The 144,179-nt window shown below is 41.7% G+C and overlaps 1 protein-coding gene across 2 annotated transcripts; it reads left to right on the forward strand.

Moving 5' to 3' along the window:
* Nucleotides 1-3,126: 3,126 nt before the first annotated feature.
* On the forward strand, nt 3,127-115,538 carry OLA1 (Obg like ATPase 1). Of its 2 annotated transcripts, XM_072121688.1 has the most exons (12): nt 3,127-3,282; nt 5,618-5,642; nt 5,739-5,827; nt 11,297-11,440; nt 11,921-12,048; nt 53,272-53,447; nt 64,450-64,530; nt 67,778-67,875; nt 97,825-97,965; nt 98,480-98,576; nt 101,604-101,726; nt 115,004-115,538. In XM_072121688.1, the coding sequence occupies exons 2-12, from the start codon at nt 5,628-5,630 to the stop codon at nt 115,103-115,105; spliced, it is 1,194 nt and encodes a 397-aa protein (XP_071977789.1). In that variant the 5' UTR covers nt 3,127-3,282; nt 5,618-5,627; the 3' UTR covers nt 115,106-115,538. The 2 variants fall into 2 exon arrangements, with proteins under 2 accessions (XP_071977789.1, XP_071977790.1); XM_072121689.1 differs by lacking the exon at nt 5,618-5,642 and having other exon boundaries at nt 3,128-3,282; nt 5,727-5,827.
* Nucleotides 115,539-144,179: the final 28,641 nt, after the last annotated feature.

The raw sequence follows: 144,179 nt of genomic DNA on the forward strand, positions 1-144,179 counted from the left end.
AGCCCTTCTGGTTGGAACTTACGAGACCCACTGTAGCCATTCAATGGCAACTCAAAGACAAAGAGACCATCACAGAGTTTGAACAAGGTAAGTACACCTTTATCTGTTACAGCGTAAGGAGTCACGTATGCTCCCAGCCCTAGAATGTCTGATCGGTGGGATACTGAGTATCAGACAATCTAAAATTAGTGACCTATCCTAAGTACAGGAAAAAAAACTTTCATTGCTAAAACTAGATGTGGCCCTTAGTGATATTAACATGGTTTGCCACTAATACAAATCTATAGATCCTAAAAGGGTCACCCATATCTTACCCCAGTAAACTTTCTGTGTAGTCGAGTCAGAGTAATACTGTTTTTCTCTGATGAGATTGGGTCACGGGCTGAGCCCTCTGCATACACAGTCTCTAATAATCTCTAATAATTTAAAAGCTTTGATTGTTGGATCCGATCGTTACTCCCCAGAACATCATCTGGGGGCAGTGATCGGTTGCCAATGTCTTCGTCAGACCCGAGGCTGTCTGGTTTGTGCAGTTTTGTTACAGTGAACCAGTGGCTCATTGTAAGGTATGCTGTGCAGAAATGCCATATACTGCAATACAGTAGTATTGCAGTATATGGTAGGAACGATCAGACCATCTAGGGTTAATGTACCCTAGAGCAGTGATGGCAAACCTTTTAGCAACCAATTGCCCAAAAAGCAACCCAAAACTCCCCTTATTTATCGCGAGGTGCCAAACAAGAATTAAAGCAGTAATTTATTGCTCCCTGTCCTTCAACAACTTTCAATCATATTGGCCTCCAGAGGACAGCAACACAGTAGAAAGATGGAACATTTTAGCTTCTTTCCAGTGTTCTTTACACAGAGAATCGCGGGGCTGGCATGAGGCTCTCCAAAGATAATTCGGCCCTGTCTATTCATTCTCCCTCGTCCCAAGTAGCAAAGGAAGTATGAAAATATGACCGAAAGCAGCATCTTTTAAGTTGCTTGGAACTTGAGGAAGATTCTTTGAGTCCAGTCTGGTGTGCTGGGGCGATGGCCTGGGTGCCCACAGAAAGGGCTCTGAGTGCCACCTCTGGCACCAGTGCCATAGGTTCACCACCACTGATCTAGAGGGTCTAAAAAACTGTAAAAAAGTTTCAAAATTTGTTTTTAAAAAAGTTAAAAACCTAAAAGTTCAAAGCCCCCCTTTCCCTAAACTAATATAAAACGTAATAAACAGTAAAAATCACACAATAGGTATTGTCGTGTCCCAAAATGCCCGATAGATCAAAATATAAAACCGGGTACGGCCGGCGGTGAACCCCATAACGTAGTAGCGCCCAAATGTCTGAAATGCGACTTTTACACCATTTTACATTACATAAAAGATGGAATATAAAGTGACCAAAATGTTGCAGACCTCAAAATGGTAGCAATAAAATTGTCGGCTCATGACACAAAAAAATGACACCTCACACAGCTCCGTACACCGAAGTATGCAAAAGTTATTAGCATCAGAAGATAGTAATTTTTATTTTTTTTTCGTACACATTCGTTTAATTTTTGAAAATGCGTTAAAACGCAATAAAACCTGTATAAATTTGTTATCACCGCGATCGTACCGAAGCAAAGAATAAAGTAGACGTGTTATTTGGAGCAAAGTTAGAAAAAGTGAGCCCACAAGCACATGCGTTTTTTTAAAAAAAACTTCCCCATTTGGAATTTTTTTCCTGCTTCCCAGTACAGGATATGGAATAATAAATAATGTGACGGAGAAGTAGAATTTGTTACACAGAAAATAAGCCCTCACACAGCTCTGTACACGGAAAAATAAAAGTTAGGGAGAGCAAGAAATGAGCGAAAAAAAACCTGCGTCCTTACAGGGTTAAAAATCCCAATGACAACAAGGTAAATTTTATGTCATCCGTTATGGTCAGTTTGGCAAGGATCCGTTATCCATCCCATTTTTTAAACAGGGGGGAAAGTACTGCAGCCTCCATCATTTTTTCCGGCTCAAAAAAAACAAAAAGCATAACAAAAAATTGACATTGATGTCAATGGGATTTTTAAGTGTTAAACCTCCATTCTTGACTTTTTTACCGGAGGGAAGGAACGGTAGTGTGAACTTAGGCTACATTCACACACATGTATGGGGAACGTATATACGGCTCACGGCCCTGTACGGAACATGTCCTATCTTTTCCCGTGATACGGCGCCATGCGCTGTATCTTCCTATGGAGAGGGGCGCGGGTGAGCAGCGTACTACGGTACGGCGGGCATATATCATGTGACTGTAGCCTTAACCATATACAACGTGGGGACCTTATCCACAATGTGGGTTGTTTTTAGAAAAAGAGTAAAATTATTTTAGAGTAATTATGTATCTGATGAGACTGTCTTATACTTCCCCCTGCAAGGGGCATTTGTTTCGCTGGTTCTATTGTAAGGCGTCTTTATACTTCTTAATCAATAAAGTTATGTTGAAACTAAGGGAGACATTTATGTTAGTCTGTTGCGCCTTTTTTGGTTGCATTTTAGTGACTTCTTGGTTGCTTCGGGTGTTTGTTCAATTTTTTGCGGAGTTCAGGGTTTAGCAGTTTCCTGGTTTGCGCCTAATTTCTATTTCTCCTGTTTCCAGATGTTTGTCCTTTATTTAACATTGATTTGCGACCTATATGGGTGAAAATAATTACACAATAACACGCCAGGCCAGACTAAGCTCAGGAAAGGCAATGCTATAATTTGTGCAACAAAATTGTGCCTAATAAGGCACCAAAAAACTTTATTTGACAAAGCCAAATCAGGTGCAAAAAATAGTCTCACAAAGGGTACAAAAAGAGCTCAGAGAAGGGGGAAATAAGATGAATGACCCCCTAAAAGTTGAACATTATGTCCCTGCTCTATCCCCCATTCTAAAGATTCTCTACGACTAACACTATGACCAGCTTTTCGCAGGGGCTGATAACAGAGAGCAATAGGCTGCAGTGATATAATGGGAGGAGTAGCACAGGGCACGCCGTGGCTGTGAGGCCTGGTAGTGAGGGAGGAGGACACCTCACACCCTTCTCTGTGTAGTGTCAGCCACGCACTGGAAGTCAGGAAGCGGCATGTCCAGTCACATGACCGCTTGCCCCTGCCTTCAGCCAATAGGACGCCGGCGTTGTGTGTCGTCACGCTCGCGACCACGCCCCTTCCGTCTCAGGGACGCCGGCTGCTGCTGCTGCTACAGAACGTGACTGTGAGACCCGCGAGGCCCCAGCGACAGCTTCCCCGGGAGAGACACGTGTTGTGGAGAGGAGGTGAGCCGCGGTGTGGCCGAGCACAATGCCTGTCTCATCCCGGAGTACGGTGGCCCGCAGCGGCCAGAACACGTGTGTGTGTGTGCGCTGTGCAGAATGAGCTTACTCATGATCCCACAGCTGTGCCCGAGGAAATAAACGCTTCTTATCCATGCTCGTCATTGCATCTCATATAGTCACAGCTGCTGCGGAACCTCATAGCAGCAGAGCTCTCTGATACCTGGAAGTATTAGCATTCTTGGCCAGTATGGCTGCAGGTATCCTAGATGATGTGCATGCATTGCTATAGGTACAGTATTCATATCCAAGCCACATAGATGCCAAACTGCAGCATGACCGCTGTGTGGAAACAGCCCTCGGCCTGGTGTTTGCATTTTTAAAAATATTTATTTAGTTCACACTCGGCATGCGCCACTTTCACCCGTTTTATCAAGCCGATTACAGACGCCATCAGTATGTGGTTTATCGCAGATCTGTGCTAGAAAGGGACACTACAAACCCAGGAGGCATCAGTGGAGAGAAAGATATGACATACAGGGTCGTAAAAAATGCACAAACTTCTGCTGATCAGACACAGGCGTTCAGGGTGCGGTCACACGTGGCGCCAAACACAACCCTAGCACCCGTAGGCTGGCACATGCGATTGGAACCAGTACCTGTGGATGCTGGGTACTGATCGCATGCGTTTCACTGAAAACCCATATGCGATTGGGCCACCCCCCCTGGTTGTAGCGTTGCATTTCTAAATTCAATGCTAGTGCCATGTGTGACTGCACCCTTAGACTATATAAAATAGACCCCTCCCCCTCATTGTCATCTGAAAACCCCATTAAAGGGGTCAAATGGTCGCAACAAGTTATCCCCTACCCACAGTTTCTGAGCAGTGGGGATCACTGCGGTGGGACCATGAAAATTGGGGTCACTTGTAGCCCAAATGAATGGAGCGGCAGGTAATTCATGCCCATTCCCTGCCTATGGCACTGATGATGGTAGCAGAGTACTGGGCTCTATCTCCATCAGTGCCATTGGGAAAGCAGCAGTCCGCTCTAGTTTGGGGTACAATGAACCCCAGTTTCGTGATCCATGGGACCTCCCCCCACCTTTTGCATAGGTGATAACTTGTTGTGACCAGAGCATCCCTTTAATTAAGGAGACTGTGATGTGGACATATTTCAAAGTCAAAATTAGGGTCTTATTTGGATGTTTACCATGACTGATCAGATTCCTTCTCGTGTGGCACAAAAAGGATCTCATAGACGTTTATCGGATGTTTTTGCGTTATTGGTTTTAACGTTGGACATAACTTTTCCACTGGACAAAAAAAATTCTGAGATTTTCTGTCTGCAATTTCAGCAAAGTCCCCTCTTGTGTCTAGTGATTTATTTATTTTTGTTACCAGACTGAACAGAGACCTAGTTAGAGGGCTGCATTTTAATCATTATAAGATGATCTGAGTTGGGATTTTTATATGCTTTTATTTTATTGCCAAAAAAACCTATCCTGGCATTTTTCTTGCCTGATATCTATGCAAGATGGTCAGAATTGTACTGTATTTATCACTTAAAGAAGAACTTTCCCTTCTCTTAAAATGTCTATCTGTATTTCCCATAATAAATGATGCAAACTGCATTGTGCTGTTGCTCTGTTATTCATCCTAGAAATGATGAACATTACTTCTCCTCTTGTAAAAGGGGCGTGTCTTTACATAGTCAGTTCTAATTGAACAGTGTCAGACTGTGTAGTGGCTCCTCCCCTCCTAACTGGTAACACTAAGATATTTCCAGGAAGAATAACAGAGGGACCATTTTAGGGTGATGCCACACGTGTTTTTGGGCTTTTTTTTAATGTGTTTTCAGTCCGTTTTAAAGACGCAACTGTTTTTGACATGCGTTTGGCTGCTTAGCACCTGTTTATCTATTAGGATAATAAGGAAAACGGACTGAAAACGCATGCTTAAAAACTGACCATAAACACCATGTGTGGCCTCATCCTTACCAGAATTATATTTTGAGGAATATAAACATTAACTAAAACAGATGTTGCTCAGCAGCATTGGTGTTCATGTTTAAATCCCTCTGTGACGCGGCTCATGTCATCCTCCATTCATTGCTGCGGTTCTCAGGCTCCGGGCAGAGATGGCAGTCGCCCGTATTGATGGCGTCAGGTGTCATGTATGGAAAGTGAGTGCTCAGCTCTTTGGCGGGCGCTCTGCTATTATTAGCATGCTGGGTGCCTGCCTGTGCAGCGCATGGTGTGAATTCATTTTTAAAGTGAGATTTGTGGAAGCAATGCTCCTGTATCTAATCTTCCCAATCTTCTTTGTCATCTCTTAAAGCGATGCGATAATGGCTCCCAAAAAGGTACCTGCTTATTATTTCCGTTTTCTGGTAATAACTTCTTGCCATAGAGAGTGATAAGGTTCCCCCTTGTTTTTAACACTTTAGATGCCCCCCAAGAAAGCAGACGATGGACCAAAACAGCACCCAATTATCGGACGATTTGGGACCTCATTGAAGATTGGAATAGTGGGACTACCGAATGTAGGGTATGTAAATCGATGAATCCTATTTTTTTTCTTCTGGAATATAAGGGGTTAAACTCTTGTATACTGGGATCAGCTGCTCTTATTTGTGATGTTACATCTGTTCCCATTTAGTGCTCTTCTGTTTGATGACTTGTGCACTTGGGGTCTTGGAGGTCACAAAAATTTGTCAAAGTGGCAGCACCTTTTTAATATTTTGGGCAGAATTTTTCTCTCTCCGCACAGTATCTTTTGTCACTTTACAAAGTTTTAAGAAATAGTATAAAGGGAGAAATGTATTTTATTTTTTTAGGGTGCTCTCACACAGTGCGTTCTTGGTGTGTTTTTAAACGCACATGCATTCAAAAAGCACTCAAAACGCATGTGTTTTTGCATGTTTACCATTTGTTTGGCTGGTTCTAACCTGCACCACCTCCATGAAAACACATCTTTGTCATGCAACTGGAGGGGCACCCTATAACATCCGCTTGCCACTTGACCCAATATGACACAGGATGTCACCGGAAATCCAAAAATTGGCCACCGGCAGGTCTGGTGACCCACAGCTTGTACAGACAGAAGGGGAAAGTTTACCTGGCTGAATACAATATGTGACACTTCTAGGGGATTGAACTTAACAGGATAAAGTTTGGTTGTATCCAAACCCCTTTCAGCGTGCTTCTGTTTTAATATTACAGCAACATAGAGTAGACAGAACTAGAGTACATATGAACCTCCGTGTGGGTGCATGTAACCAGGTTTCACTGATCCCAAAAACAAAAGGTAGATAATCAAGGCGAAGAAAAAATGTGTTCCTTTATTGAACCGGCGCACTGGATATTACAGCAGTCACTCTAAGCCGAGAAAAGGTGCTATGGAGCGGTACACAGAGATCAGCAGTGGGAGGACACTACTAACCTTGAATATAATATGATTTTTCATAGTCATAAAGAGGTATGATATCAGACATTGCAGTTTCACACAGTTAAAACTGCTGAAAGATCCCCTTTAAAGGGGTGACTATTGTTTTCAAGAACCCTCGACCCATTGGCGTGACGGATGTCGGTGAGATTCTGAGCTTCGACATCCCCGCTCAAGAGCTCACGGCTGACACAATGCACACCTGCTGTGTCCACATGTCCCCTTTTACAGGGATATCTCTACCACACTGGGTTACGTTGTGAGATGGTGTTAAAACACACATTATTGTGTTAACTTTGTGCGATTATCCATCATACATCTGCTCTAGTAATATTCTGGGCCTTTTGCCAAGGAGAATTTCCTTGTAGTTACATTGTAGTTACATAATAGGAGGTAATATAGTAGTAGGTCTAAAAACCTTATGTGCCTTGAAGGTCCTTAGATCTGTGTTCTTGGTCCTACTGGGGTGTGGGCTATAATAAATTTTTTTCACTGAGAGGGGGATTATTAGGAATTGGAAGTGTTGACCCTTATTGACGTGCGCTGTAATAGTACGACGCGCATCGGGTGTAGGTACATGGAGAGCGCTCACAGGCTGAGCCCTCTCTATAGCCGGTAAGTCTTTGCTGCAAAGCCGCCGCCGCCATCTTGGTGGGGATCGTCGCTTCCTGTGCTGTCATCGGGGAGCGGCGATCGGTCTCGTTTTAACTGCCATTAAGGTATCACTAAAATGAGGCAGTAAAAGCTCATGGAGTGCAGGTAGGCCTTCCCAACCTAAACTCTATTTGCGTCTATGGAGCTTAGGGACATAGCTGTTCTAGATATCCCATGGAGTCTGTGTTCTTAAGTTGAATTTGTATGTAAGTCGGAACTGTATATTTTAACTGTAAATTTTTTTGGTCTCTGTGACCGTAGGATTTTAAAAATGTTGGATTGTCATAAGAACCAGGATTAACAATAAATATTGACTACAGACACCTGTGATAACTGTTATAGGTGTTTATTGTAGTCTAAGGATAAAGTACAGTAAACTACCAACATCCAGAGGTCTGTTGTAACTAGGGGTCGTATGTAAGTCGGGTATTCTTAAGTAGGGGGCAGCCTGTACTGGTTTGGCTTAATCCCACATCATGTTTTTAGACTTCTTGTAGGTCATACTTGGTGTTAAGGGGGCTGCCTTTCAAGGTAGCAAAAGGAGCTATTGTTTTCCATTTAACACCTTGTGAAACATATTTGCATACTTCCCAGAATTCCCTAGTGGAGCATCAATGGCTTTGTCTCCAATTAAGGTGGCCTTAATTGGCAATCTCTCCTTAAGGAGAACACCTACTGTCTGACCCTAGATATCCCATAGAAGTGAATGGAGCTAAGTTTGATTACCCCCATTCACATGGAGCATTTAAAGGGGATTTTTGTCATCATGGGGGATCCCAGGGATCAAACCCCAGCAGCCAGATATTGTGAACCTGTCCCTTTCATACAAAATTTCTGGTATAGAGTTTCACAGATATTTTGTTGTAAAGTGAACAATTTAAATCGATCCTAAACTATCCACAGATCATTATGGTCCCAAAATGCCCTATACCAGTGATGGCAAACCTTTTAGAGACCGAGTGCCCAAACTAAAACAAAGACCCGCTTATTTATCGCAAAGTGCCAACACAAATTTAATTTGTGATTTATACTCTTTTCTCTGTCACAGTTTTCATTGATACCAGCACCTGAGGACACCAATAAAGCAGAAAATAGTCCCAGGTACAGCTGTCACTTTAAAATACCTCTGTGCACAGCAAGTCCTGGGCTGTCTGGGACTGCAGGAAGATACCTGGAGTCATTTCTGGTTATGTTCTGGGTGCCCACAGAAAGGGCTCTGAGTGCCACCTCTGGCACCAGTGCCATAGGTTAGCCATCACTGCCCTATACCAACTCTTTCGGGGTTTGTAATAAAATAAAAAGAAGGTACTTCAGGCCCCATGAGACTCCCCGTTCTTGTGGTCTGTGGGGGTCTCCTCATTGAGACCCCCACCGATCAGCAAGTTAGGCCCTATCCACAGGATAACTTGTTTTGTGGGAAAACTCCTTTAAGAAAAGTGGAAGCTCTTTTAATATATTAATGCCTGTAGATTTACAATAGGATACCATAAAATCAGCTGTAGGCATCCCAATACTTTTATCCATATATAGTCTAACCCAAAGTTTGCATACACTACATAGACATATACATATTTTTCTACACCCAGCTTTCCCAAGGTCCTGAATTTTATAATTGTTTTTTTGTGCAAAACCACTTGGTTCAGGGTTTAAACAAGATATGTTTCTGCACCAGTGTCACTACAGCATTCTCAAGTTATGTTCACAATGAATAAAAACAAATGGTGGATTTCGTCTAAACAATTTAGGAAAGTCCATTTGCTTTATCTCATGTCTTTGGAAGCTTCTGATCTGGGTTAATTAGAGATACAACTGTGGATGTATTTGAAGACACACCTGAAACACACTGCCTATTTAACAACACGGTAAAATCTAAAATCAGTTAAGATATCCGGAAGAGAATTGTGGACTTGCACAAGCTTGGTTAATCCTTGGGTACATTTTTCATAATCCTGAAGGTTCCTCTTCCATATGTAAAAACAATTATATGCAAGTAAGTATAAGGTGGGAATTTGCTCAAGAAGGAGACCTTGTGAATCTGCTGGCTGTAACTGCTTAGAGTGCGTCATTACCCACAGGGAGTCCTTTATTGGCATTGGGCTGAAAGGTCACTCTGTTAGGAAAAAGCCATTACTCCAAAAGAAATAAATTAATGTTTGCAAATGCACACACAAACAAAAACCTGCATTTTTGGAGACATGTCCTGTGGTCTGTATAAACTAAAATTGATCTGTTTGGCCATAATGACAATTGTTACATTTGAAGTAAAAATGAAGAACACCGTCCCAACTGTGAGACACATAAGGCAGCATCATGTTGTGGAGGGACTGGTACACTGCACAAAGTAGATGCATCATGAGAAAAGAACATTATGTGGCAGTATTGAAGCAACATCTCCAGACATCGTCCAGGAAGTTAAGGCTTTGGTGCAAATGGGTCTTACAAATGGACAATGACCTGAAGCTACTGCCAAATTGGTGAATCCAAAACGTTTGACCCAAATCTTACAGTTTAAAGGAAATCTACCATTTGTTTTTATGCATTGTGAACCAAACATACCTTGAGAATACTGTAGCTACACTGATGCAGACACATATCTTGTTTAATCCCTGAACTGAGTGGTTTTGCTGAAAAACAAATATAAAATTATTATATTGAGGCTCTGTAGCTCCTGTGGTTGCCCCAGCGCTTCTCCTCAGCCTAATTAGACACTTCTGCAACCTTATCCTGCCCAGCATAAGAGGATACTTCTTCACTGTATTGTCCCTGACAGGCAGAAGTAATCAATCTCCCAGGTGCTGTGTATGAGTCATCCAGCTCAGGTTGATTAGTCCTGTCTGGACAGTTCAGGCAGCTTTTTGATGTATGGAAGCAAGTCTGCACCTAGCTTTCCTAAGGTCCTGAATTTTATAATTGTTTTGTTCTGTTCAATAAACTTTATTGAAAGATAGCATATGACAAAACACAAGGCATAGTCAGTATATCAGGTACATGCTGTGTCTATACATTGCTTACAATGTGAGAAACGGGCGCCAAATAACTATCAATTCGGTAATAACAATCAAGAGTGCTCTTGACCGAGGTACACGATATTTAGGACAACATAAAGAATATTCCTGTTCATTTGAAGCCTATAGGTAAATGTTAAAGATGACCGCGTCCCAATTTACAAGTATTAGTACCAATACTAGCAGCAAATCAAACGTCAATAACAAAGCACATTTGACACAAAAGTACAGAGGGAAGTACACAGGGGATGAAGAGGGATGGAAAGAGGTGGGAGGGCATTAGAGGGAGACACATAAGGAAGAAAAAGAGGGAAAAAAAGGGGATAAATATATATACAACCAACCAACTATGTATCTACCGCTCGGTCTGTGCCTGAGCGGCAATTGATAAGGTGGGGATCTATGGGCTGCCCCCACCCGCTATCCAAGATGCAAATTCCATCGAACTACGGAAATCAATCCACGTATATATATTTTTTTTTTATCAAAACCATTCGGATGAGTGATTAAACAAAACTTATGAAATGTATGTACTTTGCAGAAAGTCATAAAAGTGCCTTAAACAATTCTCTGTCATTATTCTGGCATTTAGCAAATATAAATAACAGGAAAAGTTTATTCTGATTTTGTGTCAGATAGTGAGAAAAACACACATATGTGTCTTTATATATGGACTACATAAACTGCTCCAGTATAGAATTCACGACTTTCCGTTAATTTTAATCTTTCTACCATCAGCCTCTTAGACTACACTGTGTCAGAAAAGTTCCAAGTTTTTTATCTATTCCTAAAGAGGGAAAAATACCCTGTGCAGTCATTGCTATTTGAATCTGTTTTGAGTCCACATTGTACTGGATTTCCCAGAAATCCCATAAAATAAATTCCTCACTCTTGTCTCTTTTTCCTTTAACAGGAAATCAACTTTCTTTAATGTGTTAACTAAGAGCCAGGCGGCTGCGGAAAACTTTCCATTTTGCACCATTAATCCAAATGAGAGCAGGGTACCGATCCCGGATGAGAGATTCGACTTTCTTTGTCAGCATCACAAGCCGGCAAGGTAAGGTGGTTTCCTCTTCTCAAAGTGGGAGGATTGGGGAGATCTAGCGTTATGTAGAAATAGATCTTTATATGATCTATAAAATGACCAGTTAGAAGTCATGTGGGTGGAGAAGAGTCACGCTAGGGGGATGTCCCATAGTCCAAGTACATCAGCCATAAGAGCGGCATGGTGGCTGAGTGGGTAGCACTTCTGCCTTGCACTGCTGGGGTCCTGGGTTTGAATCCCACCCAGGTCAACATCTGCAAAGATTTTGCATGTTCTCTCCGTATTTGCATGGGTTTCCTCTGGGTACTCCGGTTTCCTCCCACACTCCAAAAACGTACTATTGGATTGTTTAGATTGGTCCCTGTCCCCATGGGGCTCACAATTTGACATGCTTTGTGCAGATGACTGCTGTTGAAGGTAGCTGATGATGCTGCACTTATCCCAGAGGAAATGATGACTGATTTTAATAACAATTGTTCATTTATTCCAAAGCAAAGTTCCAGCATTTCTGAATGTAGTGGACATTGCCGGGCTCGTGAAAGGGGCCAGTGCCGGCCAAGGTTTGGGGAACGCTTTTCTGTCTCACATCAGTGCCTGTGATGGAATATTTCATCTGATGCGTAAGTAACAATTGTAATTTATGGCTTGGATACATAACAATATTTTTGATTGGTATCTTGAAATGAACCTTGAAGGATATGGGCACATTTTTACTCAAAGGTTTGTTATTTTTTGAAACCTAAATGCAGAATTAAGAGAGAGAATTCCTGATATTTGCTGCTGCATGGTGTGTGTAACATCTTCACCTAGCTGGCTGTGCTGCTGAATCTGACACAGCTCCGACAATGAAAAAAAAACTGCAACAGCCCTTGTTTGTTTTTTCATTATGCTATTAATAACTAAGGTTAATCCTCCATTATATTAATATCAATGGGTAAAGGGAGACTTTCCATACCCTTTTAGGGTGAGATTTGTCCGAAGTGTCTGAGGTGAAACTGTTCTAGTTGCCCATGGAAACCAATCACAGCTCAGCTATCATTTTCTAAACAGCTTTGGGAAAAGGAAATCTGAGCTCTGATTGGTTGCCTTGGGCAACTGGAACAGATCTGCCCTCAGACACTACTGATAAATCCCCCCCCCCTTAGTTTTTATTACACTCACCTAAAATGGAGAGGGTGATTGAAAGTCGTGACAAACTAAGCCTCTAAGCCAGCAGTTGGACCCTCAATGTTCATCTTATGCTCTTTCTTGTGGATAGGGAAAAACTGAACCTGTCACAACATTTGCACATACTACTGACAGGTTCCTATAGAGTCCTAATAACTACCTGACACCCTTTTTTTTTTTAGCTAAAAATTGTTTCCTTCACATCCCCATAAATTAACTTTGTTATATTACCTGTCAATAGAGGTCCTCCCCATGCCTCATGCCTTCATACTATTCCGCAGTTCATGTCATTTGACCAGAGTGACTATATCTCAGGTCCTTTAGCCTTTTAACAATAAAGAACTGTACACCATGTATGTATCTAATCACATTAAGTCTCAAAAGCCTCCGCGGTCTTATACTCCTCCATCATCCATGGAGGCTGCTGTGATTACATGTGATCAGATATACACTGGGTACAGTTTGATAATCTTAAGAGGCTAAAGGACCTACAATGATGTCACTCTGGTCACATGACCTGAATGTAACAAGAGACATTGTATAAAAAAATTTTACTTTATTTCCGATAAGTGAATAGAGCTTTATATGTCTGTAGTTGAATATTAGTAGACAATTCCTGAATACAAGAAGGCAGGACAGTGACTTAAAGAATCACAGAGCTGTCAGTCAAAATAAAGGGGCGTGGTCCCTGAGAGAAGAGTCAAAGCCAGGACACATGAGTGAGGAAAGCTAATTTGCATATCAGAAAAACATCTGTAATTAAGATATAGTGCCTCAATGGCAGCTATTTTTAGGTGATATGTGGAGGACTTGTAACTCTTTATAAGCAGGAATTGTTAGTCGGGGGGGGGGGGGAGGTAAAATTCTGGTGATGGGTCTTCTATATATAGTTGGGACAACTCTACTATAATCCTGTAAAATTATAGCTTGGGCTGCTTGGAACTTATAGCTATGTAAGCTGTATGTAAGCTCTGGTCAGTGGCGGATGGAGACAGATATCTGGTGTTTGTACACTTCTTTTCAAGCTTTTTTATAATGCGGTGTCCAGCTTAACCCGTTATATTTGTATGAAACATTGTCTTTTGTACGGAATAATGTTTGTTTAGTAGGTCTATGAATTTGTTCTTAGAAACAGTATAGCCTCCTCCTTCCTAAATGACCTCAAGTCTGACTGAATTATTTTATGGCCAGAGAACGGCCTCTCAACACTGACTTGGGCTGGTGGCAATGCCGTAACCACACAGGCAACATCTCTAACAAGCTCTGGATATAGAGGAATTGCCTCATTGTTGGTTGAACTGTCAATATCAGGCTTTTCTCTGGGAACAGATCTTCCAAGTGTTTCACATCACAATGCTGCACAGTTTAGCAGTGATTGATAACATGAAGGCTTGGCTTCTCTATAACCACAGAGGAGATCACCAGCACCACCCCTTCAGAGCCAAACACCAGGAATCTGCCTGGGACACGGCAGCACACGCAGGAGCGGGTATGGAGGACCCACAGTCTAGGTGCACGCGGAGTAGTAGAACATACAGCAATCCAAATATCAAGAAGACGGCACTCACCGACGTGGAAGTCAATCATCACTTTATTGCACCTTTATGGGTGCAGGGGAGATGCACGCCGCAACTGACTGTTTCGAGTAACATGCCCTTTCTCAAGCCTCAGAGGCTTGGCTTCTATGCCTATAGTACTTTTTCATGAGTGTGTTTTTGTATTTCTGAATTTGAGATGAGTATATGAGGGGAAAACTGTTTTCTATGTATTTTGTATAGAATCCATCAGAACCTCTATCCTCTACAAACACAACAGAGAACACATTGGAAAATCCTGCCTAAGTTTTATGGCTCCTTTAACAGGAACGTGTGAGGGACTGGTAGTGTGGCTGTATATGGGACCCCTTCTTTCTCCTACGGTCTGGCCCGGGCAAGCATACATTTGTGTGAAAGAGGCCTTAGATAAGTGTAGACATTCCTTCCATTCTGATCTGTTGCGGAATAGCAAAAACTGCATCCACATTTTATCTTTTTAACTGAAAGCTTACATTCTTAGACAAGGAATAGAACCGAAATTTATAGGGCATCCCGTCATTTTCCCAAATTCTGCTGAAAAAAATATGCAGCACAGATTGCAGTGAGCTAATTGTTAAAATTTTATGATATCTGTTTTTAGAGTCGGACCGTTTTATATCTATTCCACCAAAACGGTCTCCGACTCCACAGTCCTGGTGGTAATCTACTTATATTTGTTACCCATGGCCTTCTTCCTTCCAAAGTTAACATTTAAAATTATTCAAGAAGGGCTCTGAGGGACTTTACGAGAGTTCCTTCGTGCTGCAGTTTCACAGGCTCTGGTAACGCCCTCCAAGAGCCCTAATGTCTGATTTGCATAATTTTAAAAGGTGTTTTTCGAATGCTTGATTTTGATGGTAGATTTCCTTTGTGTTCAAAAAGGCCGATGTCCTCAAGTTTTCTGATACTCCTTTTGTTATTTTCTATCTATGGGCATGATGACTATTGATGGTTTTGCATAATGAAGATCCTTGCCATGCAAGCTTCTAGAGAACATGCTACTCTTAAGATGCACCTCTGTTCATGTTACATGATCCGCACTATTAATAGTTACATGGATCGGTCGCCATGGCATGGCGCGCAGGGGAATGCAACTTAATGTTCACCTTTTAAAGATCAGATTATGCAAAATGTCTTGAGACATCCATGAATCTGTCATTTCTAGATAGAACAAGGTACTTAACAATCAGTTGCTAAATATATGGAGAGATTCTAGCTGTCAAAGGCCAAGTTTATCTGGTGACAGGAGACAGACCAGTGAGACCTCCCATTCAATAATGCTATAAATTCCATGCTGGGACATGATTATCTCTGGCTCAATCTGACCTCCCTTCCGAAAATAAGACACTTTAAAGTATATTCACATCTGGCAAGTGATTTGCAGAAATTTTTGCAACTACAAATTAGCTTTATACATCAGAATGTGATTATTTTCAGTGCGTACATGTGAATTTTTTGGGTGCCAACAATGGCCACTGAGGAAGTAAATGGTAATCTGGTAAGAAAGCAACAACCTCTGTGTTTGATCAGAGTTACAGTCATGCGTTAAAGGGAACCTGTAAGTTAAACTGACCCACACTAACTAACTACAGCTATCCCTATATTGTTCATCCACATGCCTGTAAAGTCCCACAGTCCGTTCATAAAGTTTACCCACCATCTATGACTCCATGTGAGTCTATCACCTTTCCTTTGAGTTTGGCATATTCATGTCCTTCCTGGTCAGCCACGCCTCCATATCATATAAAGCTTTTTGTCGTGTTGTCTCTGGTGCTGAACACAGCGCTGAAAGCACTGGATCCAATTGATAGCCTAAAATAGATTAGAATCTGTGTAGATAAGTTTGTAACCAAAAGAAATATTGCACATCTGATTGTGGTAATCATTGTCTGGTCTGGTCGTCTTTGATCCGTTGCCCTTGATCCAATTTGTTGCCTTTCTAGATGGCGGTCATGTTCCGGGCATAGGAGAAATGCCCCCTTGCCCATTTTTGACTTGCGGTATCAGAAATTGCATTTTTTGAATTTCTCAAATTAAAGTTGTCAGTTTGGCTTTTGGCTCGCCCTGTGCTTCAATACAAAAATTATTTTCTTTGTCGGTGTGGGTATATCCACATCCAAATTTTTTGTTGAAATACCTGAAATGTTTAAGGTAGCATGTTGCTTATTTTGTGTGAAATCTGAATTAAATTTTGGCCCAGGTTTTGCTGTCAATCGCCAATGACTAGTTTCTGTTGCCAATTGTGCCCCCTGCCGCGTGCCCCTTTTGCTTATTGTCATCTACAGAAGTGAGTAAAGAGAACTAGACACGACTAGAGGATCTGACTACACAGACCTTGTTTGTAGTCAGGAGCGATCACGACACATTTAAAAATTAACAAAATTACATATTTGTTACGATTGTTTACAGCTACTTTACAAGGGTTGTAAAAATGTATATTCCCTTAGAGCTAGTAGTGTGTACCACCTTTTTTTTTTTTTTTTGAGGGCCCCAAAAAAATATTTTTTTTAAATGTTTTTTTTATTTTGGCCAGACCAGTATTATTGACAGTCTCACTCTAGTATTATTAAATGTTAGCAGTCCTTTTAAGCCGAGATAACTGCAGCTTATCCTCTTTGTATTACGAGTAAACACAACCCGTGGCCATTGATATTTTTTTGTGAAGGAAGATACAATTTTACGGGCTGCTTTAGTGTGCTGTAAGGCGCTCTCTCTTTCAGATGATTTCAATGCTATCTTTATTTAGTTTGTCGAGAAGAGATTTACTGTAGTGGCAGTTATGAAATGATTGTTGCTTTCTTTATATCCTATTTTCTCCCTAGGGGCTGCCATGCAGTGCGAGTTGCTGCACTATAATATAGTGTCTTACTTTATCAAAGGCTTTATATTAAGTATTGCATGACTCTAAGCCATTAGAGGGGGGTTTTATGTTTAAAAATGTTTCCATACATTTTTTAGCTTTTTCTAAGGTCTGATATATTATTTATAGAGGTGATGGGTAAAAACATTAAAGTGTATAGACGACCTCCGTCTATATGTTCTATAGGGATGTATGGATCTCATAGATAGTAGTCTCTTCCCTCTCCCCTATCCTCCACAAGAGAAAAATTTAAATTGTAAAAATTTTGGGAATGATAACTAGCATAAAAGTGCCGGTGATCCATTGACAAATGAGCAAACCCTTGTTTGTCGATTGAATGTTATAAAGTGCCTAAAGTCTTCATTGACGCACCTTTAAAGAGAACCTGTCACCAGTTATGTAATTTTTAGCTGCTGACAGGTTCCAATAGTCTATGCCAGTGGTGGCGAACCTATGGCACGGACTTGCTGTGCACAGAGCTACCTGGGACTACTGGAGGAGTTGGAAGGTGTGAACAGATCTGTAATACCATTATGTAGCTCCTGCTCCGGCCCTGACAATTCTTCCTGTTTATGGGACCCTGGAGGGAAGCTACAATGATCCTCCAAATTTCTTTTTGCTTCTGCTTAATTGTTGTGCTGTGTCAGAACAGGGAGTATAAATCACAAATTAAATTTCTGCGTTGGCACTTTGTGATAAATAAGAGGGACTTGGTTGTAGTTTGGGCACTTGGTCTCTAAAAGGTTCGCCATCACTGGTCTATGCAATGCCAATTTTAAAACAGCTTTTGTCAGCTTTCAATATCATTTCAGCAGTTCATCAAACTTTTTTCACATCATTTTGCTCCCTGCCATCAGTGTATGATAAGGGCTCATTCACATTGCCGTCTGCGGGGACGTACATGCGGCCACAAATTTGCGGCCGCATTTACGTCCCCATAGACGGTAATAGCGGCGCGGCACCGATCCGGGCCGCACACCGCAAAAAGATAGAGCATGCTCTATCTTTCGGCGTGTGTGCGGTCATGCGCCGCTATTCTCTATGGAGGGAGGAGGGGTCACCACCTCCTCCTCTCCAGCACATGGCGGTATGCCCGCATGACGGAATGTACCCTAAGTCTTGGGGAGGGGGATGCTGCAGCCTGTGTGTGCCTGTGTCTGTCTGCTCTTCTCCACAATCATCCAGCTGCCATGTGCACTGAGCAGGAAGGGGAGGGGAATGGTGTGGAGTAGAGAGAGAATGAATGAGGAGACTGAGACACAAGCAGGTAAAGGCTGCTGCACCACCTGAGACTTACCACACGCTACTCACAGGGGGCCAGGTAATGTGAAATAAAAATTTATAAAGTACTGAAATGATTATTTATTAAAATTACCACAGCATAGGCTACTGGAACCCCTCACATTCCTGGTGACAGGTTTCCTTTAACTTCAAAAGGTTTTTATTAGCCAATAAAATACCATACAAGAATCACTGAACAGCGAATACAATATCACATGTGTAAAACAGATGGCAAATCCGTAGAGCCTAGACATAAGGCTTATCCTAGGCAATAATTATATCTCTCTAATGAGGCAAAAATAATAAAAAGACAAAAATACCTGCAATAAAGGAATACAACATGTCCAGTATTTGCAAGTTCCATAGTGCAAATAGTTACTCAAAAGTGCACCATGGATCTGTCATAGGCATACAACACTCCTAGGGGTATTCAGTGGGCACAACACGCACCTAGGGAAGAGGAGGACAGCAAGGAAGGACAACCGGTATCTACCAGGTATATGGAATCCAGTCACAACTATTGGAATCCAGTCACAACTATTGATAAGAAATTACACTTTGTCATAATCTCTTGTTGGACCATTCCTCTGTAAACCAATTTTCAGATAGGAATCACTCATTCTAGCGTAAATGTGGACATAAACGTGAGATATTTATCTGCAGAAAAGTTGCAGATCTTTATCATTTGCATTGTTTTTTTTTTTCAATACAGTATTAGAAATTCTGCTTTAAAGGGACTCTTTCACCCTTTACTATGTTATTGGAAAACTTTAGTGTTGAAGTCATGCCGATAATTTTTGTTTTATAGTGATTGTCGGATCATGAAAGGTCAGAATCTCGTCCTTCAAGGCATTTTTGGTTTTGGTTCTGTGAGCTACATATCCGAAAATAGGCGGTTAAAGACATGGTCAGAAATTTGATCTTTATCTGCACCTCGAATTCACCACTACCTATAGCTCCAATTTCATAGCTATTCTAATGCTGTTATTAATTGTCTGAAGTGACTCTTCCCTTAGAGCAGGGGTAGGGAACCTTTGGCTCGGGAGCCAGATATGGCTCTTCTGTAGGCTGCATCTGGCTCTCAGGCAGATCTTTAATAAATAGTGATGGTTGCTGGGTGTCTCTTAGACTGATCACTGGACCCAGGCAGGGATGTTACATCTGCCTACGTCCTTTGTATGACCCTGGTGCCATCGCCACCATCGCCCTAGCCTGGGTCAAAGAGAAGAGCGTGGAAGCGATGAGGAGCTGGCTGCAGGGAGGCATGTGGCGGGTGTCGGGATTTGGAGTAGTGAACCCCCTGGACCGCCGCGGACGATGATGTAAGCAGACACCTAGGACCGGAATCCACGAATGTCCACGGTGGCAGCCAAGGTCAAGGTACTGTATCATTAGGCAATCTCGTGGTCAGGAACAGGCAGACGGTCAAGGCAGACGGGAATGATGCAAGGTCGGGTACGGAGCAAGAGGTCAGGGCTGGCAGCGAAGGAGCAGAATCAGGAACAGGTCCGGGTTCACAACGGGAGATCAACACTTGGGAAGTAAACACTGTGGAAAACTTCCTCAAAGGCATGAAGCCGCTCTTTACAGGAACCCGGGAACTGGGTAGCGCCAATCAGCGTCGCAATGGGCCTTAAAAAATAAGCAAGTGCTGGCGCGCACGCGCTGGCCAGCTGGGCCAGGAGCAGGAACGTGAAGAGGCGAGTGATCTCGGAAAGGGGCACCACCACAGACAGGGGCACGGGTGTGCCTACGTTCCGGAATGTAGATTGCAGGGGCACCTGTGACACTGGGACTACCTATCTACTGGGGGGCATGTGCATATTGTACGGCTCTTACAGAATAACATTTTAAAATGTGTGGCGTTCATGGCTCTCTCAGCCAAAAAGGTTCCTGACCCCTGCCCTAGAGCCTCTCAAAGTGACTCTTCCCTTAGTGCCAAACCAAGTTATGCCGAATCCAAGAAAAGTCACCTGTGTTCTATGATTTGGGAAGCCGCATATGCAACAGGGAAACATTTTGTAGGATAATTGCATGATGTTTTTAGAGTTCCAGATTTTGACATTTTTCACCCAAATCTCTGCATTCCAGCATCTTCCCACCCGGCCGTTTGCCCACACACGCTGCTCCGTTATTTCGTTCACGTTTTCATGACTTGTAAGTTGCGTTTGTGATGGATGGGCTCAGCTTCAGTCGTTGCAGTGTAGTGCAGTCATCTGCATAATTTCTTCTTGGTGGGGTAGTTGACATTTATTAGGACACCAGTAGAGCCTAAACGGTTTTTCCCATACAAGAGCCTGTAAGTGATTTAGTGTCCAAATGTTTAAGCTCTCGCAGGCCATTCTGCTTGTCACCTGTAATGTCTCAATGGAGGGACTGGTGAGACTGCTGAGATCTGACTTTTCTTGTAGGAGTCAAGCAGATGTGGATGGAGGACTGCGAAAGCTTAATACAATTGTCCGCAGTAACGTTTGAGACCTAAAGCTACGTTAAATAAAGTTGTGATCATAGGGGAGTCAATACATTTTTTTGGATGTTTTCAGCCTCAGCTCGTCCTGATGTGGCTGCATACGGACAGAAATTGATAATAAGATCATATACAATCTGCTGGGACTTCCTGCAGAACGGTAGGATTGGGCTTGTCCAAATCTAACATCTCCGACTTTAGTCTTCCACGATAGGGTCAGTAGTGGATCCCCCTAACTCATTGAATGCAACATGGTCAGCAGAATCCACCATCATTTCATGTGTAATTTAAACGAATTCTACCACCAGGATGAAGGATTGTAAACCAAGCACACTTACATGCAGGTGTGTGCCCCCTCTGGCAGGATCTGCTCTTCTTTTAGCATCTTATGCCCTGATTTTTACAAAAAAATGAGCCATAGCTGTTAATTTATCCCAAGCCCCTAGAGTTCATTTGCATACATTTTAAAGCCTTGTTTTCATAGAAATGAGGAAGAAGCAAAAATAAGAGTGGATCCTGTCAGAGGGGGAACATACTGGTATGTCCGTGTGCTTGGTTTACAGTCCTTCATCCTGGTGGTAGATTTCCTCTAAGCATAATAGTCTACACTCTAGTCAGTTAGCCTAGTGCAACACATAGGTTGCACTGTTCATGTGTATCCAGGAAGAGCCCTGCAAAGTAGTGATGGCTGAAGGGACCTCTCTGGGTCTCCGAACATAAAGGCCTACCAATAAAAACGGCAGACATGTCGGAGGTGTCATCAGATTACACCCCCTCCTCTAAGTTATTGGCCGGGAAAACATTTTTTTTTTAAATTATGGTAGTTGATAGAACTTTATTTAAAAGTTTTTTTTTTTTTTTGTTTTAAAGAAACAAAAATGGCAGAAATTTCAATTTTTTTACTGCATAAATTCTTGAAGATGTGCTTCAGTTTGTGTGTCACAAGAAAATTATCTATTAACCGAGCTTCATTGTGCAGGTGCCGTACCTGTGGCACATGAACAGTGAAGCCTGCTTATCTTGCATGACCATGCAGGTGCCAAGAGCCTCGCCGGACAATGTTTTTTTTTTTTTTTTTTTTAATTATAGAGCAGACAGAAGTTGTCGTTTTGAAATTTTTCTTTCTGGGTCTCACATACTTTATTTCAAGTGTCATATAACATAGACATTTTAAAAAAAAAAACATATTTGGCATAAACTGTACTTAAGCATCTTGTCCACGGATAAACAATAGCACTCGGTGACAGGTTCCCTTTAAGTCCGGATTTACATGATTATACATTTAGTTTTTGATGCAATAACCATTGCAGTCCCCCCCCCTCCCCCACCCCCTACTCAATTGTTAAAAAAAATTATGGACATTCTTCACCATTGACTATTTGGTTTTAGTTCTCAATTGTTATTTCATGTTGCAAAAACACTTTAAATGACTTAAATTTTTCAGAATTTTTGTTTTTATATATTGTCTTTATTTATTTTTTTATACTAACCAAAATTCATGACAAATATCTTTTATGTGGTCTTTTAGCTCCCACACCTAAGGCCATACATTTACCAAGAGCATTGATTGTTTGCTTCACCTTATGCTGTTAGTCGCATCTTTGATAGCAGGAATAGAGGAGTCTTGCTACGTTTAGTTATTTGAAGTGTTACCCCGCACTTCTCTTTGGCCTTACATTGATCTTCCTGCTCCTCTCGGCTATTGACATTATTGTCTGAGTGATCTTTTGGAGGTCTTGACGATGCTCTTTCTCAAAACTTCCTTTGTGTCTCTGCTTTTGTTTAAAGACTAGAAAGTGACAGTGCCGGCTGTGAGAGGTTTGCTATTTCCTAGTAGTTTTTTGCAGCCCGTGTGTCCCTAGAGTTTTTGATATGTTTTTTTTTTCTTATTTTATTTTAAACTGCTTTTGGTCTAAAAGTCTACTTTATACGGTTTTAATCTTATTGTATCTTTGCCCTCCACGTAGCGGCTCGCCTCTAATCACACCGACAGTTGTTTTAAGTTTTGCTTTTAGATTAATGTTACACCTTGATGGCAAAAGACAAAAACTTTCTCTTCTGTATCATGACTAAAGAGTTTGAAGAAAATATTTTTCAGAATTTTTTTGTTTTAGATCGTGAGCAGAATGTTTAAACTCCTACCTTAATGCATCACAAATACGTAGTTGATATTGGATATTAGACATGAAAAATAGCAGCAATGTTTTAGGTTTTTTTTTTGCCATCTATGGGTTGGGGACCTTTAAAACTTGTATCACTGAAAAATATCTCCATGTATCCTGTTGTTTAGAGCATGGCCAATCATTTCCTGTGAACATGGGCAGTGCTCACCCACCGATGTCCACCTGTCCAAAAGTTCTAGGTCACGGTTTACCCTGATCTTCGATAGATATCTGATAGAATTCTCCAGTTCAGAGAAGCTAAAAACTAAAAAAAAAAAAAGCCTCCTGTTTTGAATGTTTTTTTTTTTTTCCTCCCACCTCCACCATAAACTTACGTTAAGGGAGAGAGAAATACACTTCTACTAGAGATCTCTAGGACCTTACATGCCTAGTTTCCCTTTGCCCCAGTATCTGCTGTTGTCGCCTGGTAAATTTTTACCTTTTGTCGAGATGTATTAAATTATGGATATCATTTTTAAAAATTATATATTAGTTATCCTCCAGTTGACGCATGTCCATTAACAACAGAAGACCACTACAACCACATTATCCCAAATGAATATGTTTGGGTTTTTTTTCGGTTACCAAGTGTTACACACTTGACTACTCTGCCACAGGTCAACATCATTCATAGATCAGAGCCCTTTAATTTTCTACACATTTGGTAAGGAACATGCCATAGCTTTGTATAGAGACAGAATGCTATGGCATGTTCCTAACCAAATGTGTAGAAAACCTTATATCGTGCCATTGCCGCATTGTTGGTAGATCGTAAAGGGCAGCCCCCAATTGGTAGAATAATAGAAGCCCGCACCATGCTGTTTGCAGATGGAACTAGCTACATTTTCTCAGCAGGATCCACCTTGTTGGCTAGGTATTAGTTGTGTATCTACTGTATGTATAAGAGGACGGGGGGCGCATTGTTGTTGTGTAGCAAGTCATCATCTTCATTTGAAACATAAAGATGTTTAGTAAAACCCATTGTTGGTTTAATTTACTACAAATAATAGAAAAAGAATAGGAAACAGGTCTTATGTCAAAGTTTTATACTTTAGAAAACCTGACATTAGAGTTTAGAGTAACCAACATCTTGTAATACTCCTGGAGTTCAGTGCTCTAAACACGGTTATCTTTAAATTTTCAGCCAAAAAACCTTAAGCGGAAATAGCTTATCATTTAAAAACACAGTGAAAAAAAGGCCTAACAGAGAAGCCAAGTAGACAAATGGCTTCCATGGGTCTTTACATCACCCGAAAATACAGGAGTCAGAGGACCCCTACCCAAAAACCCTTCAAGTTGTCAGACACTCTCAAGAAAGTCTCACAAGGAGCACATGAAATGTGCCCAACCTATTATGCAGTTGAAAGATTAGCTATGGATTTCAGAAACACCACTCACTACAGGAGAAGAAAGGAGCAAAAAAAATTACATTTTCTTTATGATGAATATTACAAAGTTGACACCTGCCATGTTTATTTCTGAAATAAACCAAAAAAAATGCTTCAAAGGTGTAGTTATACTTTAAGAAAGGAAACCATATTCTCATTGATGGTGATCTGATTTGAGCCACATCACTGATATACAGTACCAGTCATGCCATATCCATTTGTCCCATGGTCTGTATGCAGCTCTGTCCCATTCAAGTGAATCGGGCTGTGCTGTAACACAATGGGGTGCTGTGCTGGGTACCATTTATAGGGCATCAATACTGGTCCCTATCCTACAGTCTTGTAGCGGATTGTCAGGTACGTGGCAATATGAAAGCTAAGTGACCTGGAAAACCTTCTTATTGAAAGATCTTTTTTCTTTTACTCTACTTTTACTGTCTCATTGATGCGGGATTATTTACTTTTTTTCGGATAGTGTAACTAGGACGTCTTGACTGTATGTTGCTTTATCACTACACCCTCTCAGCCATTACTTCAAGTAGCTTGTGCTCGCCTCCCCTCCTGCGTCACTTGATATTTTCCCGATTTGTCGTGAACTTGGCATCTCTTTTCACCAAAGCGGCCTTTTCATCTGCTGTCTCTTGTGTGCCATCCTATTCATCAGCATAGTGTGACAAAGCGACTGCTCCCTCCCCCTCGTGCCCATGTGTGCTTTTGTCAAGTGCTTTGTACACTTTAAACTGCTCAGGCAAAGTCATTACCATGTTTAGACAAGCGGTCATTTATCTGCGTGAATCATTTGCATTGGGTAATTCTTCTGGCTCCCGAGTGCCATCCACCACAACCGGGTTTTATAAAGTTTGTAGTACTCTTTAAGAAAGAGAGCTCCAGTAATAGCACTATAAATTAACGTGAAGATCTTTTATTCCTTTCATTGGAATTTTTTTTTTTAAGTAAAGTGCATAACAGTTTTTTTTTGGGATAAAATCTTCTCCGAGCTGCGTGGAATGACAAGTCCGGAGAAACATCTCCGAGCAGAATTGATTTGTCAACTTTCTCTCTCTTTCCTATGTAAATTGCTTTTGTTGCATCCCAAATAGAAATAACTCGGCCCATTTGCCTTTTAGGGCAGTTTATGAAAAATGTATTTACTGCAGATAATTTCAGATCTGTCTCTGTGGTCATTTCTCTGTCTATATCAGGAATGAGATCTTTTCAATTTTACATGCATTTGTCAGAATCTTATTCAAAACCTTCATGAATTATTCTCTGGTCTTGTAGCCAGGAGTGTTTTGTGTGTATGTGATAGTGTTTTTTTTTTTTTAACCTATAATTTTTGTGTGTGTTTGTTTTTTTTATTATTCCTTTTACATTTTCAAAGCTTATTACTTTTGCAAGGAAGCAAAGTCAATTGCTATGAAATGGTCCGCGAAGCTTATGTAGACACTGGACAAAGCGGATGGAATTGCTCTGGATGTTATGTGGACCATTTCAAGGGTGTATAGCGAATCTTGTCACCAAGGACCAATGAATAGAAAACACTCAGACGATAAATGGAGGGAAGTTTATGTCTCGGATAAAACATTCCACTTCGATAATTCTTATCTTATCTTATCTACCATTTTGTTACATGCTGATGTATTCATACCTTGTGTGTTACATGGCTATGCAGCTCCATAGTCTGGGAGATGTCATGCACGTTGTATGGTATCTGGCATCATTTTTAATATGCCAGCAATAACTCTTTTTTAGTCCGTGATCCTTGCAAGACTCTGTCGCTAGCTCATCGGTCGCCCTTCCATTTTTGATAGGACCAAGAACACCCAACAAGACTTGCTGTCACTATGGCCGTGTGCCACTTAGGTCCTCACACTAGACCATTTTTTCTCCATCTACTACACACACAATATCCGATGGTGGGATAAGCTCAACTATACCAGAATAGATCCTGCACGTTTGCAGTTTTCACTTGGTGGTAGTGTAAATTGTCCTTTTGGTGTTGTACATGATGTGAACAGAACCTCATCTGATAATAGACGGGTCTCCCGGTCCACAACATAAGAGTTTAAACAGACAATCGTAGTCAGCCTGTGAATCCTGCGCCATATGGTAGCTGAACATGGTTCTGAGAACGGGACTCCCTTCTGCCATAGAATAGCAGGACTGAATAGTAATCATGAAGCAGGGACTCCTAGCGTACATCTATGGTGCTTGGAACTATGTTCTCCACACTGTGGATTGTCCAGGATATCCAGTCACCACACAGTCCGGGATTCACTGGCCGACCACACACGTGTGTAGTGTTGAGACTTCTGTATTACAGCTCCACACTAGATGTACCTGACTCTAAAGTTGTTTTTATTTTGGACCTACTGCTGTTCCTTGTTGCAGGTTCTCACAAAAATGTCACTAGGCCCCTCTGGTGGCAGCTTCTGGTTTGTTAAAACATAGTATCAGGCATCTTCAAATCCAACATGTTCAATCTTTCTATTCCCCCCAACATTATACTTGAGTCATATAATGGATAGGTTCTGCCAAAGTCAAGCAGCTAAGGCTCAGTTCACATCTGAATTTGGACCTTCATTATTAAGCTCAGTCACTAAAACGATAGTAACGGTAAGTTAGAAAGGCTGTTGTTTTCAATAGACTTTTTTTTGGCTACCGTGAGCGCACTGTTATAAAGACATGATCTGCAGCATGTGGCTGAGTGAGTAGCACTTCTACCTTGCAGTGCTGGGGTCCTGGGTTCAAATCCCACCCAAGTCAACATCTTCAAATAGTTTGTATGTTCTCTCTGTGTTTGCGTAAGTTTCCTCCAGGTACTCCGGTTTCCTCCCACACTCCAAAACCTACTGGTAGGATGATTAGATTGTGAGCCGCATGGAGACAGGGACCAATTTGACATGCTCTGTGCAGCGCTGTATAATCTGTGTGCGCTATATAAATAAAGAACGCAGGTTTGAACTGGACCTTACGCGCTACTTTTTTTTTTCTATTGTGTCACTTGCCTATGATATACATAACTGTGTGGTTGTAATCTATATTTCTACAGACTGTATATGTTATGTAACATCAGCCCTCGCTCTACACTCTGGGCCCACTCGGAATCAATGACTTGTCTACCCAGCCAGACTTGTTTACAAAGTAAGAAATTAACTCATCATCTTATCAGTGTTCATTCCCAGTCGACACAATTATCGAGCCCGGGTTGTGTTGTTTCTTTTTATTTAAAAAAAAATGTTTATTTTCACACCAGAGAAAGTGATTTTTTTTTCCTTATTTTTGCTTTTCACTCCTTATTATATTTTCGAAGAAGATTGCGGAATAAAGAACGTTTTTATTCCCGTTCCCTCCCTTCGAGCCACCTGTTGCTCCTGATGCGCAAGTATATAAATTGGAACAAAATGCTCATCACTCATCAGTCATCAGTGGAAGCATTAAAATTACTTTCCAGACTTGCTTTACAAGAAATTCTTTTGTGCCGGTGACACTAGCTTTGTTTTATACAATTAAAGTGTTACACGCTAGAATAATTTAAATTGCAGCCGCTAAGTCGTGATGGTTTTTTTTTTTGTTCTTCTAAGACAAAACTGTGTTTACTGTAAGGCACTTTTTGCTGTTTAACATTCTATTACACATATGTGTATATATATAGATGTGCGTGTGTAATTTATTCATAAGCATCTGACCTATATTCCATGGGTGCGCAACATTTTGGTGAAATTTGGTGAATTCTGTAGCGCTTTACAATGGAAACTCATACTTTTATTTTTCATACGAGTTGTGATATGAAAAATAAATATAGTCCAGACATTGACAAAATTGTTAAAATGTATTTTTTTTTTTTCATTTGAAATAATAATTTCAACAATCAAACTTTGCTTTCATCATACAATGCCCACTTTGCTGCAATTAGTGTATTGCAAACCATTGGCCTTAGATGTTAATTTGCTGAGGTAATCTGGAGAAATTTCGTTCATGCTTCTATAAGCCCCTCCCACAAGTTAAATTGGTTTGATTGGCACTTTTTGCACGCTATACGGTCAAGCTGCTCCCACTCAATGGGGTTGGGATCTTGTGACTGGGCGGCCCCTCCATTACAGATAGATACCAGCTGCCTGCATCATCCCTAAATAGCACGTGCATAATTTGAGGGTGTTCTTTGGGTCATTGTCTAGTTGTAGGATGAAATTGGCTCCAATAAAGCGCTATCCACAGGGTATGGCATGGAGTTGCACAATGACATCTTCCAGCATCTTTTCAGTTGTTCTATGTCTCACAAATGTTCTTCTGTGGGATCCTATACATCAAACTTGGATTCGTCTGTCCATAACACTTTCCAATCTTCATCTGTCCAATGTCTGTTCTTTTGCCCATATTAATCTCTCTCAGATATGGCATTTTCTTTGCCGCTCTGCCGTGATAGCCATCTTAGAGTTACATCAGGCAGAGGGAGGGGGAAGTGCTGAGGGAGGAGAGTGAATTTGGGGTACAACCCCCAGGAGCCCCTCACGCTCATGAACATAATTCTAAAAGTTGATTTTAGAAGCAAGGAGGCCACGGATAACAAATACAAGAAGATACCACAGCCTCGTGCCTGGAGCGAAGAGTGAGCGTCTCTGGTTTATCATACTTGGTTTTGATATTAGATTAATACCTGGGGCATTGGTCAATTAAAAAGTATATTGTTTATCGGCATGCATCTGCCCTAAAATTAAATCTTTTTCTATTTATAGGGTGATTTAGCTGGCAGACTTCATTGTTGCTGTCCAGCTTTTTCCACACTACCGCATGACACTTCTGTCAATTTATACCGAGTATGATTCCCGCCAACTTCTTGTCTAGCTATATTTTTCTTTTTCCTTCGATTGAAAGGCACTTTGTTTAGCACCGTCACACTAAATGTCCGTACAAAGGAAACTTAACTGCACAACTTTACCCATAAAACTAGTGTAAATTTATTACTGATTGTGGTAACCCGCTTTACTACAGTAATCCATATTTTAGCCTAATTTTGAGCAGGAATGCTGTGTTCCTGGCTATTGAGAGTATTAATGGAACCAAATTGCTCTTTTTCATGCAAATATCTCCCCATTTCTGTCCCCCCAAGAAGCTTTTAAACCATCACCGTTGGGCTCTTTGAATGTAACAATAGCTAAAAGCTGAAGTACACTATCGAGAGCACGTCTTAGAAGGCAGCGCCGCTTCCATGGCATATTAAATTCGCCAAAGGTAAAGTATATTATTCACAAAACTCTATAGGGATCCTGTACTTGAAAACATGAATTAAAAATGGAGCGGCGCAAAATGCAAAAAAAAAATCACCTCAGATACATATCGCTTCAGCTCTATAACTGGTGAACGTCTTGTCAATACGTCCACCCGGTAGTGTTTTGTCCATGAATGTGGGCTGCCTTAAAAACTTGAGTTGCAAACCCCCCCCCCCCTTCTTTGTTTTGAGCCAAGTGCCCAACGTTTTCTGCCACCTGAGACAATTATCGTCCCGTGTTGTGAATTAGGTTAATTAGTAGTCAAAACGTAACATGTCGTTTTTTTAAAAAAAAAATTTTGCTTTGGAAAATGTGAGTGTCCGGTGGGTGGAAGTCATTTCCTTGAAAAGGAGCGTAGGGATTGTTTTTACATTTATTAGATGAGGACCATAGCTTTGCTAATATCTCACCAACTGTTAGACAAAGCAATGGAAAACCTTCCTATAGGAGAACGTAAGGGTGGGGGGATGGCTGCCGTACGGTATTATTTTACCTGTTGTTGAAAGCTTTTTAATGAGAACTTTCACATCCTGATTATCAGATAATAGGAGCTTGCTATAGTGAGAAAACTTGTGTGACATACTTTGGAAACATGTAAGGTTGTATAGATAATGGAGCCGCTGGTGGTGCAGGGCACAGCCCACCGACCCCCCAATTGCGGGTAGTAATTATTACCATTTCCTTAATAAGACTTTTACAGCAAATTTTATTCTTTTTGTGGTGGTTGCATGAAATATTCGGGAATCAAAGTATATATTGGGGGTTGATGGACATTGTGTTCTTTTCAATCAGGTTTCCATCGTTCTGTGATGACCTGAATAATGACAAAAGGCGAAAGTTGAGGTAGTCCATTATTAGTGATTGGGATCTTTTACTAAACATGATTTAACATTATTGACCTGGCTAATAATGGACGCTATGATAGTGAGAACCTTCCATTTAAATTAACCCACCCAAAATAAATACTTCATTAAAAACTATAATTAAAAGTGTTGCCTTTATCCCTAAAGAGTTACTTTCCATTGCTGCAATGTTAAAAAAAAATCAGTTAACTTATATTACTCTCACATGATGTGAGTCCATCACACCGAGTACTGCATATTAAACTTTACTTTCATTGCCCTACCTGCCTGTTCCCTAAATGACGCTGCTAGGACATGCTGCTGCTGTGTGGTACATTGAGAGCGAGCACTTCATGTCATGTGACCAGGGTAATGTCATCCAAGGTCCTGTTACATTTGCAATGTCAACCCATCTATCTAATCACATGAAACCACAGCATGCCTGCACGGAGGCATAGGGTGTCCATGGAGGCTGCTGTGATTCATGTGATCAGATACATACATGGGGTCACTTATATGGATCCAGGCCCTGTGACTTTGGGAATCTTCTTATATTTGGTATCTATGATATCCTTACTTCCAAAATCAACTTTTTACAATTATGCTAATAAGGCAGTTGGTTTCTGACGGCCATTATCAGAGCCCCTCAGTGCTGTATCTTCACAGGCTGCGCAGGAACAGGCCTTACCCTATTCCCTCGGCTCCTTCCCCTCTGCCTGATGTACTCTCACACAGTAGGAGGGTTAAGTCCACAGGCGTTACACTGTGCAGGAGAAGCACAGAGGGGCTCTGGTAAATGCCCCCCATTAACATGACTCATTAACATATTTTTAAAAGTTTATTTTAGAAGGAAGGAGGCCATGGATAACAAATACAAGATTACCAGTGTCACAGTGCTTGGATGTATGAGTTAGTGCCCCTGGTTTATCAGGCTTGGTTTCCTTTAACACACATTTGCATGAAATCGCATAACTATGTGCAGGCTTATAGGGGTTTTTTGTTTTCCATATGAAATGCTGCTACGTCTCCCAATACAAGTTTTACAGACTGAGTTTCAGTAGAGAGAACCTAGTAAGTGGAGAAATTGGTGAGTGGGGAATTTTGAGTTAGTTTTGAATTTAGTAGCAAAAGTCCTACATATCCTACATTTTATTTAGCTAAATAGCTGCTCCATTCTCGTTACTGTAAGAATATACCAATAATAGATTTTAATATATTTGAGTTTATAAAGTAGAAATCTACAAGTTTGATGTCCGGGCTCATTTGCTCAATGTATATTATGGCCGAATCTTTTTTTTTTTTTTAATTCATTGTTTTTGGAGATGAAGCCCATTTGGAATAGACAGAGCTGTAAGCTAGATCCCCCGTGGCGACAGTCACCCTAAAACACATAACGATTCCGGAAACGATCTGTAATGTAGAAATGCTAGGTACCGCGCTTACACATTTTATATGTGCTGTTCTATTTCCTCTCACATGTATGCCCTTGATTATTGGAAAAGAAAATCCTGAAAGAATGTTAATTAACTTTGCATTAGGCAATCATAGTGTTGTACTCCTACATTAAATTATCCACAGATGTGTGTTCCTGAAAAAATGAAATTTGTGGTCGCCCTCCGCTAGATAGGTTGGAGCATTTATGGCCTTTCATCATTAAAAGTGCAATTTAGGGTCTCCTATTAGAGGAGCAGAAGATTAAGTCAGATTTAGGTGGAGAGCGGCTGCACGGCCGAACGAAAATCCCAGAATGTTTGAAATAATGAAAGTTTTTGGTTTAAACTCTATGAAAAGCTGCGCTCTCTGATTTACGAGACTGTTCTGCTGTTTACTTGCTCTTTACTCACAAGATGAGACTCGGCATCATCTCCTTATGAAATTGAAGCGGCGGACTAATAACAAATCCGGGCTGTACATTCAAAGAGGGGCATGAAATCGAGGAGTCAACTGGATACTAATGTGAGAGGCACAAAGAGGGATATCTAGATCTTTGGGTGACGGATCATTACTTGTTGGTATTCACTATTTATAGCCAAGTGAAAATTGGACTATAAATAACCAATTTTTATGTTTTAATAGGTTGGACCAATTAATAAAGTTGGCCCCTAGACTGAGGATAAGAACCCAATCGTTAAGGATTCAGTTGCTGGGTCCCCCACTGATATCAAGAACTGGGGTCCTGTTCTCACTAATTGGTGGAGCGATAGGTTGAATATGTGTCCTGCCACTCCATTCAATTGTATGGCAGTCTCAGAAATTACCAAGCAAAACACTCGGTCTTTGGTACTCAAGTTCACTATGAGAGTGCAGGAGATTGCAGAGCTCTGTGCTCACTAATTCCCGTCACCATCGTACGGTTTAATGGAGCGACAGGACACTTTCTGGTCCTGCTGCTTCACCCACTAATGAAAACGGGGCACCCGTTCTCTGGGGTCCCATTCTCATGCCAGATGGGCATGTCACGGTCAGATTATTAAGCAATATTCTTTGGCTTGCCCATAAAAAACTGTGGAGTCATATCTGTGACAAATTTGGTTAGAGATAAAAAGGACTGATTCAGTAATTATAAAAGTTTTGAAATTTCCTTTTAAATATCTGTTCTATTCCTGATCTAAGGATTTAGGCAGGGGTGAGCCAAATTAATTGGTCTATGGGCCGTATTGTCATACTGCTCAACTTTAAGGGGCCACATCAGTAACTAGCACCCTAGATGCACCAACAATCAGAGTATAGCACAAAGTGCCAACTCAGAAATTATAAACACCACAGTACAGCGATAAATCCCACCCCAGAAACCAAATACTACAGTCAAAGGAGACCATAATAATGCAGACCTCCAGGGCAGATAATATTAGTACTTGAGACCCCCAGAGCAGACAAAGACTGGATAACCCCAGAGCATAAAACTGGAGACCCCAGAACATACAAAAAAATTCCTCTTGTTTTTTTTTTTCACTGAGCCCATTTTGGCTTATGGACACATGTAGATTGGTTTTCCGATTTTTTTTTTAAATTATTATTTAAATAATTAATCATGGATATAGAATTAAAAAAAAAAAAATTAACAAATAGAATAGCTAACTTTATTACGACCTGTTATAGACATTCGAAGACGCCAGCATTTAAATGGCCCCCTCATTTACATTTTTGGAATGGTTATTGGTAAGCACATAAAACCTCCAGAACAATAACCTTTTAGACAGGCGTAAGCAATAAAGAACATGTTTCATATCTCTTTTAATCTTCTACTAAATTTACTTGTGCTGAAAACGGTTATAAATTTTGGCTTGGAAGTATAATAACATGCTAGCGGAGGTGATGTGCAGATTTTTATTTCATGTTTGCTTTTGGTTATGTGCTTATCTCCTTGGACGATTTGCTGGGCATCTGATACTGACTCACTGGAACTGTTCGCAGATTTATCTGCTATATTGTATCTATTAAGCGTGTGCAATCTCTGGTTACATGTTGCGGTAAGGGGCACATACTTTGCTCTCCTTAGATCTCCCCGTATGTTTCATATAAAAATCCAAAAACTGCTCAGGTCGTAAACTGCTGTTTTCCAAAAGGGGCTGCTGATGTTCAGGGTTTCTCCACACGCCATGCATTAACCTTTAACTTGTGCCAAGAAACTGAGGAATGTTACAGGATTTAGTGTGATCAGGAAGGTTGAGCCCAAGCCGTAAGATGAACCTTTTACTGAATGTGTCTATAGGAGGCAAGTGTGTCCAAAAAGGTAAAGAAAGCAAAGCCGTACATCATTCTAAAGGTTTTTTTTGGGGGGGGGGGGGAAAGGGGGTGCGGAAGGTTTGTTAAAAAAATAAAAAAAAATACAGTCGAGTAAAACCATACATGCATCTGTTTGCCCCATGTCAGTACTGTCCATCCTTTGGACCTCAAGTACATATGTTTATTTATTCTGCACTTCATCTCTGAGCTAATCCCTAGACCACCCAACGTCAAAAGCTTTCACTGGAACAGTAGGGTGCCAACTCCAGGGGTTTTCTGGAAAATCAGTAAAACCCTTTAAATAGGTCCTCCAATATATGATAAACATGGTTGTTCTCTCTTCCACAAATGACAGCACACTTGTCCATATCCCGATCAGGGCACAGGTTCCCAGCCAAAAATGCGTTGCATAATTGGAATCGTTCAAAGCTTCCCACACTTGTGTATCTCTATATGGCCCTCAAAGTGAACCTGTCATCAGGGAAGTAATTTTTACCTGGACTGGTTAAGCTTATGGCACGTTCATTTCAAAAATGTCTTTGTCTGCAATATGAATAAATCCAAGGTTTTTTAGTTATTATTTGACATTACCTGGCTTCCCTGCGAGCAGCGTTTAGTAAGTTGGGGGGGGATGTAACCGGGAGGAATCATCCTCTCCCCAATCTACCATCCTCTATTCCTATACTCGGGGGAGAGGCTGAGAAAGGAGGATTGGAGAACGGGTTGAGGAGAAGACGACTAGTGTTGTTTGAAATGTGGGTTTCTTGCCCATAACGTCATTAAGGATTTTCCAGGGATTTTTTAATTGGGTTTAGATCAGAACCATGGGCTTTACATTTTATTGTTTCAATGTTTTTTTTGTTTCAAGGAATGGCTTTACCCTTTTTGTGTGTTGGGGCATTGTCCTGCATGAAAATTGCTAGCTGATTTGAGTGAAGAATACAAGAGAGGTATCTTATGTTTTTAGGAACATTCTCATGCACAATTCAGCCATGAATCTGTATGAGAGGCCCAACTCCTGCTTCAGGAAACATTCCCCAAGCCACAACACTTCCTCTACCCCTTTCACTGACTTCTTTACACACTTTACCCTTGTTTTGATCAAAATAAATTAAACTTGCTTTGATCACTGAAATGAACTGCGGACCCCCTTCTCCTCTGTCCACACAGGTTGCTACTTGGCAAAGGTGATTGAGTCCAGCCTTCATATTCTTTCTGCTAATGAAAGGTACAGTCACTCTAGAGTAGGTTTTCAGTCCAATTGCTTTTAAACCCTGTGACACTGTATAACGAGACAGATCCTTAACCTGTTCAGTGCTGAACTGACAAGCAACTCCAGCTGCAGTGTTGAAACAATTACCCATGGAGATTCTCCACATTATTCTGTCCTTTCTTGCATTTGTCTTCTGAGGATGAGCAGGTTTCTTGAGGGACCTGAATGAGTTTGTGATGTTATAAAGATGCAATATTCTAAAAATCACATACTGGGAACAATCAACTTTTATTGGGTCACCCCTTTTGGCCATCATCTGGACAACCTGCTACCAGAGGGTTTCCATCGCTTTGGAAAGACACATTTTGTAGTCAGTGAAAACCTGATAATTAAGGAGTTTGGTGCCAAATAAATGCCAATAATTGGCAGGCATCAGAAAGTGTTCTATAATTTTGCAATGATCAAATTTTACATTTTTCTGTGCTTTAGAATATATACAATTTATGACATTTAGGAAATATTGTGCTCTCTAATTTTGATCTCCTGTATATGTATGTGTGTGTATAGGTAGATCGATATAGCATGTATCCAGGTTCAGAATTGAGCACTGTTGCCATTACCCCCCGAATATGTGCACCCTGTTCTAGTAGAAGCAGTTGTCATTTTTGATCAGACATGCATTATGTATAGCTCTGTGAGGGGTGCGGGGACAGCGCAGTAATATTGCTTGTGTTTTACATACGTCGTCTATAGTTGGTACATCTATACAGACATCACATTCATCAAACGCAACCTGTTATCAAGCCACCACTTTGCTCCCATGCAAATAATGGCCATTAACGGGTGTTTGTGGCCCTTGTTGTATACAGATAAATGTTATCCTCTCACCCATAAGAGAAAAAAACTATATGCTGTAAATCATAAATGGTGTTTTCTTTAGGATTTTGTTGGCTGGTATAATAGCACATTATCTAACCACCCTTGTAAAAGGCAGGTATTTGATTTAAGAGCCACACCTCTTCTCGTTGTCCTGCTGGCAGAGGCGTGGTGGAGGGGCGTGGGCACCATTACTCTTCCTGACAGGCGCTTGAAAAGCGGGAAGGTGAGAGGCTGCAACATTTGGTTAATGGAAATGTTACTTGTTGCCATAATGTCTGTAGCATTTGTAGGTTCTTTCCAAGAACATTGCATAAAAAAGCTGCATCGTCGCTCCGGAACTATGGTCCCAAGGTTAAAAAAAAAAATAGGAACATTCAGATTGGATTGCTGGGAAGATGGGTTCTTTAGGTTTGTTCTTAAAGGGAACCTGTCACCAGGGGCCATTCACACCTGGACTGCAAATAGGAATTCTGCATTCTTTCTCGAAGCATTTGCAGTACAATATAATTGTGTGTTATAACTTACCGTGCACCCTGACAGGAGCGCAAAGGTGGGGGCTAAGAGCTGAGCAGTCTGCAGCACAGACAAGTCACATGTTTTTGAAATGCATCCAAACCTACGCCCAACCCCTGGAACTACACAGAGGATTGTCAGGGTGCAAGGTAAGTTATAACACACAATTATATCGTAATGCAAATGCTTAGAGAAAGCAGAAAGGCAGATCTGCAATGCAGCTGTAATGGGCTTTTGCTACCTGTCTTTAGTGAAAATGAGGTCCCTGGTGACAGGTTCCCTTTAAGTTGAATTTGTGTGTAATTTGGAATTGCTATATTTTATAATTGTAGCTCCAGACAAATATTTATTTTGTCCCATGAGAATTGGATTCTACCTGTTTTGCTATCTTGGGAACAAGGATTATCCAAAAAGCTTAAAGAGGACCTGTCACCCCGAAAATGACCCCCACAAAATATGCGCCCCCATAATCATCACCCCAGCCCCTTTCTCCCCAGCCAGTTTTTAAAAAAATTTGTTTGTGGTAAATAGATTTTAAATAGATCTTAATAAATAAGAGGTCGGATTCTCCTATCTTGTGTGGGGCAGTCAGGCTTATTCATTAGGGGGCCGGCCGACACACCCCCTCCGCGCTCCCTGTCTTCGGGGACCTGCAGGAGAAGCCAGCAGCATCGCATGTATTGTGTAATCGCTTGCGGCTGTTAGTGCAGCACGGGCGCCCGGCAATGTATAGGAGAAAGTCTGCAGCTGCTGTCAGAGCGGCGCGGCCGCATCTCGGAGAGCCGGCAGTGATTACACAATTCATGCAATGCTGCCGGCTTCTCCTACAGGTCCCCGCAGTCAGGGGGCGTGGAGGGTGTGTGTCAGCCGGCCCCCTAATGAATAAGGCTGACTGTCGGACACAAGATAGAAGAATCCGACCTCTTATTTAGTAAGAGGTCGGATCGCTTTAAATCAATTTACCACAAATACTTTTTTTAAAAACTGTCTGGGGAGAAAGGGGCTGGGGTGAGGATTATTGGGGGGGGGCACATTTTGTGGGGGTCATTTTCAGGCTGACAGGTCTTCTTTAATTACACACATCTTACAGCTGATTATTGTAGCCTGGGGCTAAAGTAAAGCATCCAGGCATCCAGAGAGCTTCATCAGAGGTCACAGTGCTCAGAGGGGTCCTCTGTAAGTCGGTTTCCCACTGTCCGTTGCCCCAGTAATTGATATTGTTTGTGTAATGAAAAGTTAAGCAATTTTTTTTCAATAAACTTTCTATATCAGTTACTCTGTTTTGTAGATCTCTTCTTGCTGTCCTGATATAGAAAGCTTCTATGTTTACTTCCAGTAGATAGAAATCTATCCATGTTCATGTGATGGACATGCAGGTGTACAAGCTGTTGTTAGCTTAGCATCACAAGGCTCCGATTATTCTTTAACGGCTCCTACACCTGCGTGTCCATGGACAGATATTTATGCACAGGAAGTAAACACTGAAAGATAGCAAGCAGAGATCTAACAAACCATGAGAAATTGATACAGAAGGTTTATTGAAAGATGGTATAGCTTTTCCTTGCACAAACCGTATGAATTATTTGCTGAAAATGCATAACCCCTTTAAGTCTGGGACCACTTGTTCATAGAAAATTAAAGGGAATCTGTTTTGACTAAAATAAACTGAAGACGCTGCTTGGTTGAGGCTATTTAATTATACCTTCATGTGTGTAGGTAAGTAGCAGCAGGACTGTAAAATTTAAATACAGGTTTGCACCTCATGCAAGTGCTCTGGTCTGGTCTTTTAGCCTGGAGAATTATGTGCTCTTTGCAATTAACTGTTCCCCTGCCCTTCATTTCTGCTCTGAGTGACTGCTGCAAATATCATACCAAAATCCTGATAGAGTTCTGACTCTTAATGGAGAGGGAGGGGCTTTGGAGTAGCACAGTGCAGAGAGCAGAAAGCTCTTCAGGGTGTAAGACCTGCCCAGAAGAGCTGCACTAGTGACAGACACAAAGGTATGGCCTGTGGTATTTTCCTGTTATTTTACAATATTCCATTGCATTGGCTAATACCATTCCCCCCCTCCCACTCCTCATTTTGGAATACAGACGGTCCCCTACTTAAGAACATCTTACTTAGACGACCCCTAGTTACAAACAGACCTCTGGATGTTGGTAATTTACTGTACTTTAGCCTTAGGTTACAATAAACAGTAATAACGCTTATCTAATGTGTCTCCAATTAAGCTTTATTGCTAATCCTGGTTCTTCTAAATTCAGTTGTCAAAGAGACCAAAAAAAAATTTGACTGGGTTTACAATGATAAAGTATACAGTTCCGACTTACATACAAATTCAACTTGAGAACGAACCTATAGAACCTATCTTGTACGTAACCCGGGAATGAACTTCCTGTATTGTATTCTACTGTATCAATATTAATTGAACCTTTTAATGCATAATCAAGGTCAAAACAAGGACAGACAGTCTTAAAGAGAAAGGAGCCTGGTGCTTTAATAGATTTTTTTAGAGTTGAGTATTTCAAACAAAATGAAACGGAGCGATTAATCCCGCAGTTGTACGAAGAATTTAAAAAAAAAAACTAAAAGAAAAGAAACAAAGAAAAGAATAATTTCAGTAACAAAAGCCCCAGGTCCCATAGGGAATTAAATTGTGTGGAAGTAATCTGCAGAACCTTATGAGTTAAGAATATAACATATGACTTTTTTTTTTTTTTTTTTTTTTGTTTTTCTTTGTTTTTAAGTCCTGCATAGCTTTTATAATTGCTTATTGAATAGGTCTCAAACCAGGAAGCATTTATAGAGACCAAGAGCGGTCTTCTTGCAGAGAATGGGTTAATCCTGCTTGTTAGTTTGGTAACATAGTAACAAGGGAACTTCTCGTTAAGCAAGACTTTCAATGTGGATGGAAAAAAAACCCTAGGTTTTCTTTTTTCTTTTGCAGGAGGTGGCGGTCTGCGTTTGTTATACGTTAAATGTATATATATAAATGTATATATGTAAACTGCAAAATTCGTATTTTGTGCCTCGAGAAGACTTTAGCGCTAAGACGGTACATGGTGTGTTTTCATTGCTTGTTGAAAGACTTTCATGCCGTTAAAATAAGCATTTTGATGGCGGCTGAATTAAGAGTTTTTGTCAGTCTCTTCTCATCATGGATGATTAGACTAAAACGTCTGCTTGTCTTGACTTGAGATCGCCACAGCTTCAGATAACATGCTTTGTGATTGAAGGTCGAAATATTTTGAATTCTAATAGGCTGCCAGATGAATTGCTTGAAATAGACTGTAAAATTTCAAGGCTTCCTTTTCCATCTGCTGTGAAAAGAACCATTGGGAATGGTTGAGCTTGATGATCATAGAATTACTAGATGGTGATTCTAAAACCCTCAAAGGGATGTTGCTATGGAGATGGAGTTCCAAACTGTGAAATGACTCACCTTTGAAAGGCTTCGGGGTCTGAGATGCTGAACACATCATTGTTCAGGTGGTCATTGGTTAGGAAATTGCTAGTGCCTATGTAATCAGCACTCCTGTGGTAGTTAACGATCTAAAAAGGTTTGTTCGGAATGATGTGGGACAACAGCGATGTGCATAAGATGTCCCTTTCCATCACCACTTTGCTTAGTCTGCTATTTAAAAGAAAAATAAAAAAAAAATAGACAAAAAAATACTATGGCGTGAGGTATTGAACACATGATGAGAAAAATTTTGTTGTCGTCTGACGGATGTTTTTCAAAAAAAATAAATACATTTTTCAATCCATGAATTCTGATGTGAATTAGGGAAAATATCAGCACTGTGATGAGGGTAAAAAATTCTTACAATTGGCTAATTAATGAAATTGGAAATGCTCTTCTTATCGATGCTATGATTGTTGCTTCCTGTTCCCGATTGAGACACAGGAAATAATGCCCAACCAATCACTAAGGCCCGTTCCACACTTGCGAGAGTGATGCGATGAAATCACAACGCAAGCTGCCCGGGAACGCACGGCCCGAACGCTGCAAACCGGGACTGAACTGACATGCTGAGTTCAGCCCTGGTGTGCAGCGTTCGGGCCGTGCGATGCGGGCAGCATGCATTGCGAGTGTGATGCGAGTTCATCGCATCACACTCGCAAGTGTGGAACGGGCCTAACTGAGGTGGTTTACTGCAGTGGCCAGTGATTGGCTAAATGGTCATTTCCAGTTTCTCAACAGCGGGCAAGGAGACAACAGGACATTTTTTTTTAACCCCTTTAAGAGTTAAGACCACAAAATGGGGAGTCTCTTGGAGAAAGAAGGATAGGATCTAGTAGTGAGGTACTTTTCCATCGCGACTGCATCTGACGTTTGTGTTTATGGAAGTTAGATGCATGACCTGCAATTAGCAAAATGTGTGTGAGCGTTGTTTGGGGTTTTTTTGGAGGGGGGGGGCTCAGGTCTTTGTAGGGGAGGGGAAGACAGGTCACACTATTGGGGTCTATCAGAAGTTTGTGTTTGTCCCTAATATGTGGAGCGTCCTATCTCTTATGTGGGAGGGGGATAGAGCAGGGGATTTTTTTTGGAGGGTGGGGTCAGTCTTTGTAGGAAAGGGAAAGACAGGTCACACTTATGGGGATTTATTAGAGGTTTGTATTTGTCCCCAACATGTGGAGCATCCTGTCTCTGACATCTTGGCTACTATTTTTAAAGGGACTCTGTCTACTCCTTGGTCACATGTAGGGGAAGGGTTTTGTTTCATAAACATATCTTGTTTGAGAAAAGCTTGATTTTTATTTATATGCAATTTGGCATTTCGGTCCCCAATGGGCGTTGCACCCTTACCCAGTTTCTCAGATGGAGTGGGGCACTATAAATCAAGGTACAGGTTCTGGATGGTAAAACTGACCATAACCATGGTACAACAAAATTGTCATTTGTATAATACAAAACTTGACTGCATGGAGGCTACAGATTTTCTTGCATGAATTTGTATTTTCATGTTATATATTTTTGTATGTGTATATTGCCTATTATTTGACATAAGCGACCCGCTCGGCCTCTGTCATCACTTCTATAGGCTCGGCTCGTTGTTAGTTTATATTATTAGAATTTTTCGCTGAACACTTGTGTCTTGTAAGCCGGGGTCTAGCGGCAGTAAGATGGCACTAGACAATCAGCACAGGGAAATTGTTGCACTTTGGTTCATATTGGTCCCTGAAGAGATTGCACAATTACACGAAATTGTTTGTGAGCAAGACAAGCAACTGCCCCATAGATCTGTCTGTATTACAAGAGCCATGAGGCTTCTTTATTCTTGACGCTAGTTATGCGGGTGAATTTCTGCCTATTTTATCAGCACGAGGAAAGAATTTCCTTGGAAGCGGAGTATGATTGTTGTGTTGGCACTGTCCATATTCTATCTAGTTAACAAAGTTAACGTGGATCATTTGAAATTGGAATCTTACAGGGGTTGTATCTTTGCTACAAATTTTTTCCAGAAGGCTAGTACTGTTGATAGGAACAGTGAATATTATTGTGCAGATTAACCTTTTCTCACACATTTCTGTGTAGAATCTAACAAAAGAATCCGTGTAGGGTTCACCCTTTAATGTTAGTTTCTTGCAATCCCCATAATGCTTTCTGTGTACCTCCTGATTGCACCAGTACAGTTTGACCAATTTTACCCAAAGGAGTAGATGTTTCTGAAGATCCTGCTTGAATCATTTTTACATAGTCCCCAAACAGAATTCAACTTTTGCAATGCAAAGATGGACCTCTCATTCCCCCCAAGTGCACAAAACCTGGATGGAACATTGGATTTAGATCTTAGTTGTCATGCTACAGTGCTATTGCTATACATCTGAGTGTTAGGCAAGTACAGGCGGCCCCCTACTTAAGACCATCCAACTTCCAGACAACCCCTAGTTACAGACGGACCTCTGGTAATTGGTTATTTACTGTACTTTAGCCCTAGACTACAATAAGCAGCTATAACAGTTATTAAAGACATCTGTAATGACTCTTTATTGTTAATCCTTGTTCTTATGACAACCCAACATTTTTAAAATCCAATTGTCACAGAGACCAAAAAAATTCTGTCTGGGGTTACAATAATAAAATATACAGTTCCGACTTATATACAAATTCAACTTAAGAACAAACCTACAGACCCTATCTTGTAAGTAACCCAGGACTGCCTGTATTGCCTGAGCAGCCAACCTTGGGCTACCTTCTTTATCGGGCTGCAATTCGTTTTGATTGACCCTGGGTCCGTTCTTTGCGGCCTTCTTGTTGTTAAAGTTTAAGATCAACTCGTGTGCCAACAACAGTAGAAAAGACCCCTATCAAGCTTCCATAGAAGAGCACACATATAAACCTCAATCGATAAATAAATCAAAATCTTTATTATAATTTCAATCGACAGTATATTACAGCAAATACATAAATACTAAAAAACCCCATTAAAAAAGGACATCTAAAAACAAACGCAAATACAGACAGTGTGGGAAAACTGGAGGGGTACACTATTACATGTATATACAACGCTGGTGTTGGCCTAACATTGTCCAGGCCAATGTGACATTATATATGACACATACTGCTAATGCGACATAACCCAATTCAAAAAATGAATATTGTATATTGTACTAACACATATTCAAACATATGTCACAACCACAAAAGTATTATCCAGTACCCACCAGACGCCATGACAACCCTACCAGGGTGACAAAGCAGGGTGCGAAACGTGCGTTGGGGTGTCGGACAGTGTGTACTGGTAGGGTTGTCATGGCGTCTGGTGCGGACCTGGCATAGAATTGCATTTTAATAAACCAAGTTTAGGCCTGAATGAGTACAGGTATAGCTGGAGTCCAGGTGTAGGAACGCCCCAAGCTGGCCCACCCTGCAGCTATACGTCCCTTTTCACACTCTTGGTGGCAGAACAGGGGAAATAATCACAATTCTTAATGTTACACCATCAATTCAAATTATTTCAGGGCGTGTACACCTAAAGTAGAAAAAGAAGGGTTAGCCAGCACTCACATTCTACTAGCCTAATCGTTTCAAGCATTACTTCACAATCTTAATCATGGCTACCATTCCTTTTTTTCACACTTTTACACCAAAAAACTGACATACAAGCCCTGATAATTATGCCCCATAAGGCAGAGATTTAAATGGGAAGGGGCATTTCCAGGTGGGAGGAATAGTTCCTGCTACAAAAATTTTATGGCGGAACATCTGCAAATTCAACATTAACTTCATTGAGTATAAAAATTTAAGCAAATATAATTTGCACATTTGGTGTGTAAACTGACCCTCGGTGCAGATGTTAAATCTATGTAATTTCTTGTTCGCTCCTACTAGGGTTTTATACTGTTTTTACCAGAATGTGTTCAATACTTCTAGCAATTCCGTTATTGGGGGCCATGTAACTTCCAGCCTTTTGTTTGGTACTTGATACAGATTTATCTTCAAGGAGAATTTCAAATCATTTGTAGTTTCTATATTCAGTATTCCACATCCAAGAGTAATTTGCTTTAATTTCACCCAATTTAACCTATACTTCACACCATCCTCCATTCAGCTTTAATCGCTGTGTTCTATGCATAAGAAAAGCAGATAAATCTCCACAATTAGCCCCGTAAATGATTGCAACGCACTACAGCTTAGAGGAGACAAAACTTGAAAGACTCGGGCACCTAACAAAGACGCCAAGGAAGTGGCTCTGATGCCGCGTACTCGAGGAAAGTCTGTATTGTAAAGTGCGCTAGAAGGAGCGCAGCTCTGACTGCTGAATGGAGACATTTGGGGGGAAAAACAAAAGGAAGGAAAACCTTTCTAATACGCAAGTTGTTGTTGTTTTTTTTTTTTTTTAATACGCAACAGTTGACACAGTGACCCGCTAAATAGAACGTAAGATACGACTACCTAAAGATTATTCTTCCCTTCTCTGCACAATTCTCAGAAACCCTTGCAGCCGAGGCCTATATGTTGGGGATTTTTGATGTCTGGAAAATATTTTTTTTACTCTAAAGACAATCAATCAGACATTGACCGTTTTCTGCTGCACCAGATTATTCATCCAGCATAAGACAAAATGATTAATCTGGTGCAGTGTAAGGCCTCATTCACACGGACGTGTAAAAATAGCCTTAAATACCGCTGTATATACATGTAACATACGGCCCCATTTGTTTTAATGCCCTATTTTCTCATGTATTTATGTTCCGTATGTAGCAAAGAAGTCCATGGGAATGTATAAAATATACGGTCTGCATACATGCTGCATACCGTTGTGCACCATATGTTGCTGTATATACGTGCAGTATTCCGAGCCAGTGGGAGGTGCATTCTGTCAGCCAATCAATAATCAGTCATCCATCATTTGTCAGCACACTGTATTTTATACGTACACGGTACAGATACGGTGGCACATGTTTCGTATATTGCATCTGCTATTAGCTGGTCTAGTTTTCTCCACCACAATACTCAATTTTCTATTGCCCAGGCTATTCTCTGGCATGGCCACTTCCCATTTTTCTGAGGACACACCCCTTTTTAAGTAAATGTGGCGCAAGGTATTTCCGGTTCAAATTATCCCAGTTTTCTTTTTGCGGTGCGGCCACCAGGGTCAGTAATGCACTATATATCTCTATGGAGGCCATGAGCTACCTGCTGGTTTTGAGGCAAGCTCAAGGTTGCCATGTGCATGGGCCTAAGGCTATAGACACACATGCATGTTGCCTGTTTTTTTTTTACCACCACTTAAGCATGGTGTACCTGTACCGCTAGTCTGGCTTTTTAATCCTTTGCATTGCTGCAGCTGAACCTGTAGGAACAATTAAAATGCTGCAATTTTAAATACAAAACACTTTTTATTTTATTTATTTTTTTTACTTATTTATTATTGTCTGCATAGGATTAATCTACAACTCATCCACTACTACTTCTACCTACAATATATGGGCACAGGGTTAGCTGCTGGCAATTCCACGTCGTTTTAGACCTGTGTATCCCTAGGCTTTACAAATAATCTTATACACCCACAATTTGGTTGGTTCTTCCCACAAACGGATACATTTTAGATAGATTTAAATAAACGAGTTGCAGCAGTTACCGATTTTACATTCTATATATAAATGACTACTATATGAAATCCTTATTTCTTTGTGCAGGGAATCTCCGAGTTGTGCTATCTTGTCAAGTGGCCATCGCGGCTCAAGACAAAGGCCATCTCCCATTTGTATCAGCTAGTTTTCCATGCAATATTATAAAACTTTCAGTCCAATCAGCACCTCCATTTAAATGGCACAAATTACAGCAGCAAAACAATAATTCGGCTGATTAGCCCTTTTCCATTTCTTGTAAGTGAACTGTTTATGCTGTCGAGTACCTCAGAAAAAAAGCCAAAGCCAAAACAGCCTTGATTAGTCAAGGAGTAATTGGATGACTTGATTTCAAGCAAGAGAATGAATTGGTTGATGATAGCCTGCAACTAAGTGTAGTGGTTCTGTTCAGATGAATACATAACATCCAGTCATAAGATCTTGACATGGTTAGAACATGGAAGCCTCTCGGGAAGCCACGGTGTTCTTTCAAGTCTTAACTTTTTAATGAGAAATAGATCAGAGAGATTTCTAGAAAATTTCTACATTCATCATAGGGTTTCCCTGCACAACAGGATAAATTGGTCTCCATTTGCTTCGGATGTATATTGGAGGATGGGAATCCTCTCACTAAACTCTTAATAATTAAAGGAAACCTACCATGAGGAATCTACCGTTAGAAGTAGATCTGATGATAGAGTCCTCCTCTCTGCCTCTGCCCTAATCGGTAATTTAATAATCCTGGAACCTAACTTGTTAAAAACTGTATTTTAGTAATTTGTAAATTAACTACACAGGCTACTGGGGCGTGCGCTAAGGCTACTCCACGCCCCAGAAGCCTCTGCTGTAATATTTTGTAATTTACAAATTACTAAAATAAAGTTTTTAACTAGTTAGGTTAGGTTCCAGGATTATTAAACTTCAGATTAGGGCAGAGGCAGCAGGAAGCATCTACCATCACATCTACTTCTAATGGTAAATCCTTCATGGTAGGTTTCCTAATTCTTGGACTTCATTTAGAGGTAACAGTATAGGATATATATATATATTTTTTAATGACTACACCATCTTTGGGATGTGTCCTATTTTTAGTACTTTCCCATATGTTACCCCTATTAAAAAAAAGAGACCCCCGCAATATTTAATGCCTTATTACCTATGAAATCTGATCTGCAGGCAGCATGTTATAGAGCTTGGACTAGTTGAGCAGTTGTCATTAATCGATTTATCTTATTACTTATTAGGCTTTATTTGTTTGGGAATAATTATGGCGGTCCAATCCGTGATTGGCTAATCTCTCTGTGTACAGATAAATCAGTCTGCTATTTTTGGTATTTGCAAAAATTACCACAGGGGTCAATTCTTGATAGCTTGAAATATTTAAAAAAAAAATGGTCAACTTGAAATATTTAAAAAAAAATGGTCACCATGAAATAATGTATAAAATGGTCAAAACCTGCCAAAATGCATAAGCATGTGTAAATGAACTTTCATGGATAATTTGCATGCAGAAATTTACCTGTTACATGTGTGTGTAAAATGTCATAGAAAAACATATTTTCGACTGTAGAACTTGCCTTAGTTCTTGCAGAGAAGACCTCATTTGTTGGCATTTGGTCTTCTAGGCAAGGACCAGTATAGACCTTTTAGAGAAAACTTACCTTCTTATTCCATTGCTTAGTAGGATCTGGAATGTTTACAATTTGCCCAAAAAGTGGTCAATGCCTTTTAATTTTTTTATATTGCTTTGTTCTGAATCAGTTGGCTCATTTATGCTAACACTTTCCTAAACTGATCCCAACCATCCAACCACCATTGCACCGAAAGTCAATCCATTTATACAGTCTCTTTTTAACTTATTTAATGGTCTTTCAGAATAACTTAAGTGAGAATACCAGTTTTTCTTGGCTGGACCGCCAAAGAAATAACATTACTGTTGTTGCTTTCTGACTAGATCAGATCATAGAGGCAGGGCATAAGGATTTAGCCCTATCCAAAGCCCTTGTCATAAGTAGCAGTAAGGGACAGTTCACATCTCCGCTATTTCATTTTTTGTTTTTTTGCATCATTTTTGGATAGTTAAAATGTGCACCTGTTCTCCATTTTCTGCTGGTTTTGGCTCAGAAAAATCGGTGTGAACTATGCCTTATGCTTTTTGCAAACGTTTTTGCAGCTATCATTCCTTTTTATGCTCTTTAGTGGGTCCATACATACGGTTGTGGTTTCCACGGCCCTGTGTGTGCTGATTAAAAATTGAGAGCATGTCCTTTTCCTGATAGAATTTGCAGATCTTTTCCTGTCATTGTTGTTTGAGCATAACTCGTAGACTGGTAACACATGTGCCACAAACACAGGAGCCTGGGGTCCTTGTTGGTGGCATGTGAAATGCCCATGATCAAGAGCCCTGAGGCTGCATTCATCAAGTTTGCGAGGTAAAACTGGTCTAGTTGTCCATGGAGCTCCATCAGAGCTCAGCTTTCATTTTATAAACCGCTATGGGGAAAAAAAACTTGCCTATTTGCTTTGCTCTTAACATTTGTGTTTAAAAAATACGCATGGCATTTCCTATTGACCCCCATTTTGGCCTATATACTTCACCTGAGCATCTCCTGTTTGTGGGGATGGGAGGACCAGGGGTGCATCTCCCTTGTTGCACCAGCTCCTTCTTTTATGGACAAGACTACACTCCCATTACTTTGCTATTGGTTTCAACAATTATACCCCCTATGGAACAACTCGGCACTACGTGAACTTATCTTAATACCTAATGGAGCTATCTGGAGGGTCATGGGGATGACTTTGGGGACATCTGTACGGAGCGAATCCACTTCTCGTTTCAGCAGCTGAAAGACTCCCACTGCTTCCCAAACTCCTTCTACCTATTATACCTCCAACTTTACTACACCATAAACATGCAATTGCTGGGTGACCAGTTGGTAGAGAACTCCTTTCTCATTCCCCCAACCTTCTAGAAACTCTGTACAGAGCCTCATTTCACCTTTGTATAGTGAGTTACTGTCCACCCATACAAGGGCGCACTGGTATAGTGAACTTGTTCCCTTGACAGGGGAGACCAGTTTGGACAAAGAAGGCCAAATCCAACTCCTCGTCTAACTTAGGAGACAGAATTTTCTAGGTTTGCATACTTCACCAAACATACCTAACTACTGGCAGAGTTAGTACATTTTGACCTTGGTTCCCGGACCTCTGTCCTAAGTCCTCTGGCCTAGTTATGGCGCACCTTTGTGAGCAAAAAGCCTTTGTTTGCTATTCTGAAATCCAAGAGACATTCTAGGAAGCAAAGACATTATGAGAATGTTCAAATCGTATTGGTACCAATACCGGGAACACACAAACTCCTGATTTTATCCATGCTGGTATGGAGAAGCAGAAATAATTTTTTTGTAGCTAGAGATTTCTAGTTTAGGACTAAGCGCCTGATCAGTGCCGCTCTATACACTCCGCCTGTAGACCTGGAGGAGGTAATACGTGTTATCTGCTTTTATTGCAATAATTATCTCTCCTTTGCTGCTTATTTGCATAAAGTCTAGTTAGCGTGTTGCCCCATCATGTCATGAAAAGTGCATGAAGTCAGCACACATACTTCAGTAATATCTGCCTGCTGTACCCTCTCCTTTCCAGTTGGCAATTTGAAATTACGGCTTGTGCTGCACTTTAAATGCGTGTTAATAGCGTGTGCTCCTAACAAGGGCCAGCACCATTTTGTTCACATTGTGAGTGCTTGTCACTCATGGATGACAAATGTACCTTCCCCAGCTTCTCTGATGGCCCCCTCAAAACCATACCCTCAAATCAGGCCGATGAAATTAGCCGCTGTGTAAATTGTGTGTCTGAGTGGTTCATTATCTAATCACGGTCAAAACCACAGTGATAAAGTAGATTGAAGCTGGGGGAGAGGTCTGCCAGATGATTTCAGGCCAATCCCAGTTTCCCATGGAAACTCAGACCCTGCCGAAATGATCATATCATTTCTTGTAAGTTTGGTGCATAGTAAAGAGGCCGCGCGGGGAGAGAGTCACTCGGAGCTGTATTTATTTAGTACTTGTCAATCTACTGATTAATGACAGGAAACTATACATCTGGGAATCAGCAGTTTGTTTTCCCTTCAGTTTTTTTTTCCCCCCTCTTTCCTCTGATCGAAATCATGTTATTGACGCTTGACACCTTTCCTGCAGCTGCTCTCCGCACACTCATTCATCCTTTCCAGCTGTAGATACAAAATGTTAAAACAATGGCCGATGGAATGGATCTTCCGCTCTTCTACAGTGGCTCGGAAAGCCGGTCAGGTGCCATTTCGGAAGCCAAATTTCCAATGCACTCGTAGGCCGTCCGCATCGGAAAACAAAGTTTCAATTTTTTCAGTGTTATGTGATAGACGAATATTTTTCTAATTTGCTATCGGATACACCAGAAATACTGACTCTATGGTGTAGATGTGAAGCTTGGATCCAATGGCAGGAATCGAAAACAAAGGGGGAGATTTATCAAAAGTGTCCTGAGGTAAAACTGTTCTAGTTGCTCATGGAAACCAATCAGATCTCAGCTTTCATTTTATAAACAGCTGTTGGAAAATGAAAACTAAGCTCTGATTGGTTGCCATGGGACAACTAGAACAGTTATGCTTTCAGACACATCTTATAAATCTCCCCCCAATGTGTATTTTGGCCTCCCTAAGTACACCTACACATTTGTTCAGGCAACCTCACTTGGGTTGTCTGTCGGAATTACAACTGCTGAACTGATCTCCGTTCAAGAGTTAAAGGGGTTATTAAGGAGTGTAAACATATTTATGGCTTGTAGGTTGGGGGGGGGGGCTATAAAACAATAAATACCATATACTTGCCTCTTCTGGTGCTACTTGTTCGTAGAGGCTGTTGCTTCCTTCCCGACTAGTGCCATGTGCCTAGTCTGGAAGGAAGAGAGGCTGGCATTGACGGAAGGCGCCACAGGATACCGGGAGCACCAGATAAGGAGAGAATATGGTGTGTATTGCTTTTTTTACTATTGAGGACACTCAACCTCTCACAAGTTGTAATGGACCAGTATCTTAATATCTTAAATAGTTCTGCGCGAAAGCTGTAAATGGTGGGTTTTTTTTTAAGAAAGTAAACAGTTGCCTTCAAGTAAATCTTGACTTACAACTCATGCGCACTTAAATGGGTTGGTCAGTTTACCTCACTTTTTTTGTAATGTGTGTTAGTGTAGTTATTGTGTAGGCCCCTTTTTTTGTTTTTGCATTTCCATTTTTCACTCCCCACCTTCTAAAATCTATAACTTTGGCCTGTGCAGTCTCCATGCATCATAGAGGCAAAGTAAGTTTAAAAATTCAATGAAACCCTAAGTTATGGCTTTTTGGTACGTTAAACCACCGGTCCAAAGTGCCCCAGATAGTTATGACAAGTTACTTTTAAATTCTTTGTCTGATAATACAACATATTTGAGGAATTTTGCTGCAAGTTTGGGTCATTACATTACTCAGCCAAGGCTTTATACTTGTTATATAGGCACAGTCATATTAGGCTTTTATGCAACTGATATCACATTAATATTTTTATTTAAAGGAAATCCACCTCCAGGATCAAGAATTGTAAACCAAGCACGCTTACATGCTGGTGTGTGCCCCCTCTAGCAGGATCCAGTCTGATTTTAGTTTATTATGCCCTTGTTTTTACAATAAATAGGTTGTAAAAAAAAATATGAGCCTCAGTGGCTCTGATCTCCATAGTTATTAATTGAGCCTTATTATTGTAAAAACAGGGGCATTATAAGATAAAAGAAGAGGAGATCCTGCTAGAAGGGGCACACACCCACCAACATGTAAGTTTGCTTGGTTTACAATCCTTCATCCTAGTAGTAGGTGTTTCTAAATTTAAAACTTGCTCTTCTCATTGAGCACATTTGACTTCCAGTGACTTTCCTGGACAACTATGTTTAAGATACTGTGTCCAAGGCCAATTCTTGTTTGGTTAAAGTGTTTTTAATGACTCTTATGCGACAACTGGGCAGAGACCAGGTCTGGATTCAGACGCATTAATAAAGGATGTGTCACTGGGTGAACATTACGAGCGGTCACACCAAAGTGCTAGTCGCCTATTGGTAATTAAGTTTACAGTTAGCATGTAATCAAGAACTGAGCAAAATGTAATAATTACAATGACAATAAAGAGCTTTTTATATAGTGCATAAAAATTTTATGCACAGCAGTACACCGAATTCTGGCGGCACAGATTCCTTGCCCAACTGAGTTTACAATCTAATCTTTATCCCATGTCCAGGGAGAAAAGTGACTTGTTCAAGGTCAAGAGAATACAGCAGTGGCATTTATAGAATATAACTTATTATTGGCACTATCACAGAGTGTGCAGCTCTCTATTTACTCATCTTTCCTGCGTTGGAATGAAGTTTATGCTTTAAAGATAATCTACCATCAAAATCCATCATGATAAACCAGGGACACTTACTCATAGATCCAGGCACCGTGACTGTAGTAATCATCTTTATATTTGTTATCCATGGCCACCTTCCTCCTAAAATCAACTTTTATAATTATTCTAATGAGGCTGCATGGTTTTGGTGGGTGTTTCCAGAGCCCCTCAGTGATGTCTCTTCACTGGTTGTTACAATGAGCAGAGAAGGTCTCCCATCCCCTCCACTTCCTGCTGCTACATTACACAGGCTTACCAGCCCTCTCAGGTAGGATATGAAGTGTCTGTTCTATAATTCTTTCTTTTATGTGAAATTTTACCCGTTTACCTCCATCAAGTTCAGGTAAATATGTTTCTTATCATCCCATTTTCATATTAGATGAGCCAAGTTTAATGGTTGCAGGGGGAGGGTACTAGACGCATCTAGATTTGGTTTTATAGCACCTAGAAACATGTTGTGTCATATTAAAGATCCCATCAGGCTTATGGCTCTGTAATCTACAGAACTAGACACGGAAGGCTAAAACTGGGGAACTGGATCTTCATCTGCTGCTCACATTTCACACTATGTATTTAGTTGTCTGTATTTCCAATTCTGTAGCTCACCAAACCATTATCATGGTGATCTGACAGACCAGATTTTATACTTTAAAATGAAACACACTGCATGTTTCTAGGTGCTATAGAAGCAAAGATAAGTGCTTGTGAATTGACACTCCACCTGCAACCACTCAACTTGACTCATATCATGTGAAACTGATGTGAGAGGAGTCATATTTGCCTGACTTTGGAGGAGATTTTTTTTCTTTAATAGGTAAACTTGTTAGATTTCACATAATAGAGGGAAGTCCACAAAGGACAACCTAGTGATAGATTTTCTTCAAAACTTATTGATGTATAAGTTTGGTAATTTTATATTTGTTAAAAGAAGGAAAAAAAAAAAGTATTGAAATTGAATTTTTCTTATTTTTAATAGGGGCCTTTGATGACGATGACATCATTCACGTCGAAGGAAGCGTCAACCCAGTGCGTGATATCGAGATCATCCACGAGGAGCTCCGTCTGAAGGATGAAGAAGCCATCACAGCGGCCATCGATAAGCTTGAAAAAGTAGCCGTGAGGGGAGGAGACAAAAAACTAAAACCAGAATACGTAAGTAACACAAAACTGTATATATATAGAGAGAGATTAAATGTACATCTATATATATATTAGGAAAATAGCCCAGCAGATGCCTTCAGCCCTGCTCACATTTCTATTCCTCTGACAAGCTGAAATACACAAGAAGTTCATTATTCTTTGTGTTTTAACATGATCGCTGGTCAAAGGCCACTAGTACTTAAAGTCATTAGAGAGAAGATGCTTTCTCTGCCTCCAACCTCGGGTCACGGTGATGAGCTAATGAAAGAGCTTCCACAAGTCCCTCTCTCCATGTAATGTTCAGATCACTTTTTGAGGTTATCTTGTTGATGCCTCTGATTATTCAATGTCAACTAGGTGAATATTTATAGCAAGTGACATTTAATAGGCTGTAAAGTGTGTGTTTTTTTTCCTATATATCAAAAAAAAGATTTTTTTTTATTGTTGTTGCGACGAGGAATGTTCAGCTTTTTGACATCTGAAAAAAAGTGAAAAAAAATTTCTATATAAATGTCAGTTTCCTGGTTGGTTTAATTTTCCTTCTGAGGATATTTAAAAAGAAAAGATCAGAAAATGTCTCCCGTGTTTCTCTGGTAAGACAGCGTCTTATTTTATTTTTTTTGCTAAGAGAAATGGTTTCGGACTTATTTTTGGGGAATATCTTGTTTTATCCACTTGCATTGTTCAACAAAAAAATGGATCACAAAGCCAAAATCTTGGTCTGGTGTGAAAGATTAGATTCTTATCTTTAATATGACACAAAAAGCATTTTTGTAGGTGCTATAGAGCAGAACTCCTCCTCCTGCAATCACTAAACTTGACTCGTCTCCTGTGAAAATTAGATGAGAAGAGTCATAGTTGCCTGACTTTAGGGGAGTTTTTTTGTATAGGTAAGTGAGATTACAAATAAGAGGGAATTTTTCATACCCTTCCTGAGGGGACTAATAGTTTAATGGGGTAAAAAAGGTTTTCTTGACCTGGAGGGTGCTAAGGCAGTTCTCGTATGCTTGCTTGTTTTTGTAACCTTGAATCAAAATAGCCTTGTACAAGGGCTAACCCACTACATGTAAGTAATATGTGGACCTACCCTGTAGGGGTATTTCCTGGCCACCTGTAGAGACGGAGCTTGTTAGACCATGTTCACATGATGCATTTGAAGGTTATTTCAAATGCAATCGGCAGAACGCATCACTGAACGCATATGAGTTTTGCAAGTAGAAATATTTGTTATATATACAGTGAATTATCTTAGAGCAGACTGTCCAATTTTGCACATAAAATTGGTCCTCATAGAGGAGCAAATTCCATAGAGTATAATAGGGGTAAAAAAAATCGTCATTGATTCACAATGCATAACACAATGTTTCAACTTACAAAACCCATGCCCATTTGGTGATGTGTTTTCGCCAATGCACTTAATACAGCGCGTCAGCTTTGTTTACAACTTTTCACGACTGCATCGCGGCTCCTAACATCCCAAGTGCTGATAGCAAGTGTATAGACGTCATAACAGTGGCCCGCTTCAAATGGCTATATTTTCTGAATGGTGGCACCTAGAAACACAGTTCTGGTGTCCTATTAAAGAGTAGAATCTGTGTTTGGGTTTCTGGATGCCACAGAAAAGGAGCTATCCACTGTTAAAGTTGCAGTTTGTGTTCTGAGAGGGGGAGAAAGCCACTTCCAGATATAATCTTGGATATAATTGAATTGGTTTATGTGTAATTTGGGGGTCCACTTACTGAGTTTATATAGTAATTTGTTCTGACTCCTTGGGAGGGCAGGTTCCTTTGAGGAAAACAGCATATGCTTTTTATTTTTCTTAGGTGCACATATCAGGTAAGTGTCCTGCGCTCCTGCTGTGCCGCACTTCCTGTTTTCATAACAAACCCACAGGAAGCATAAGGGGAGCCTGCTAGGCCAATCGGTATTAGAGGCGGGGTCTTCTCTGACAGGAGGGGAGCGGTAAATAGTTTTATGTTTACCGTTTCCAACAGACCCCCTGTTTACTTTAATTGTAGTCAATTGGAAAACCTCTTTAAATTGTAATAGGCCGTATATGATGGGTCTTCTGCTTCTATAGCATTTTAGGACTTATGCCAGTATGACTTCAATCCTGGACTATGCTCTATAAATCCCTGTAGTGCACCTCTTTGCTGTGTAGTGTGAAATAATTTGGTATTGCTGCAAAGGGTCTCTTTCAAATATCTGTCCCCCTGAAAAGTAGCAGGTGACCTGAGGATTAGATTTATCTGTAAAGCAATACTGTTATTTGTTGACAGCTTCATGGCTACGCAAACATTGTGTAATAGGCATCTCCATAATTGGTGAAAATACATTTAAAAATGTACGCTAGCTGGAGAAATCCCTTCCTTATTCTGTTTTGGGAATATTTGAGGAGAAAATACATTTACATAACTTTTGGCATGTACAGCAAAGGTGTGGGGCACCCAATACCTCATACATACTTGGCATGGATGGACTAATTTCTTATAAATACAGGTTATTTAGGGGGAAAATATATAGATATAGTTTAACTATGTTTGTATGCAGATATAGGCATTCTAGTATCAGTTTTATTTTTAATCCCAGTGATTCGACTTAAAGGGAATGTGTCCAAAATTTTGACAGTGAGTATAGGGTAGGTGCCTACTGGCAGCTTCAGATGAACTTTTACTGCCATTTACTGACTTACAGACCGACCATAGTGCAAAGGACGGAACTTCTTCCCTGTCAGATAGCATCTCCAGACTGCAATCACAGACCATGGGCACAGTGTAGAGCAGTGGTGGCGAACCTTTGGCACTGGTGCCAGAGGTGGCACTCGGAGCCCTTTCTGTGGGCACCCAGAATGAAGTTCACCAGACAGGACTCAAAGAATCTACCTGCAGAATCTTCCTAGATTGATAGATGAATTTGCCCTTTTCCTTTCAATTGCGTTGGGTGTCCTTTGGAGGCTGAACGATTGAAAGTTGTCAATAAACAAGGAGAAATAAATTACTGCTTAAATTGCTGCGCTGGCACTTTGCAATAAAAATGTGGCTTTTGGTTAAAGTTCGGGCACTGAGGCTCTAAAAGGTTCGCCATCACTGGTGTAGAGGATGAGACTCCATATATAATATATGATGCAAGGAGTCCCTCTTACCCACAGTAATCATGATTATATATGCTCTTCTTCTTGTGGAAGCGGGGACTACATGCATCGTATGTTGCTATTATGCTCAAAGTCCCATTTTTAACACTGTCTTCAATACGTGAAACTGGACACTGCACTGTCCATGATTCCCGGAGCGACATTAGTTGTCTGAAACTGCCGTAAGAGGCACTTCCTTCATAAGCTTCATATTGTACCCCATTCTATGTTTTCTCATCGACCACTGTAGGATATATTCAAACAACCATTAGAGCAGTCACAGACCAGAGAAAAGGGACTATGTAGTGTGCAACGATGTCTTTGTTACTGTACGGTCAAAGCAATCCACCTTTTTTAGAGGTTTTCCTAGTTCAGTAAATTTTGGGACATCAGAGAACCTGTTAGTAATGTCACATTCACTTGGGATTATTCAGTCCATAAAACAAGGACTATACATTTTCTGCATTTCTTACTCAGAACTGGATTCCCCAAAACATAGTTGTCTATGATGCTAGGAGCCCCCCCTGCCTCCTCGTGGGACTCTGCTGAAAGCATGATCACTGTATGGGACAGTAGTATCGCATAGATAACTATGATGCCAGTAGTCCCAGTAAGCATTTATAAGTGATGAATTTACAGTAATAATAACGCTTTTTATCACCATTATGATACAATAACCAAGTTATTTAGGTAGAACATAAAAATAATTATTGGAACAGAACCTTAGAATTATAACTTTAATCGGAAATGTATTCTATGTATAGTGTATACAATCTATCAGCTAACCTCTACAAACATGAACTAAACACTAAAACATATAGAAGTATACAGAGAAGAATATACACTGGACAATCTGGTTTTCCCGGTCACCCTAGCGGTTCTAAGAGAGGTGTAGACGTTCCTCCCACCTCTGGAGCTTTACTACTAAGCATGTACATAATGTGCAGTCTCAACTAAATCATATAAACATGAGCTCAGAGATGAAGCAAACTAAAATGGCAAGCAGCATACATAGAAACTTTATGCACAGTTTATTGAAACTTTAGATATCATAATTTTTTTTCCTAATCCTGATTTATCTGGTCAAAGTGCTAGGATCAGTGCAAGCAGTACCAGTGCCCGTTTACTGTGATCTGTGAGGGAGGAGCTTCACCGCTGAGCATGAGTAAAAAGTGCATCCACATTCATCTTAACCTAAAGTCTACATTCAGGAATAGAACAGTCATTTATAGGATATTCCATAATTTCCCCCAAATTTCTATGAAAACAATACAGACAGTCCCTGGGTTACGTACCCGTTAGGTTCTGTAGATTTGTTCTTAAGTTGAATTTGTATGTAAATCGGAACTGTATATTTTATAATTGTAACTCCAGCCAAAATTTTTTTGGTCTCTGTGACAATTGGATTTGAAAAATTTTGGGCTGTCATAAGAACCAGGATTAACAATAAAGCTTCATTACAGACGCCTGTGATAACTGTTATAGCTGTTTATTGTAGCCTAGGGGTAAAGTACTGTAAATTACCAACATCCAGGGGTCGTCTGTTCTGAAGTCGGGGAAGTCAGTGCACTAATTATAACAATTTATTACACATTTAAAAAAAAACTTGATCCATTTTATTCCGACTTCACCAAAATGGTTTCAGACTCCGGCTCCACGTCAGTAATACTCAATAGTAAGTATACTAGTAATAGTAAGTAATCAGTAGTAGTAAGTATCCCATTCTTACCATTAGGAAAAATTTTGCTTTCCATGAAATAATTTCAGATTAATTATATGTCAAGCGTTTTTTTTTTTTTTCACTAGCTTGAAAAACTGTAGCAAATGCAGAATCCGGCTTATTTCCATGCGTGTGACTTTTAAAAAAAAATTTTTTTTTTTCCCCTGTATGTGAAGTCTTGGTGCATGTCTGTACATAAGCTGCTCCTGGCCACTCATCGCAGTAACCAGCTGGGCCATTTCACCTGCCGAAGCTATTAAAGAGGACTCTCTCCATAGATTAATCCCCTGCGACATTAGGGTTTTTTTTTTCCCCTTCCTAGCACTGACAACCAGAGTAGGCATTCAGAGTTTGCAGGTGGCCAGTATGACGCACATAATTGCCTACAATTTTAGGCAATGAATAAAAATGGTCTACATTACTTGTCAAAGGTTGTATATGCAGTGCCAAGGGAGATCTATGGGAAGCCTTTTAGGGTTTAAAGAACATTTAATAGCCAGGCTGCACAGTGCTTTTTTAATCATAATGCATTTGTAATATAGCACTTTGATCTTCTCCTCGTAGGAAACGGTGTTACATTAGCCACTTTTAAAACATTTTTGTGAGTGAAAATTTGCAACGGCGAGAGTAAAAAAAGTGATTATTCTTTTCGGTTTTGGAACGTGTTGGGTTTCATTATAAAAAAAAAAAAGTTTTAGCAATCCCCCTTACTTGTTAAAATCCGTGGGGAGCTCCTCTTCCTGGGGTGTAGCAAATTAGCTATGCTATTGGAACTTTTTTCCTTTTTTGTGTGTTTTTTTTTTTTTTTTTTTAACCTGTTCCTCCAGGGAAAAGGCAAATTCTTCACTAAATATATTAAATATTTATACTTTCATATATGCTATAAAAATAATTAAGGATAGATCTTTTGAAAAATTTTATTTAGCAAAAATGCAATAAAACGTAAAAAATTAACTTAGACAAGTTTTTTTTTTTTTTTTTTTTTTTTACCTCTTTCTTTATTAACATAGTAGGTGGAAACGAATCCTTAAACAAAAAGCTTACCTCTGCTCTTAAAATATACAATTTTTTTTCCCTTTTTAAATAAGGGGCCAGCTTGACCCCTCGGAGCAGACTCCTTGATTAACACCTGCTTGTACCGAGGACCTAACCACATGCAGCTTTGAGATATACAACGGCAAAACTGATCAGGGAAGGCACGAAGGGATCACTTTGTGTCACTTGCTGTTTGCAGTTTCCATTTCACAGACGATTAATCTTTTTGTGAAGAAAGGCCACTGAAACAAAGCGCATTGGGCTTTTCCTGCAGTTCCTACTCCTGAATGCACACCAGCCCGCCAGCTAGAAAGCCTTTAGGTTTCCTGCCGAGAGAGATGTTCCGAGCCTGAATGCAGCTGGTTAGGGGTCAGCAGAGCAAGCCTCTTGCCATTGTGTAATGGAGGCATTGGCACGGCTCCGGGTTTTACAGGCGGCGCGGCATTAGGTGGCAGGCAAACAATTTTTAAGGCCTGCTTATAAAAGGAGATGCTTGGCACAGTGGCTATCCTTTCGCAGTGCTCCCCTTGCCAACAATCATCTCTGTATCTGTTGCTTTGGCTTTTGATAGGTCTCCCTTCGTGGTCCGGATGCATGCCGCCTCTCCATTGCAGCACTTGAGGACCTGGTGATACATTGCCTGTTTGATTGTGCACTTTACCATTCAGCAGAACCTTCTTTGTAATAAGGCACATTATTTGACAACCTTTTAGTTATGGAATTCAGTTTATCCATACCCTTAGGGGCTAGTTCATACAGCGCTGTTGTTGCCCCTTTATTTCAACGGGAGGCTGAGTTGGCCAATTGACTGCATGTTTTTATTGGAGGAAGGGGTTTAGGCCACTCTAGGACTCTCTTTTTTGTTGTTTTTTCTATAATGAGAACAACTACACGCTTGATTCATGTTTCCTTAAACATCTGCTTTAAAGGGTTCGGCTGATCATTCTGATCGATGGTGATCCCAAAGGTAGGACCTCGAATATATGGAGAGGTAGTTCAAGCATGTACTTTGAAGGGATTGGCCACTTAACTTTGTTTGTTGTAGTGTGTGTGTGTGTGGGGGGGGGGGGGGGGGGTTGATATTAGGGAATTTACCAATATACACATCTATTAAATCTTCTGCTCCACTTTCTTGGTATGGGAAGTGAAGCCTCCTGTCATTTACCAGAGATTCCTGACCATTAAATGGCTCTGGGGTCTCCCGTATAATTAGTTATCTGCTCTGAGGTTTGTCTATTATCATATATATTATTATACATATTATTTATATATATATATATATATATACACACTATACAGGTGGTCCCTGACCTAAAGCGGACCTGACATCACATTTTTCACTTGGACACCAGGTAAAATTATAAAGTTGAATATATGGGAATCTGAGGGGAACACTTTTGTAGCTTAAAGAAGGGAGTCAGATAGTTAATAGGGCTCTATGGAAACCTTCCACTAGCTGTATTTGTGAATGTGGTGAAAGAATCCCTTTAAGGACACCCGACTTACACACGACCCCTAGTTACAGAAAAATCCAATTGTTAAAGGTACAAAATAAATGTCTATAGTTGTAGTACAGTATTTTTCGGATTATAAGGCGTGCCATCAATAAATGCCTGCTAGGTTCATATATAAGGTGCACTGGACTATAAGGCGCACCTTTGATTTCTGAGAAAATCTAAGGAGTTGTTTTGCACCTTATAGTCCGAAAAATATGGTATACAGTTCAGACTTGCATATAAATCCAACTTTAAAGGCATCCACCACCAGGATGAAGGACTGTATGCAAATGAGACTGAGGGGCTCCAGGCTGTATAGGTGTTAATGGAGCCTGGAGCCCCTCAGGCTCATTTGCATACAGTCTTTCATCTTGGTGGCAGGTTCTTTAGGTTTGTTTCTTAACCCCTAGGCGCACCACGACGTTATACTACGTCCCCGGGGCTAGATACTTAGCGCACCGGGACGTAGTATAACGTCCAGCTTCTGGGACCGGCTCACGAACGGAGCCGGTACCAGAAGCAGCGGCTGTCAGCTGTCTAGTACAGCTGACAGCCTGCGCTAACACCCGCGATCGGAGCCGGCTCCGATCGCGGGTGTTAACCCCTTACTGGCATGTGCCCCGGAGCTGCCCGGTCTCCATGGCAGCCAGATCCCTTCCGGGTCTGACTGCAAACTGTCTGAGCATGCGCAAGCTTGCTCAGACAGTTTACACTGCTCTACAATAAAATGGTATTGTAGAGCAGTGTATTGAACTTAAACCAGTGATCAGAGCATCACTGGTTTAAGTTCAAGTATGTATAAGTAAAAAAATGCAAAAACACTTAACACTACACATTATAATAAATAAAAAATAAATACATAAAATATAAGCCCCTAAAATGTCACTTTCCCATAAAAAACTTAATAAAGTATAAAAAACATAAAAACACAAAAAAACCCCGCATATTTGGTATTGCCGCGTCCGTAACAATCTGCATAATAAAACAGAATTGTTACTGGACCCGCACGGTAAACGCCGGAGGAAAAAAACGCAAAAAACGTTCCGAAAAAAGATAATTTTTAATTAATACCCTATAAAAAATGCTCTAAAAAGTGATTTAAAAAATTGTATGCACTCTAAAATAAGCCCACTAAAAAGAACAACTGTTCTCGCAAAAAATAAGCCCCTAACAAGATTTGTCAGCCAAAAAATAAAAAAGTTATGCATATAAAAAGATGGTGATGCTAAAATGAATAAGATTTTCTCCAAATTAGTTTTTATTCAGTACAATTGAATAAAATACACAAAACCCCCACATATTTGGTATCCCTGCGTCCGTAACAATCTGTATAATAAAACAGAATCGTTATTAGATCCGCAAAGTGAACCCCGTAAAAAAACAACCTAAAAAAACTCTCTCTGAAAAAGATGATTTTTTATTAATGTCCTTCAAAAATGCTCTAAAAAAAGTGATTTAAAAAAGTTACGCAATCTAAAATAAGACCACTAAAAAGAGCAATCATTCTCGCATAAAATAAGCCCTTAAACAGATTTGTGAGGTGAAAAATAAAAAAGTTATACATATGAAAGACAGTGATGCTAAAATTAACAACAATTTTGCCAAATTACTTTTTATGCAATAAAAATGGGAAAAAAATAAAAAATCTATATAGATGAGGTCTTTTTGTAATCGTGGCGACCCATAGAATAAAAATAATATACTATTTTTATGGTATGGTAAACAGCCAAAAAAAAACCCCATAAAAATCTTCCTGAAAAGTGATGATTTTCATTTCCTCCACCAACAAAGAGTTAATAAAATCTCACCAATTAGCCTATAGATTCCCCCAAATTACGTACCAGAAAAGTGCATCTCATGTGGCAAAAGAAATAAGCCCCTATAGGTCCACAATAAAAAAAAGAAAAAAATTATAGCCTGTACAATGTGACATAGCAAATCTGATGTGGATGGCGCCTCCTTCCCTTCTATGCCCGGCCGTGCGCCCATACAGCAGGTTACCACCACATATGGGGTATCCGTGTACTCGGGAGAGATTGGGTAACAAACTTTGTGGAGCCTTTATTCATTTAATCCATTGTAAATGTTTAATTTTCCACCCAAAATGGGTGTATTGTGAAAAAATATTACAATTTGGAGATTGCACCTCCATTTTGTTTTAACCCCTATAAAACACGTAAAGCGTTAACAAACTTCTTAAAAGTGGTTTTTCATACGTTGAGGTGTGTAGTTTCCACCATGGGGTAATTTACGAGTCTCACTATTATTTAGGCCTCTCAGTGACAATTAGAAGTTGAGCAGGTCCATCTAAATACAGGTTTTGGTGATTTTACAAAAAATGTGAAAAATGATACCTAAATTCTGAGCCTCAGAACATTCTAGTAAAATATGTGGAATCTTAAAAAACCATGCCAGCATAAAGCAGACACTTGGGAAATGTAAGTTATGAATTTATTTGGGAGCTATGACTATCTGCATCAAAATTAGAGAATTTAGAACGTTGAAAATAAAGAATTTTTCCAAATTTTTGCCAAATTTTGTTTTTTTTCATAACTAAACACAAAAGATTTCATCCAAATTTTTAAACTAATTTGAAGTACAATGTGTCACGAGAAAACAATCTCAAAATCCCCTGGATATCTCATAGCGTTCCAAAACTATAACCACTTATAGTGACACAGGTCAGATTTGAAGAATGGGGCCGCGTCCTTAAGGCCAAAAGAGGCTGCGTCCCGTAGGGGTTAAAGAACATCTATCTTGTATGTAACCAATCTATCATTATTTTCAACCTTATTAACCGTATATACTCGTTTTTCAGCACAATTTTTGTCTTGAAAATTCCCCACTGAGTAAAACTGAGTACAGGCGGTCCCCTACTTAAGAACACTCGACTTACATACGACCCCTAGTTACAAACGGACCTCTGGATATTGGTAATTTATTGTACTTTAGTCCTAGGCTACAATAATCAGCTGTAACAGTTATCACAGGTGTCTGTAATGAAGCTTTATTGTTAATATTGATTCTTATGACAACCCAACATTTTTAAAATCCAATTGTCACAGAGACCAAAAAAGTTCTGGCTGGGATTACAATGATAACATATACAGTTACAACTTACATACAAATTCAACTGAAGAACAAACCTACATACCCTATCTTGTTTGTAACCCGGGGACTGCCTGTATTTGCCATTCCGACTCCTCGGACAGCTCCTGGTCAATGACGGGTACATGCGAACAGCCCATCTGGCTCACAAACTATGATGTCCGCAGACTATTGTGTCTTATGTATTTCCATCTTTAATAGTTCAGAAATATTATACAGTATTCTGTGAATTCTGTCATTAGTGCTGCTTTATGTCACAACTTTATGCTTTTGGGATTTGTGGTCCTTTCAATTAAATCTGATTTGTAATTGTCGTCTGGACCGTTGCCATGAATCCGGAAAGTTTTCGTTCCATAAAAGACATAGTTAATTTCTGTTTCTGAGACTTCTGCTACATTTCTACATGTAGGGTAAATATTTTACCAAACAATATTTTTGAGACAAACGATGGCGCCTGCTGAGTTGCGTGCTTGTCATTCATTTTAATGATTTTGTCTTTTCTGTTTCTCTGTTAATTTTCCTTAGGATATAATGTGCAAAGTCAAATCCTGGGTAATAGATGAAAAGAATCATGTCCGCTATTACCATGACTGGAATGACAAGGAGGTACGTTGCTTGTGCCGTGTATTGTATCCATTTTAGCTACTGTTGTCAGCACAAAACTAATAAATGAATGGTAAAAGCAAACAGGTAAATGGCATAAAGTTTTCCACCTGGAGAATTTTTGCATTTTACTGAAACAGTTTTGCAAACTGTAATGACTGAGTGTAAGCTTAAAGGAAATCTACCATTTGTTTTTATGTATTATGAACCAAACATACTTTAAGTACCGTATTTTCCGGGCCATTAGGCGCACCGGAATATATAAGGCGCAACAGTCCGATGCGCCTTATATATGTAATAATTCCATATATAAGGCGCATCGGACTATAAGGCGCAGGGTCGGGGGCGTGGCGGAGGTCCGGGGGCGGAGCGGAGACCCGACGCGACGCCGAGAAGAGACGCGGGGGAGGTGGAGAATAGCATACTTACATAGGTCCCCGCTACCGGAGACAGCAGATCTCCAGCGGGAACTGCAGACCACGCGGCAGAAGTTGTTCGTGCCGCGTGGTCAGCAGTTCCCGCTGGAGATCTGCTGTCTCCGGTAGCGGGGACCTATGTAAGTAGGGTCCGCTGCCCTCATATAGGGTGCACCGGACTATAAGGCGCACTTTGGATTTCCAAGGAAATCCAAGGCTTTTAAGTGCGCCTTATAGTCCGGAAAATATGGTATGCTATAACTACACTGATGCAGAAACATATCTTGTTTAATCCCCGATCTGAGTGGTTTTGCTCAAAATACTATAAAATTCAGGACCTTGGGAAAGCTGGCTGGCTGCAGTACATAAACACATTACACGGAGCTTCCTGAACTGTCCAGACAGGACTAATCCACCTGAGATGGATCACTCATACACAGCACCTAGGGATTGATTACTTCTGCCTGTCAGGGATAACACAGTGATGACATATTCTAGACCTGTGCTGGACAGGACAAGGCTGGAGTGCATAATTGGGTATGAGGGGAAGTGTCGGGGAAGCCACTTGAGCGCTAGTGCCTCATTATCATAATTTCGTAATTGTTTTAATAGCAAAACCACTCAGTACAGAGAGTTAAGCAAGATATGTTTCTTTATCAGTGTATCTACAGCATTCTCAATGCACAAAAACAAATGGTAGATTTCCTTTAAAGGGGTTGTCTTGATGACCTATGCTTAGGATTTGTGATTAAAGGGCTTGGACCAATTGTTTGTTATTCCCTACTCGCAGGATAATAAACTGATTGGTTAGGGTCCAACTGCTGGGACTCCAAGAGATAACTAGAATGAGACTCGGTGATCCAAAGAAAAATTATTGCATTCTCCTGCTGCTCCATTCAATTCTAATGGAGTGTTAGAAATTGCAAAGCACAGCGCTCAAGTATCTCCGTCACTTACATATTCATTGAATGACAGATAGCGGAGCTCTGTGCTCTGCTATTTTCAAAACTACCTTACAGTGGAATGGAGCAGCAGGACACATGCTCCATCCGTTGGGACCAATATTTTCTGGATTGCACAGGGTCCCGTTCTCACGATGGTCTGACTGCTGGGACCCTCCACCGATCACCTTGTTATCATATATCCTGTAGAATAGAGAATAATTCCAACTTCATAGCCCAGTGATGTGACCTGTGTGCTGTTCTGTCCTGTTCAAGTGAATTTTTGTGAGCATTATAATGCTGAGCACAGCCGCTGTGTGCTACGGATCAGTTTCTTAATTCCTGTTTCCTTTTAACATGAATTTTCTGTGGGGTTAAGCAGTAGAACCATTTTGTGATATCAGTTTCCCTGATATTTGATAACCCAAATCCTAGCAGGGCTTTAATATAAAATGCCTCTTGGGACTTAAAAAGACTAATAGCGGGAGGATTCTGCTTAACATTGTTGATATAGTGCAGTGTTTTTCCCTTATTATGACATGTCACCACATCATACATATTCATTCCTACACATTACCATGAGGAACAGCATGTACAATTAGAATATAGATTCATCACATACTTGTGTCTCTGAGATGGTGTCAGCTATACCCTATACGAGGGTTACATAAATATTGTAGTGGATCAGTCATAGGGTCTCTAGTTATTAATGTAAAGTAATGCATTATAACAGGCAGAATCCATTCATTATGTCCACCCATATAGCTGAACAGCTTGTTTTTTCAATGTGCAATGTGTATTTATATTTCAGTTAAAATATTTTACAGAAATTTTTCTGATCCGTCATTACATCACTACTGACAATAGATGATGTCACAGCTTATCTCCTCCTCATCCCTGTACAATGTCCTCTTTATAGATAACACTGACCCATCATTACATCACTACTGACAATACATGATGTCACAGCTTATCTCCTCCCCCTCCCTGTACAATGACCTCTATATAGATAACACTGACCCATCATTACATCACTACTGACAATAGATGATGTCACAGCTTATCTCCTCCTCATCCCTGTACAATGACCTCTATATAGATAACACTGACCCATCATTACATCACTACTGACAATAGATGATGTCACCGCTTATCTCCTTCCCTTCCTGTACAATGACCTCTATATAGATAACACTGACCCATCATTACATCACTACTGACAATAGATGATGTCACAGCTTATCCCCTCCCCCTCCCTGTACAATGACCTCTATATAGATAACACTGACCCATCATTACATCACTACTGACAATAGATGATGTCACAGCTTATTTCCTCTCCCTCCCTGTACAATGACCTCTATATAGATAACACTGACCCATCATTACATCACTACTGACAATAGATGATGTCACAGCTTATCTCCTTCTCTCATTGATCTGGTCTATGCCTCCCCCGTCTGCACTTGTGTTGCATTAGAGATATATACAGTATATGACATACATGATGTACAATTTTTCCGATGTGCGCATATATATATGTCTTTCCAAAAACAGGCAGCACTCCAAAGTAGTAGTAAAATAGTGGGGGGTGTCTTTATTCCATGTGCAACGTTTCAGCTCTTGCAGAGCCTTTATCAAGCATGCTTGATAAAGGCTCTGCAAGAGCTGAAACGTTGCACATGGAATAAAGACACCCCCCACTATTTTACTACTACTTTGGAGTGCTGCCTGTTTTTGGAAAGACTATATTGGAGGACGCTCTAGCCAGAGGGTCAAGGACGTTGCACCCAACCAGGTTGCTGTGCTGCTCTGGATTTTCCTTTTTCTATATATATATATATATATGTGCACACACTCACTTACCTTGTTCCATTCCTATCATCCCTCTAGATTGAAGTGCTAAATAAATACTTATTCCTGACCTCCAAACCGATGATCTATCTAGTCAACCTCTCGGAAAAAGACTACATCCGCAAGAAAAACAAGTGGTGAGTTGTCACCGTCCTGTATTATTCTGTCAGACAATTGTGTAAAACACACAGACATGGCTTCACAAGCATAAGTCTAGCAGGTAACAGAGGAAATACCTGCCCATTAGTCTGTCTCTCCCAGCACCAGATTGAACGAATACAAGTAGTTTCCACTGCTTTGTCTGGGTCTGTGCTTGCTGGGGGGATATTGAATGGTGACAGTGATGGAAGGGCCTCGCCGCTGCCCTCTTACATGCCTCCGTTCACCACTTATAGAGACATGCTCAGTAGGATCAGACTACTGCAAAAATAAAAGCCACTTTTAGGAAACCCTTCAGACGACAATCTGCTATTAAGGGGATTCTATGGACCTCCCTGGGAAACACTTGATTTTACATTCATCATGGACCACAATAAATGCAGTGGGAAACCATAGACATCTATGCTATACTAAATAATTGGGGCCATATATCATCACTTTTTAATGAATAGCAGCAAATGGGATTTCTACGGATGATACTGCAAAAAAAGAGAATGTAAGATCAGTCTAGGGTCATCCATGTGCCCCATTGTTAGTCCAATAAACATTGCAAAGAGAGGTTCCTCCCTCGGAGGACTCAATGAGGTCATGATTTACGTGTTTGCTCTTTGATTGATGTGGACGCCTTGTAATACCACATTTCCCCAGTAGTAGGTGCTGTAAGTTTATGGTCCAGGCTTCAGCCAGTGGGCCCGTGACAATCAGGTGATTGAAACACATCCTTTCGCAAATAACCATAGTCACAAAATTCTGATATGTATCACTGCTCCATTCACATGGGGAGCTCAGGCATTGTTCTTGTTTCTAAGCAGTCATGTCCTACCTCTTAAACCTCTTTATACTTTTCATCCATAATGTTATTGATCAGGTCATCAATATCACTTCATTTGTTTTTGTTTTGATATCTGGACCGCAACTGGTTCCAGAATTTTTTTTTTTTTTAAAGAGCCTGGCCCAAGTGACTGTCTCCCAAAGATGAAATAACTTGCCGTACATTATACAGAAAATTTACCTACAGGAAGTTATGACCAGTTTTGTAAAAACATTGCGTAACTCGTGACCCTTCTTTATGTTCACAATTCAGATTATTAACGAGCATATATTTATATGGAAAAGAAATCTGGGTCTAAAATCCAATACATGCAGGAATTCCGCAGCAGAATCCTCTGGATTTCCACCCATGGCATGTTAATAAATGTGATACCATTTGGTTCCAAAACGGACACATGTGAACAAACCCTTAGGCTAAATGCCCATGAACAAGAGGATTTTTGGCCGTAAAAAACAGATGGTTTCTCCCGGTTTTCATAGCCGAGTTGAGTCCTTGGGGCATCTGTTTTTAACGGGTCTTCACAAACTGTAGCCTGAGTGATCTGTGAAATAGGCTTAAGGCTGCATTCACACTGCCGCAAGGGGGACGTATATATGGCCGATATACGTCCCCCATAGACGGCAATGGGCGTACTGCTCCGTACCCGGGAAAAAGCTAGGACATGTCCTATCTTTTCCCGTATTATGGCGCCGTGCGCCATACATCCCTATGGAGAGGGGCGGGGGTGAGCAGCCTCCTCCTCCTCTCCCCGCACGTTGCCTGCCATGTTACGGTACGGCGGGCGTCGGCAGTGTGAATGTAGCCTTAGATTAGGAGGTGATCCACATTTTAACGGAGTGAACGACTGTAATAGATGTGTGCATTGGCCCGTTAAAATTTTGCATTTGGAGTAGCCACGTTCCACTTTAAAAAAAAAAATAAAAAATTGCAGTTTTTCTTGTGATTTGAAGAGCTGCATTCACCATTCCTTGCAGCTGAAATCTCCCAGCATTCTCTTCTTGTTCATAGAATCCACGCCACCAGCCTTAGTTGTTTAGAAACCTTGACTACTTTCTTCCAAAAAACAGCACCACACCTGACCATGGCTAGTGCATAGTATTGCAACTAAGCTCCTTTCATCTCTATATAGCTGTGCTGCAATACCAGCACTAACCATAGTCAGGTGTGGCGCTGTTTTTGGAAAAAAGCTGCCGTGTTTTCACCCTTTAGTTTGTCTTCACATGTTCCCCATTGAACACAATCTTAAATAATGGAGTCAAAGTTTAGAGGCAGCTCGCCTGGTTAAATTGCTATAAAAAATATATTAGAGTCTTCGCTTTTTAATAAAAATGTGGAATACATTTGTGTATATTCTATTTAGTTCTATTAATCCTCAGTTCCATTGTGAAAAGGTACCAGCGATGTCTTTGTTTACCGCTCCTGACAGACGCAGGTTGGGCGCAGTATCTAGAATATAGGAAGTATTCGCACTTAGAGAGTTAATCCAGCTTTGCTTTTATGTAGTCGTTTGGCTACAAATGTCAAATTCCCCACAGCAAATAAAACGGTATGTTTGTAGCCAAAAGTGTAATTATCTGTGTAGACAGGCCAGCGGGCCTAATGATTTCTATTGAATCCATTCAGCCCTGTTAGATCTTATTGGCATTGCAGCGTTCAAGATGAAAAGGGAAAATGTCCATTGCTAGTTATGCGAGTGTGTATAAATACAGGTTATTTAGAATGTGGATTTTACATGTTCACATAAAACATTTACTGACATTGTAAAATGCCAAATATCTGGATTCAAGGAGATGGGTCACTATAGGGATAGCTTGTAATTCTTGTCGGGTCATCATATGTATGTATGTGTTGTACTGGCCCACCAGAGTACCATAGTATCCTCCGGTGGATCCAGGCTCTAGCGTAGTACAGGCAGTCCCCGGGTACGTACAAGATGGGTTCCTTGGGTTTGTACTTAAGCTGAATTTGTATGTAAGTTGGAACTGTATATTTTGGATTTTCATAATGTTTTGCTGTAATGAGTCCAAGGATCATACATAAAACTTCATTACAGAGACCAGCTGATTATTGCAGTCTGAGACTATAGTGAAGCATTCAGAGAGCTTCACCAAACATCACAGTGGGCATAGGGGTCGTCTGTAAGTCGGGTTCCTTAAGTAGGGGACCGCCTGTACTGGACCCCAGAGATACAGCAGAAGAAAGTCCAATTTGGAGGATTCTAGAGTTTATTTTCTAGAAGTTGATTGAGGGTGGGCCCCCAGCATAATTTATCTGGTTTTGGGGAAATTCTAGAATGTCCTATAATTGTTTGTTCTATTCTAAGGAAGTTGCTTAGGATTGGAAATTTTAAAAAAAATTGGCCCTAGCATCTGGGTCTAGCGTGGATCCTCCTTTCCCCATTGGATTCTGGTGAAGGCTGTAACCTATGTAAGATAGGATCATGCTGTGCCAGGGGAGGGGCTTATCAGGTTTTGACCTCATTATAATTTAAAATGTATATATATCAAATCTGCCTAAGGCTTCAGACACATGACGGCCGCATTTTTGCGTCATAGAGCTCTATTGTGCGCAGTGCGTTGTCTTCCTGTGTCCAAACCGGGCAGCTGCACTGCAAACTATAGAGCAAATCCTATTTATGCCCCATTCCTATGGAAAGGATAGGGATGAGCGGCTAAAGTGGGCTTCAAACTTTCTCTTGTTTGTGGTCTGTATTTACACTTAGCCTAAAATATTTACCCTTTCGTGATTATAGCGCATCTTGATAAATCCCCTGGCATAGAGTTACTAGACATGTAATAATTACCCGCTAACAACACTACATATCAATGTTCTGGTCTCCCGCTTATTGTAGACCCGATATTTCTTTTCAAGGAACCTGATGTCATAAATGTATTGACAAATGGCTCCGACGCGCCTTAATAAACACGCAATGAGTGCCGCTAGCAGAATTGAAGTGTCTAAGCTTTATTAAACATTGTTACATTGATGATTATTATTAGGCCATAATATTTTACAGAATTGTACAATCATGGGAAAACCATACACAAGAAACAAATAGGAATAATGCATCTCAAGGGGAGGGAATATTTTGAGCGATCATTGTCTATGCTTGCAGACCTGAAAGGATTTTTACTCTGTTTATCTGAATGTATACAAACCAACCAGATTCTTGGGTGTAGCTTCTCCAAGGGTAATGCAACATGTCCTCTCACTGCTGTGTCCTTAGATCTCTGCATTCACAACCATTTCCCCCCTATTCTTAGTAAAAGCTGTGTCAGGCTTCTAGTTGGCTACAAGAGTCACTCCTAGAGTAAAGACCGAAGCTGAAGACAGAGAGTAATGTAAAGGCACGCCACCAGTTCAGCAAGTCTAGCTACAATCCTGGAATATAAATGCCTTTACAGTCCTGCTGCTACTTAGAACGCCCGCAAAATTATTTCCAAATATTTCCATTTTATTGAATGATGTCCGGAAACACTTTACTATTATCTGATCAGAACTATTCTGTGAAGAGTTTCAAGAAAAATATTTAATTTCTTTTTATTTATTTATTTTTTGCAGGATAATTTTTTACAATTTTTGGTATATTATATATTTTGCTTCTATGAAGTGATGAGAAGTTACTTCATAAAACTCTCTGCAGTTGCCCGAATTATTATATAGAGATGATGTGTTGGATATAACAGAATCCTGTACATAAAATATTTATTATTATATTTCATAAAACGCCCCATCACCCTTAGTAATTCATGTATATGCCTCTATTAGAGTTGAAGCCAACCCTCAGTTTTGTGTTGATCCTTCGCTCTGTATTTCCATCTCGCTGTAATTCGTTAACTGGCGTTCTCTGCACGTGGTTTCAATTGTGAGGGGGAAAAAATATTACCGTACAATATCAAAGAGCACGAGCGCTCTAAACTGAAAAATAAACATTTGGAAATGGAAAGCCAAAATAATAATGAATATCACATGGCCCCCTCTAATAAATTATTAGGGAATGCTACACAAGTTGTACAGCTTAAATATATCCGGGTAATACTGGACCGTTATTCAATAGTGAATTGTCATATGGTGGATATCCCCCTTGTCACTACTAGAAGCCTAGGTGTGACACTGAAGTTAGTCCGTCCGCAGATAATGGGGCAGATTTATCATCAAGTTTCTGAGGTAAAACTTCTAGTTGCCCATGGAAACCAATCAGAGCTCAGCTTTAATTTTGTGAACAGCTGTGGGAAAATGAAAGCTGAGCTCTGATTGCCACGGACAACTAGAACAGTTCTGCTCTAAGAGACTTATGATAAATCTCCCTTAGGGTGAAGACACACATGCCGTTTTTGGGCCGTTTTTACTAAGTGCGTTTTCAGATCGTTAAAAACGCATGCGTTAAAAAACGCATCCGTTTTTTAAAAACGCATGCATTTTTTGAAAACGCATGCGTTTTTGTCAGTTTTTCCGAAATTGCGCAATGAAAAACTGACAAACGCATGCGTTTTAAAAAAAGCATGCGTTTTTAAAAACCGGATGCGTTTTTTAACGATCTGAAAACGCACTTAGTAAAAACGGCCCAAAAACGCCATGTGTGTCTTCACCCTAAGGGAGATTTATCATAAGTCTCTTAGAGCAGAACTGTTCTAGTTGTCCGTGGCAATCAGAGCTCAGCTTTCATTTTGTTTGTTTCAATGTGTTTGTTTTAGGCTTCTGCCATGAGTTGCCGAAAAGTTGTCCGAGATTAAACTAATGTTTCGAGGTTGGCTTGCCGAAAAAATAAAGCTGTACTTGCCTCCCCTGGCGCTCCTGGTGTTCTCCTGCGCACTTCGGCGCCTTCAATTCTCAGCGCCTGGTACACGCTCATGTCCTTTATACCAGCGCCTGATACAGCTGTGGTACAGGAGACGGGTGGGCGTGCTGAGTGGCCTGAAGATGTTGGCGCCGAGGTGGCGTGGGGTAGCGCCAGAGGAAGTAAGTACAGCTTTATCTTTATGTCCAGCACCCCACCTTCAAGTTTTTAGTTAACTCTTGGCAATTTTTGAAAACTTTTAAAACGGGGTCTGATACTTATTTAATCCTAACAGGGTAACCCATATTATACTTGCCCTAATAAAGTTTCCCGTTCGCTGCTGGGAGCCAGGGCGGTGGAATGTGACTCCCCATGCAGCAGGATTCAGGACTTCCTGTGACATACCCTGTCCTGCAGACTTTCAGCAAAAGGTGGCTGTTTTTAAGCAGTCCGTTAAAAAACGAATGCGTTTTTGACAGTTTTTCCCAATTATCTTAATGAGGATAATTCGAAAACGGAGAAAAACTGTCAAAACGCATGCTTTGTTTAAGACTGTTTAAAAATGGCCCCAAAACGGGTTCCAAACGCCACATGTGCCGCCAGCCTTATTCTCCAAATCACCCTGGCACACCTGCTGCAGCCTGCATTGTAATCCTGTGAATTTCGTCTTCTTGGTGTTCCTAAGCTGTCCTGCAACGCCCCCTTCCTCCTCTGTTCTCCGGTAAGCACTTCTTAAGGGAGTGTTCACACATGGAGATGGTAGCACATTCAGATTCTACATAAAAAGCTTGCAGAAATTACTATGAAAATCTACCACCTTAATCTTTATGGAATTGTTTGTTTAGTATGAATGAAACAATCGCAGGAAGTTCTCATTCAAATCTGCTGTGTGTGACTTCAAACCTGTTGTTGGGTTATTATAGGAGAAGTCTCTCCCTATTTGTGTAATTCCCGGTTCTTCCCAGACATTCAGTCTATAGTGGAGACGCCAGCGTGCCATTACCTGCCTCCACTCGTCTCATTGTATTATAATCATTATCACATTATCTGCTCCATAATCAATGACCAAGTCATTCAATTTGGAGAAAAGCTATCCATTACTATCTATGTGTTTGGATACTGGGACACTGTTTCCGTGTATTTACAATCACTTTAAAAAAAAAAAAAAAAATTATATAAATATATATATATATATATATATAATTTTTTTATTTTATTTTTTCATTTGGACGTTTGTGTAATTGTAGTTGAAAGATCAAAGCCCTTGCAGTTGAGTGATGTTCGTTACCATTTTCGGCACAGTTTCGGCCACCTGCTGTTGCTATTTCTCCCTGGAGCTAACCATTGAGCACCCCCTGCGCATCTCTGCTCGTAAAACATGATTGAGGAAGTATTTCAGATCTATTTATGAGCAAGGAGAATGGCTTGATGGGAAAAAGCCTCCAAGTATTGCCCTTCCTTGCACTTGGTCAGACAAGTTAACACTAGATATCCATCACAGCTGACGGTGAATCCCCGCTCCGCTATATGTTGTGCTAGGTTTTTGTTTTTTTTTTGTTTTTTTTTTTTACTGGAGGTTTGATCTTATCAGAAACACAGCTTATTGTGTTTATAAAGTTTTTGTAATGTGAAGTTTTATGTCTTTTTTAACTTGTGTATATAATATAAATATATATATATATATATATGTATTTTTTTAAATTAGAAAGTTTGAATAACTTAGGTAGTGATCAGTCTGCAGTCGAAGAGCAAATTGGGAGATTTTTATTTTTTTTATTCCCCAAACCAGTATGTCAGTCATGTTATCCAATCAGGTCAATTATTTCAACACAATCTAAAATGCTATAGGAGCAACACTCTCCTGGGGTTTTTGTGGGATCTTCAGTGCAAGAAAAAAAGGGCGTACAGAGCTATTTAAATTGCTCCCAAAATTTCTAAGGCAAAACACACAATTAATTGTAAAATATTCAAATTTGCATTCCCAATAGGTTTTGATGTGACTGCTTTCATTTTGCTTACATGCCCATATATGATATAGAATTTGAACTACAATATTGGCCAGGTTTTTTTTCTTCTTCTTTTTTTTTGGGGGGGGGAGGGGGAGGGGTTCAGAAACTACTTATTAACTGAAGGACTTTCTAAGAGCTTGCAAAGGACCACTTCAAAGTAATCTGAAAGTCCTATCTAGATCCTGTCCTCCAAGTATAGGTTTAGTTAGGTGTGAGTACACCACGCCAGCATGTTCACAACTTCACAAATGTTTGACGCGTTAGCTACAGCTTTATGATACTATAAATAATAGAAATAGTTAAAATTTTCTTTTTTTTTTTTTAAACCTCCCAGTTCTTTTACTGTTGTCTGACAGTTGTGTCTTTTAGAGGTGTTAAAGGGGTTCTCAAGGAAAGTGTACTAACCATGCTATTGTTCCAATGTACTTCTGGTCTTCCACGCCTCCATCCATCCAGAAGTGCTTTAGAGGACCTGCTTCGGCCAATCAGTGGTCAGCTCTGACCATGGGACGTCACTACTTCTTCACCAGTACTATGAGGAGGGCACTGACTGGCTGAAGCTGGCCCCACCTCCTCATGATTCTTCTGGCTAAGCAGTACTAGAATATGAATAGTATGTCTTGGGTTTCTCAGGAGGTCTACTGAGATAGCCCTAAAGTAATCACTTGAAAATTAATGAAGAAAAATACAACTCGTGATTTGAAAGTATAATAGTGCTTATTTATTTACAACTATTTACAGCAAATTATGTGTTCGGAACTTTTGCATTGCATGTTCAAGTCCTCGGCATCAGTGATCGATCTAAAAAATAAGATGGATCAAGAGGGGTGTGAGAGACGGCTCGGGGCGGCCTGAGAGTTATAATATATGATGAAAGGATGGGCTCACCTCCGGGACTACGTACATCTCTGTATCTTCCGAATATGGGCTCCGCGGGGCTCCTTAGGATATAGTGTTGCATAAGGCTACCCCAGAGTCAGTAGTAAGGTGGTAACTGGTCACAGTGGGGTGGATCAATGATCCAAAAGGAGTGCACAGAGAACGAAAGGTGGAGGGTAAGGAGATAAGCGTAATGTCCGTATGGGTATAGGGTTTTAAATGACACTGTAGTCACAAAGAAAGTCCCTATTACACCCTAGTTTTAGACGCGAATCTAGTATACCCTGATAGCCTAGCCTCGGGACTATAGTCCCGAGGCTAGGCTATCAGGGTATACTAGATTCGCGTCTAAAACTAGGGTGTAATAGGGACTTTCTTTGTGACTACAGTGTCATTTAAAACCCTATACCCATACGGACATTACGCTTATCTCCTTACCCTCCACCTTTCGTTCTCTGTGCACTCCTTTTGGATCATTGATCCACCCCACTGTGACCAGTTACCACCTTACTACTGACTCTGGGGTAGCCTTATGCAACACTATATCCTAAGGAGCCCCGCGGAGCCCATATTCGGAAGATACAGAGATGTACGTAGTCCCGGAGGTGAGCCCATCCTTTCATCATATATTATAACTCTCAGGCCGCCCCGAGCCGTCTCTCACACCCCTCTTGATCCATCTTATTTTTTAGATCGATCACTGATGCCGAGGACTTGAACATGCAATGCAAAAGTTCCGAACACATAATTTGCTGTAAATAGTTGTAAATAAATAAGCACTATTATACTTTCAAATCACGAGTTGTATTTTTAAGCAGTACTAGAGCAACTGGGGACATGGCTAAGGACACGAATACTTTGTTTCTTATTGGCACCTCTGCCCTGGCTCCCATTGGGCTTTTAGGAATTCCTTGAAAACACCTGTAAGTGTCTAATAATGATGAATAGAAAAATTGAAGAGAATTCTGTTTGGTTGCTAGTGACATGATTGTGGTCATCTTCTGTTCTTCCCTGTTGAAGCTGGTGAAGTAATAACGATTGAGGGGGAGGCGGAGCTTGCTCTGCAGCGGAAATAAAAATGATCGCTGAACAATGTACTTTCTGCATTATACACTGGACTATCTAACGTTCCTTACATCTCTTAGATTTTCCCTGCTTCTCCGTGAAAATAACATAGTAAAGACTTATTAAAGGGGTTGTCCGGAGGTTGAAAAACATAGTTGCTTTCTTCCAAAAACAGCCCCATACCTGGAAATGGATGGAGCTTTGTTGCAGTGAACTACCAGTGGTCAGGAGAGAGGCGGTTTTTTGGAAGAAAGAAGCCATGAATTTCAACCTCTAGACAACCCCTTTAAAATGGACTTATAGTTAGATCGCTTAAAACTAGACAATAGCTTACGATGCAGGATGGAAGGATGGATTCGGAGCTATGTGTTAGGTCTTGCTATTCTATTGATTTTTTTCCTTACCCTACCCCCTGTCTTACTATATCACCAATACTTGCCTTAAAAATTTGGTACTTTTTATGCCCTTACCCCTTTTTCCTAAATATTCTAAACTGTCTAGTCAGGTGAAAAAATTCCGTATAACACCTATTATGATGCAAATTTTAAATCTATAAATGCATGATATGAATCCATCTGTATATGTTCCTTTTAGCATCTAAACAATAAGCAATTTTTGTGATTTTTTTTTTTTGTTCTTGGCAAGTTTACAGTCAATTTAAAGTTACTTGCAATGAATCGTAAAATCCAAAAATGGCACCGAAACCTTACATACAGAAATGTCAACCTGCTCCAGTGTCGGCATTAAGGAAGATGTTTTGTTTTGTTAATAGCACTTGTGTTTAGCAAACTGCAGAAATTTAGCATTTAGAGTGCAGGGTATTGCTGTGAACTCAGGAGTAATAGAGAACGTCAATCATCCCTTGTAATGAAGTGAACAGGACTGGAACTGTCAAATTGGTACTTAATTAGAGGGTTGTGTTTCCCTCCTCTGCCCTGACTGAAGCTCCATGTCCCACTGCAGCCGTCTAAGAAATGTGATCCCACCAGAACATCCCAAAATTATATTGTCTGTAGAAGAGCAGGGTATAATAGTGTTTTTATCTCTTTTTGTGTTTACTTTTATTTTCTGTAGAATTATTTGTATATTTACTTATAATATCTTAGTTATGTATCAAATATAATTTGAACTTATTCCTCTTTTGTGTAGTTTGTGCAAACTTAATACTTACACTGTGTATGTATGTATATATATGTGTGATATATATATATGTCTGTGTGCATTATATACAGTATGTGTGTGTATATATATATATATATATATATATATATATATATATTATAGTGTGTATGTGTTTGTGTGCATTTATATACAGTATGTGTGTATGTATGTACTATATATATTATAGTGTGTATGTGTTTGTGTGCATTTATATACAGTATGTGTGTATGTATGTACTATATATATTATAGTGTGTATGTGTGCATTTATATACAGTATGTGTATGTATGTACTATACAGTATATATTATAGTGTGTATCTGTTTGTCTACTGGTATATTATATACTCTGTGTGTGTGTATACATACATATATATATATATATATATATATATATATATATATATATATATATATATATATTATAATATGTGTGTGTGTGTGTGTAAAATGCAGTCAGCACTCCGTAGTTCCAATTTCGAAAAAGAGGTGAACTTTTTTAAACAAGTGGCGACGTTTCGGTGTATAACACCTTCATCAAGCAACTAACAAGTGACCCACATTAAATCAAAATTAAAAAAAAAATAAAATAAAATAAAGCACAAAGCATAAAGCTCTGGTTTCTCCTATTTGCATGTATTAACTATATGTATGTATAGACATAGATTTGCTGCATATGTTTCCTATTTCAGATAAATAATTTTGGCAGCTCTACAAAGGATTATGTCCAAAGCCTGTAAATACAGTTGTTGTTATGCAAATGTAGGTTTTAGAAAAAATTTTTAATGCCCCTTTTTTATTTGCTCCTATATCTTGTGGGTATCTCTCATGCAAATCCATTACTTCAATAACAAAAATGAAGTATAGATCTGCATGATGGATAAGGATCTCAGCTTCACAGTGCTACTTTCTCTGCCTCTAGGTGGTGCTGTTACACGAGCGTAACATTGGTCCTCAGTTGTGACTTTTAACTCTTACTTCTGCGACTATTATTATTGTGTCGTCACTTTAGGAAGTTTTGTTTCCATGTCTCTAGTTTGGAGATGAAATTTCCTATTACTATGCAAAATTATTTGTTGCCATGGAGACTTGCTGACTTACAAGTCTAATATATAATAAGAAACCAAGCCCTTTAACAGACTGATGTGTACAAAACATTCTAAATTGTCTGACATCCAAGGTGGCCCCAAAATCATATTCATCACTCAATTTTTTTTTTTGCTGAAATATTCCTTTAAATATGTACCTGTAGGGTAAATGCATTTTTAAAGGGAATCTGTCACCAAGAATGTGATTTTTAGCTGGTGACAGGTTCCTATAGTCTATACTTCGCTGATTTAAAAAAATGTCTTTGTCAGCATTCTGAATCATTTCTGTAGTTTATAGAAGTTTAATTCATAGGGCAGCTGCAGCCCGTGTCTCCTCATGCAGCTTCCTCAACCCTGCTCACTTCCTGTCATTGTACATTGAGCTGGCAGGGGAGGGAGGGGAATGGTGGGAGGAGTAGAGGAAGAATGCATGAGGAGACGCAGGCACACACAGGCTGCAGCTGTCCCTCTGGGACTCACCACATGCAAGGTAATATAAATCAAACTTATAAACTACGGAAATGATTCAGAATGCTGACGAAGGCATTTTTAAAATCAGCATAGCATAGGTTTTTGGAACCTGCTAAAAATCTCATTCCTGGTGACAGGTTCCCTTTAAATGAGAGATAATTATCATAAGGTGTCTGAAATTTGGGAAATTATACACAAATGTATAAATAAATATAAAACTTCTCATTTAATTATATCCAAATTTACAGAATCCTATGCATATGCAGAATGAAAGGGTCTACCAGACCAAACTTTTTACCCTGCTGATTTAAACTCTGCAGCAGGTCGGCTCTTGCTGTGGTTTTAGGTGCAGAGTTCAGTCTTCGAAAATGCAAGGGTTGAAATCCGAGCTAGTCGTGAAGAAGTCATGGCCAAAAGCTGTTGTTGGAACAGGTAGACTCGGCTGCTTTCTGTCTGGTCTGTTGGGTCTCGTTCACATGTGACATTTGAATTGCGTACATCTGCAGAGTTTACAAAGTTTAAAGGTTTGCTGGTCTCTGTAATGGGATGGTTCAAGCTTAGGCCGGGTGCAAACAAAAGTGTTCAGCCCATGGAAACAAAGTAGTGTGCTGCTCCGATCCCAACTGCACGCATTGCATAGGACGAGAGTCCTTGCATCATTTAGAAATATGATGCAAGGACTCCCTTTAAACATGGAAAACAGCAGTCTCAGAACTGTAACTGGTGCTGTAGTTCTGCTAGCAGGCAGGGGCTCCTTGCATCATATTTCTGTATGATGCAGGGGCTTGGCTCCTGTGCAATATGTTCAGTCCATGGGATCGGGGCAACATATGGTTCAGTTTCCAAGAGCAAGTTTGTCTGCAGCTGGCCTTAGACTGGATTGGTTGCTCTCTCTTATAAATTGCACTATCTGTCCTTAAAGGGGTATTCCCACGAAGACAAGTTTCTTATATGTACTCAGGATAACAAAATAACAAAAAATCTGCATAAAATGTACTCAGGATAACAAATTAACAAAAATTCTGCATTTCACAGATATAAGTCCAACCTGTCTCTATCAGTCCTGGCGTACACAATTTCCGATGTCCCTAGACACGACCCAGTAACTTACGACATTGGGTGGGGCCCCATCTAGGATGAGATTGTGCAGATGAGATCTCTGTCTGTCTATTCTGTGTGGCTGTAGCCACGCCCCCTGCACGGAGCTCAGAGACTCTCACCGATCACATCCTGTCAGCACATGGTGAGCAGAAAAAGAGGCTGCAAGCTACAAGGAGATTAGTGATGCGGGGGAAAGGGTAGGCAGGCACATAACTGTGAGATGTAGCAGATCTCACAGTGTAAGTGTAATGGTCAATCAGCCTCTGTGTAATCTCATGCATCTCTGATCTGTCTCCTCTCTCTCTCTCTCTGTGTCAGTGTGTTAGTACAGAAGTCAGATGAAAGTATGTATACACCTGTACCCTAATAATCTAACCACATTGTCACATAACTAGATAAAGCATGGTGTGTCTGCTTAGAGAGGTACTGCCCACATCCTGGAATTTTGCATTGAGCAGCCGAGGGAGTGATAGCTAAAACAGCAATAAAACTGAGTAAAATTGTAAAGTAAGGAGTTAAAATGACCTTTATTGTGTTGACATTACTAGGGGATTGAAATGTGATTTAAAAAAAAAAATTTAATGGGAAAACCCCTTTTAAGGTTTTCTCTGGTTTAGCAGCTGTTCACATTGAATCAGATGGGGCACAACTGCAATACCAGAGACCACTTGTAGACCAGTGCTGCTGTTTCGGTAGAATTTTTTTTTCTTTAAAACAACTATTTTTTTTAAATCTTGGAAAACCCTGTCAATAGATTCACTTCTTATATTATTAGTCATTTATAATAATAATAATGTAACGCAGTGGCCTTCTAGAAACACTCATACTCAGGTTTGAGTCTTAAGCGTCATACACTGGTTATACATCAGGACATACGTCCTTGAGTGTTTCCCAGTGATGGTCCCGGGCGGGTTATACCAAATAACCATTCGATTTAGACCCAAAGTGTTCATACGTCGAGCTGCTTCCTTGACAGAAGATCTAAAGTTTTGACAAACCTCCCCGACACAGCGAGTGTCCAATTTGAAATCATTTAAATAAATGCAAAACCACCATTATGGAGGGGGGACACACAAACAGCCTGAAAGCGAGTTATCAGAATAATTGTCGTTCTGTTATGAATGGAAGAGGATGTTGAAATGGGGCATGATTGGCTGATGTTACATATGTCCTTGATTACCTTCCCTTGTGCTTTTATCCTAATAAGTGACATTCTTTGTATTCCCTTGGATGGCTAGACAGTCTGACACTGAAGAGGAATAAATATTGCGTGTGCTACACATTAAGCTGTCATCTAAGACAGCATTTAACACAAAAAAAGAAAATGGTGGGGGAAAGAAAAGGTAACTGGAGAAATTCATAAGAAGATCCCGAGTGCGACACGTCGGTGGCTTCAGTGATAATTGCTTGAATTTTTGACATGTTTAGGTCCTGTGCAGTAATTCGGGTTTACTGTAGCTGGCTAGGCACATAATTGGTGTACTGTAGGTGCAGGGTTGCCCGGGAATGTTCCTTTTCATTGGAAGCGCAGAATTTTCACATAGTAACATCTAGACGTTTGTTAGATCCTTGAGTTATCTAAAAAAAATTAATCGGTGCAAAATTATGGTAAGGCTACATTCACACAACAGTAGCACAGTGGGCACACGTCGGGTGTTGCTCACCCACACCCCTCTTCACAGCGATGTATGGCGCACGGCGCTATATTCCGGGAGAGATGGGACATGTCCTATCTTTTCTACGGCTACGGAACGGTACGTTGCCGCGCGTGTGCAATGCATATGGGGTGCATATACAGGCAGTCCCCGGGTTACATACAAGATAGGTTCTGTAGGTTTGTTCTTAATGATCCCCTTTTTACAAGGCCACTTGATAGGAACAACAGAGAACAATAGCATTAATGGCCCCAAAGAGGGAATAAAAAGTGCTGCTGGAGGACAGCCGTCATTTGGCACATTTCACACGTTTCAATGAGCGAGGAGCTCGTAAAGGAATCGTGTCTAATGCTGATTAAATTGCTAGGAGGAAATATAAGAGCTGGGAATATACAAAATGACAAGTTCTGGAGGGAACTGACCGGATCTAGAAAACACCAGCTACATTTATTCACTGAATGGGTCACATGAATTGTTTTATAACCCAATTGCCGTCTATGTAACACATTACAGGCAGTCCCCAGGTTACGTACAAGATAGGTTCTGTAGGTTTGTAAGTTGAGTTTGTATGTAAGTCGGAACCGTATACTTTATTATTGTAACCCCAGTTAAAATTGTTTTGGTCTCTGTGACAATTGGATTATAGAAATGTTGGATTGTCATAAGAACCAGGATAAACAAATCTTAACTGCAGACACCTGTGATAACTGTTATAGCTGTTTATTGTAGCCTAAGACTAAAGTACAGTAAATTACCAAAATCCAGAGGTCCGTTTGTAACTAGGGGTCGTATGCAAGTCAGGTGTTCTTAAATAGGGGACCACCTGTATATACGCCCCCCCCCCCCAAAAAAAAAAACACTGCCAGTTCTAGTCTGACACAGGACCACGAGCTGGTGGGTGGGTTTGGATTTTTAGACTGGCATAAAACTTAATGAATTCCCCCAGTGAACTTTGTGTCAATTTCTAGTTTTCTAGCTTGCTGGATCAGGAGGAAGCTTCATTGTTTACTTTTTGTGCATAATACCCGCTCCCCGGTCATGTGATGTCACACAGGTGCACGGCTCATTATATCCCAATCATGTGATTTCACACAGGTGCACCCATAAGGTGTCAATTTCCCATATGAGAAGACTAGTACTATATACCATACATTATAGTCAGGGGCCTTGCACAGACTTGGCACTGGGGCCCATCAGCTTTAAGTTACGCCACTGGTTTACGCCTAAGCTCATTTGCAATGGGGAATAGCTCCTCCCCAATGCGCAAAAATTGAGTTTCTGAACACAATTCATATGAAACGTGTGAAAGCAGACTGAAGTGAAGTCCAGGTTAATGATATTCATGACCTATCCAGTATACGTCATCTATGTCAGGTTGTTGGGGGTTTGACGCTGGCCAATCACAATACGATCACAATTTATTTTCTATAGTATAGTATATGGTAGGATCAGACAACCTAGGGTTAAAGTACCCTAGGGGGTCTAAAAAAAAATTAAAAATAAAAATTCAAATCTACCACTAAATAAACAGCGATAATAAGGTTGTGGTCTTCTGTCCCAAAGCCTTTGGAGTGCTGCTCATTTTTTCTGTTTTTATCAATGGAGGATTTGGGGCCTAGTCAGTCTTTGGTAGCTTTCACCCACTGACAATACATCTAGCGTGCTGCTTAGACTTTCTTGCTAGATATAAATATACATTTAGTTTTTAAATTTTTTCTTTTTACAAAACTAAAAAAAAAATTATTATTTTTTTTTTTTTAAGACAGACAATCTAACCCTGTGGCTTTATACAAGGTGACAGTGATACAACTTTTCTGTACGTATATATATAACATACTTCAAATGTCGCCCACAGCGGTTAACTCCGCAGCCCGCCACAGAGCGTGTAATATTTGCCCAACTGGTAAATTGAACTGTAAGTCCCACAGAGGGAAATTGCTTTGCTGTGCTCCCAACAGCAGTTATCGTAGTAATAGTACAGGAACTTTATTTATTCCCTTTGGCTTCTTTTTGTATATTTCTAGAGGGATAATACCTTGGTCAAATGATGCCATTGTTTGTGTTCCTGGAAACAAGTGAAATAGGCACATTGACGTCTCAGAGGACATCCGTTGTTACCCTCATGTTTTCCTATCCTTTCCCAAAAATGTAATTTCTTTGGGTTAAAGTAGCCCAAAGGTGTGTTGAATCTGGCATTTTATGTTGAAAACCGGAGCGCACAACAAGGAGCTTATCAGAACAAATTGCCTAGCCCATCCCCTTCCTCACTCAAAACCTAATGACCCTTTATCATCATGGTTTAGATTGCCGGACACAGATGTGAGAAAATACAAGTAATCGTCAGGTAACTACAGTAGCTCGACTGATGTTCTCAGAGAACTGACTGCTGGGAAGATAAAAAGCTACCTACTGAGCCGGTGACTTTCCAGCCGCAAAGCACATCATGATCTCATACCGCAAGTTTTATTTGCCCGAGAATCACAATAAGACGTATTAGGATGTTCAGCCGGCTAAACCCGCTCCCATAACAGACCCGTCTTTTCCATGTTAGCGTCTTCAATATTAATCTGGAATTACTATTTAATTATGTCTTGATTTTCTCTGATCTAGAGAAAGATAGAGATAGACGGTCAGAGAGAGATAAAGACAGATGAGAGATATAGTCAGAGAGAGGTAGAGATAGATATAAAATTTGCATCAAGATCCATTTTCTCGTTCTCGTGCAACATAATACCACTTTTTGCTTTATGAAACTAACATGCAATGATGCAACAAGTGCCACAATAAGGAAGGTTCTTTTCTCTTTACCAATGCAACACAAAGATCTAAGTCTGCACGTAAGGAATATGTAAATAATTGTTCCAGGGTGAGAAAAGGAAAACTGGTTCTTCCAGCACTACTTTGAAGTGAACCTGTCGGCAGGAATGTCAGATTTATCTGGTCACAGGTTCCATTAGTCTACTGCTTTTTAAAAATGCATTTGGCAGCATTCTGAATCATTACAGTAGTTTGTAAAAGTTTATTTAACATTACCGGTCTCCCTGCCAGCAGCACGTGGTGAGTCCCTGGCAGAAGGGAGGCTGCTGCAGCCTGTGTGTGCGCCTGTGTCGGTCTCCTCTCCTCCACACTGATCCCTCATTCCTCACCAGTGACTGTTATGTGCATTGAGCAGACAGGGGAGGGAGATGGTGTGGAGATGAGGCTAATGCATGAGGAGAGACGAGCAGTAGCTGTCCCTCCCCCCTCGGACCTCACCAGATGCTGCTGACAGGGAGCCAAGTAATGTGAGAGAAACAATTATAAAGTACTGAAATGATTCAGAATGCTGACAAAATACATTTTTAAAATTAGCATGGCATAGGCTATTAGAACCTGTCACCAGCTAAAAATGACATCCATGTCTGTCTGTCTGACTATTGAGAAGCCTAGGGACAAGATGTGGTTAAAGTAGAAAAAAAACAAGTGCATATATAGTGTATTATATCCAAAAGGAGCATACATGTGATATAACTATGGGTGTGGGTGCTCATCTTTTTTAGGTTGTGAAATTGTCACAACTACACCCAAAGTATTAGTAGTAGATATGGGGGCAGCTGGTACAGCGAGCCTCAGTTTGGGGATGAAGTAGTAGAAGACAGCATGTCAAGAGAACCAGACTTTAAGGGATTGTCCACTTTAAGCACATTACAGCAAATAATTGCTATGGTTTGTGTAATGAAAAGTTATACATTTTTCCAAATAAAGGCCATTAGAATATGGCTTTACTTTATTATTTTCCACCACCTTTGGAATTTTTTACAGTTAAATGTTGCCTCTAAAAAATAAAATTTGTATAGCTTATAACAAGCCAACATTTATCTTGCTAACGAAAAAAAATAAAAAATGGTCAGCTTGTCGAAGAAGAGGAGTGAAAAAACAACGATAAAAATTACACAAATAATTATTGTGTAATGAAAAGTTTAGACAGTTTTCCAATATACGTTATCAATTCCTCACTGTTTTCTAGATCTTAATTGTTTACTTCCTGATAAAAACCGGTACCTTGGTTATGTGACGTCACACAGGTGCATTGTACAGAGCCGTGTGTTATAATGAGCCGTGCACCTGTGTGACATCACATGACCAGGGACCGGTCTTATCCGCTGGAAGGAAATAATGAGGCTTCCTGTAATGACAACAAGCAGAGATCTAGAAAACCGTTGGGGATTGATACAGAAAGTATATTAGAAAATTGTAAAACTTTTCTGTGAACATACGAAATAAGGTTGAAAAATTTGTTTCTACCTATAAAATGTTGGAAAGTGAAGAACCATACAGTGGCCGTACCCTTCAGACAGGTTATTGAGAGCCAAAACAGGGAGGGGTAGAAAATGCAGACGCAAATCTTCATGATATCTTCTCTGCATATACTCCACTGCTGCTGTATAACAATAACGAATGAAGGAACGGTCCCCAATCTTTGGGTTCTTTCTCGTACCCCGTTAGCATGGCCTCTGGCATCTACCATTGGGAGATACTGGACACACTGCCAAAACACATTACATAGGTTTATGGGACCTGAGTCTGACGTTGGGTGATGTAACCAGACCACTAACTAAAGCCGTGATGAAGCAAAAAACGTAGCACTCCTTAAGTAGATGCTGAAGGTTATTTTTATTCAAGTGGCACGGCAAACATAAAGTGACGTTTTGGCCCTGATGGCCTTTGTCAAACAGAGCCGTGGGGGGGGGGGGGGTATAGATGAAGGGCTGTTGTTTGGGGTTGGAGGGGTGCACTCTTCCAACTACTCCTATTCTTCCAATGCCAAACCACAGCTCTTCATCTATAAACCCCCCCCCCCCCCCCATGGCTCTGTTTGACAAAGGCAATCTGTGCCGATACTTCATGTCATATTTGCTGTGCCACGTGAATAAAAATGATCTTCAGCGTCATCCCCAACGGTGAGCACCCACAACTGTCAAAGTGCTGAAAAGTGAAGGGTGGTTCTTAACAGCTGCCTCCAAGAAGAAGCCTTGTGGGTATCCAACATTGTGGCTTTAAGTGTGTGGTTATATGGCCGCACTTCAACAGTTGCGGGTCCTCACCGTTAGGGATCTTACCCTGATAATAGAGAAATAGCAAAAAGGAAGTAGGCGCTGATGGTTATTTTTATTCAAGTGGCACGTCAAACGTAACGTGATGTTTTGTCACAGATTGCCTTTGTCAAACAGAGCCTTGGGGGGGGGGGGGGGGGTATAGATGAAGAGCTGTGGTTTGGTGTTAGAAGGGTAGGATCCCACATGCTGCTGCACCCCTCCCAGCACCCACAACTGTTGAATCGCGGCCGTATAACTACACACACTAAAGCCATGATGTCGGATAACCACAAGGCTTCTTCTTGGAGGCGGCTGTTATGAACCATCCGTCACTTCTAGTCTTCCAGAATTGAAATCACTCATGTGATGACTAAATTAAAGGGACATTACTCTACCTCTCCTTTTTCTTTCAGACTATATTACACCTTATTGTGTGCCGTATATGTACTGTGCTTATAGATAAAACTATTTAGTAATCGGACCCCTTATGTCCTAGACTGCCCATCCTTTTCTTTCATTAAAACCAGTTGCACCCACTCTTGAGATGTGATCCGTCCGTTATTATAGATGGGAGCTTAGTTTTACCCCCCATGGGATACTGAAAAACATCAGATTATATGATATTTTCGCTACAGCAAGGTCATCATTGCAAGCCTTGATTATCTCATTTACCGCTATTCATCTGTGATGAAATTTACCTTGGAATTGCGCTCTGAATCCATAATTAATTTCATTTATTAAAGGGCGCTCCGATTACACAAGCAAGTAATTAAAACATTGTAGAATCCCAAGTTTTATATTGAGTTACTTAAAGGGGAAAAATGTTTTCTGCATTAAAGTTTCCTTGATAGACGTCCATCTCCCGTCTGCCGCTCTACCAAATCTTCCAACTTCTGATAACATCGAAATTGGGAACAAAACATTTTGTTTTTCCTGTTTAAATATGCATAAACTTCAGTAGTACCGCAGAATATTTTACATGGAAGGCTCCCTGGGGCATTAATAAGAGCCAGCTTTCTGTGTAGTTTTTGTCTAATAAGATTAACCATAACAACCATAACCAGTTACAGCTGCAATTCTAAAAATACTGTATATACGCGCTCACCGCCGCTATACAAGAATTTTTTTATTTTGTCTTCTTACAGCATTGAAACATGTCAAATTCATCCGAAATTAACCAGTGCAATGCAGATAGTTTCAAAAATGATGGGTTTTATTGATATATTAATTATTTTATATATTTTTAAAAATTTAATTTGGGAATGCAGCATACATTTTATTTCTTGTCCCCTGTTTGTCACAGTTTTTTTCCCCCTGTGAATGCTGCAATCACACGTTCAGCAAAGTTTTGTTTGAGCCTTTTACTCTGAGTGATTAGCTGAAATAATGACCCTGTCAGCCTTAATCACATTAAAATGTGGTTAACATCATTTAATTTTTTCCACTTAATATGCAAAAATTTCCAGTAGATTTGCACTGAAGGCCATTGAAATTCCATTAGAACGAGAATAAAAATTTCAGGCATCATTTAGTCAGAGAAGGAATAAAGGTCTCAATTGGAAACTGCTGAATCTTTTTTATTAGGGGGCATATGAATCATCCGCTCACTCCAGACAGTGCCGGGCATGAATTATATTTTTGTGTGCTTATGTGCAGGTCAGGTTTGTCTCTGCTCCTTTTCGTCAGGATACACATGAAAAGAGCATTTCACAATGGAAACAAATCTGCAGTTTGTGTAGTGTGCTACACGTTACACCCATGTTTGGCCGACGATTGAGATCAATTGGTTTTATAAAATCAAATTGATTGGGGAGTGGCAGATCGATGAACTCAACCTCTGTGTCATGTAAGTTTTCCAACTTTATGTACAAGTTCAGTTCTTTAGGTTTGCTCTTAAAGAGGACCTTTCACCACCCAAACTTATTAATGTAACATACCAGAATGTAGGGGCTTGCACACTGATTCAGGGGCAATTAGAATTTTTCTCCCAGCCCCCTCCTTTCCTGGGATGTGAGCCCCGGTGCCTCACTATTCAATTTGCGGTATGGTCAGAGAGGAGGAGCTGCAGCATGGGTGGGGGTGTGTCAATATGCTAATCTTCTCTTTCCCCATCCATTCTGCGTGCCCACAGCTGCTCGGCACACTGAACACAGCATGATCTCGCGAGTGTAGAGCTATTATGATTCACGGCCGATTGGATGGTGAAAGAGAAGACTAGCATATTGACACACCCCCACCTGTGCTGCAGCTCCTCCTTTCTGACGATACCGAAGATTGAATAGTCAGACACCGGGGCTCACATCCCAGGAACGGAAAAAAAATCAAATTGCCCCTGAATCAGTTTGCAAGCCCCTACATTCTGGTATGTTAGATTTAATACGTTTGGGGTGGTGAAAGGTCCTCTTTTTTTTGTCCCTCTAAAAATAGGATTTTCTCAATTTCCGGTTGTCATGAGAGCAGGAATTAACAATAACAATTCATTGCAGACATCTTTGATTACTCACACGTTGACCATTGAAGCCTCAGGCTAAAGTTCAGTACAATACCAGCATCCAGAGATCTGACATCCCTGATTACCTTCTCCTCCCTTAGCGCACTACCCTCACTTAATGTGCGTCCACGGCTCCTTCAGACACCTCAGTGTGCGTACACAGACTCATATCCGAAATTGGAGCTACCGCGCATGCGCTCTGCATAGACTCAGACGCACTTGCATAGCGGCGCTGAGGACGCTCTGTCACCCCTGGTAGCCTCTCCTGAAGTTAGCATATTAGTAAAATAAGATGTAGCTTAGTGTAAATGGTATTCTAGTTTTAGCTACCTTAATAGGTAAATATCTTATTAAAGTATCCTTTATGTTCAAGGCAGTATTTGTAAGTATTGGGAGTAATTTTGGTGAACGTTTGGAAATTGAAAATCTGTTCCGCTCATTTGATTGGGGTTGTTTTGGGGTAGATTTTTGTATTCCCAAATCATGCGTGTGTGTGAATATATACTTATGATTTACAGGCTGCTTGTTTGACTCTCAATTAGAATTGTCTGTATGTACAGGTATGCTTGTCATCTTGGAGTGCAGGAGTAGCATGCCTTTTCATCTTCCTCATCTTTAAGATTAAATAACTAGAGTGGTCCTTAGACATTTGTCAGTGACTCATTAATTGGTCTTTAGATATATTCACCTAATTATTTTTTAATGGCTATTAACCCAGCCTTTATATAAATAGAAAGGGTCCTAGGGTCACACACAGCAGTTCTACAGCTGGTAGTATAACCAATATGTTGGCTATAGTAGTATCCTATGCTAAAAATAGAGCTGCTTGTTCAGAGATACTTAAGAGACAGGACAGATAAGGTGCATTTTTTGGCACAGGATATTAGGTCTGATTAACATTTGAGTGAATTATCTGCATTATAGTATAAAGTATGAAGAAAGTAATGGTGTAAAACAAGTACCCCAGTACTCAATCCAGTTTTGAGTGCAAAGCATTAAAGCTTTGTACAATGTACTCATGTACCCGTGAGCAAGTTTGCCCAGTAAAAATCCAGCATGCACATAGGGCAAGTTTGTTGGACACCTATCCTTAGTACACTTAAGCAACATTAGCCCTGCGGTTTATGCCCCACAAGCACTTTGGGTGTGGCCAGGAGCGGGGCCAGCAGGAAGCAGGTGGAGGTGTGAACACCCCAGCCCACCATACTTAATACACAACTGGAGGAGACTATAGCTGAAATCCCCACCAGGTCAAACCTGGTCTAAAGTGGTTCTACCTGGTGGAGATCCCATCTAAATCTACCACAAGGCTGGAACCTTTTAGTATATCTGCACCACAAGTGGGAATATTAGGACCGACGTACAAAACGCCATTTTTAATGTTTATTAGTCACGTGATCTCGTTAAGGCGGCCTTAATACAGCTGATGCAAAGGGTCTAGGTGACCCATGATGAGTCATGAATATATTTGTCAGGAAAACACGTTAAACGACATCTACCACCAGGATCAAGTACTGTAAACCAAACACACTGACATACTGTTTTGTGCCCCCTCTGGCAAGATCTGCTCTTCTCTTAGCTTTTTATGTCCTGGTTTTTACAAAAAAAAGGCTTTTAAAATTATCCAAATAAGCCTGACGTGCTCGGGGCTCCATAGGTGTTAATGGAGCCGGAGCATATGTTTCAAAGCCTTTTTTCTTAAAAACAAGGGCATAAGAAGCTAAAAGAAAATTGGATCCTGTCAGAGAGGAACACACCAGTATGTCAGTGCGTGTTGTACCAACTCCAGCCTCAAAATTAGAATATTTATACTTATTATTCTATGACCTATTTTATTCATCCCATAGCTTACAATCTAAATACAATTATTGGAACATAGGGCATTAAAAAAAAAAGAATAATAGAAATGTTTGTTACACTTTTAGCCCCATATTTATCAAAAATTGGGGATAACTTGTTATACATACATGAAACATTTGTGAAAGAGTCGGGGGCAGAAGTCACACTTTAAGCATAACTGCATTGATAATATCCTATAGTGCTTTTTTTTTTTTTTTTTTTTGAGAATCCGTCGATATTGTGATTTCTCCAGTCCTAGAACTTTTCTCTACCTCCAAGGAAGTCCATTTCTTCAAGAACCCGTCGATATTGTGATTCATCCAACCCTAGAACTTGTCTCTTCCACCAAGGAAGTCCATTTTCTTCAAGAACCCATTGATATTTTGACTCCTCCAGCTGTAGAACTTGTGTCTTCCACCAAGGAAGTCCATTTCTTAGAGAGGCCATTGATATTGTGATATCTCCAGCCATTGAACTTTTCCCTACCTCCAAGGAAGTCAATTTCTTCAAGAACCCGTCGATATTGTGATTCATCCAACCCTAGAACTTGTCTCTTCCACCAAGGAAATCCATTTCTTAAAGAGCCCATTGATATTATGATTTCTCCAGCCATAGAACTTTTGTCCTCCACAAAGGAAGTCCATTTCTTAGAGAATCTATCGATATTGGGATTCCTCCAACCACTGAACTTTTCCAGAAAGGTCTTTAATTTGGACACATCTTGTTTTTGGTCATGCAAACATACTTCACGTCGTTGATGCCACGACTTCTGGTGCTGTAGATCATTATTCCAAACTGTTTGTTTGTCGTAGGAATTTTCTTCCTTTGGTGTTGTACACGGAATAGGAAGAACGAGTCAGAAGTATTACAGCAGACAGCGCTTTCCAACCATATTCTGTCTGAGAAGAAAAAGCTGGTCTGATGTCAGTCACTTCAGAAACCTTTACACCTCTGTGCTCATTTACTGCCAGAATGTAGCAGCTTTGCTTCGGCATTGTGAAGATCATCTGTCAACACTTTAAGATATTCTCCTTTGTTATTAAGCTTGTGCCTTCTCCACACTGTCAGGTTTTTGCCTGTCTTGCCAATTATAGTTAAGGTACAATAGAGTATTCACTGGCTCTCAGTCTCTCAGTGGCGGCACAAAAATGATTTGTAAGTCTTTATTCATCTGAATTTCACAATAGAGGTCCCGAGGAATGCAAATAATCTCTCCAAGGACTGAACAGAAATCCTGTTAAAATGGCAGTGCTCTGCTTGCTGTCTGCACGATGGAAGTGTAACCCTTTCGTTGACTGGAAGCCAACATATTTGCACAAAAAATGTATTTGGGCACAATGAAGCAAGTTTAATTTTGGTTTGTCACTAATGTCACAATGCTATTGATAATTTGGTCCTCTTCTCCAGTCAGTGGCCTCCTGTGAGGTGCAGGACACCCAATAAGGGCAGCCATTTTCTTTTATGTTGGATGAAGTGAATGGCACTGAAGCTCTGGTGGAAATGTATGACAGCGAAATGCTTATTATTTGCAAAAAAAAATGTTAATGTTTGTAGATTATATTATTTACAATATTTTGTACAAAAGATCAGGCTTATGGTTCTTTGAGCTACAGAAATGGACATACAGGCAGTTAAAGAAAGGCGGGAACTGGATACGTATCTCCAGTTCGCATTTCCAACTTTGGCTTAAGATTCCTCTACCTCTGGTTCTGTAGCTCACAAAACCATATGTTATCTAAAAGATCAAATCCTTATCTTTAAAGGACATATACCATTAGATTTACTGATGGTAGATGTCCTAAGCTTGTCCTTTTTTTTTTTTTTTTAGGGGATGTCTTTGTTTTTTGTATGTCCAGGAACGGATAACGCAAGAAAGAGTTTATAAATCTTCAAATGAGCCGGATGAGCTCCGGTCTACGTCACCCGAGCGCTTTTCTGCTCCACCGCCTGATCACGTATGCTGCACCCTCTGTGTTCAGTGCAGCCTTGTCTTACCCTCCAATCGTGACGTCTACAGATGGGCAGGGGTGGGACTAAGCTGCATCAAACACAGAGGGGGCAGCATCCATTATCAGGCGACGGAGCCGAGAGGTGCTCAGATGACATAGACCAGAGCGCCTCTAGCTCATTAGAATATTTTTATTAAGTCTTTTTTACAATAATCTGTCCGTTCCCGGATATATATAAAAACAAGGGCATCCCCCTAGACAAAAGGACGAGCTAGTAAGTTTGGGACATCTACAATCAGTAAATCTGATAGTAGATCTCTCTTAATATGACACAAAAAGCATAAAACAGAAGATGGGAGCTTCTGAAATGACACTACCCTTAAACCACCAAATTTGATTCTGACCCCCAAGTTGCCTATTTCACCAATTGTGTTCAAAACAGGAGTTTTTGTAAGTTTAAGAGTTAATGTATAGAAAACATTTGCTTCAAAATTTCAGGTATACGGAAGAATAGGTCATGAATGCGACCTTCTCCATCACTTTGTCATGCTGGTGTCATTAACTATCCATTAGTTTTCTTTTATATGTTGAGCGTAGCCTGTTGTGTGGTTAGAAATAGGATGCTATAAATGTATATACAGTGCCCTGGGTTATACAGGAGCTTCTATATGGATATATCATGCTAAATGAGCATTTTTGGGATATTCCCAAACCAATGTTGGGTTTTAACGTAACCATAATCTTCCAAACCAATGGTGAGTTATACAGGAGCTTCTATATGGATATATCATACTAAATGTGCATTTTTGGGATATTCCCAAACCGATATTGGTTTTTACCGTAACTGTAATCTTCCAAACCAATTGTCTCCAAGCTAAGACATCTAATCCAATTTGTGTGTGTATATAGCCATACATATATAGGGTCTTCATAGTTTGCTGACGTAGGTTAGTGCTTAAAGTGGTTTTCTAGCCTATACAACTACAGGGAAATGGCTGAAGAGCTTGTTTAAAGGGGTTGTCTGATACAAAGCCAGAGCAGCATAGAGTTTTTAAAAATGATCTTTTCTCACCCCTCTCTTATACACCCTGTTGTAGAACAGTCACCCAATCATGAGCCATTGGAGCCAATCCCTGGCCTTTGTGGAGATTTTTACAAAAAATAAAATCTTAAGCAAATGACCAGCCCAGAAACGTTATTTTACTTAACCCTACTTGGCTGAACGGTCACTTCCTGTATGTGGAGAGGAAGTAGAGCTCTAGGGGCGGACCTGAGTTATCGAGAATCTTTAAGTGTGCTTTTTTTTCCTAAATTTTGAAGTTTTATTATCTTTTCAATTCCTATAAACTGTACAAAAACCATGTATTGTTGCCTACAAAAAAAAAAAATCCTGATCACTGTTATCTGGTGTCATGTGAATTCTTGTGACCATGAATGTAAATTGTGTGGTGTGTAAACAGTGACATAACTGCAGCTTTGAAACCTTGTTCTGCAATTATCATTACAAATGATATATATAAAGCCAGATTCCATTCTAGATAATGTATGCAAATTTCTGTTTTCTTTAGCAGAAATCTGAGCTTTTGCTAAACCCAAGTTATATATTATTTCATTAACCTCCAGTAGCTGCAGAAGCTTCGCTTGCGATCAAACCCCAGTTATTGTATTGTTCCAAATGAGATGTTTAGTTGGTGCCGCTTCTGTAATTTCTATTGTTTCCCTTTATATATGCGTGAGATGAAATATGTATATAACCGAGAAGACAGTCATACAAAAATGTGGTGGATGTGAACGCAGATGGTCTCTGCCTATTTGTGGGGAGTATGTGGATATAGAGTTTTGTGTAGTTTTCATTTATATGTATTTTTTAGATTATTACATTTAAGGAGAGACCAAATAATCACTGGGTGAAAATCCATGACATTCAGTATTTATGAATTTAGTGTCTATAAAAGCCACATCGTAACCCATAACCATTCACGAAATATATTCTGAAGCATCTATTCCTATAATTCTGCACTGTTCTGTTATTCCACCTGAATACTTAAGAAAACATTAGACAACTGGGTGTTTCCATTACTCTACACAAATGGGTGTGGTTCTACACAGGAAATATACCGTCAAAATCGATCATGATAAACAGGGAACACTTACTGTGGTCTGTGGTAATCGTCTTTTATCCATGGCCTCCTTCCACCTAAAATCAACTGTTAAAATTATGCTAATAAGCCAGAAGGGCTATGGGTGTGTTACAGAAGTCCTCTGGGCTTCGGCTTTACAGCCTGTTATTACACCGTGCAGCACTGGCTTTCCAACAGTGTGGGCAGAGGCACTTCTATGCTCTCTGCCCGCATGCACGCACTGTGACGTAGCTCAATGCCAGCCGGGAAGCCACTATTATTATTTTTTCATGAAGGGGGGCTCTGCTGGACATTATATTTTGGAGGGGAGATCTGCTGGTCATTTAATCATAAAGGGGGTTATTTTTTGGACATTTTATTGATGAGGGGGCACTGCTACTGGACACTTTATTATGGAGTAGTTGCTTCATTTCCTACCCTAGGCTTATACTCGAGTAAATACGTTTTCCAATTTTTGTGGCATAATTAGTGCCTTGGCTTATACTCAAGTATATACGGAATATTTTGGGGACAAATTAAAATGAACATGTCAGGAGAGGTGGTTGATCCATTTTATAGGATTCTGATGTCAGCTTGGACTCCAAAATTTGGACAAACTCCAAATTAATAAAAGGTCTAGTCCGCAGGCTGTTCCTTGTAGTGTAGCTCGGAACCAAGACCTGTGGAGAAGAGTGGCAGTATTATGGAGTAAAAACAGTCTTGTAGTCATTTAAAGGGAATGTTCTATCATTTGCAAAGGAACTTTTGATGCAATAAGTATAATTGTGATGAATAAGTAGAATAATGAATAATACATACACACACACACACATACATTCGGGTTGTTTTTAATATGTTGGCGTCCTGCTTTGAGAAAATTTAACTTAGGAGTTACTGTTGTGTCCCTATAGGTAATGTATCACTACTGTTCTCATGACGACCTACACTGGACTATCTTTTCATTTTCTTCCCCCCGAAAATTATACTGGCAGCTAAATAGTTCAGTCTGTGTATGAATTCCACCAGCGCCATACAAACCCAAGATCCAATGACTAGTCATGCGTATAGTCTTCCATAGATCATGCCTTCCCGATCATAGTTGTCCAAGAATTGGAAAATTGTAGAAGACCCCGAACACCTTACAAAATAAGTCACGTCTTTTTAAACTTCTACAATATCTTTTGATTTTAATATAAAAAAGGTCCAAAGTAAATTTGCCTAAGAGTGAAATATAAATGGAGTCCACCTGAAGCAATCAGCGTCCGCTAATGCCTTGACCTTGGAAAGCAATACACAAGAAGGTGGCATCATAAAGCCGCGCGATTCTTATGAATATGGATGTGCTACTTGATAATAATGAATGTGGCACCGTCATGCATGCACTACAAGATAATGTTGTGCCCTCTTTTGTCTACAGGTTGATAAAAATTAAGGAGTGGGTGGACAAGCATGACCCAGGGGCCTTGGTCATTCCTTTTAGTGGGGCCTTGGAACTGACGCTGCAAGACATGAGTGATGAGGAGAAGCAGAAGTATCTGGAAGAGAAAGTGACACAAAGGTTAATTAGCATTCATTTTCCCTACACTTTATTATCAACTATTTCCTTGCTGTAATTTAATTGCTTGCACTGATAGAATAATAAATGACAGAGTAATTACCATTATAAAGAGGGAATCTTCTCCTTTCTTTATCATGAGACAGAGTTGAAAAGATTTATTTTAAATTAAGTTTTTAACTGTCATCTGTCATCGCGCGCGCGGTGTTTTTAATTATAGCATAGGGGATAAATGGGGGGGGGGGGTTACTTTAAGAGGGCGACAATCAACCCGAAAATTCTTTCGTCATATGTTAGTAGTAGAGGAAGCTTATGCAAGAAAAGAAAATAAAATAGATTTTTTTTTTTAATGTATGTAGCAAGGAATAAGTTCCACTTATGGGTTAAATAAAGTCGAGGTGTTAGCCCGTTCTCCTTGAGATTTAGCGAGATCCAGTTCTTGAGTAGCGCTGGCGCAGCCCATCCCTCTCTCTCTCTCGTGCTGGTATAACCCATCACTTTGCTTTTCTTGTTTCAGTGCCTTGTCCAAGATTATTAAAACGGGATACGCGGCACTACAGCTTGAATACTTCTTCACCGCAGGCCCCGATGAAGTGCGCGCCTGGACCATAAGGGTAAGGCTTATTCATCCGCACCCCCTCCACTAGTGAATGGAGATTGATATCGGGCACTTTGTAGTCTGTCATGGCGGAGGTTAGCTAGTCATTACACCACAGCCCTTTTTTTCTGTGTGTCCGGGATAAACGTTAATTATTTGAGAGCCGCTGAACGGTGAAAGTGGAGCGGCATTGATTGAGGCAGGTAACAATTGATTCTGCCTATTACATAGTCTGCATTTCTTCATCCTGTAGAATCTGGCTACCCCCCTCCTGCGGGCAGAGATAAGAAACGCCAGCATTGTACTTGGTTAATCTGTGTGACCGAGCTTCTTCTCCAGTTAAATTGATGCCGCTCTTCATTCCGTATTCACTAACTTTGTTTGGATTGTAGGTGTTTCCGACCTCCCTTTTTTTTTTTTTTATCTTATCCCCCTCTTCTTCCCTGGGTTGCATTTTTCGAACTGTGAAAAGCAATATAACATCATTACACTCCTCGCCGATACACAGCTGGCATCCAAAACGTAAAGCCAGTGTGTAATAATTCATCCCTTTAAGTGGTTTATAATTTAAGAGGTAGACTTTGTTCCGATAATGCTATACATTCCATCCTGACACTAATAAAAAAGCTGAGATGATATGGGTTTAAAATATTGATATTGGCTGATTGTGCCCGTGGCGACTGACTAATTTGCTCCCACAGGACAATGAGGAGGGGAAACGGTTCTGCTTTTAAATGGAAATACCCTGTGTGAGGGCTCCTATTATTCCCACGTAGGCTGGAGCGGACGTAGCTACAAATTATGTATTACAAAATATGTAATTATTACAAGAACGTACAAAGACTGCAGAATTCCTTTGATTTCCATCAAAGTAATACAATTTCTAGAGGGAAGCTCGAGAGATTTAATTCTCGCTCCGCCGTTACGGGGACGTACAAATGTATGCAGAGCCTCTTAGCAGTGACGGGGTCAAAGGTAGCTCTAAAAATACACTATGTTTAACTGTGGTGTCAATGTGTCCACATGAAACTGAAGAATTGTTAGCATTTATATTCCGTGTATCGGAGATCTGTATATATTCACATGATCTATAAATAACCTGAATTTCTCTTAATCCTATGTTCTACATATATAATATTTCACTGGCGCAATTTAAAAAAAAAAAAAGTAAAATAATAAATATACAATAATATGTTATTTGCACAATTTTGGAATATGTTATTTGCACAATTTTGGAACCCGGTAACGAATTAGTACAAATTTATTTGAAATTTGTAGAACTTTGTACAACTTTTATTCCATTCTGCCTCGGAGATGTGTAATTGAATTTTTTGTCATATAAAAAATATGGTAAAATATGGCAAAAATGTTTATGATATATCAATATATAATATATATATCCAGTTTTGGTTAGTCTTGATTGCAAAGTATGACACCCCCCCAGATGGAGGGATAAACTTCCACTTTGTCCTAGACAAGGTGGGGGATTATATTAAGAGTGATGACCCCCGCTCTGTATGTAATGTGCACAGATATTTAGTAATGTAAGCATCAGTGAGTCGCCATATTAGACCAATACATCTTGTATTGTAAAAACTGTGCTTTACCATGTCAGGAGCCTAAGCAGCTTCACACGCGTTATTAGGCAGCTCCAAGTTCCTGTTATTTCTCATATGTGGGTGGGGGCAGGCTAAGAACTTGGATGTCCTGGAGTGTCATGCAAGAATGAGATCTTCTAATGTTCAAAGCATCCTTCTCGAAATTCTGCGTGATTTTATTTTAATTTTTTTTTTTTAATCTAAGTCATTTTATAATATATTATCTGTGTTTGTCAGACATAACATACAGAGATCAATTTTACGGGATTGTTTACCTTTGAATCCTGGCCACAATTTTAAAAGGAAAAAACAAAGTGAGAGATTTTTATTTTAAAATTCTTAACACCGGATTTTAAATTTTTTTTTTTTTTTTTTTTAATCCAATTTATACGGCAAAAATAAATTATTTGTCTATGATTGTAGATGAATTGGCTTATATTTATGTTTACTGAACGTGGGAAAGTTATAGATTCCTTGTTGAGTGCTTTGGCACATGTAGAAAGAAATTTTAAGGGGTTGTCAGGGGTTTTTGCAGCAATGGTCCTGTTTGGTGTGGAACAGGATACAACCTTTTTCCGGCACTCTCATCCAGCCTGATGGCTCCCATCACGACGGTATACTTTGGCTCAGCGGGACAGTCACATCCATAGCGTGCTCCTGCTGCGGCTGGTCTAAGAATGGAGCGCGTGCACACTATGGTGGTGAAGGGAGTAGCCGCAAGAGCGGTGCGCCAGAGCAAGGTAGGTATACATCGTTTCCTGTATTTGCAGCAAACTGTGCCATTGCTGCAAAAAGCACTGATCTTGGAGAACCCCTTCAAAGGATCCGGTAATCATATTATAGAGCTGAGAAGATTAATATATGGTTTTGTAGTATCTGTAATCTCTGCAAAATTATGGTCTCATAAGTCCAACGGTTGGTTCTACTGGGTGACTGGATCGCCCGCTGGACTCCTAAGCCCAGATGGAGAGATTTAGATGTTCCACTCTTTCTAAATGTTGATGTATGTAATTTTTGTCTAAGGGGTGTCCAAGAGCTAAGAAAAAATGAGGCCGGGAGGGGGAGCACTTAAAAAAAAATAAACCTGTACTTACCTCCGCGGTCCCTCCTGTTGTCCTGTGGCGCTGTCTGTCCGGCCATGCCCCTGTGCTGAAAACAGCTTTGGGCCAGCCACATGCACCCATCACCATAGCCCCCATATAGACGGCGGAGGTAAGTTGATTTCTTTTTAAGCAACCCCCTCCCGGCCACGTATCATTTTTTTTCCGCTCTCGGACAACCCCGAAAGGTACAACTTTCTCCCCGCATGGGAGTAGAGGGTTTGTAGGTCTTATGCGTAAGGCCCCCCGCATCCAAGTCCAGACTAGTCCATCTGATTCACCCATCCTCATGCTGTCCATCTTCCTAAACATTCACTTGTTTCCCTCTGCTTTGCTTTTTGACAGAAAGGGACAAAGGCTCCTCAGGCGGCAGGCAAGATTCACACAGATTTCGAGAAGGGTTTCATTATGGCGGAGGTCATGAAATATGACGACTTCAAAGAAGAAGGTTCTGAGACGGCCGCCAAGGTGAGCTCACGGTAGAGGACAACTCCTCATGTAGTGGAAGCTGCCTGTCACCTCTTGTAGGACACAATTTTGCTTCTTGGTCCCAGAAGCTGCAGCAGAATTGACTCTTCACACACTGGTGACAGGTTGACGAGGCTAAAGACGAGGTTGTACTCTATACACTGGCAAAATTTTATTTTTCTGCAAATAGAATAATTTCTTGCCAGTTTTAAACCCCATTAATATATAATTACATATATATAATTTTCAAAAGAGCACTGAAGCAAATCGTTGGCCTTCGAAGTCACGTCATTGGTGTATATGATGCCCTCATTGGAGGACTAGCAGGGGTGGCTGGAGCCAGCAGGGATTCAATTGTTTAAAATGAAATCCTAGAAAACCACTTTTATGCCATATTTATACTACCGCTGATCTCTACTGTAAGCGGAAAGCTTTGTGACCATTGCATTTCTTTAAGGGATTGTCCCAAACTCGGGTGTCTCAGTTTGTTTATAAGAGTTTGAGAGTTCCCGCAATTCATGAACGCTGTGGTCGGCACACTTCCATAGTGATGGATTGAGCGGCAGGACACTTGTTTGACCTGCATCTCTATCAAGTAGTGAGAACGGTTGTGGTTGATGGTGATCCAGCAGTCAGATCACCACCAAAGGGGGGAAACATACATGAAAAAACCCCTTTCAAGAACTGTATCCCACCAATTAGAATTTTAGAAGAATGTATGTTTTTAAAGTTCCTCTGCTCTGGACTGGAAATAACTATATGAAGGTTGAGCTCCTAGACCCCTACTAAATTTTATCACGTTCTGTGCTGGAGGTTTACACCTACTGATCTATCTCCATTTGTGATACAGGACTACATACAACCTTATGCCTGAGGTGGCAGTGTTTTTGGAAGAAAGCAGTCATGCTTTTATAATGATGATTTAGTTTTTTTCTTGCCTTCGCTGATTAAGAGCATAGCTTTGGATTAGTGATGGGTCGTTTGCGAACAATCCGGCACAAAGAGCTGGCTCATTCGCACGAACAACGTGAGCCGGCTCACCTCACTTTAACCCCACCCTAAACGGCTTACCACACCCCCTTTAACTCAATAAAATTGGTGTGGTGTGACGTGGCTGACTGGCCTGTGGCTCCCTATTATATATTTAATAGGGAGTCGTTCAGGAGCCAAAAGAGCCGACTCTTCTTAGTGAGCGGCACCTAATGAGCCAGCTCACTAAGAAGAGCCGGAATTCCCATCACTACTTTGGATCTGTGACTTTAGTTTAGCTGCTGTGCCAACAGGAAGTCTGCTGTAGTCTGACACGCCTCCTGCCTCATTATTGGTTCAGGCTGCTACTAATTTCTTCCTCCTTGTAGCTCCGCCTCCTCAGATTCACAGCATGTATAAACACAGGCCTATTATAGGCTCAGCAGGAGATCAGTACACACAGAGCTGATTTCTATTACAGTAAAGTCTGAACTTATAGCATAGATTATGAATAATCCGCCAGTGTTGATGATGACTTATTGCAGCATATCTATGGAGATATATACACGCATGGAGCCTAGGCTATTGCTTGAAGTAGTGTAGGTCTCTCTTGGGACAATTTTCATCACAAGATAAACACTTGTCAAGGCTGAGGATGTTAATAAATGATTCTGTGCGGGAGATCACTAATGATGTTACGGCTCTCATGGCCGGGCGCGACATGTCTTTAGAATCCTCAGTTCAGGTCTCCACTTTTATATATCTCGTCATATTTAGTAAAAGGATTTAAGATTGAATTGCCATACAAGCGCTTCGGGAAGGAGCGACTCCCAAACTATAAAAATACTGAATAAACACTTGGGGAGATTTATCACAACTGGGTGCGTCATACGTCAGACTTGATACTCAGCCCACTGACATATGATCTGCCCGATATACATGTACCCGCCTGACCCGACCTCCACCTCTCCCCCTCTCCTATGGCGTGTGCAGGTGGTGTAGGGAAGAAATAGTTGCTAATCCTGGCACACGGCCAAGAATTGCTACTTTTTTATGGCTTGTCCACCATGATAAATTCCCCCGGTTTGCAGCTTTCATGTCTAAGGAACCTTACAAAGACTTTTTCCGCCTGTTGAGACACATTGGGTCGGCATGTTTTATAGGCTTTATAAATGTCAGAGCAGTTTACTTCAGCTCTTATGTTTCCTTTCGAGCCGCCACCAGTATTACATGAGCGATGAGTATATACAGTACATGCAATATAGACCTGCCGGCAGTCTTATCTACCGCACTCTGATGTATAAGGTGCTGATACATCACATTTTTTTTAAAGGAGCTTACGGTGGCTCAGCGGTTAGCACTTAAGCCTTACAGCGCTGGGGTCCTGGATTCAATTCCCATCCAGGTCAACATCTGCAAAGAGTTTGTATGTTCTCTCTGTGTTTGCGTGGGTTTCCTCCTGGTCCTCGGGTTTCCTCCCACACTCCAAAAACATTCTGGTAGGTTGATCAGATTGTGAGCCCCATTGGGGACAGGGACTGATTTAGTAAGCTCTGTGCAGCGCTGCATAATCTGTGTGCACTTAACAAAATAAAGAATTATTATTAATTATATTTAAAAATTCCCAGCTAAAAGGGGTCTTAGAGGACTAAGGTACAACATAAAGTAACACTGCATCACTCATTACATACTGCAGAGCTCGGCTCAGGTCTTCCAGTGTATTATACAGTCCCTATAGAGTGGCAGTATTTACCCTTATATGGAGTCAATGTAAATCCAACCTACAGTCTATGCTTTTTCTGGACACTAGAGGGCGCATGTTGATTGACTCTAACCCCCAGATATTGCTCTGACGTGCTATGATGTCACAACTGTGTTATTATACCTGTATAATCATCCAGTGTGACATAACCAATTAATTCTAATAGCAGTAACGAAGGCTGATAAATCCGGCTCATTTATAATAGTAATATCAGACATTACTGGAGCTGATATGTAACCCCTATAAAAATCCTATGTGATGGAGCACCATTGTATTATGCTTGATGATCAGTACAACATTTTTCACTTTTGTGAAGTTCTTAAAATGTAGTGGTATCTTATTTTGGGAAAGCTGGGTGGCATGCAAATTGGATACAACTTCAACAGGAATCTGTTTATTGACATTGCTTATCCAGGCTATAGTTTCCCTGTAGTCAGGGGATGCAGAGCGATGACTACTGCAAGAGCTGAAGGAACCCCGATTGGGATTTAGGTAGGGAATGTAAGTGTTGAACTGGCCCACCAGAGGATCCTCCGGTGGGCCCAGGTTCTAACCCAATGCTTCGCCTCAGAGATACAGCAGAAGACCACCTCATGAGGCCAGTAGGGTCATTTTACTTGGACACAATGAACTTCCAGAATAATTTGATCTGGTGGGCCCAAGGAACCCCAGTCTGACACTGATCAAGGGGCAGGACTTATGACTTCAGCAAAAATAAGACAAACAGGGTTTAAGCAAACCATAAAAGATGGAACTACGCATTCCTCATATGGACTTCCTCCGGTTCTCTAAATACATCAGAACATGCACTAAGATCTAACCCTTGTTTTCTACTTTTATTTCTAGTTTTATTCTTATAGGGAGTTTGCTTACAAAATTTACTGAAGTGCTGCACTTGAATGTATCACACATGATGTAGAGGGATGAATGAATTTGTCCAAAGTATCGGTAATAATAATGATAATACCTTTATTTATATAGCGCACACAGATTACGCAGCGCTGCACAGAGCTTGTCAAATCAGTCACTGTCCCCATGGGGCTCACAATCTAATCAACCTACCAGTGTGTTTTTGGAGTGTGGGAGGAAACCGGAGGACCCGGAGGAAACCCACGCAAATACGGAGAGAACATACAAACTCTTTGCAGTTGTTGATCTAGATGGGACTTGAACTCAGGATCCCAGCGCTGCAAGGCTGTTTATGCTAACCACTGAGCCACCATTCTGTGATACTAGTATTAGGCTTAGTGATAGAACTGGGTTTTAAAGGAGACGTGATATGTAGATTATTTATGGGGATCTAACATTTAGTTTTTAAAAAGGATCCCGCCAGTATTGCACAAGGGGCTCACCACCGATGTGCCAATGTTCGCTGTATAACATGGGGATCATCTCTGCACCATTCACCAATCCATTGCAAGTTACTGTGTGTTCTCTAATAAAGAGATTATTTTTCGTGTGCACAAATCTCCCTAATAAGAGCCTTTAGTAGAGGACAATCTCCCCCGCAGGCCGCGCGCTCCACTAAATCCACAGAAGAAAGCGAAGGCTGTGTGCTCTCCACCAGTCTGTGAGTAACGCGGGCTTTTATCCAGCGGCATGTAAGTTATTTGATTGGTTCCACTATTGTTAGTAGTGGCGCGTGTGACACCACTATTTGTAAGTGGCCCTTAATGTAAAGAAACATTTACTGTCACTGCTTGGTGACACCACGGGGGGAGAAAAAAAAGGATTAATTGAAGTGTTTTAAAATACATTTGACACCGGGATAAAAGCCCCCGCTTGTTTGTTTTAGCAGGTCTCTTACAGCAGAGCTTTGTGCGGAGCGGAGCGCGCGGCGTTGCGGTGAGGGCGTCTGCTCCGCGCTATCAGGTTGATCACTTCAAGTTTGATTCTTCAGTCCCTGAAACAACCAGCGCGGCATAACTAATTTAATGCCAGCGCTGTGAACTATACACTGAATAGCTCTGTGTGGGCTTTGTAGTCTACAGGGATATTTCATTATTAGCAATCATATCTGCTTAGGCAAAGCTGGCTTCTACAGATGGCGGCTTTCAAGTGCAAATGAACTGGTTAGACGTGTCTTGTTTAATACATACTCGAGATTCACAAATGGGTATTGATTTTTCTACCAGTTGTTTCGGTGAGCAAAAGGAAATGGATTAAATGGTCTCCCGAGCATTTAAAGGGACACTATTACATTTAATTAATTGTAAAAAAAAAAAATCTAAAGACGGGGGCAAGGAGTGAGACTCGTGGCTGCGGTGCTGGGTGAGCCATCACGTGTGGGGATAACTGGACTTTATTTAGCAAATCTTACATTTCAGTCACTAGTTTGTATTATTTGTAATTTTTTTGATCTTGTAGTGATGAATACTATTATAAGGTCCTGGCAGGGCGATTGCTCATGGACAGTTAGAGATCACGCGGCCATTTTATGGACAGGAATGTCTGGTTGATGAAGTAAAAGACAGGAGGCTTCACTTTACATATCAAGAAAGCAGAACTATTATTAGATGTACACTCACCGGCCACTTTATTAGGTACACCTGTCCAACTGCTCGTTAACACTTAATTTCTAATCAGCCAATCACATGGCGGCAACTCAGTGCATTTAGGCATGTAGACATGGTCAAGACAATCTCCTGCAGTTCAAACCGAGCATCAGTATGGGGAAGAAAGGGGATTTGAGTGCCTTTGAACGTGGCATGGTTGTTGGTGCCAGAAGGGCTGGTCTGAGTATTTCAGAAACTGCTGATCTACTGGGATTTTCACGCACAACTATCTCTAGGGTTTACAGAGAATGGTCCGAAAAAGAAAAAACATCCAGTGAGCGGCAGCCCTGGGGGCGGAAATGCCTTGTTGATGCCAGAGGTCAGAGGAGAATGGGCAGACTGGTTCGAGCTGATAGAAAGGCAACAGTGGCTCAAATCGCCACCCGTTACAACCAAGGTAGGCAGAAGAGCATCTCTGAACGCACAGTACATCGAACTTTGAGGCAGATGGGCTACAGCAGCAGAAGACCACACCAGGTGCCACTCCTTTCAGCTAAGAACAGGAAACTGAGGCTACAGTTTGCACAAGCTCATCGAAATTGGACAGTGGAAGATTGGAAAAACGTTGCCTGGTCTGATGAGTCTCGATTTCTGCTGCGACATTCGGATGGTAGGGTCAGAATTTGGCGTCAACAACATGAAAGCATGGATCCATCCTGCCTTGTATCAACGGTTCAGGCTGGTGGTGGTGGTGTCATGGTGTGGGGATTATTTTCTTGGGCCCCTTGGTAGCAATTGAGCATCGTTGCAACGCCACAGCCTACCTGAGTATTGTTGCTGACCATGTCCATCCCTTTATGACCACAATGTACCCAACATCTGATGGCTACTTTCAGCAGGATAATGCGCCATGTCATAAAGCTGGAATCATCTCAGACTGGTTTCTTGAACATGACAATGAGTTCACTGTACTCCACAGTCACCAGATCTCAATCCAATAGAGCATCTTTGGGATGTGGTGGAACGGGAGATTCGCATCATGGATGTGCAGCCGACAAATCTGCGTCAACTGTGTGATGCCATCATGTCAATATGGACCAAAATCTCTGAGGAATGCTTCCAGCACCTGACGTCACCTTGCAATGCGCCACCTTGCAACTTTTCTACAAAGTACCCAGGGTTGGGAGCGGGCCAGTGTGAGGGGGGGTGGGGGGGGGAATGCCGCATGCTGGTGCATTGGCTATAGCCTGCAGATATTAATCTGGTCGGCGCCTCTTGGTACGTCCAGTCTGACCTGAGAGGTGGCACGCCATACACTTGTCAGACAAGTTGTGCCACCGTGTACTGACTGTATGCCAAAAACTATTTTTTTGAGTAAAACGTTTTTTCCACCACGTTCCATGACGGCCCCCACCTGGAGGATGCTCCTATATCCTGTAGGGACAGGAAGTGCAAGAGATTAAAAGCTCCTCCCTAGCACCCAACACCAGTGTCTTCCTGTCCCTACGGGATATAGGATGCAAGAGAGTCTCCCTAGGGAGACACGAGATTCTTTTTTTACACTTTACTTTTATTTTTTACTTTTGATTTTTACTTTTTCATTTTTGCTGGGTTCCGCCTCACAACCAAGTGGGGGGAACACCAAAATATACCTCCTCCCCACCCCCCGTTCTTCCAGCCCAACCAACGGTCCCGGGAGACCAATGCTGGGTGGTTGCGGGGGGACTTGCAGCCAAAAAATACCTGGGGCTGGGGCCCTTTTCTCTGCTGGGGGACCGGTGTGCGAGGGGCATCGGTCCTCGGCGGTGGAAGGGTTCCGGCACTGGCAGGGATGACGGCGTGCCCGCGCGCACGTTCTTCTTAGGTGCGCGGTTCCGGAGGGCCGCGTACCGGAAGTCAGGCCGCGTCGCGTCATCAAGATGACGCGACTTCCGGTGAGCGCGTCATCAAGGCGACAGGGTCGCGTCATTGGGGGCGGACCCGAAGGCCGGCTCCGTGGACGCATGCGCAAGTCCAGGAGCCCGATCGCTTCCGGTTTCACCGGAAGGGGGAGGAGGTACGAGCCTCTCCAGACGCGGCAGGAAACAGATTTAAGCGTCCCTGGAGAAACCTAGTCGGTGGCTCGGGTGCTTCCAGCAAATATGGCTGATGACGCATCCAACCTGTTCCAGGTCCTGGTACCCGTAAGTACAAGCCCTGGGCTGATCTCTTCTCTCTCACCATACATTTCATACCTGTCTATTAACTGTTATCGTGTATGCTTCTCTTAGGGAAAAGAGCAGAAAGAACCTAAAGAGAAAGAACAGAGAGAGAGAGATAAACCCCTTAAAAAACCTAAAAGATGTGGCTTATGTAATTCTAAATTACCCGAGGATTATAGGAAAAGCCTGTGTTCAGACTGTCTGACCAAAATTTTAAAAGAGGAAAGATCGTCATTAATGGACGAAATAAGATCCGCAATAAAGGAAGAAGTTTCCTCCTCTATTGCTGCTCATTTACCCGAACCACCTAGGAAAAAACCTAGATACGTTCAGTCATCCTCTTCTGATCAAGATTCAGATTTCCCTTCCTGTTCTATAGATGATAGACCGGAAGAAAGCCTAGAGGGGGGGCATTCTAAAGATCAAGGGCACACAAAGTATTTGTTTGCGTCCGAAGATCTAGACAACTTATTAAAAGCCCTGAGAAACACACTAGAAATAGAAGATGTGTCAGAACCAACCTCAGTACAGAGTGACCTCTTTGGGGGACTTAAATACAGAAAGAAAAGTTTCTTTCCTGTAATCGACACACTAAAAGATTTAGTATTATCGGAGTGGAAGGAGCCAGAAAAAAGAATTTCTATCCCCAAAGAATTCCGAAATAGGTTGCAATTTGAGGATAATACATTATGGGATGAAATACCTAAAGTCGACATACAAGTTGCTAAGGTAGTAAAAAAGACGGATCTCCCATTTGAAGATAGTGCCCAATTAAAAGACCCCCTTGACCGTAAATCTGATGCCTTACTTAAGAGGGCTTGGGAGACGTCTTCTTTAAATATTAAGACCAACATTGCCTCCACTTCTGTCGCCAGGACTCTATATTTTTGGTTGTCAGAATTGGAATCACACCTGGTAAATAAAACCTCTAGAGATTCCATTATAGAGTCTTTACCCCTCCTCAAATCCGCTACAGCATTTCTAGCGGATGCTTCTGCTGAAGCTTTAAGGTTTTCGGCCAAAGAGGCGGCCTTGACCAATTCTGTCCGGAGATCTCTCTGGTTAAAACAGTGGGGTGGGGATACAAAATCTAAATCTATGCTCTGCGGTATCCCATTCCAAGGTGAATTTTTATTTGGCAGCGAATTAGACTCTATACTAGAGAATGCTGCAGACAGAAAAAAGGGGTTTCCGGTTAATAGAATTCCCCCTAAAAAACCTTCCTTTCCCTTTCGTACTTCCAGGGAAGAGAAACCTCCCTTTAGGGGCAAAGGGAAGACGGGTAGATGGAGCTACGCAAAAGGAGGCGCAGGTCGAGGGTTTTTCTCTAACCCCGACCACAAGCAGAGGAAACAATGACTTACAGGTGGGGGGGAGACTTTCCCATTTCAGGCCCGAATGGGAAAAAATCTGCCAAAACCCTTGGATACTCCAGACCATCCAGTCAGGTTACAGGGTAGAGTTTCTCCATATTCCCCCACAACATTTTCAGAACCCAAATCTGCCAGAAAATCAAACTCTCCACCTCTGGACCAACATCCAACAGTTACTTCAGATGGATGTGATTGTTCCAGTCCAGGAGATAGAAAAAGGGGAAGGATTTTATTCCCCTCTATTTTTGATAAAAAAACCCAATGGGTCTTACCGTCTAATTATAAATCTAAAAAAATTAAACAGATTTATAAAGTACAAACACTTCAAGATGGAATCGATAAAGTCAGCAACCCCCTTGATAGGAAAAAATTATTTTCTATGTACGATCGATCTAAAAGACGCGTACTATCACGTCCCTATTTGCCAGGATCACCAGAAATATCTAAGATTCACAGTTCGTTCCCCGGGGGGAAAAATACTTCATTTTCAGTTCAAAGCCCTACCATTTGGGATCTCTTCGGCACCCCGTATTTTTACAAAAATTATGGCAGAGGTAGTGGCCCACCTAAGGCTGAAGGGCATAATTATAGTTCCTTACCTAGACGACCTACTTCTAGTTGCCAAGACCAAATTAGAACTAAAGACCCACCTTCAGATAGTCATAGGTCTCCTCCAGGACTTAGGTTGGGTCATAAACAAGAAAAAATCAGATTTAAAACCAGAGACGGTAAAAAAGTTTCTAGGGGTAAAACTAGATTCTGTGAAACAGAGTTCTTTCCTACCGTTAGAAAAGATCCAAAAAATAAAGGAAAATATAAGTCTTTTCCAGAGGAAAGAGTCGTGCAGCATTCGAGCAGCTCTGAGTCTCCTGGGCCTTCTGACGTCCTGTATCCAGTGCGTGTCTTGGGCTCAAAACCACACAAGGACTATGCAGGCTTGGACAATCCGGGTGTGGGACAAAAACCCTCTACATCTAGACCACAAGGTAAAAATTCCCCTTTCAGTAAAACATTCACTATCCTGGTGGAAGAATCCCATAAACTTAAAGAAAGGAGTTTGGTGGAACCCAAACCCAATCTTAACAATACGAACAGACGCAAGCCTGTCAGGTTGGGGGGCTGCGTTGGCAGGCCACTATTTTCAAGGTCAGTGGAACAGCCAGACTTGTTCTAGGTCCTCAAACTTCCGGGAGTTAAAGGCAGTCCTAGAAACATTCAAAAAGGGCCACTTGCACATAAAAAATCAACACATAAAAATCCTTTCTGATAACACTACTACAGTAGCTTATCTGCGTAGACAAGGGGGCACAAAGTCTAAATCTTTGTCAGAGTTATCACATCAAATTTTTAGGTGGGCAGAAACACATTTTCTATCCCTCTCAGCTGTCCATCTCAAAGGTACAGAAAATATAGAAGCAGACTTCTTAAGCCGGGTTACATTAGATCCTCATGAATGGTCACTAAACCCGCAAACTTTCAGGGAAATCTGTCAGATCTGGGGGACTCCAACCTTAGATCTTTTCGCAACCCATATAAATAATAAATCCCCTAAATACTTTTCTTTAGATCATAGGGGCTCTCCTACGGGGTTAGATGCCTTCAGTCATACATGGGGGTCGGGGTTAGTCTATGCCTTCCCTCCCATACCCCTAATTCCCAAAATCTTGCAGAAATTAAGAACAGAACGGGTATTATTGATTCTTATTGCTCCATACTGGCCAAAAAGAAGTTGGTTCCCGGTTATTCAGGAACTAGCTATAGATAATCCTGTTCATCTACCTTATCGTCAGGATCTTCTTCTACAGGGTCCACTGTATCATCAAGACGTGCGACATCTAAAGCTTACGGCCTGGATCCTGAGAGGGCATACCTAATGACCAAAGGCCTTTCTACCGAAGTGATCGACACTATTCAAGCAAGCAGGAAACCAGTGACTAACGCAATTTATGCCAAGATCTGGAAAAAATTCTGTACATGGTGTGGGGATTATCCTCCTTCTCCAGAAAATCCAAACTTAAGTCAAATTTTAGATTTCTTACAGGCAGGTTTTTCTTTAGGTCTTAAACCAAGCACCCTTAAGGTCCAAATTTCGGCCTTAAGTATATATTTTGACTTCCCCTTAGCAGATCACAGATGGATCAAAAGATTCATTAAGGGCTGTTCTCGTATTAAACCACATATACACAACCCAGTCCCCTCCTGGGATCTCTCTCTGGTCCTAAATATTCTCACAGAGCCCCCCTTTGAGCCTCTGGATTCTGCAAACATGAAAATCCTCACATTTAAAACGATCTTCCTGATATCAATTACCACAGCACGCAGACTGGGCGAAATCCAGGCCCTCTCACGCAGAGAACCCTTTCTAAGAATTTTAGATGACAAGATAATTCTCAAACTAGATCCCCTCTTCCTCCCTAAAGTTGTGTCTGAATTCCACCGTAGACAGGAAATTATTCTTCCCTCCTTTTGTGCTAATCCTAAATCTGAACGGGAAAAGAAGTGGCAGACTTTAGATGTTAGGAGATGTGTTCTCTTTTACTTAGAAGCAACAAAAGAATGGTGTAAAGATTCCAGTTTATTAGTCAACTTTGGGGGAAAGAATAGAGGGTTGAAAGCCTCAAAAGCGACCTTAGCCAGATGGATAAAATCCACCATATCTCTCTGCTACAAGACCGCAAACACTTCCCTTCCGGGGGATATTAAAGCCCATTCCACTAGGGCCATGGCAACATCATGGGCCGAAAAAAGGGGTGCATCTCTGGACCAGATATGCCGAGCAGCAACGTGGTCAAGTTCCTCGACCTTTGCAAAGCACTATCGTTTGGATATTGCCTCCCAGGAGGACCTGGCATTCGGCAGGAAAATCCTGCAGGCGGTGGTCCCTCCCAAATAATGGGGTAATCTGGTAAGTCTCCAGGTGGGGGCCGTCATGGAACGTGGTGGAAATATGGAATTAGACTTACCGGTAATTCGGTTTCCACTAGTGACCATGACGGCCCCCCATTATTTCCCTCCCTTTCTTCCTTTTTGGAGATGGTTCTATGTAAATTTTTTGCACTTGCATCCTTCCGGGTGGTACTTTGGTAGACACTGGTGTTGGGTGCTAGGGAGGAGCTTTTAATCTCTTGCACTTCCTGTCCCTACAGGATATAGGAGCATCCTCCAGGTGGGGGCCGTCATGGTCACTAGTGGAAACCGAATTACCGGTAAGTCTAATTCCATATTTTCCAATTTAGAGAGAAACGGTGGCAAACTCAAATGTGTTCTAATCAGAATTTCCCGAAGTTCAGCGTATCAGAAACTGACCATAGAGCAAGTGATACATTCTCCTCTGTGCTCATGTACTCTCACTAGTTACAGTGGTCAACGCCATACACCTTAGATAAATGTTGGGCAGATCTGCTAATTTCCATGGGACAAGCCAAGCGCCTAATGTCCATCTAATGACATCTGACTGGCAATTCAGGAAATTAAATTGCCATGTTGGATGTACAAGGCAATCCCCAGGTTACATACAAATTCAACTTAAGAACAAGCCTAAAGAACCTATCCTATATGTAAGTCAGTATATTTTATTCATGAAGCTCCGAACAAAACATTTTTTTTTGTCCCAGTCCCATCAACATTTTGGATGGGAGCAAAGATTATCAATGAAGCTTCATTACAGACGCCTTACAGCTGATTATCGCAGCCTGGGACTACAGTAACTTCCAGAGAGCTGGTCCTTCTGTAATTAAGGGTCGTCTGTAAGTGGGGTGTCCTTAAGTCTGGGACTGCCTGTATATGGAGAGTTAGGCAGAATAGCCGGACAGCTGTTTGATGTCTGTACCCTAGATGTGTAACACTTTAGGTTCTGGCCTTCTGCCGATTTACCACAATTCGCATCTATTAATTGGACACTCTGTACACAGCGCTATTTACTTCTAAAATTCCATTTACTTATATGGGTCATAATATTATGAAAGGGGTTTATGGGATTAGAAAATACTGAACAGAACAGTACTTCTATCCCAAAGACGATGCAAGGATTCAGCTACCAGAAACGGTGCTGTTCCGGGGTCAGGATATATTTAGTAAATGTGATATCCATACAATTTGCGTTTATGATACATACCGTATTTTTGGGAGTATAAGGCACACCGGATTATAAGGTGCACCATCAATAAATACCTGTGTCTAGGTTCATATATACGGCACACCGGATTATAAGGCGCACCTGATTATGAGGATGAATGACCAGCAGGTGGCAGACCTGTGCACAGTTCAAGGCAGCTGTGGTCTGTAAGTACGGTTCATATATAAGGTGCACTGGACTATAAGGCGCACCTTTGATTTCTGAGTAAATTGACTGATTTTCTATAGTCCGAAAAATACGGTACATGATATGGGCCCCCTGCTATTTCCACCCCATATACATAGGATGCCATATATCGCACGGACGTCATTCCTCATTCATTCCTGTGTTTTTCTCTTACAGGCGGCGGGAAAGTACAGGCAACAAGGGAGAAATTACACGGTAGAAGATGGAGACATTATTTTCTTTAAATTCAATACACCTCAACAATCCAAGAAGAAATAGTTATTATTTTGTTGTTGTTTTTTTTAACATCAAAAGAGGATTTTTTTTTTTTTATTTAAGCAGAATATTCTGTTATTAAATAAAATCCACAATCGGGAACCATGCTGTCACCCCTCCCCCACCCATGCTATCAGCCCCCCCTCTCCCGAATCCAAATAAATGCTGTTTGTTTGGAAATGATATGTGTCACCTCACTGTGAAAATACAAGTTGAGTCAATGTGCTTTCCAAATGATTAAGATCCTACTTGAAATCCTCGCTGCTTTTCAGGGCTCGCACTAGTCTCATGATACTTCATTAATCTCCATCATGTATGCCAAGCCTGACACATCTGACAGGGAGGACAATGTGGCTGGCTCTTTTTTTGAATCTACAGATAATGCATGTTTTACAGTACTCCAGATGTCTACACTCAATAAAACATTTGACAAAAACCAGCCTGTGTGTGTTTGGGGATGTCTGTATTGAGTGGATGTGGTGTGCTGAATGCGATACAGCACCTGCCGGCTGCTGATTACAGAATATAAGACATGTGTATGATACAGTAACTGGCGGCGTGGGGCAGCTGTCATTGTGCCGCAAAAGTGACTCTTTCATGGGAATCGCAGGATTAGCTGTGCCAACGATTGTGCGCAAATGGATAGTGGATACCTCCGCTCTATGCCAAGAAGGAAAGAAATGTTACTCTAACCTTTCTCCTCCGATGTAGGGGAAGATCCATCAAATGGAAGGGGAATGTTCGGTATCCTCTCCCTATCAGCTCCTTACTTTATGTTTAGTGTTCTAAATGTAGTTATATTTAAAGGGAACCTGTCTTGTCCTGGCAAAGGATGAGGGGGTGACACAAGAGCTTACAGTCTATGAGGATGAGGGGGTGACACAAGAGCTTACAGTCTATGAGGATGATGGATGACACAAGAGCTTACAGTCTATGAGGATGAGGGGGTGACACAAGAGCTTACAGTCTATGAGGATGATGGATGACACAAGAGCTTACAGTCTATGAGGATGAGGGGGTGACACAAGAGCTTACAGTCTATGAGGATGAGGGGGTGACACAAGAGCTTACAGTCTATGAGGATGAGGGGGTGACACAAGAGCTTACAGTCTATGAGGAGATGACACAAGAGCTTACAGTCTATGAGGATGAGAGGGTGACACAAGAGCTTACAGTCTATGAGGATGAGGGGGTGACAGGAGCTTACAGTCTGAGGGGGTGACACATGAGCTTACAGTCTATGAGGATAAGGTGGTGACACAAGAGCTTACGGTCTGTGGATGAAGGGGTGACACAAGAGCTTACAGTCTATGAGGATGAGGGGGGTGACACAAGAGCTTAGTCTATGAGGATGAGGGGGTGACACAAGAGCTTACTGTATATGAGAATGAGGGGGTGACACAAGAGCTTACAGTCTATGAGGATGAGGGGGTGACACAAGAGCTTACAGTCTATGAGGATGATGGATGACACAAGAGCTTACAGTCTATGAGGATGAGGGGGTGACACAAGAGCTTACAGTCTATGAGGATGAGGGGGTGACACAAGAGCTTACAGTCTATGAGGATGAGGGGGGTGACACAAGAGCTTAGTCTATGAGGATGAGGGGGTGACACAAGAGCTTACTGTATATGAGAATGAGGGGGTGACACAAGAGCTTACAGTCTATGAGGATGAGGGGGTGACACAAGAGCTTACAGTCTATGAGGATGAGGGGGGGGACACAAGAGCTTACAGTCTATGAGGATGAGGTGGTGACACAAGAGCTTACAGTCTATGAGGAGATGACACAAGAGCTTACAGTCTATGACAATGATAGCGAACCTTTTAGATACCGGGTGCCCAAACTACACCCAAAACACATTTATTTATTGCAAAGTGCCAGCACAGCAATTTAAGTAGTTATTTATTGCTACCTGTTCTCCCACAATTTTTAATGGCCTCTAGAGAACAACAAAACAGTTGAAAGAATGGCAAATTTGGACTATTGTTGTAGCATCTCTCTATGGTCCCCCTGTATAGGAAGAAGCCTAGAGGACCTCTAAAGATAATCCTCCCTTTGCACATTTTCTACCTCTTCCTGCAGTCCCAAGCAAGCAAGAATGTGTTGTTTTAAGATGGCACTGAGAGCAGCATTCCTTGAGTCGCCTGGGACTGCAGGATGATTCTTTGAGTTCTATGTCAAGTCCAATATTGAGGGCTCCGAGTGCCAACTCTGGCACCCATGCCAAGGGTTCGCAACCACTGGTCTATGAGGATGAGGGGGTGACACAAGCATACAGTCTGAGGATGAGGGGGTGACACAAGAGCTTACAGTCTGAGGATGAGGGGGTGACACTAGAGCATATAGTCTATGAGGATGAGGGGATGACACAAGAGCTTACAGTCTATGAGGATGAGGGGGTGACACAAGAGCTTACAGTCTATGAGGATGAGGGGGTGACACAAGAGCTTACAGTCTATGAGGATGATGGATGACACAAGAGCTTACAGTCTATGAGGATGAGGGGGTGACACAAGAGCTTACAGTCTATGAGGATGAGGGGGTGACACAAGAGCTTACAGTCTATGAGGATGAGGGGGTGACACAAGAGCTTACAGTCTATGAGGATGAGGGGGTGACACAAGAGCTTACAGTCTATGAGGAGATGACACAAGAGCTTACAGTCTATGAGGATGAGGAGGTGACACAAGAGCTTACAGTCTATGAGGATGAGAGGGTGACACAAGAGCTTACAGTCTATGAGGATGAGGGGGTGACAGGAGCTTACAGTCTATGAGGGGGTGACGCATGAGCTTACAGTCTATGAGGATAAGGTGGTGACACAAGAGCTTACGGTCTGTGGATGAAGGGGTGACACAAGAGCTTACAGTCTATGAGGATGAGGGGGGTGACACAAGAGCTTAGTCTATGAGGATGAGGGGGTGACACAAGAGCTTACTGTATATGAGAATGAGGGGGTGACACAAGAGCTTACAGTCTGATGAAGGGGTGACACAAGAGCTTACAGTCTATGAGGATGAGGGGGGTGACACAAGAGCTTAGTCTATGAGGATGAGGGGGTGACACAAGAGCTTACTGTATATGAGAATGAGGGGGTGACACAAGAGCTTACAGTCTATGAGGATGAGGGGGTGACACAAGAGCTTACAGTCTATGAGGATGAGGGGGTGACACAAGAGCTTACAGTCTATGAGGATGAGGGGGTGACACAAGAGCTTACAGTCTATGAGGATGAGGGGGGTGACACAAGAGCTTAGTCTATGAGGATGAGGGGGTGACACAAGAGCTTACTGTATATGAGAATGAGGGGGTGACACAAGAGCTTACAGTCTATGAGGATGAGGGGGTGACACAAGAGCTTACAGTCTATGAGGATGAGGGGGGGGGACACAAGAGCTTACAGTCTATGAGGATGAGGTGGTGACACAAGAGCTTACAGTCTATGAGGAGATGACACAAGAGCTTACAGTCTATGACAATGATAGCGAACCTTTTAGATACCGGGTGCCCAAACTACACCCAAAACACATTTATTTATTGCAAAGTGCCAGCACAGCAATTTAAGTAGTTATTTATTGCTACCTGTTCTCCCACAATTTTTAATGGCCTCTAGAGAACAACAAAACAGTTGAAAGAATGGCAAATTTGGACTATTGTTGTAGCATCTCTCTATGGTCCCCCTGTATAGGAAGAAGCCTAGAGGACCTCTAAAGATAATCCTCCCTTTGCACATTTTCTACCTCTTCCTGCAGTCCCAAGCAAGCAAGAATGTGTTGTTTTAAGATGGCACTGAGAGCAGCATTCCTTGAGTCGCCTGGGACTGCAGGATGATTCTTTGAGTTCTATGTCAAGTCCAATATTGAGGGCTCCGAGTGCCAACTCTGGCACCCATGCCAAGGGTTCGCAACCACTGGTCTATGAGGATGAGGGGGTGACACAAGCATACAGTCTGAGGATGAGGGGGTGACACAAGAGCTTACAGTCTGAGGATGAGGGGGTGACACTAGAGCATATAGTCTATGAGGATGAGGGGATGACACAAGAGCTTACAGTCTATGAGGATGAGGGGGTGACACAAGAGCTTACAGTCTATGAGGATGAGGGGGTGACACAAGAGCTTACAGTCTATGAGGATGAGGGGGTGACACAAGAGCTTACAGTCTATGAGGATGAGGGGGTGACACAAGAGCTTACAGTCTATGAGGATGAGGGGGTGACACATGAGATTACAGTCTATGAGGATGAGGGGGTGACACAAGAGCTTACAGTCTATGAGGATGAGGGGGTGACACAAGAGATTACAGTCTATGAGGATGAGGGGGTGCCACAAGAGCTTACAGTCTATGATGGTGAGGGGGTGACACGAGCTTACAGTCTATGAGGATAAGGGGGTGACACAAGAGCTTACAGTCTATGAGGATGAGATGGTGACACAAGAGCTTACAGTCTATGAGGATGAGAGGGCGACACAAGAGCTTACAGTCTATGAGGATGAGGGGGTGACACGAGATTACAGTCTATGAGGATGAGGGGGTGCCACAAGAGCTTACAGTCTATGATGGTGAGGGGGTGACACAAGAGATTACAGTCTATGAGGATGAGGGGGTGACACAAGAGCTTACAGTCTATGAGGATGAGGGGGTGACACAAGAGCTTACAGTCTATGAGGATGAGAGGGCGACACAAGAGCTTACAGTCTATGAGGATGAGAGGGTAACACAAGAGCTTACAGTCTATGAGGATGAGAGGGTGACACAAGAGCTTACAGTCTATGAGGATGAGGTGGTGACACAAGAGATTACAGTCTATGAGGATGAGGGGGTGACACAAGAGCTTACAGTCTATGAGGATGAGGGGGTGACACAAGAGCTTACAGTCTATGAGGATGAAGGGGTGACACAAGAGCTTACAGTCTATGAGGATGAGAGGGCGACACAAGAGCTTACAGTCTATGAGGATGAGAGGGCGACACAAGAGCTTACAGTCTATGAGGATGAGAGGGTAACACAAGAGCTTACAGTCTATGAGGATGAGAGGGTAACACAAGAGCTTACAGTCTATGAGGATGAGAGGGTGACACAAGAGGTATAAGAGCTTGTATAATGGTCCAGCCATTCTTTATAAAGGAACAGTATAAAATAATAAATCAAAATTCTGGTGAAGTCCAAGGTGAAAGTGACTGGAGAGAAGCCTGGAGCTTGGTATATATCTGGTGTTTGCGGGATAACCAATGGGGGGAAGACATAGGATGCATTAGTAAAGAGAGTTGACATTTCATACATTTAGCGAGTATGATAAATTTGTAACTTTGGAGGTTGGGTAATAGTCAGTGCAGAGAAGGGTATTCCAGAAAATTGGTGCAGCTCGGGAGAAATCCTGCATGAGAGGTTCAAATTAAGGAAGAGATTAATCTAATATCACTCACTTTCAAAAGTAGGTGATTATACCTGGCTCATTGCCTGCAAATTGAATGAAGTCATGGTGGCGTTGCAGTCCCTGTGGCGTCATCATTATCTCCTCTCTGCTCTGCTAGCTCTTCCTCCTCCCCCAAGCAGACTTGAGCTGACAGATATTTGTTCGAAGCACAGGGTCAGCTAATGGATGCATGAGGGGGAGGAATTGCAGAGAGGAGATAATGTTGATGCCACAGGGACTTGGATGCCCTGTGACTCATTGCTGTTTACTAGCAGGGAGACAGGTAAACTAAACTTTAATAAACTTTTTTAAAAGTGATTGGAAGTAGTCATATTAATTATTCAAACAGATTGGGTATTAGTATTAAAAAGTTTATGGGTGCCTGTCATTAGGTGAAAATGTGTAATGCTGGTGACGGGTTCCCTTTAAATAAAACTCTCAGTGGTTTACCTCTAATAGTAACCTCTTCAAATCTATTTATTTTTAATCACATCTCTTGAATTCAGATTCCGTTACAGCAATGTCCCAGAATGCCTCTGACTACACGACATTGTGCTAAAAGCATTGTATCTTTGGGCTTTTTTACAGCTTTCACTGAGACCTCCGATTTATTCTTTGAGTTGTTACCATCACGCACATACAAATTGATCTATTTTTATATTGGTTTTGATAAATAAAAAAAAAATGTTCAACTTTTGTAGAAAAAAAATCTTTATTTTGCTATATTCTTAACTTTTTCATACTTCAGTGCATGGACCTGTGTATTTTTTGTGCAGTGTGAGCTGATGTTTTAATTACTACCATTTTTGGGACTAAGAGACCTTTTGATCATTTAAAAATTTTTATCTTGTGAAATGGCAAAAAGTGTTGATTTGGATGCCATTTTCTGTTACAGGGTTCACCAACAGGAATAAAAGTTTTTATATTTTGATATACAGGCGGTCCCCTACTTAAGAACACTCAACTTACATACGACCCCTAGTTACAAACGGACCTCTGCATATTGGTAATTTATTCTACTTTAGTCCTAGGCTACAATAATCAGCTATAACAGTTATCACAGGTGTCTGTAATGAAGCTTTATTGTTAATCCTGGTTCTTATGACAACCCAACATTTTTAAAATCCAATTGTCACAGAGACCAAAAAAGTTCTGGCTGGAATTACAATGATAAAATATACAGTTCCGACTTACATACAAATTCAACTTAAGAACAAACCTACAGACCCGATCTTGTATGTAACCCGGGGACTGCCTGTATCAGGAATTTTGGGACACGGCTTTACCTGCCATGTTTATCTTTATTTTTTTTCCAATCTTGGTAAAGGTGGATCTTACATTTTAACACTTTTTTTTTATTATTCACTATTTCTAGGCCCCCGAGGGTACTTCAACCCACGGGGGTCTGATCACTGCTACAATATGCTGCAGTGCTAGTGTATTGCAATATATTGTAAAATCACTGGTAAGGGTCCTTGCCTTGGGTCATAGCAACCAGTCGACACCCCCCCCCCCCCCCAATGACATCACAGCCCATTAGCCCGCTCCACACAGCCTTAACACATATGATGTATAGATACACCACGTATCATTAACCCCTTAAGGATGCAGCCTTTTTTCACTCATTTTTTGCGCCACACCTTCAAAAATCTTATGCGTAACAAATTTTAACCTCTCAGTGACGTTATTTATTATTCTATGCCGTGTATGGGTTAATCCAGCTCAATGCTCAAAATCCAGCTACAATCCTGGAATATAAATAGGGTTTTTTTTTATAGTCCAGCTGCTACTGACACACACAAAGATTTCATTACTTAAATCTCCAGGGCCAACACCCAACACTGTCTGCAGCTTTTTGTAGTCATAACGGTTGACAGATTCCTTTTACGGCTGTATTCATAATAAAAGTTAATGCTAAGGGGGTATACCTCCAGCACTACTTTTAACTGTCTATAGGAGTGCCAGAGATAACTGGACGCTGTGCTTGGTAATTTGCCATGTTCCCATTGGATGGAACAGAACAAATTCTGGACCTGCTGCTCCAAAAATTTGTGAAAACTAAACCCTCATTTTTGATCAACAGTCGGACCCTCACCGATCAGATTAATCTCCCTATCTTTATGGATAATAGGGTAAAACGATCAAACTCGGTCCAGCCCCTTTTAAGTAGCAGAATAAAAATGCTTATATCCCACCATGTAACATCAACTAAAACAGTGACCCCGAGGCCTTACATTTTTTTTATTTTTGTATGTTACTGCACATTATAAGCGATATCCGGCTGGAAAAAAAAATTCTCAAACTGCAGAATCATCCGCGTCTGGATTGTTGCCAGCCTCCATGTTTATGTATTCCTGTCCTAGAGGAAGTTAGCAAAATTTCCATGTGTGTAAACATTTGGATTGTACAACAAGATGATAATAGGCCAGTTACATGAACCCTATATAGTCTTCAGGGAAGTTTACCTATTGCTTTAGTCAGGGCGGGTTCACATAATATTTGCAGACTGTTTTATTGATCTCTTTCACAAGTTTTTTTTTTTTTTTTTTCCAATTCCCTTACCTTTAAGGACATCTACCATCCGAATTTCAGAACTTACTTGGCTGATACATTTTCTAGAATCAGGAACAGCTTTTCTTATCTTTTTAGGATCTGCAGGGTGCAGCTGAAAAAGAACATATACCAATATGCTTATGAACCAGAGGTGTTCCTGCCTAGGTCACCGGATCGGCTCTTGGCTCCGAAGACTAACTAAATATGCACACCTCTGAAGTTGAGCCTGGTCCCACCGGTGACGTCCCCAACTTTCTCCGGATCAGTGGGTGGGACCAGGCTCAATTTCAGAGGTGTGCATATTTAGTTAGTCTTCGGAGCTCAACTTACAAAAGATAGTGGGGCAGGCCAGCGCCAGCACTGGGCTGTACATGTACCCAGAGGTGAGGGGGGCTGTATTTAATGAATCCATAGGGTGTGATGGGGGCTTTATATAAAATAACCATGAATGGGCTGTTTGGAATGATAAACTAGGAATATTTTAGGGAACAGGAGATTATTTTAGTTTCTGAATTTTTAATGCTGCCACATGAGTTCACCGCAGAGGGGCCTACTGAGGCTGTGTCACCGGGGGCCTACTGATACCTGGAGCCGACCCTGATTTGGGGCTTGCACATTTAATTTGTTTTCCGTAGGTCCGGTGACGTGGGCTGGAGCACCTCCCTCCGGCTCCTTAGCAGATTTTTTTTTAAAGTTCTTTTTCAGCCGCATCCTGCAGTTCCTGGAGATTAGCTGTTCCTAATACTAGAAAAGTAGTTCTGAAATTCGGATGGTAGATTTCCTTTAACATCAAATAAAATTGAGTTAAAATGTGTATTTGATTTGCCCCTCTAGTGTATACCACTGGTATCCAAAACCCTATACAGGCGGTCCCCTACTTAAGAACACCTGACTTACATACAACCCCTAGTTACAAACGGACCTCTGGATTTTAGTAATTTGCTGTACTTTAGTCCTAGGCTACAATAAGCAGCTATAACAGTTATCACAGGTGTCTGTAATGAAGCTTTATTGTTAATCCTGGTTCTTATGACAACCCAACATTTTTAAAATCCAATTGTCACAGAGACCAAAAGAATTTTGCCTGGAGTTAAAATAATAAAGTATACAGTTCCGACTTACATACAAACTCAACTTACAAACCTAGAGAACCTATCTTGTACGTAACCTGGGGACTGCCTGTAATGTGTTACATAGATGGCAATTGGGTTATAAAACAATTCATGTGACCCATTCAGTGAATAAATGTAGCTGGTGGTTTCTAGATCCGGTCAGTTCCCTCCAGAACTTGTCATTTTGTATATTCCCAGCTCTTGTATTTCCTCCTAGCAATTTAATCAGCATTAGACACGATTCCTTTACGAGCTCCTCGCTCATTGAAACGTGTGAAATGTGCCAAATGACGGCTGTCCTCCAGCAGCACTTTTTATTCCCTCTTTGGGGCCATTAATGCTATTGTTCTCTGTTGTTCCTATCAAGTGGCCTTGTAAAAAGGGGATCATTTTTTACACTGAAGCCGATAATTGTTTTCCTCTGAAATGTGCTAAAAGATAAAGACCCTGGAAATTAAAACGCATTGCCTGGTAGCATAGGAGTGAGGCTGGTGGGACTCAGCTACTGGTTATAGGAAGAGGGGTAAAGAATAGCGAAGTAAAATTTACCATAAATAGCGGATGTAACAGCGAAATATTTCACATTTCTGTGTCCGATGTTTTTGATGTTATTAAATGTAAATAAGACATTAATCTTACTTTACCCTATTAGATTCAAAATTGTCATTTTATTTAATATGTCCTCAAAAAAGACCTATTTTTTTTAAGGCAAATCTTTATTAAATATATTTTCTAGGATTTTTTTATTGTATTTATTCCTAAATTTACTAAAACACACAAATAGAAGGAGAGTCTGCTCACCTGAGGACAAATTTGCTGAGACTTTGATGTGATCACGCAGAGCACGGACAAAGGTCAAGTCCAGTTTCTAGCCCAATCAACAAAATCCATAAAAATTCCTCTTTATTTCATGACATTAACACGTTACAAAAACCATCATGGGAAATGCAATAACACAGCACACGGCCTACGCGTTTCGAAACATATCTTTAATCACGGCCTGCCTATGGCAACGTGCTTTTAGAACCAGAAATCCTCGTTACTATCTAATAAAATCTTGTCCACAGATTTTGGATATTTTTTAAGGAAAAAATTGAGAAGGATTTCATTTAAATACAGGCGGTCCCCTACTTAAGAACACCCGACTTACATACGACCCCTAGTTACAAACGGACCTCTGGTAATTGGTAATTTTCTGTACTTTAGTCCTTGGCTACAATAAACAGCTATAGCAGTTCTTATGACAATCCAACATTTTTAAAATCCAATTGTCACAGAGACCAAAAAAAATTTGTCTGGATCTACAATTATAAAGTATGCAGTTCCGACTTACATACAAATTCAACTTAAGAACAAACCTACAGACCCTATCTTGTACGTAACCCGGGATTGCCTGTACATAGGAAAGAGAGAGAGAACAAAAGTCTGCCTCATAATCTATAAAGGGGGTTTTCCCACTAAACAAGTTAGGCCCTATCCACAGGACCCCACCCCCCTCCTGAGATTAGCGGAGTAGATGGCCGCACATGTCCGTTCTGCTCCATTCATCTCTATGGAGCTGACGGAGATTGTGGATAAGGCCTAACTTGTTTTATGGGAAATCCACTTTAAGGAATTACAATTGAATGCCAATTTAGTAATAAGATAAGCGGACAAGGGGGGGGGGGTTCTAGTACAATTTACCTCTACATATTTACTAAAAAGCGCAATATCTTATCACTGTGGATGCTTATGCATCATTACATCACTACTGACAATAGATGATGTCACAGCTTATCTCCTCCCCCTCACTGTACAATGACCTCTATATAGATAACACTGACCCATCATTACATCACTACTGACAATAGATGATGTCACAGCTTATCTCCTCCCCCTCCCTGTACAATGACCCCTATATAAATAACACTGACCCATCATTACATCACCACTGACAATAGATGATGTCACAGCTTATCTCCTCCTCTTCCCTGTACAATGACCTCTATATAAATAACACTGACCCATCATTACATCACTACTGACAATAGATGATGTCACAGCTTATCTCCTCCTCTTCCCTGTACAATGACCTCTATATAGATAACACTGACCCATCATTACATCACTAATGACAATAGATGATGTCACAGCTTATCTCCTCCCCCTCCCTGTACAATGACCTCTATATAGATAACACTGACCCATCATTACATCACTACTGACAATAGATGATGTTGCAGCTTATCTCCTCCCCCTCCCTGTACAATGACCTCTATATAGATAACACTGATCCATCATTACATCACTACTGACAATAGATGATGTCACAGCTTATCTCCTCCCCCTCCCTGTACAATGACCTCTATATAGATAACACTGACCCATCATTACATCACTACTGACAATAAATGATGTCACAGCTTATCTCCCCCTCTCCCTGTACAATGACCTCTATATAGATAATACCGACCCATCATTACATCACTACTGACAATAGATGATGTCACAGCTTATCTCCTCCCCCTCCCTGTACAATGACCTCTATATAGATAACACTGATCCATCATTACATCACTACTGACAATAGATGATGTCACAGCTTATCTCCTCCCCCTCCCTGTACAATGACCTCTATATAGATAACACTGACCCATCATTACATCACTACTGACAATAAATGATGTCACAGCTTATCTCCCCCTCTCCCTGTACAATGACCTCTATATAGATAATACTGACCCATCATTACATCACTACTGACAATAGATGATGTCACAGCTTATCTCCTCCCCCTCCCTGTACAATGACCTATATATAGATAACACTGACCCTTCATTACATCACTACTGACAATAGATGATGTCACAGCTTATCTCCTCCTCCTCCTGTACAATGACCACTATATAGATAACACTGACCCATCATTACATCACTACTGACAATAGATGATGTCACAGCTTATCTCCTCCCCTCCCTGTACAATGACCTCTATATAGATAACACTGACCCATCATTACATCACTACTGACAATAGATGTCACAGCTTATCTCCTCCCCCTCCCTGTACAATGACCTCTATATAGATAACACTGATCCATCATTACATCACTACTGACAATAGATGATGTCACAGCTTATCTCCTCCTCCCTGTACAATGACCTCTATATAGATAACACTGACCCATCATTACATCACTACTGACAATAGATGATGTCACAGCTTATCTCCTCCTCCCTGTACAATGACCTCTATATAGATAACACTGACCCATCATTACATCACTACTGACAATAGATGATGTCACAGCTTATCTCCTCCCCATCCCTGTACAATGACCTCTATATAGATAACACTGACCCTTCATTACATCACTACTGACAATAGATGATGTCACAGCTTATCTCCTCCTCCTCCTGTACAATGACCACTATATAGATAACACTGACCCATCATTACATCACTACTGACAATAGATGATGTCACAGCTTATCTCCTCCTCCCTGTACAATGACCTCTATATAGATAACACTGACCCATCATTACATCACTACTGACAATAGATGATGTCACAGCTTATCTCCTCCTCCCTGTACAATGACCTCTATATAGATAACACTGACCCATCATTACATCACTACTGACAATAGATGATGTCACAGCTTATCTCCTCCCCATCCCTGTACAATGACCTCTATATAGATAACACTGACCCATCATTACATCACTACTGACAATAGATGATGTCACAGCTTATCTCCTCCCCTCCCTGTACAATGACCTCTATATAGATAACACTGATCCATCATTACATCACTACTGACAATAGATGATGTCACAGCTTATCTCCTCCCCATCCCTGTACAATGACCTCTATATAGATAACACTGACCCATCATTACATCACTACTGACAATAGATGATGTCACAGCTTATCTCCTCCCCCTCCCTGTACAATGACCTCTATATAGATAACACTGACCCATCATTACATCACTACTGACAATAGATGATGTTGCAGCTTATCTCCTCCCCCTCCCTGTACAATGACCTCTATATAGATAACACTGATCCATCATTACATCACTACTGACAATAGATGATGTCACAGCTTATCTCCTCCCCCTCCCTGTACAATGACCTCTATATAGATAACACTGACCCATCATTACATCACTACTGACAATAAATGATGTCACAGCTTATCTCCCCCTCTCCCTGTACAATGACCTCTATATAGATAACACTGACCCATCATTACATCACTACTGACAATAGATGATGTCACAGCTTATCTCCTCCTCCCTGTACAATGACCTCTATATAGATAACACTGACCCATCATTACATCACTACTGACAATAGATGATGTCACAGCTTATCTCCTCCTCCCTGTACAATGACCTCTATATAGATAACACTGACCCATCATTACATCACTACTGACAATAGATGATGTCACAGCTTATCTCCTCCCCATCCCTGTACAATGACCTCTATATAGATAACACTGACCCTTCATTACATCACTACTGACAATAGATGATGTCACAGCTTATCTCCTCCTCCTCCTGTACAATGACCACTATATAGATAACACTGACCCATCATTACATCACTACTGACAATAGATGATGTCACAGCTTATCTCCTCCCCTCCCTGTACAATGACCTCTATATAGATAACACTGACCCATCATTACATCACTACTGACAATAGATGTCACAGCTTATCTCCTCCCCCTCCCTGTACAATGACCTCTATATAGATAACACTGACCCATCATTACATCACTACTGACAATAGATGATGTCACAGCTTATCTCCTCCTCCCTGTACAATGACCTCTATATAGATAACACTGACCCATCATTACATCACTACTGACAATAGATGATGTCACAGCTTATCTCCTCCTCCCTGTACAATGACCTCTATATAGATAACACTGACCCATCATTACATCACTACTGACAATAGATGATGTCACAGCTTATCTCCTCCTCCCTGTACAATGACCTCTATATAGATAACACTGACCCATCATTACATCACTACTGACAATAGATGATGTCACAGCTTATCTCCTCCCCATCCCTGTACAATGACCTCTATATAGATAACACTGACCCATCATTACATCACTACTGACAATAGATGATGTCACAGCTTATCTCCTCCCCTCCCTGTACAATGACCTCTATATAGATAACACTGATCCATCATTACATCACTACTGACAATAGATGATGTCACAGCTTATCTCCTCCCCATCCCTGTACAATGACCTCTATATAGATAACACTGACCCATCATTACATCACTACTGACAATAGATGATGTCACAGCTTATCTCCTCCTCCTCCTGTACAATGACCTCTATATAGATAACACTGATCCATCATTACATCACTACTGACAATAGATGATGTCACAGCTTATCTCCTCATCAATGTACAATTACCTTTTGTGCTGTATCGCAATGTCCTGTAATGATGTATGCAACTTAAGAACGCGCCTCTCGTAGTGTATGTATGTAACTGTAATTTTAAGCCTGTCTCTAACTGTGTGTAACAATTGTCAGAACACTATGTACAAAAGAATTACCCCCTAGGGGAGCAAGTCGTATCATATCTTGATCCCAACTGATACAGTGATGGCCAATCATTTAAGCTTGGTGTGTCAAAATGATAAAAAAAAATAAATCCATAACCTTGTAACATTTGTAGCTCTGATAACAAAAGAGTTCTTTTTTTCCTGTATTGCTGAGCAGGAGCTCTGGCAGTAGGGTGAGATTTTGGTAGCTGCTTTAAGATAATGGCAGAGTTGTAAGGAGAACATTCGGCTGAGATGACTCTCCTATCTCTCCTGCAGTCATTGAAATGGACCCTTGGCTTGCCGTCTGCCACTGACAGGACAACTGTGTGACACGGTTCTTTTGTTCGCTGCTGTCTCGGTGCAAGTCAGCAATAAATTTAGTGCGGGTGGAACCTCTCGCCCCACTGTTTGACTAAATGCCTCAACTTATGGAGATGAGATGGCCGCTGTTCACACCATGTTCTCAGCAGGAGAGTTACCCCACCTCCGGATGCTGACTCTGTCATCATCATTGCCCTAATATGTATACAACCCAGGCAAGTGTCTATACAGGGGGGAGGGGGGCAGTGTGTATACATTGGGAGGGGGGCAGTATGTATACAGGGGGAGTGGGGGGGAGCAGTGTGTATACAGGGGGAGGAGGGGGGGTAGTGTGTATACAGGGTGAGAGGGGGGGCAGTGTGTATACAGGGGGAGGGGGGCAGTGTGTATACAGGGGGAGAGGGGGGATCAGTGTGTATACATTGGGAGGGGGGCAGTGTGGCTACTGGAGGCTCTGTCACCCAGGAGCCCCCTAAAACCTGGAGTCGGCCCTGTATGTATACAATGGATTCAGACCCGAATTTGAAAAAATCCTTAAAAATGTAAAAGTAAAGGGAATTTATGAGTTAGGCCCCTTTCACAGTCTGGGGCGGTGCGTTTGTCCTGTTTTTTTAGGGCTGTCCCACCGTCCCGGACGGATGGATGTTTGTCTCTACTTTCCCCATTTTGTCCCCCACATCTCTGCTGTGTCCTCTGGTCCCGACAAGAATTGCCCATTGGGAAAAAAGATGGAACATAGAGGAGATGTGCACAACACAGTGCTCCTCCCAGTGCTCTGTGTCCCACTTCCTGGGAGGTTGGGAGTTATGCTTCCCCTATAATGGGGTGAAGGCTTCCGAGTACATCCTTCTCCAGTGACAATAATCTTCTTCAAAAACCTTTTTGGCTTGTTTCACAGCAGGAAATAGTAAAATGAATGCAATTTAGTCATTATTGCATGTGATATTACTAGAGATATGTAGTCTTGGTATTTGAATCATAAATTGATCTGACATTGCCTTTACCAGACCATAGCTTCTACCTTGTTTCCCTTTTCCAATCTAACACATCCTCATCTCCTATATTTAATCAGCTCCCAACCTACTTTGGCTATGGCTGAAGTGTGGTCTGTGTACTAGACGACCTACAAGGGTACCTGACCACAACACCCGGCACAGGTGTAAGAATCTAGCTTGGGCCAGGGAACATCTATATTGGACAATGGACCCGTGGGTTTCTGTTCTGTTCACAGATGAAAATTGATTCACTCTGAACAGAAATTATAGTCGCTAATGATGTTGGCCAAGACTGTACCGGTGATGTCCTCCTATACGTTTGAAGGTTGAGATTAAGTAGAAAGTGATATCTCCCTGCTCTGCCACTATTTACAGCAGCAGCATCCGTAAGCTTCCCAGTGCCCGCGTAGCAATGACTTCATTGGGTCACATTTACTAAGGGTCCTGCGGTCGCGATTCTGTTTGATTTTCCCGAATATTTCCGATTTGCGCGGTTTTGCGCTGAATTGCCCTGGTTTTTGGCGCACACGATAGGATTGTGGTGCATCGGCGCAGCAACAGAAATCTGGGGGCGTGTCGGTCGGACAACTCGACGGATTCGGACAAACCACGGAATTTAAAAAAAAATTGTGTCCCAAGATCAGCACTTACATGCACCAGGAAGAAGAAGGTGAACTCCGGCAGTCCTCAGCGCAGGAGCGACAACTGGTGAGTATCGGGTGCACGACCTTAGTGAATCCCGGCAGTCCCGAATCCTCGTAGGACAACGCGCCGCAGGATCGCGATGGGACTGGGTAAGTAAATGTGCCCCATTGTGTTGCTGGCCCTGGATGTGCTCAATGTGCAAAACACAGCTCACCACTCGTGGGAGAATCACAGAGAAGATTAGCATTTTTTTAGTTTGTTTGGAAGCTGCACTACTATTTTGAAAGGGGGAATGAAACAGGAGGGCAAATAGATACACAAAGGGGGTAAAAATGGGAAAGAAAAGGGGCACATAGTAAGGGGAGGAAAAAAACAGGGCATTTATAGTAAAAAGGGAAAAAAAGAAATAATATTATAAGAAAGGAGGGGTATAAAATGGAAATCCTGCATTATATAATAATAATATCTTGTGAGCAGGACCCTCACTCTCGTTGTTCCATATGACTGTTTGTGTCAGGATCAGTGGTAGTGGATCCTCTCTACCACCGCGGAAGATCACGTAAGCCGACACCAAAATCTAAGTAGTACCTGGTTTTCACCAAAGCCCGCCGCAAAGCAGGTTGGACTTGTTGCCGCGTTGTACCTCCAGGTCGTTCCACAGACGCAAATTTGTCAGCGGTGGTGGCCAATACGAAGTACAGAATCGTAAGGCAAGGTCGTGGTCAGGGACAGGCAGGAGGACGGGACAGGCAGGAGGACGAGACAGGCAGCACAGGATCAGAGTCGGGGACGTAGCAAAAGGTCAGGACGGGAAGCACAGGAGCAAGGTCAGATACGGAATTGAGGTCACAATGAGAAATCAGGATAATCGCACAGGGCATCATACAAGCTTTCTCTGAGGCTTTTAGGCACAAAGATCTGTCAGGAGACCCAGGAAGGGGCTGATAATTTATCAGAATTGCCAGTCCGCCAACGCCCATTATCGGCGTGGTTGCCCTTTAAATCTCCGGAAGCCGGCACGGGATCATGGAGAGGTAAGAGCAGTGGCGGGGGTCCGAGGGCACAGATAGGAAAACGGGTGCGCGTGTGACCCGAGTCGTGGGAAGCAGGAGCTCCCGTGACAGTTTGTACTCTGTAATGTAATATTATATTTGTATATGTCCCCTACGATGTGTAAAGCGCTACAGAATTTGATGACGCTATATAAAGATTATAATTATATTCTTATTATTATTATTTTTGGCGTTAGAACACAGCAAAATTAAGATATTTTTTTTACAGAAGGTTTAAACTCTATAAAAACATATTAATACCTATATACATTTTGTATCCCTGTGAAAGTAGCAACCCAAGAAATAAAGAGGTGTCATTTGGAACGAAAATTCAAAGGTGTACAGAACCCACATGAAAATCGTGCATATTCTTTTTTTTTTTTTTTTACCAATTTCATCACATTTGGAATTTTTTCCTGCTTTCCAGTACATGACACTGAATATTAGATAGCGTCAATGGAAAGTACAACTTGTTACACAGAAAACAAGCCCTCATGCAGCTCTTTACATGGGGAAATTTTAAAAAATTTATGGATTTTGAAGGGAACAAAAAAATGGAAATACAAAAACCAAAAAGGGCCAAGCTATTAAGGGGTTACCAATGTATTATATATGACTTTATGCTACTGTTTAGATCTGTTTAATTTGTATTTTGCTGAATTGCTGAAGGATCCTGATATTCTGAGCTGTTACGGTGACTAAAAAAAATAAGTTAACCTCTAAAAAGACTTCTAATTTTGGAACTAAAGTACCAAAGGACCTTTCGCCCAGGATGAAAAACGGAGAGTGCTCTCATGTAATATTTTACCTCGTACTCCAATAGGGCAAGCAGCTTATTAATATGGTCTCCAATATCCTTGTTATCTTGACATCTGAGATACGCCCACCATCACCGGTTCCAAGAAAGATCAACGGTTGCCTTACAACCACCTCATCCCAAAGACACCTCATTTATGTAAGACAGATTGTAAAAGCCATGTGCTATGACCTTTACGTGGGGAAGGAGTGTTTCACCATATTTAGCACTTAATCAAAACCGACTTTCTTTAACAAACCCTTAACCTCTCGCCCAGAAGCTGTCGGCCAAAGGACCATTTACCTTGATGGTGGCATTTTACTTTGATTAAAACCCTGTACATACATATCATTTCAGGATATACTGAATCCAGATCTGATTTCATTTCTGCAGGTGTCAGATTAAGGTGAGGTGAAAGCCAAATGGAGACAAATCCTCTGTGTTCAACATTCAATCGGAAGGCTAATTTTAAGAAATCCTCTGTAATAATGATCTTTCAATCTTCCAATCTCCTTCTAAGGAGAAGGTAAAAAAACTAGGGTAACCTAATGTTAAGCTAAGATGTGAGGCATGATTGCACCTCCTTTATATGTAGAGGGGTGTTTTAAAATCTAAGCCATTTTTAATCCATTTAAAATACTTTTTCGGTCACCTTTAGCCTAGACACAATGAGAGATTTCTTAAGTTGTACTTGCAAGGTTTGCACTGCTTAAAGAATAATTTTATAATGCCAGGTGTGTGGCAAGTGTCTTTTTCTATGGGTAGCTGACACTGCGATTTTTTGCAAAGAATGTTTTATGAAAATAACATTTAAAAAATTTAACGGGTCAAATTTTGAGTATTTATATCAAAGGTCGATGTTCCTTTACATTCATATTGGGAGATTTATCAGAAGTGTCGGAGAACAGAATTGTATATTTGGCATCGCTGTATGTGTATTGACCCAAAGAACTTTTTTTAATGTTATTTAGGATCGATGATAAAGGCAGAAAACTCTTGTCAGATTTGCGTCTATTTTAAATATGCTTTACAGAGTGGGTTAATAAAAGTTCACCAGTAGGAAATTACAGTATTTTTCGGACTATACAGCGCACCGGATTTTAAGGCGCACCATCAATAAATGCTTGCTAAAACGTCTAGGTTCATATATAAGGCGCACCGGATTATAAGGTGCACCTGATTATAAGGATGAATGACCAGCAGGTGGCAGACCTGTGCACAGTTCAAGGCAGCTGTTGTCTGTAAGTACGGTTCATATATAAGGCGCACTGGACAATAAGGCGCACCTTTGATTTCTGAGAAAATCAAAGGATTTTTTGTGTGCCTTATAGTCTGAAAAAAATACGGTAATATATCTATTAAAAACTACAGTTTGTTACAAAAAAGAAAAAGACCCCATACAACTATAGTGATCGAAAAATGAAAAAGTTATAGCTTGTAGAGGGCATTAATGGAAAAAAAACTGAAAGATGGCCTTAGTGATAACATGGAAAACAGGCACGGTGATTAAGGGGTTACGGGAATGTGTCAGTAGGTTAGGGGCTCCTAAACCGCCATGCAGCACAGGTTTAAGGTTCCAAATCTTTTACCTTACTGTGATTGGTGGCTGTTTTTATAAGATTCCAGATGGTAAAGGGAGAAGGGGTCAGTGACTCCCCCACTCCATATTCCCAATATTCAAAGTATGCACAGTGAAGTTCACCATGAGTAGTGCACATTACATAGGTGCAACATCCCCCACCGGGGCCTAGCCCTTTGAGGAGAGGCCTGGTGACAGCCGGGGCCCGCGGTACCGGAGTGGCTGGCGGTGGCGGCCTAAGCACGCTATTGTCACGGTGCTTGGTACGGGGGAACCGGAGGGCTGTCCTACAGCCTGGCAGGTCTCCAGCAGGGTGGTGTTGGCAAGAAAAGATGAGGGAGAGGCTGCTATAGCGGATCTCCCTGGGGCAACCCCTTAATGTCCCGAGTGTGAGTCTCTGGGTGATGGACAGGGTGCCGGTGATGAAGGCAGCCGTATTAGCAGGGACCAGACGGAGACAGAAGTTGAAGAAAACAACTTACAGTTCTTTATTTGAACCGGCAGGAACCGCAGCAACATGCCTTTAACAGGTAGATGGAGTGCTGAGATGTGAGTTGGAGGGAGCCTCAGGAGATAGTTCACCAGCCTGGATGTAGAGGGCAGGCTGGGAGGCAGCTGTGTCCTGGTAGGAAGCTTCAGCTTGTCCTGTAGGGCTTCAGGTATCACCTTTAAAGGTAAGATGATACCCCTTTTCCTCACTATACTACTCTAGTCTTATACTCCACTCTTCAGAAGCAGGGGCTAGGCTCTTCCTGCTCTGGTATGGGCTAGACTGAGATTACTCACTCACTCACTCACTAGGATTCTCCTACACTGGAATCTCTCTCTTAAGAGACTTCTCTCTAAATCCTTTCTCTTAGATCTCTAGAACATTCCTGGCCAGGGGGTTTTATTACCTCCCTTTGGTCAGGTGGTGGCTGCTCCTCCAATCACATCTCAGCCTACAAAGGACAGGATGTAACACAGATCATTGGACAATAGCATCTTGCATCATACATACTTAATGTGCCAGGCAGGATTCACCACTGCAATATCCCCTATGTCCTATCAGGACCATGTAGTGCGATGTGGGTACATGCAGGTGGGACGTATTCGCAAACACTCCCTCGCCATTGCATCGGCGAGGGTGTTGCATACCCCGGGGGCAATTGAAAGAGCCGCCCTCGGCTCGACTATAGATGTTTTAGGGCACAGAGGGGGCTAAGGGCACTTCTGGGAAGTGCAGGCTATGTGAGGTGTAGGGACAAACCGCCCATGGTCCTGGAGACAGGCACCTGGGTTGGTGTCGGACTAAGACAAAACATGTAGCTGTATGACAGTTGGTCGCTGACGCCATTAAACCGAACTGTACAGTAGGAAAGGTGTGGTGTCATGTCCTGTAATCCACTCCTTGCACCAAGGCCTGTATATTTGTTATGTAAACACTTCTGTCTCCTGGCGACAAATATATAATGTGTATATCTGCATTGCATTAGCATATGCGACACGAGTACCTCCTGACTGACATCCTTACCCATGTATGGGTGGCATCCAGGTGCTAACTCTGTAACACCCCCGGTCCCCTAAAGACCCGCAGTTTACGGACTACCCCCATGTGCAAACCTCGGTTTGAGGGATCAGGTAGTGGTCAGTGTTTTACAAAAAGACGGTCCGACACAGCCACACTACAACCTGTAAAGCCTATGAAAGGGTTAATGCAGACTACTGGCATATATTCTGACAGTGTGCAAACAGGTTAAGATCACATTGGCTTAGGAGCCCAATGGGTACACATCTTGAACGTTACAAACGTTACAGAGGTAGATAGGCTACTCAGGGTAGCACGGTAGCAAATGTCTCTTTTCCTGCAAAGAAAAGGCATGGAAGTGCAAACATAATGTCCGTACCTAAAAAGGAAGGCATTAAGTGCAAAATAATAATAAATAAAGTGGCAACTTTTCCTTGGTAGTATCTGGCAAAAGTCTCACAGAAGGTCTCTAATGACAAAGTCCATCTTCTGGGTACAGCCCTTGATGTGGGGAAAAGTGCACTGAGATGCAAAGGGTCTCCTCTAGTGTAGAGGGACAGAGTCCTTTGAAGAAATCTCTTGACTGAGATAAATAAGGGTAAGAGTCTCAGGAAAGTCTCTGGCTCTTTGGGGAAAGGACAGAAATAAATATACAATATGTACAGTACCTGAAGTGGGCTACAGCCCTTCAGGGGTTACTCAGTATCTTCTTCGGTGGTAAGTACTTCGGTGTCAGAAAAGCGTACCTGCCTCCTCCGTCCGTGTGACACCAGTTGGTACTCCTGCAGGTACGCAGGAGCTTTACCTTTTGTCTCCCTTTGAGACCTCCGAAGTTCCGGCCTGGAGAAGATAACAACCTCCTCATCGTCTTCCTCTGAGTCAGGCGCTGGAGTCGGAGTCTCAGCTGCCTCTGATGCTTCAGGGGTTGCAGACACTGGAGCCGGATCATCCTCCACAGGCAGCAGTATTGGAGACTGCGGTGGGGATGATGGTCTCTCTGGGGTACCTCTTACTGGAGTGGAAAGAACAAAACAGAGTTGAGGCACAGTCACAAGTTCTAAGAAACTGGGGGTAGGTGAACACAAGGAGGTCTGTAAGTTGGGGGTCGAGGTGAGAGGTGTGGACATAGGGGCAAAAGGACGAAGACATCTCTTCAGCCGGTTCCTATGTACCCGGAGTAGTGGACGGTCTCCTCTTGAAATCTCGTAGACTTCAGGGGAGAGACTGTCCCTAACTAGGTATGGCTCACGCTCCCAACGCCCATCTAGCTTACTGGTGGGATGGTTGTTGCGCAGCCACACTCGATCTCCTGGGGCAAGAGGCTCAGCACAGGCATTACGATCGAAGTCTCTTTTTTGTTTCTCTCGGGCCTCTTCCAACCGCAGATCCACAACTTCTCTGGCATCCGCCAGGCGCCTCTGGAGTTCGTGAACCCAGTCAGTCTGGGGGAGTAAAGACTGGGAATCAGGGGACTCCATGTCCCAGGTCGTATCAACAGGGAGATGGCCGTGTCTCCCGAACATCATATAATACGGGGTGTATCCTGTGGAGCAATGAGTGGTATTGTTGTACAGGTACACTAATTCGGGCAACAGTTTTGGCCAGTCAGCCCTTTTTGCAGGGGTCAGAGTCCTCAGCATGTTGATTAGAGTCTGATTCATCTTTTCACAAAGCCCGTTGCCTTGGGGATGATAGGCTGTGGTCCTCAGCTTTTTGCAGCCATATAGAGTGCACAGCTCCTGGAAGACTTGGGACTCAAATGCTGTTCCTTGGTCCGTAAGGATCTGGTCCGGACAGCCATAGGGGAGGATGAAGCTCTTCCACAGGGCCGCTGCGGTGGTCCTTGCAGATAGATCTCTGACAGGTACTGCAACCACAAATTTGGTATAGTGGTCGATGATCGTGAGAGCATAACTGTGACCAGATCTGCTGGGCTCCAACTTCACATGATCCAATGCCAGGATCTCTAAGGGCCGTTGGCTCACAATGGGATGTAGAGGGGCCCTTTGATTGTGTCGCTCTCCTCGAGCGATGGCGCAGGCTGGGCATTCCCGACACCAGGCTTCGATGTCGGGCTTCATGTTGACCCAGTAGAAGCGCCTTCGGAGGGTGGCTTCAGTCTTCTGAGCGCCAAAGTGTCCGGACTGGTCATGGTACATATCCAGTACTATCTTGGCGTCCCTCCTGGGAATCACAATCTGGTACAGCCGGTCATAAGTGATAGGGTCCAGAGTTCTTCTCTGTAGCAGACCCTGGTGCATGTTCAGAGTCTTTCTCTGGCGCCACAATTGTGACAGTTCTCCATCAGCTCTTCTGCGGCGGATTCTTTCAGGCACTCGCCCACTAGAGAGATAGTCCATTACTTCTCCTATGGCGCGGCTAACAGCCTGAAGACTTATCCAGAGGTCCTTTTCCGCAGGGGGCTCTGACTCTTCTCGAGGAGTAGCTGGCGCTGCCTCTGACGGTAAGGAGTAAACTCTCTGGGCATCTTGACGCACAAACCGGGCATAGAACGCTGGCATCTCGACATCTTCCCACTGAGCATCCGTGGAGGGTCCCTCCCACTGGTCAGGGAGACGGGACAGAGCGTCGGCATTGTCATTGGTCTTACCAGCCCGGTACTTGATGGTAAAGTTGAAGTTGGCAAGTCTGGAGGCCCACCGTTGTTCCAGTGCTCCAAGACGAGCGGTGTTCAGATGCGCCAAGGGGTTATTGTCTGTGAAGACAGTGAAGAAGGATGCAGCCAGGTAGTCCTTGAACTTTTCGGTCACAGCCCAGACTAACGCCAGAAACTCCAACTTGAAGGAACTGTAGTTCTGGTCGTTTTGCTCCGGTTCTCGGAGGGAACGGCTGGCGTAGGCTATGACCCTTTCAGTTCCGTTTTGGAGCTGGGATAGTACAGCCCCTAGGCCTTGCTTGCTGGCATCAGTGTATAGGGTGAAAGGCAGACTGTAGTCTGGATATCCCAACACCGGAGGCTCAGTCAACCGTTGCTTGAGCATCTGGAAGGCAGCTTCTCGTTCGGCTGTCCACTCAATGGATACTCGGGAACGTTGGCTCTCTTTTGGCAGGCCCCTTAGAAGTTCTTGCAGGGGAGCCGCCAGCTGGGCAAACTTCGGGATGAAACGCCTGTAATAACTGGCAAATCCCAGGAAGCTTTTGATGTCCCGTATGGTTGATGGGGTAGGCCAGTCGTGGACAGCTGCAATCTTCTCTGGATCCGGCTCAATTCCATGAGCGCTCACCACATGTCCCAGGTACTTGACGCTAGGTTGTAGCAGGTGGCACTTGGATGGCTTGACCTTCAACCCATGTTGGGTCAGGATTTGGAAGACTTCAGCCAGATGGTTGAGGTGGTCTTCATAAGTCTTGGAGTAGATGATGATGTCGTCCAAGTATAGCAGGACGGTCTCGAAGTTTCGATGACCCAAACATCTCTCCATCAGCCGTTGAAATGTGCCTGGGGCGTTGCATAGTCCGAACGGCATGTTGTTGAACTCGAACAGGCCCATTGGGGTGGTGAAAGCTGTCTTCTCTCTGTCTTCCGGCGCCATGGCCACTTGCCAGTAGCCACTGGTCAGGTCCAGGGTAGAGAAGTAGGCAGCTGACCCTAGGGCTGCGAGGGATTCCTCGATTCGAGGCAGAGGATAGGCATCCTTGTGGGTGATATTGTTGATCTTCCTATAGTCAACACAGAATCGAAGGGTTCCATCCTTCTTTTTCACAAGGACCAGCGGGGCAGCCCATGGGCTGTGACTCTCCCGGATAACGTTGGCTGTCTTCATCTCTTTTTCACCTCTTGGTAGCGGGCTGGAGGTATGGGCCGGTATCGTTCCTTGATAGGAGGATGAGAGCCAGTAGGGATGGTATGTTGGATCAGGGTAGTCTGCCCAAAATCCAGTGGGTGTTTGCTGAAGGCCTGGTGGTGCTTCATAACGACATCCAGGACACCTTGCACTTGGTCTGCAGGAGTAAAATCGTCGTCTCCAATATTGAGCTCAAGCCACCAGGATTGCTCAGCAGGCTCACCTTCAGCACTTTGCTTCAGTTCCAACTGTTGGGAGGCAGACAGAGAGGTTTCCACCAAGTCTTCAGGATGGACGCTGAAGAGAGTGGCTACGGCCTGGTACTTTCTCAGATCCACTGGGGAGTCTCCCACATTTAGCAGTCGAATGGGTACTTGTCCTCGGGATACCGTGACTAGGCTCCTGGCGGCTAGAATGGGCAGGTCTTCATCAGCTGGTAGAGGTTCTACTATCGCCTGGTAGTCTTGACCTTGGACGCCCATGCAGGCTCGACACCATACTAACGTCTCAGTCCCAGGTTGAAGGCGGACAGGTTGGGGATCCTTGATCCGGGCTCTGCAGATTTCTCCATTAGGGCCAGCAAACTTCTGTTGCGCCGCTAGAACCTGCATAGTCTCCTGAATTACCTTCCGGGAACCGTTGGGCACTGTTGGCAGGGAGTCGTGGAGAGCCTTCAGCACTTCAGGGTAGCAGTTGCGGAGGACATTGGTACCCAGTACCAGGGAGAAGTTACCGTTTTCGGGCACACGTGTCACCACTACGCCCTGTCTGGTTAACTCAGTGTCTCCAATGGTTAGTGTGGGCTCCCAGTAGCCGCGGATGGGAACGGGTTTTCCGTTCGTAGCAATAATGTTTAAGTAAGCCTTGGGAGGCTGGACTAAGGATGCTTTTCCCCGGCATTTCTCGAAGGCAGCACTCCGGAGGGTGGTCACTTGAGAGCCGGTATCAATTAAGGCCGGTAGGGTAACTCCGTTGATGGTTACATGAACCATGGGGCGAGTCCCCACGAACCTGGGCATCCAGTTGGCATCTCGGGGACTTACAAGTTCTTAGCTCCAAGGGTTTGTCGTTTAACTGACGACAATCATTCTCTTCATGCCCATACTTATGGCAGTAGCTGCACCGCTGGCGGGGTTTCTTCTGACTCCAGGTGCTTAACGACTTCGCTTCCTTTGGGCGCTGTTTAGTCGGAGATTCACGAGGAGTAGCTGACCGTACCGGGTTCTCTGGAGGTTTCCTCTTCATAGCGGAGACAGTTACTTCCAACTGGGTCAACCGATCGAGGATTTGATGCAGGGTGTCTGCCAGATTAGGGACCGGTCCTGATATGCCAGTAGCTTCCAGAGCCGCCGGAGTAGGTGATGCTGACTGCGTGGGATGGCAAGCGAGAGCAGATTCTTCCATTTCCACGGATTCAGGCTCTTGCTGCGGTCCAATAGGTGGTCGGTCTCCTAATATGTCAATGGCAATTTCCTTAAACTCAAGGAAAGAGGCCTGGGCATGTTGAGAAGAGATGATCTTTAGTTGACACCTTTGATTTCTATCAACAAGTCCATTAATAAATTGTTCCCTTAAGGTTTGATCAGAGGTTTTAGCGTCTTTGGGCTCAAGGCAGGTGATGGCCTTCCATGTCTCCTGTAGGGAGAGGGCAAAGTCTCGGAGGGACTCTTGGGGCTTCTGTCTTTTCCCGAAGAATTTCTGCTTCAACTCGGAGACGGTACACTTGTCAAAGGTGTTGCGTAGCCTATCAAGAATTTGGACCACATTCTGACACTGTTCTCGGGGCCAAGACTTGACTTCCCGGAGAGCGGGTCCTTTCAACTGCCCAATGAGGATGCCCACTTTCTGTTCCTCTGTGAACGGGAGCAAGGCGAAGGTGGCTAACAACTTGTCCCTGAATACAGGGAGAGTATGTGATTCTCCCTCGTAGTAGGGTAACCAGGGGGCCCCCAGATAGTAGGGCATAGTCAGAGGCATCATGGTGGGAGTCCCAGGGACACTAGCTGTAGCAGGGCTGAAGGGACTCTCTGGAGGACTTAACATGCTCCGGTACCCTGAGGAGGGACCAGGGGACGGGACTTGCTCCAGTCCCGTATCTTCGTCCTGGGTGGACATGACTGGCCTAACTGAGGGAAGCCTGTAGGGTTACACAAAGTCCGTTGCTATGGGCGATGGCTAGAATGGGACGTGGGCACTTTAAGACACAGTCACTATTCCCTGGGAGGTGAGCCAATAACCTAGCGTCGGAAACAATCTCTACCCCCCTTTAACTTCCCCAGCGGTACTCACTCAGGATCAGCCGCGGTGACAGGACAGCTCAGGTACACGAAGGACTCCGTTCCCGATGTCCGGCAGGCAGCAGGGGCTCGGTGTTGCTCAGCGGTGTTCTCCTCCAGTGGCAGGACACGTGCGCCGGACCTCCGGATGAGGCGCACGCTGCTGGCAGGCTTCAGGCGCGGCCTGCGCCGAAATCCAAGATGGCCGATTAACCCTCTTCGTTGCCGGCCGCACACGCTCCAGCTCCTCCTCCACGGTGCTTCGCGCCACTCGCGCAGGGGGCGGAGCCTAGTGACGCCTCTGGAGTTCCTGCCGGTCAGCACGTGGCAGCAGTATAACAGTTCAATGTGAAACACACAATCACTTGGGCCTAAACCCGGATGGCAGCAGGGTTAGGCAGCACAGTCTTTTTAATAAAGGAAAGTCTTTAATGCCGTAATAGGGCACAGAAGTATCAATCCTGTTCGTGACGCCACTTGCAACATCCCCCACCGGGGCCTAGCCCTTTGAGGAGAGGCCTGGTGACAGCCGGGGCCCGCGGTACCGGAGTGGCTGGCGGTGGCGGCCTAAGCACGCTATTGTCACGGTGCTTGGTACGGGGGAACCGGAGGGCAGTCCTACAGCCTGGCAGGTCTCCAGCAGGGTGGTGTTGGCAAGAAAAGATGAGGGAGAGGCTGCTATAGCGGATCTCCCTGGGGCAACCCCTTAATGTCCCGAGTGTGAGTCTCTGGGTGATGGACAGGGTGCCGGTGATGAAGGCAGCCGTATTAGCAGGGACCAGACGGAGACAGAAGTTGAAGAAAACAACTTACAGTTCTTTATTTGAACCGGCAGGAACCGCAGCAACGTGCCTTTAACAGGTAGATGGAGTGCTGAGATGTGAGTTGGAGGGAGCCTCAGGAGATAGTTCACCAGCCTGGATGTAGAGGGCAGGCTGGGAGGCAGCTGTGTCCTGGTAGGAAGCTTCAGCTTGTCCTGTAGGGCTTCAGGTATCACCTTTAAAGGTAAGATGATACCCCTTTTCCTCACTATACTACTCTAGTCTTATACTCCACTCTTCAGAGGCAGGGGCTAGGCTCTTCCTGCTCTGGTATGGGCTAGACTGAGATTACTCACTCACTCACTCATTAGGATTCTCCTACACTGGAATCTCTCTCTTAAGAGACTTCTCTCTAAATCCTTTCTCTTAGATCTCTAGAACATTCCTGGCCAGGGGGTTTTATTACCTCCCTTTGGTCAGGTGGTGGCTGCTCCTCCAATCACATCTCAGCTTACAAAGGACAGGATGTAACACAGATCATTGGACAATAGCTCTTGCATCATACATACTTAATGTGCCAGGCAGGATTCACCACTGCAATATCCCCTATGTCCTATCAGGACCATGTAGTGCAATGTGGGTACATGCAGGTGGGACGTATTCGCAAACACTCCCT

This window comes from Engystomops pustulosus, chromosome 8 (genome assembly GCF_040894005.1).
Source record: "Engystomops pustulosus chromosome 8, aEngPut4.maternal, whole genome shotgun sequence".
Taxonomy (NCBI): Eukaryota; Metazoa; Chordata; class Amphibia; order Anura; family Leptodactylidae; genus Engystomops; species Engystomops pustulosus.

Excerpts from the sequence above, each read along its gene's own strand:
- OLA1 (XM_072121688.1), top strand. Across the intron at positions 64,531-67,777 it reads ATGACTGGAATGACAAGGAG|ATTGAAGTGCTAAATAAATA; the intron begins GTACGTTGCTTG and ends TCATCCCTCTAG. Across the intron at positions 101,727-115,003 it reads GTTCTGAGACGGCCGCCAAG|GCGGCGGGAAAGTACAGGCA; the intron begins GTGAGCTCACGG and ends TTTCTCTTACAG.